A 106821-nucleotide genomic window follows, 5' to 3' on the forward strand; every position below is an offset into this window, starting at 1 on the left:
TCGATATTTCCAAAGGGGTGGGTCTGACTCATATAGTAGCCAAATAAATCAACCGGAAGAGCCGAAATGGAATGAGTCAAGTCCCAAGGACCGTGTCTCACAGTCGCGACTCACAGTGACATGTAAACCAACCTGTCGCTCTTAATTCTAGTCACAGTACCGCGGCCAAATCCTAAATTACTGTTACCTACGCCAGTGTGTGTATATGTGCGTGTCTGTGCCTGAGACATATCTCCGACCACAGCCGAGACTTGATCCGAAGTCAGGCTCAAACCCCCTCGCTCCCCGGCCAGCTAGCCAGGGACGCGACTAGGGCAGTGCAAGAATTCAGTCCAGAGACCTCCGACTGGGTGGAAGATAGGCCCCAGGTACTTACATTGTGAGAGAAGTGTCGAGTCGTCCACCGCGAGCGGCGTCAGCACCACGAATGAGCGAGAGCTCCCAAGAGAAAGGAAGTGTCCCGAACTCCCGAACACACGCTTTTTATATCACTCGGTCACGGCCAACCTCGCCTCCTCCCCAGCCCTCCGTCGGGAGGAGGAGCTACACGGCACCGCCATCTTGTCGTCGACGAGCGGACCAGGGGCCGGGTAGCCTCAGGCCCTTAGCAGCCCAGCCCCGACGCAGTCCCCACCCCGGGCGCGCCTCGTGACGTCACGCGCCCCACCGCTCGGGCCGGGCGGCACACTCCTGCCTCGGGCACCGTCGTCCGGCCGCCGTGTTCTCTTGGCCTTGGTTCGCGCTGTCTTCTGTGGTCGACTGGTCCAGAGGTGCAGCTCCGTCGTGCCGTGTCTATGCCTCCGGCGTTGCCGGCAGGCCGACGCAACCTTGGCCGCGCTCTCCGAGTCCGGGCGGCCCCGCTGCTCGGAGTGGTGATGTGAGGACGGCCGGTCACGAAGTTTTCCACACTTTATACATAGGGAATGGAGAACAGATTAGTTCGCCGATCAACTACCACCACCTGCCATGTTACGCTTTCGTAGATAACATGTCATTCATTCCAGTTATAGATATTCCTAAAACAGCTCGTAGAACTCGCTAAAAAGTCTATCTAATATCTTATCACTATCACACCGTTTTACCTATATATCTTTACCAACGCTGTAAAGATTGACGACCGTTTACCTTTTGCCTCCACATTTCCACCAGGTCTCGCTAGACCCGATCGGCAACACTGCACGGTATCCCGTCACTGTTACGTCTCCATCGCAAGATATGCACGATATGTCACCCCTGTCGCGCCTCCATCGCGACTCGCGAAAGGTTTACCAGTTACCACCTGTCCGTTGATACTGTCCACTGCTCTTTGGACACCTGACTGGATGTCAGTTAACATGGACGAAACTGACAGAAGTTGAGAGATGATTGAATTAGACGATGTTACCGTTGAAAGGTGAAGCTTAATCCTTGCCACGCCCGACGCCTGTGCTGATGCACCCAGCATATGTAGATTCGGACTGGTCGTAATCGACGACGGACCACCATTGCGCCGTCCATCTCCTTCCAGGGGGAAGAGCGAAACCTGAGCGCATCTCCGGCTGGTCGCCCATTGATTCGAGCGTCACGGCTCGACTCCAACGTTCATTGCCTGCATGTCATTGCAGAATGCAGGGCTCCGTGCGCCTGTGCTAGTACTGTGAATAGGAGTAAAGTCACCCTTCCCCGGTTCCCAGGTCTCATAATTCTTCCCAATTTATTGCAAAGTCTGCGGTACTTTTAGAAGTATGTAGGAATTAAGTCTAAATTCGCTCCAAAGATAACGTTAAATCATTATTTGTTCCACAAGGTTACGACAAACGCACTAAAAGCATTCATGGCGTCGCCGCGCTGGCACGCATACATAATAGCCTCATATTTAGGACACAGCGTCCTTCAGAGCAGAGCCTGCCGGGCGTCGGCTGTCCCGAGCCGCGCGCGCCATAATGTATGCATGGGGAGAGAGAGAGAGAGAGAGAGAGAGAGAGAGAGAGAGAGAGAGAGAGAGAGAGAGAGGGAGAGAGAGAGAGAGGGAGAGAGAGAGAGAGAGAGAGAGAGAGAGAAGGAAAGAGAGAAAGAGAGAGAGAGAGAGAGAGAGAGGGAGGTAGGGAAAGACAGACAGAGACAGAACAGGCTCACCACTGGCGTCTGCTTGTCATTAAAAGTCAGCTGTCAGGTAGCCTTGCACCGTCTATCCGAGGAATTCGGAGTGCTCCGAAAGTTTCGCAGTCCAACGCAGCCGGAAACCAAATTTCTCACATAGTTATGTATGGTATAAACGATTTTTTATGCTTTCAATGCACACTTATCACCAGCACAGTGACTTGGGGTCACATATAACCATTAGGTACCATCGGATTTGGCGTGAAAAATAAGCCATAAAACATGTGTCGCACGCCCATGTAGCAGAAAGTGAAAACCGTGACCTTTCGTGACCTGACCTGACCTTGACCCGTACTTAGTATGACCCCTATACGCACATGGTACCTTTACTAGGTCTTTGAGGTCATTTGTGGTGAGTTTCGAGCAGCAGCTATCGATTCCGCTGTCCGTAAGCCTAATCATGCAAAACCCCTGAATTTGACCTTTGACCTGACCTTGACCCGAAAGTTGACCTCAATCTTAAAATCTTAAGAGTGCTTTGGGAAGGTCTCGTAGAGACCTTTCGAACGCCGCCTCGCGGGGCTCGATACGACCATTGGTTCTCGAGATAACAGGGGGGGGTCGGATCCGACCCCCCCCCAGGCTGTCGTGGGTACGGAAATAGCCCAGGCGGTGCCGGGTTAAGATCCACTACTCAAACAGAAATACGGGGAGTTCAATGGTGGTCTTTGTTTTGCCCTACGTGGTCTAGAATCGCAAAAAAATTGAGTTAAAAAATTTGACGTCATCATTTTTGAACAGTTTTTCGCTATAACTTGGCCAAAAAAACGAGATATCGGTCTGAAATTTGGTATGTATATAGGAGAGCGCAGGGACTATGACATATATTCCGTTTTTTGAAATTCGGATTTTTTTTTAATAAAGTTTTTTTTTTCCAAAAAATCAATTTTTTGAATTTTTGGGGTTCAAAACCCAAAATTTTGAAATTCTGAGATTACAGTTTTGTAGCGCCGCTTTTTGTCTACTAGACCATATAAAGAACTTTGAAATTGCTTGGTAACTGTAGATTTGGTGAGCGTTTCAAGATTGCATGTTTTTTTTGCTCATTTTTGCTCGAACATGACCTCAGTTTGGCCTCAATAACTCCTGACCTAAGGTGACCTAAGACTTGAAATTTGGTGTGAAGGTGTCAAATTGATGCCCGGGAAGGTACTGAAAATTTGGCGGCGCTGCGTGCCGCCGTTTTCTTGCTATTCAGGAAAAATCACAGGGGGGCCAAATTGCCCCCCCCCCCAACGGGGCGAGGGTTAAGTCTATGGGAAAATATTCGATTCGGAAAATACTGGAGATATCCGCTACGTTCATCACTTTTGTGCTTTGAAACCACAGTAGGTACTTAACCCTATTCCGGGCGGGGGGCCTTTAAGGCCCCCGCGTTGTTTGTTGAAAAAAGAAAGTTGCCGGGTCAGTTCAGGTCAGGTCAACAAAAGGCGGTTTGCTGACACCACCTCTGAGAAGTTTGCACTCACGTCAGAGCTAGAGTTTTTGACTGATCAATTTCATCTCTTCAGGTTTTAGTTAGGGTACCAGTATGTGCAATTTGTATCTCTCAGAATTTTTATATCTGTGACCTGAGGTCAGGCCAGACTCGTGACATTTACATTGCAAGCCTATGGGAAAATATTGGAATGCCTCCTGCTTCGTGTAAACGAGTCAAAACCACCCTATTCTTTCAGTATTATGGAATATTATCTCATCGGTGATGATCCTGGTGCCGCTTATTGACAGGGCCAGGGGCACAGAGAAAGGTCATCGGAGGTCATGTGACGTCATAAATAGTTTTTTTTTGTCAATAAATCACGACATGATGGTGTTAAAGACCTGTAAGCGGTACCAAACTGCTCGCCTTGTCAAGGCGCGTCGTTGGGTGTGCAACATGACCATACCCCACAACCTCAGTGGTGAATGACCTGACCTTGACCTCGGGTCAAATTTCAAATTGACCTGTGAGGGTCATCGCATACTTATTTCGCATCGCCTCGACGAGAGCAACAAAAAATGTATTAATTTTATGTCTCTATGTTTCTTAGTTCAAAAGTTATATACCTAAGTAACTAATTCCAAAACATTTTATCGGTGATGACCTCTGGTGACCTCAATATTGACCTGAACCGAAAACGTTTTATGCAAAAGTTGAAGATCTTTTTCGACAGTAAATCACGACATTTTTTTAGTCCTGACCAATAATCGGTCCTTTACATTCGGTCTCATATATCGGAATTCGGATATATCGTGAGGAAACTGAGAGTCCCAAATTCATAATTTGACTTCTGACGTCACTATGACGTCATTTCAAATGGGGTCGACACCAAATGTGGACACAACCTCGGCTAAGTATTCAAAAATATACGTGCAAAGTTTCGCTTCTCTATCTTTTCGCGTTGCGAATTGCGATGATATCGTCGCAGAAGTAAAGGGGGCAACTATATGCCCCCCCCCCCCAGTGGCCGGCGGGTGGCGCGGAGGCCCAGCTCCCGCCGAGTTAAACTTTATGTTAGCGATGGTGTGACATAATAAAACGAGCCTCGTTCACATAAATCTCGAAATTTATGTACGTACCGTATTTTGCTCGAAAAGGGCAAAAACGCTTTATCACCGCTCTTTGCCAAAGGAGCCTGAGGAAGATTTTGGAAATCACGTGGGGTGTAGGTATAACGAAATGGCTGCTACCAATTCACGGAGTCAAATGTGAAAAAAATACGCAAAACTTCTTCAAAACTGCGATGGCCCATACCTCCAGGGGGCCCATACCTCCCGGGTCTCTCCTACGTGTCAGCCGCCTCTGACAGCTTCGTAACATGTTACGAAGGCACCAAATTACTCCGTAAATGTTCAAATAGCTGGTAAATTCGAATTCAGCTAAAAAAACCTAGCCTAGAAACATGTAAAGCTCGAAAAAGTGGACCGAGTTCATCAAAGGTCAATGACCTGAACTGACCTTCAGGTGACCTTGACATCGACCCTAATGCAATGGGAGAAGCATCAAATCACATGTTTGAACGCTTGAAACCACGAAAAGACTGCAAACGCGCGGCTAATGCGAGCCGACATACGACGAATCGCGATTCCGGCCAAACATGGTCTCGAAAAGCAGGTCACAGGTCAAAGGTCATTTGGGTCAGGGTCATGAAATTTTTTAGGGTAGAAAGTTGATCACTGCGAGGGTACTGGAAGTTTCGTCGCGATCGGCCGCAACGCGAGTTATTTGCGAAAAAACTTAGGGGGTTGTATCAACCCCCTTCCGGCGAGGGTTAATTAACCCGCGCCCCACTGGGGTCTGAGTATAACGCGCCCTACGGGGGGGGGGGGGGCTCTTCATAGCCCCCCTCGATCCTAAGTCCGAAACCCATGGGCCGAAACTACGAAACTACATGAGTCGTACGTATCCTATTTTACTCTCCCGCCTTTGTTGACCTGGCCTGACCATGACCTTGACACTTGCATGACATTGTATGCAATGCATCTTGTCTTGGTAGCCAAGAAGTAGTTAGGGCAGTATCAATCTCAGTCCATTCTTCGCCAGCTGGGCTCCGAAGTCAGTTATGTAGAAACTTGCAGTTTTTATACTTGAACTAACCTGTGACCTACTAAGGCAAATAAATTGCACACCGTATTGTTGAGAGCTTTCGATAGACGTTCGATAGGTTGTAGGGCTTTCTACGACCATCCGTTCGGAAATCAGACAGAGGAGAGCAGAATCTGCCCCCCCCCCCCCCCAGTGCAGCGGGAGATGTATGGCTGAATGACCCGGCGGCGGGGCGCGGGCTAATGTTGGTATTATGCCGCTTGGGATCAGCAGGATACAAAACACCCACTGAGCTCAAACAGCTCATCTTGTACATTTGCTGGTGCATTGTTTGATTTTCAGAGCCCATTGTCACACTCGTTCGTTCATTAACAAAGCGTGTTATGACAAAGCAATGTGCTGGGTATAATATTCGTAAATCTACCAGCCAAAACCCAGCCAGCGTTCAAAAGTACACCGTGCCGGATCACTCGCCTCGACAGAGCACATTACGTGGTCCTTTTCCGACAGTGTATTCAAATAGCAACGCAGCATGGTCACAGTCGAACGGCCACCCGGGAGGGAGCACCGCCCGGCGGAACAGTGCTGAGATACCTACACGGAGGGCTGACACCGAGCCCCAGGGCTGACGGCCAGCCGGGCCGGCCAGGAGAGAGCCCTGCCCCGGCGGAACAGCGCGAGGATACACAGCTGACACCGGCCGGGAGCGCCGCGCCGCGCTCCTCCCCTCCTACAGATACAGACCCTCCGGGGTACCCTCCTTCTTGCGGTAGAGCACGCTCTCCTTGGACTTTTTGAAGTCGTCGTTGGTGACTTTCATGCGCCGCTCGCGGAGCGCCATTAGTCCGCCCTCCGTGCAGATGGCCTGAAACAGACCGAACACGGTCAGTCAAGACGAACGCACAGACGAGATCGTGTCGGTGTCGAACAGGAGGACCATTTATTCCTTATCCACGAGCAAGTGAAGGTACAATACGATCGAAATTATAAGGCCATTGCTAAACACAACTTTCCTTTGCAATGGTTTTGTACGCATTTTCTTGCATATGTGTTTTGAGGCTAATGTCTGTTAATATTTTTATGTTTTTCTTCTGTCCCATGGATAATAGTTTCCTCGTAAGGCTCTTGATCCCAAATTTACCTCCGTATCCATTCCAAAGACCCGCCACTGACTATAAACCGCCCACCCAGGGTGGACGCACCTTGATGTCGGCGCCGCTGAGGTCGTCCTTGGCCAGGATCAGCTCGTCCAGGTTGACGTCGTCGGCCAGCGTCATCCGGTTGGTGTGGATCTGGAAGATGCGCCGCTTGGTCTTCTCGTCCGGCAGCGGGAACTCGATCTTACGGTCGATCCGTCCGGGCCGGATCAGGGCCGGGTCCAGCGTCTCGATCCGGTTGGTCGCCATCACCACCTGACGGAGGGAGAACAAGGGGTCATACAGAGCGGTGGAGGGGACGGCCAGAGTAGCAGAGGGACAGAAAGACCGGCACAAGTGGCAGATGGAGCGGAAAAAGGGGCAGCGTGGAGGGGAAGAGGGCAGATAGAGCCGTGTATCCCTGGGCACAAGGGATACAGAGCAGTACAAAGGAAAAGGGGGAGCACGACGAGCGACACATCCCGGACCGGCAAAGGGAATTTAGCGCCCACACCAAGTGGGGGTCAGCCGGTCATAGATCAGACGAACTGAGTCAAAACACGATGTAATACCAATAAGGTTCCAAACTCCTGAAACATGACATCATGAAAGGCGAAAGCGAAGCCACCTATTTCCAACAGATCCCACTATGGGCCCTGCGCTCGGCCGCAGCCACTCCTCTACCATGACGGACGCCCTGCCGTCGGAGGACCCACCTTGACGTCGCCGCGCGAGTCGAATCCGTCCAGCTGGTTGAGCAGTTCCAGCATGGTGCGCTGGATCTCCCGCTCGCCGCCAGAGTTCGAGTCGTAACGCTTCGTGCCGATCGCGTCGATCTCGTCGATGAACACGATCGAGGGCGCGTGCTCCTCGGCCACGCGGAACAGCTCTCGGACCAGCTTCGGTCCGTCACCCTTGGGGAGAGGCGCGCGTAGGGTCAGTGTCGGTGTTCGTACGCAACGGAAGGCAAATGAACTGTTTCGCCGGGGATGGATATTACACGGATCAAGATCAGAAAGTGTGCGTGTGCCACCTGCATTGGCAATCTGAGGGGGATTTCCGCTCAAAGAGGACGTTCAGAGAATCATTCCAATAAAACTGAAACAATTTATGCATTAGCGGGGTACAGTTCTGAACCGTCAACGTGCCTTTTCGATACACTTTTCGATACGAGCATGCAGACACACCGAAACGACAGTCTCTCATCACCCCGTGAAGCAGCGTGCAGCTGCCCCAAGCTAGCACTGCGCTTACACGACAATGATTTAATTTCACTACGGCAGCTTACACCTAATAGTTTTATAATGCCCCAACTCCCAAATTTGATAACACCCAGCCTTCCAATCAATCCCTATCCGTGCGCTCCCAGACACGTACTTACCAGGTACTTTTGGATCAGCTCGGAGCCGACCACTCGGAGGAAGGTGGCCGACGTCTGGTTGGCCACCGCCTTGGCCAGCAGCGTCTTGCCGGTGCCGGGCGCGCCGTACAGGATGACGCCCTTGGGCGGCCGGATGCCCATCTCCTCGTAATACTCGGGGTGCGTGAGCGGCAGCTCCACAGACTCCTTGATCTCCTGGATCTGGGCGTCCAGGCCGCCGATGTCGGCGTACGTCTCCTGCGGCGCCTTGTCCAGCTTCATCACGGTGACCATGGGGTCCGTGTCGTCCGAGAGGACGCCGATCACGGCGTGAACCTGACGGACGGGTGGACATTAGACAGTTAACAGGACGCCGATCACGGCGTGAACCTGACGGACGGGGTGGACATCAGACAAAGAGTAGTGAACACTAAATAGAACCAATCACGGCGTGAACCTGACAGAGGGGGATGGACATCAATACTGAGAAGGACCAATCACTGTGTGAACCTGACCGAGGGGCGGGCATTTTACAGTGAGCGGTGGATACCGCAGTATCGATCACGGTATGCACGTGACGAAGGAGTTGGACACAGGCTGAAAGTCACACAAACAGAACAAGCAGCCCTGAAAGAAGAGAGCATCCCGAACATCGGGGATGTGGTTTCTTGCCAGGAAAACCATGTTCGTTATCACAGCCTTTGGTCTAAGGCATACACATTTATACAAAAACTCACAAAGTAAGCAGTGTGCTTTTTCGGAGCACTCCAACATTTCAAATCCCACCATCACCATTCGTCTATGATAATGACCACAGCTGCACAGTGCTATGTTTACAGGTTCCACAGTGCTATAGGTTCCCCGGTTGCCCCGCCGCTGACCTTGTGGTTGAGGAGGACGGAGCAGCCGGGCTCCAGCTGGTCCTTGTCGACGAAGCTGAGGATGCTGACGTAGTGCTCGCTGCCGACCGAGGTGCTGACGATGGCGTGGTTGTCGTCGATGATCTCCTCCAGGTTACCCACGGACATGGGCGTGCCGCGCAGGTCGTCCACCTTGTTCCGCTCCTCCTGCGAGCGGTGAGGGGGGGGAGAAGGGGGTGGTCAGAGGGCAGCAATGGAGGGAGAGTCAGAGAGGAGATGGGCGCGAGGAAAAATGAAAGAGGGAGAACGAGAAAACCTAGGTGACGCTGGAGTATGTCGGAATGTTTATACTGATTGGATTGCAAAATACAGATTTGACATGCGTTCACAGCTTGTTCATGTATGTTCATTCTTTTTCTTTGGGCATCCTCAAGACCGCCATAACCACCATCTTAGTGTCAAAATAGACATTTGCTTGCTATACAATATTGGAGCATTCATAACAAACATATTTTACAACATTCATGTCAATGGTTAGAGCATAACTAGGTACACAGGTACAGTGGATCTAGTAAGGATCTCCAGACGTTACTAGATGGCGTTGAGCCTCAGTCGAGTCCATGTCAAATTCAAGGGGAGGTCAGTACCGAGCTGGGCCCGATGGGGAGGTGGGCGGGGGGGGGGGCGGTTGGCGAGGTCACGGTGCGGGTGACCTGTCAAACAGCCCCGGCGCGGTTGGGCACTGCCGCAGGCAAATGGCGCACTCCAGTGTTGTTCCATATCGCGGTGGTGGGCCGGGCCGGGGCGGCCGGTTAGCTTGGCTGCTTGGAAGAAAGGATAATGAGGCATGGGTTTGCTGTGGCCGGTTCATCTACTGTCAACTATGATGAACCCAAAGAAATGCAAATATGATGTTGGTAATGCAGCTGGCAATGGAATGCTAGCGAATGCTCCGAGCGCCCGAAGGATTAATATTATTTATGTCTCCTGAAATTTTCATTGAATATAATTCAAGCACTAGAAATATCGTATCGTTCGCCAATTTTTTGACCGGCTGGCGTTTCTTCCGTAGAGCGCCCTTGGGCAAATAATTATCACGCAGGTGATTTATTTTTTGCTGGTAAGATTTAAGGTCAAATCAAGTCGCTGAGAGGAGATGAGGAAAAGCGGACGAATACCACATTTTTGTGCATAAAGTCTCGATTAAAAAAAAGCTTTAAAGTTATTAAACGTGTGTAAGCTAAAAAACAATAAGATCAGTTAATAAAAATATTTGACCCGAAATTGGCCTCTGTTTTCTCTGACCATGATTGCGTGTAAGACACAGGTCCAATTCCGGGTTCAACCCGACCCAACATGGTTCGGCTCCCCCTTTTTTAATATATATTTGGCCCGAACCTTTTGAATGAAAGGAATCATAAGGAAAGAGTCCCCGCTCAGCTGAGCTTGTTGCGTTGACCCTACCCTCTACCCTCCGATCAAGCAATTCCTGGTCTATGGCAGAATTCAGAGTCCAAAGTTTAACGTGCGCACATAGCCGCGCACGGCCGATCCCCTCACTGACTTCGCCTGGCAGCGGCCTGCCACCAACCACAACCATACCCGTCAGGAGCTCAAAAACGTCAAGCACACGTCGCGTTTCGAACCCGGACTTTTGCAACCGGGGCGTGCGCTCTCACCACACGGAGTCCAAAGCCCTACCGACCGAGCTACCGGGACGGACATTTCCCTAGGGGCTTCGCCTCGTGACATTGACAGACGTCAGACACTTTGGCCGAACTATAGCCGTAGCACTGAGCAAGCTGCGCAGGGCCATAGGTGCTCGTAGCGTTAAGGTTGGGTAACCTGTGAGCTGAACGCGATGTCGTGAGTTCGAGCCCCACTCCCGGGTCTGGTTTTATCTGGACACGAACCAAAACCTTTTCTTCTACTGCAACACAGACAAGCACAATGACATCTTTCGCCAACATCTTTCCCCAAAATCGTCTCTAAAAAGTCAAAATTTTCGCCTATAAATGTCTAGCTTAGTTTCATTTTTAAGAAAATATTTTTTGGTCATTTTTCTGGAGCTATTTAAACTCTTTCTTTTCGGATTCTTTTCGACCCGATAAACTCATCAAAACTGAACGTGCCAAATGAAAAAATACCCAACTCAAATAACATTTTAGAAAAGCCTAAGACTGTTATCACGCAACTATCGACTGAATAGTTGCATGCTTTTAATACGTCCTAGATTTCAATTATCATTGTTCAAGATTTTGGCTGGAACTGGCGCTGCCTCTCGCTTGTCCGTTTGTTTGAGATAATGATTCCCTTCAGTCGCATTCTTGCTGGTTCCACATGAACAGGATACCACCATACCGGAGTGAACGCACCCGCAACCATCATCCCCTCCCATCAGCCTCGGCGCAGTGGCGGGCGGCCCTGGGCGGCCCACTCCCGGCGCTACGCACGCCCCATGCGCCGTGATACCGCGTCACTCCCCCTCCCTCCTTCCCCCACAATGACCGGTGATCTCACATCCCTCGGGATTTGGACTCGCCCTACCCCGACCGTAGCGCCACGTGGTGGCTCTGGAGATCTTAAATAGACCCACTGTACAGTGGATCTTATTAGGATCTCCAGACGTAACTAGATGGCGTTGAGCCTTAGTCGAGTCCATGTCAAATTCAAGGAGAGGTCACTACCGAGCTGGGCCCGATGGGGAGGTGGGCGGGGAGGGGAGGGGGGCGGGTGGCGAGGTCACGGTGCGGGTGACCTGTCAAACAGCCCCAGCGCGGTGGGGCACTGCCGTAGGCAAATGGCGCACTCCAGTGCTGTTCCATATCGCGGTGGTGGGCCGGGCGGCCGGTTAGCTTGGCAGCTTGAAAGGAAAGGATAATGAGGCATGGTTTTGCTGTGGCCGGTTCACCTACTGTTACTTATGATGCACCCAGAGTAATGCAAATGTGGCGTTGATAATGCAGCTGGCAATGGAATGCTAGCGAATGCTCCGAGCGCCTAGCTATAAGGAATAAGATTATTTATGTCTCCTGAAATTTTCATTGAATATAATTCAAGCACTAGAAAAATCGTATTCGTTCGCCAGTTTTTTGACCGGCTGGCGTTTCTTGCGTAGAGCGCCCTTGGGCGAATATTTAGGTATAACGCAGGTGATTTTTTTTTTTTTTTTGCTGGTAAGACGCCTTTAGGGTCAAATTAAGCAGTGGCGGCGAACACCTTTAATGAAGTGGGGGCACTGCCGACTTTTGGTCCCATTCTTTCCATGCAACGCCCATAGGGCTAATGTTAAAATGCCAAAATCAAACGGGGGCACGGTGCCCCGATGCCCCCCCCCCCGTTCCGCCGCCACATGAAATCAAGTCGCTAAGAGACGATGAGGAAAAGTGGGCGAACGCCACATTTCTGTGCATGAAGTCTCGAGTTATAAAAAGCTAAAAGTTATTATACGTGTAAGCTAAAAAACAATAAGATCAGTTAATAAAAACATTTGACCCGAAATTCACTTCTGTTTTGTCTGACCATGATTGCATGTATGACCCCGGTCCAGCCTGGTTCAACTCGGCCCAACCTGGTTCGGCTCCCCCTTTTTTATATAAATTTGGTCCGAACCTTTTGAATGGAAGGAATCACAAGGACGGAGTCCCCGCTAAGCTGAGCTTGTTAAGCGTTGACCCTGCCATCTACCCTCCGATCAAGCAATTCCTGGTCTATTGCAGACTATGGTTTTGAGGTTTAGTCTATGGCAAAATGGTCTATGGTTTAGAGTCCAAATTTTAACGTGCGCACTGCGCACATAGCCGCGCACGGCCGGTCCCCTCACTGACTTCGCCTGGCAGCGGCCTGCCACCAACCACAACCATACCCGTCAGGAGACTAAAAAACATCAAGCACACGTCGTGTTTCGAACCCGGACTTTTGCAACCGGGACGTGCGCCTTCACCACATGGCACATGGAGTCCAACGCTCTACCGACCGAGCTACCGGGACGGACATTTACCTTGGGGTTTCGCCTCGTGACATTGACAGACGTCAGACACTTTGGCCGAACTTTAGCCGAAACACTGAGCCTGCTGCGCAGGGCGATAGGTGCTCGTAGCGTTGAGGTTGGGTAACCTGTGAGCTGAACGCGATGTCGTGAGTTCGAGCCCCACTCCCGGGTCTGGTTTTATCTAGACACAACCAAAACATTTCCTTCTACTGCAACACAGCTAAGCACGATGACATCTTTCCCCAATATCTTTCCCTAATATCCTCCCCAAAAGTCAAAATTATCGCTTATAAACGTTTAGCTAAGTTTCATTTTTTAGGAAAATATTTTTGGTCATTTGTCTGGAGCCATTTCAACTCTTTTTCCTTTTCTGATTCTTTTCGACGCGATAAAACCCACCAAAACTGAACGTGCCAAATTAAAAATATCTAACTCAAATAACAGTTTAGAAAAGCCTCATCATGCATAATGAAAAGCATCATGCAACTATCGACTGAAAAGTTGCATGCTATGAATACGTCCTAGATTTCAATTATCATTGTTCAACATTTTGGCTGGAACTGACGTTGCCTCTGGCTTGCCCGTTTGTTTGAGATAATGATTCCCTTCAGTCGCGTTCTTGCCGGTTCCACATGAACAGGATACCACCATACCGGAGTGAACGCACCCGCAACCATCATCCCCTCCCCTCAGCCTCGGCGCAGTGGCGGGCGGCCCTGGGCGGCCCACTCCCGGCGCTACGCACGCCCCATGCGCCGTGATACCGCGTCACTCCCCCTCCCTCCTTCCCCCACAATGACCGGTGACCCCACTTCCCTCGGGATTTGGACTCGCCCTACCCCGACCGTAGCGCCACGTGGTGGCTCTGGAGATCTTAAATAGACCCACTGTACATGATTGCCAAGCAGCTGACAAGATAATTACAAATATCTTTGGGCTGAAAGGTCAAGGCTGAGACATGCATTGCCACAGTTTAGTGTTACCTCATTCTTCTCATCTTGAGGTTTCAGGCGCTCTTGATTCTTGATAAACTCTTCTTCCATTAGAAGGTAGTCTTTTATTCTTTCTAGTTTCAGCTGCTTCAGGCGACATCTTGTGTAAGGTGTCACTAAAAAAGAGCATGACATTTGATCATATATTAGCTAGAAGGCCATCCTACAAAGCACCACAAATGGACAACAGCATGTACTTCAATCAATTATAACTTATTAAAAGCATGGTTACTGGTTAGTACGTCCCGCATTACTATATAGTTTGGTAACTACAATTGATGCTAAAAATCTCACCCTGTGGAAGTTTGTTGGCAGCATCTGGTCCCTTAACCTTCTTGCGTTTTTTGCCCACGCGTGTGGGAATGGGCGGCTCATACTTCCTCTTCTTCTCTTTGTCTTTGTTCTTATCACCGCCGCCGGGTCCCGACTGCTGCTGGCCCTGTGAGCGAAAAACAGGTTACATTATATATCAGTGGTGATAGCAGCATGATGACGCTCAAACCGAAAGAGGGATTTGACCAAACTTATTCAGACGCTCAGACATGGGAGAGCGTCCCAGGCTGGGAACGCTCTGTCTGGTTGATATAGCCTTGATTGGTAATTGTACACATGTGCTTGCCAAAAGAGGGATTTGACCAAACTTATTCAGACGCTCAGACATGGGAGAGCGTCCCAGGCTGGGAACGCTCTGTCTGGTTGATATAGCCTTGATTGGTAATTGTACACATGTGCTTTATATAAAAGTGGCTTAAACTTGGCACAAATTGGCCGGCACCCAATTTCTGGCACAAATCATACAGAAATTTCAGCGCAAAATCGCTCGCGTCGAATTTCGGCGCGAGAGGGTTTCACAGGCGTCTGGCATAGTGTAAGGACGTTTTCAAGTCTGGCCTACATCATACCTAATAAGAACATTAAAACCACGGTCTGGCACATAGGCAATCGTAATGCGCGGGCTGAGTACTCCATCGCAGGCACACCCCTGGAGGTGGTAGATGTCGAGAAGGATCTGGGCGTTCTTGTGGATCAACAGCTGAAATTTAGGGAACAAACAGCAGCTGCCGTCGGTAAGGCCAACCGAATGCTTGGATTAATCAAGCACAGCTTCGCCCACATCGACAGAAAAACGCTCCCTGTACTGTACAAACCACTGGTCCGTCCGCACTTGGAGTACTGTAATCAGATATGGGGCCTGTCCAATGCTGCGGACAGGCGACAGGACCACCTTGTCCCCGAACTCCGACACCTCCCGTATGAGGAAAGGCTGAGAGAACTGAACCTTCCGTCCCTGCAATACCGGGCGTCGCAGCGATATGATCACAACGTACAACATCATCCACGGTCGCTGCCACTTCAACAAGGAGGGTTTGTTCACGCCTGCACTCACGACGTGTACTCGCGGCCACAGATTGAAGATCGCCAAAAAGCCTGCAACCAGCCGGTGCCAGCACCTTTCAGCCCGGGTAGTGACCAATTGGAACGGCCTCCCTAAACCAGTCTGCAAAGTATGGCAATTTCGACGAGATCTCGTCGGTGCGGGCTTGATCGGCTGGTGCGGATTTGGTGCGGTGCGGTGCGGTGCGGATTTGGCTTGGGGCGGTGCGGATTTAGTGAAGTGCGGTGCGGAATTGGCTTAGTTACGGCCCGGACATGACAGACCAGATTAGATAGATGAGGAAAGTCATAAAAAAACATTGTTGGAGTTTCAAGTCAACATCACGTAATTCAGTGTGCTCGGGTCGAAATGAGTGTGCAGTGGTCAGAACGGACTGCCAGTGCTGGTGGTCCCATCAATCACGTGGGTCGCCCGCAAGTTCGCACTTTTTGCACTGTTACAACACGAAACGTACCGCTTGGCTCTGCGAGGCACCGGCGGTAGAGTGAGAGAGATGAGCACGGCCGATGAGAGGGATTCAATATTTGTACGGCCGATGGGAGGGCCAGAAAATAACCGCTCTGCCGCTTCAAGCAGTCAAATGCGAAAAATTTATCGGGTACCTACCTACGTTCGACGCAGCTACATAATAGGTTGCGTTGAAAGAAACTGAGTTTGTTGCATTCCGCACGCTGCAGCATTCGGGAACGAGATGCGCTCGGCTCATGTGAGAGTTTGGTGTTGTCGCTCGGTGGTAGGTAGGGCGAGATGCGCATGGCTGATGACAGTCCTTGGCAACCACTACTTTGCCGCGGCTAAGGCTGCGGCTAAGAAGTAAAATCCACTGGGAATGACTTGCCTTTCAGATTTGTTGTTCGATATAGCCAATGACCTAACAAGAAATGCCGAAAATGCATGCATACAAATGCGATAGGCCCACTCTTTGGCTTTCATATTTTTAGTTTTATAACTGGGGCCTTCACAAGTTGTCAAGCCGCTCAGCTAAATGAGAGTGTCAACACCATTCATTAGGGTGACCATGGTACGTACATCGCACAATAATCACCCTGGATGAATAGCCAGGGGCAGGTACCGTACAGGATTCTTGTATTGGCGTGACATGCTTTTTTATTCTAGTCTTGGTCAACTCGTTTCGTTTCCATTCTGCTGAGAGGGCAGAACTGTGGCTCATATCAATAATTGAGGTCGGTGCAGCTTTCAACTGGTCACTTGTGCGGGTTTGGAGCGGATTGTATTTTGTACTCTCAGCCGGCTCTGGTGCGGATTTTCTGGCTCTGTTTGAAGGATTGGTGTGGATTTTGAACTTGGGCCAGTGTGTCTCGTCGAACTGCGAGCTATACTTTGCTGACTGGTCTCTTAAGACATTGTCTGTGCACCGTCAGTCAACAGCTACAAAAACTGGCTTGACAAGCACTGGACAGAATTCCAGTACCAAATGAACCAATTGACCAAGTTTGTTGATGCATCCCGAGCTCGATCAAAAGGATCTACCAGGCAATCCCAGTCGGGGAAACTATGGTAAAATCTGCTATTTTTAGCAGTCTGCTATTTTTAGCAGAAATCTGCTAAAAATGGGTACGCATGTGACGTCATCGTACCCAAATATAGCAGATTTGGGTACGGCCCCCGACAAAAGCAGATCTGCACCCTAATTGAAGCAAATGCGCATCAAATGCCTGGCAGATTCATGATTAGAATAGTGCTGAGAATGTCCTCTGATATTTTTGTTCAGATCCGACTATTTTTAAATAATGAATTTCAAAATAGTCGGATCTGAACAAAAATAGCAGAGAACACTCTCAGCACTATTCTCATCATGAATCTGCCAGGCATTTGATGCGCATTTGCTTCAATTAGGGTGCAGATCTGCTTTTGTATGGGGCCGTACCCAAATCTGCTATATTTGGGTACGATGACGTCACATGCGTACCCATTTTTAGCAGATTTCTGCTAAAAATAGCAGACTGCTAAAAATAGCAGATTTTACCATAGTTTCCCCGACTGATCCTAGTGCCTCACCCGATCCCATTAATCAGATATCAGGTAAAACCTTAACTCAAAATCCTTAGAAAGCCAAAGATCTATAAGGAATTTACTTACCATATTACAGGAAAATTCAAGATCACAGAATATAGATGACTGACGATAACAGGCAACCCAGCTCCAATTCACCTTGTCAAAATCCTTTATGAACTCGCCTCAGATCGAAATACACATAATGTAATGATGAGTTTGCTATAAAAGCACGGAAATATGTTCGACTATCATTATTCAAGAAATTATTAAGGCAAAGCAGTTCGGTGTACACCAATCACAGCGCTGAATACGTAAGGAGCTGCGAGTTGCTAGGCAACGTTAGGCGTTGGAAACGATACGAATGTTTTGTAGATGGCTTTTTGAACAGAGGATCGGGGACCGGCGTCAACTTCATTTGTAGCATATGCGTCAGTTTCCCACGATGACCAGCATTATTGATGTATGTCAAACTGGAATTACTTTCATATTATGGATCATATTGAATTAAATTGAAGGGTGACTGTCAAAGGACAAAGGTAATCACGATTCAAGATGCCAGTTGACGCGTAAACATGACAAACAAGTGCTGATGTCGATAAAAACTCTCTCAAATGTAAGTCAGATATATTTGAGACATAATTGAGAAATAGGGTTCAAGTTCGGAGTCATAGGAAGACTCCGATACCGGTAATGTGGTCGTGAAATCGGCGCTGCCACAGCCAATGCGATGCAATTTTAACACTTCTTTCAGCGACCATTATTTGGCATCATATATCCAAAGTGTTGAAATCTACTACCTAGATGACGATATGTGACGTTCATGTCTGGATGCTAGATTCACCTCCGTTGGCAATGACTAGAATATCCTACCCATCCTACCAGTCCCAAGTCAAAATGCGGTCATACATTCAGCATGTATTTTGGCATAACCGTTGGTAGTTTCTAACTAATGAGATATCCACACTGGAAATAGCCATCTGTTGTCTCACACGAGTTACGAGCCGATGCCCTTGCCGCGCCACCCAGACCGATCACAGGACAGTCGACCGGCGGCTCACCAGAGGGAGCCACGCGCTCAGGCCGTGGGGTGACGACCGAGGCACGGTCTCCATAACGTCTCCACGGTAGGTATTCATTGGGACCGCACACGCCCGCCATAGCCACAGTACATGCACAACACCGTACACAACATTAAAATACATCTGTAACAGCCACTTACTGTTGACAGCTGTGCGCAAGCCAACATGCATTCGACATCGAGTAGCGAACGATTGCAAAGGGGGATCAAGATTATCCCACAGCAGTCACACATTATCCCTGATATATATCCGATCCCAGAAGTTGATGAGCCTCCAAGATAAAATGATCTGCCTACTTCATTCAGGAAAACACACACGGTTGATAAAAACAAACGGTAGGAATGGTAAATCATCGTAATACTGATCGCATGTGACCGGAACAAATCAAATGCGGAATCAATTTACGACGATAAAATGGAATGACCACTCCAGCATTCGAGCGACACTGGGCGAGAATATCTCCACGTCGCCTGTCGATATTGGGATCCGGACGGCGCCAAAGGACACAGTTACAATATAAAGCCGCACCCCGATAGGAGATACAGTAACAGTCTCGGCAGGCAGCAGACACCCACAAATGAGGCCGAGATGCGGCTCATAGAACGGCGCAGTGATAAACGCAGGGTGGGAGATGTACTAATCAACACATCAAATTTACAATCTAGGCATTGCTACGACATATGTAAGAACGCGCACAGAGAAAACGGGGTAACGTGACGTGATTCAGATGCAATATGCACAAAATTACACATAAATATTGTACTCGCATCTGCAAAAACATCGCCCCACAAATTGAAATGGATATTATTCGACAGTCTACAAAAAAATCTTAAAACATCGATAAATTTAAAATTGGTCAGACGTCTATTCCAGAGAGAACATTCACCAGGATATCTGCCCTCTAGTCGTGCGTGTCCTGAAACCAGTCGACAATGCTCTCACACCGCGCGGCACCTTGAGGAACGCTGCGCCCGAGGGGACCACCCGTCGGCTGTCTTTTGTGCCCGCCGCACGCAGCTGAGACACGGGCGCAGCGCCGGCCGCCCTACTCAGACAGCAGGGGGCGCCGCAAGCGGCCACAGCAGCAACGCTCGCAGCAGCCCTGGCCAGCCAGTGAAGGGCGCCGCACCAACCGCTCTGGCGTCACAGCAGGCAACGCTCGCAGTTGCTCCGACCAGCCGGCGAATACGCCAAGGCAGCCACGGCCCCCCGCCGCTGAGGGACGAAGGGCTGTTGCTGACGGACGCCGCGGTAGCGAGCGACTAGGCTCGGTCGTTGTAGGCGACTAGGGCCGTCCTAGGGCCGCTCGTTGGCGGCGGCGTCAGCTAACCTCTCCCTTCTCCGTCGCAGGATCGCCCGCACCTCGTGCCGCAGCACCCAGGAGAGCGACTGAAACAAGACAGATGAGCGAGCTGTCAGATAAAGAACTGCACATCAATCAAGGCAATGAGCGGTGAGCATGAACATACTAATTCGCAGGAGAAAATGTCTCATTGCTCGTAGTTCTAATAAACCTCTAATTTACTTTTCATTTTAAATTTAAACTTCATACAAACTCATTAACCTTCGCAGCTGCTTTAAATTTACTGACATCGGAGGACTTCAGCAGCATGAGTTTAGTGCCAATGAGCCAACAGTTCGACGTTCAACCTTCAATGTTTAACATGCTCTACTTCAGTTATACGCATAACGCAGTTTACCAGCCGACTTTCTGCGCGCATCATGACAGAGAGATAGCCGAGCTCAGTGGGTGTCGCGACCGGCCTGCACCAAGGAGCCGCCCGCTGTGAGTGTGTGTGTGTATGGGCGGGGGGGGGGGGGCGTTCTTACCGCTATGGCGATGGCGTCCGAGCACATGAGGATGACGAATACACCGGTCCAGTTGTCGCCGCTGGAGGCGACTCCGGCCAGCAGTGGTCCGAGCGCGGCGCCTACCGAGCCCGTGCCTGCGGAAGAGGGGGGGGGGGGCGGGTCAGAGGGGTGACCAGCAGCGGTCCGAGCGCGGCACCCACCGAGCCCGTGCCTGTCGGGGGAGCGGCGGGTCAGAGGGGTGGCCAGCAGCGGTCCGAGCGCGGCACCCACCGAGCCCGTGCCTGTGGGGGGAGCGGCGGGTCAGAGGGGTGGCCAGCAGCGGCGAGACCGCGGCGCCCACCGAGCCCGTGCCTGCGGGGGGGGGGGGGGGGGGGGTCAGAGGGGTCCAGAGGGGTGGCCAGGTCAGGTGAAGCTGGTCAGGTGAAGCTGAGACAATCGCGACGGTCATTTCTGGCTAACGAGAGAATAGCACACTAATTTAACCCCCTCCCCGGCCGAGGCGGGGGGGGGGGGGAGGGGAGGGGCGCCGCCCCCTCTCATATGTTTTTTTTTTCTTCGCGATAGCTCCGAACACGCTGGCGATAGAGAGCTGAAACTTGGCATACCTGACCATTGATTCAAGTCGAACCTTTTGATACCAATCGAATTTTCGGGTCAGGTCAGGTCACTGACCTATGTATGACGTCACAAGTGAACCTCTGCACGGTCTTCAGATGTCGCAACTTCGCAACGCCCTCACTGCCAGAGGAGCTTTCACAGGGAAATGAAACTTGCAGGACCTAGTATCCATTAGGAGTCTCACAAATTATATGTCTCAGACTTCTCCTAAAGGTCATATGAGGTCAGGTCATTTTCGTGACCTCACCAAGATAGATCGACCAAAGCCGTACACCCTCATATTTTATTTTTTGCTTAAAATTGGTCTAATGGGTTGTTATGGGCGGGGAAGCCAGCTGTGCCAAGGATTTTTTTTCTTCGAACAACGGTTTCCGAGATATAGCCTCAGGCAATTCCTGGAGGTCACGCTGCAACCCTATGTTTGGCGGCTTATAACTCAGAAACTATTGGTTTTCTATGGTAAAAACTTTATATGGTTCAACTCGCAATCAACCAGCAAACGTTTTGGCCATCTCGGATTTTCGATTTTTGAAAATTTTGATCACGTGACATCTTAATATTTTTTTTCGAAGAGTGACCTTCATATTTTCCCAACTGAAAGTCGCAATTTTGTCTGATGACGATTAAAGCCTTATCAATTGTCATTCATATGCGACAATAAAAAAGTGGCTTTCGGCCTGCATTGACCTGAGATCAGGTCATTTTTTGACCTGTCATTTATAAGTCAATGGCAGAAATATCGGCTACCACCGAAACGCATCTGACCGGTTCAAATACTTTTGAATCATGTTGAGTTAGGCTATTATTGATGGCACTGGTGCAGCTTTGTATCAGTGACCCGCTGAAAGGTCATCCGAGGTCACGCGTTGAACACACAATAATTTTCCGTTTTTTGCTGTACCTTTTGATCTAATAAAGAAAGAGACGTAGAATAGGCACCAATCCGTTTGCTTTCGCCTAGCGCCAGTTCGTTTTGAATTTCGATACCGATGACCTGAGGTCAGGTCAATTTCTTGACCACCCCATTATAAGTCAGTTGGGGAAAAATCAGCTCCCTTATTTTTACACTAAAACGCGTCGGAATTGCCTAATATACCATGAGTGACTCCATATGCGACTAACTTTGACTACCTTGAGACCTTTTTTGCTCTTGGTCAACTGTGACGATGCTCTTGGGTCATGTGACGTCATTAAAGGTCACCAAATGTTTTTTTTTGCTAATAACTCCTTACATGTTTGAGATACAGCCGCGCGGATAGGCTCATTGTGTTCAGCTCGTCAAGGCCCATCGAATGATATATATGATGACCTTAAGGTTACGTGACCTAAGGTAAACTTTTGACCTTGACCTTCCGAGGTCAACATACACATGTTTCGATGCGGATCGACGAGAGGATTACGATGGTGCTATTAGTTTGTTCCTAGCTGGGATACTTAGAAAGTTATTCGAGAAAAACTTCATATATATGTAGTGCCGCCATTTACACTTTCTTTTTACCCCTGTGACGTCATCTTTGACCTGACCTGAAAATGACCTGAGTAAAAATTGTAGACCTTATCCATATGTACCCTGTGCCGTTTACCGCTTGTCGCTATCTTGCTTTGTTCTCGAGATCTCGCTGTCGCTCCCGTTCGTAATAATGGGAAGGTCATAAAAAATGACCTGACCTGAGGTCAACGCAGGCCGAAAGCCACTTTTTATTGTCGCATATGAATGACGATTGATAAGGCTTTAATCGTCATCAGACAAAATTGCGACTTTCAGTTGGGAAAATATCAAGGTCACTCCGCAAAAAAAGGTCAAGATGTCACGTGATCAAAATTTTCAAAAATCGAAAATCCGAGATAGCCAAAACGTTTGTTGGTTGATTGCGAGTTGAACCATATCAAGTTTTTACCATAGAAAACCAATAGTTTCTGAGTTATAAGCCGCCAAACATAGGGTTGCAGCGTGACCTCCAGGAACTGCCCGAGGCTATATCTCGAAAACCGTTGTTCGAAGAAAAAATCCTTGCCACAGCTGGGTTCCCCGCCCATCACAACCCATTAGACCAATTTTAAGCAAAAAATGAAACATGCGGGTGTAAATTTTAAGTTTTTTGGTCGATCTATCGTGGAATCGTGGAAACAATATAGGGGAGAGTGGGGTGGGTTGTATCAGTTTTTACTCCGAGACCCGTAACCTCGTAACTATCCGCGATAAACTCATTATTTCCATACCATCCCCTTCCTTGATTCTTCTGCTTTTTTGTGCAAAGTAACTTTTCCGCTACCTCTACCAGTTTTTCTTCTACGGTCTGCCGAATAGAACAATGTTTTTGATACAACTTACCCCATGGCTTGGGTGAGTTGTATCACATGGTGGGGTAATTTGTATCACTATTTCACGTTTCAGGGAGTGTGCTTGCTACTGGTTTTGAACATTACAACAACATTAAATAGGGTTAATACAATGTATATGCTCAAAGGCTTCACTTTTATTAGACCAAACTTAGGTCAATGCAATCCGAACGAAACATCAACAGACTAGACGCAAAAGTGGCCCGTTAAGAGCAAAGAAGCCAACACATTGTGCCGAAATGGAACGAGTATTGACTAGCTACCTACAAACGCGAGCCAGGGCTTAGCTTTCGCGATCAAAAGCAACATACCCATACATACATACATACATACATACATGTTACAACATACCCCACCCGGCTCTGATACAACATGTACCTCGCCGCCATCTTGGAAAAAACATCCTCGTGCTCAAAAACAGCGGACAGCTGGAGAAATCCATTTTCACTCACGCAGCCTTAGAACCTACCCTCACCACCGCTACGGAGATCTTTCAAATTCGTGCACATCTAAAGGCCCAAAACACACATTTTCTTGCAACTTATTTTTTTTTAGAATGACATTAAAAAAAAAACATAAAATCGGCTCTCACCTCGAGACGCGTCCACCCAGCCACACGACAGAACAGGGAAAGATGGCGCCCGGAAAGCCTCGTCGGCTGGTCGTGTCACGAACGCCATCTATTGGATAAGTTTGGCACAATTCGTCCTGATACAACTTGGACATGATACAACTCTCCCCGCTCTCCCCTAAGTCAATGGGGAAAATGGAAACTGCTATTCTGGCGCCGGGAACGATCTCCAATAAGCTCAAGCACACAGAATCGTGATTTCATGCACTCCTTGCAAGATTTGGTTCGTTACTCTTGCAATGTTGACCTTGCGTGACGTGATTTATGACGTCATTAAGGTCATATTAATTTTTTCGTCAATAACTCACGATCAAATTGAGCTAGCGAGTCGGGAAAGCCACCAATGGACTCAGGAAGACCTGCCGAATCGAATGATATGCGACATGACCTCCATCGAGCAAATTCGTGACCTGGGGTCGCTGACCTGACCGTGACCCGAGGTCTACAACCTAAGTTGACCTCACCCAAACAAAAAGTATGTCATTCGACGCGCCTGAGCGAGGCGAACACGATGCTGCCAAAATCGTGGCTCTGCGGCCGTTTTTTGCGAAATTATTCACCAAAAACTGAACCGTACCATGGGGCACTTGACCTGACTTCAGAGGTCACCAGTTTTTTTTTCTAAGATAGTCCGTTACCCATGATCAGGTAACCAGGAGTGCCCCCTCCCACAGTCCCGGCGACGCACAGAGACCTTACTTTAACACCAGGTAACATAATAAATTGATCAAGTCGCGGCACTCCCTGCTAAGAAGTGGAAAATATAAATAAAATATAACGCATGCAATACTACTAAAAAATGTTAGTAAGTACGCCAAAAAGGATGAAAGTAGTCATTGCCGAGTGAAGCAAAATGACTGCCCACTATACCAACACAAGCAACTATCATTTATACCAGTGTTAGTAACTAACGCAATACGCATTCATACTCAGGTGGGGAAAAGCATGCCTGGTCATGTTCTTGCAAGGTCGTTTTTATTGCCGAAACCCTTGGCTCCGTCCGGCTAAGCTAGGCTTGTCGCCGGACAGAACCTCAGGAAACAGCACGGACTAGAGCATTATGAGAATTGGTACAATAAGTTGCATAAATGTCAAGGTAGGTAATGCATGTAGATACCATAAGGTAAATATGCAAATTGAAATAGACAATGATTGAGAAGGGCGGCACACAAGGATGTATTGTAGTTGGTATTTAAAATAGGTATACACGAATCGTTATGTTGTGTACATGTACGACATGCACATGCGTACATATATGCATATGCATTGTGTATGCGAAACATACACACATAGGGGAAGCCGGGGGAAGCCCGGCATAGTAAGCTCTTTTTCATTTTTATTACATACCATACGTGCTGTATAAAATTTTGATATCCTGTTAGCTAGCTAAGTTCATTGGCCGTGTCTTCCCAAAAATTCGGTTTCGTGGAATAAGTATAAGGTTGAGAAAATCGAGTTTTAAAAAAGTGTTGATTTTTCTGGGGTAAGCCCGGCATAGGGGTAACGCCGGCCACCTCCCCAGCGCTTTACAATGGGTTGATGAAACCATTATGTGTCTTCCAAATATTAACGGAAAGTGAAATATTAAGGTACTGATTAGCTCTGGACATCATAGAGCTTATGTAACTACTGGTATTTTAGCTAGCGTCTACCACATATACAGTACAGGTCGATGAAAATCGTGATGCAAAATTGACAAAAAATGTGTATTTCAAAATTCCTTAAAATTTATTTTTCTTTTTACCTTAATGCATCATATTGCATATCATTCGACTCGGCTGATGAAGAAGAACACAACGACACCATTTTTGAAGCTCCAGCTTCATTGTCTGTCGCGTTATCTGCAAAAACGTAGTTTGACCCTAGTTGACCTTAAGTGACATGACTGGCTTTGTCTATGATAACATGTTTATTTTCGAAATTTATCTTTGATCTAGAAGTAAACCAAACCTGCTCAGTACCTATTATCTCATGGAAAACAGTGGTTTAGTGGCATTGCTCTCGGTTGGGGGTAAGCTTGGCCACTCGCCCGGGGTTACCCCAATGTGCTAATTTTTATTTTAGAACAGCGATGTTCGAAAAAATGTCATACTTAAGCCAGCCTGCCTCGTCACCTCTCACTACAACAAACACTTAAACGGTCCTTACATAACATTCGTATAAATATTAGTACTGTATGGTATAACATTAACAGTGCAACATATCTCACTTTTTAGCTAAAAACCCTTAAAATATCATTTTTGCTCTATAACTTTAACAATATGCAATTTTTGTTAGCCTTAACTTTTTTGCTGGCGTTACCTTAGCTGGCACGCTGAAAGGACAAACAGTTGAGCATTTTATTGTGAATAATTTAGCCGGAAACGGGGTGGCCGGGCTTCCCCCGCGCCCGGGCTTCCCCCGGCTTCCCCTACATACACATACGACACATATGCATCCCACAAACCAAAGTGGGTAATATGTACCATTTCCAACGCACAGTACAACGTGGAAATAGCACATATTTACACCATTTCCACGCTGTATATATAGGGTTTGTATAAATAGCACATATTTATACAAACCCCTAACGATATACGAACAGTATAGCTATACAGAATATATAGGTAGGTATGTTTGTCGCTATGAGGTTGATTATTCTTATTATTGTTTTAATTGTTCATTAATTGTTCATATTTATCTTAAGTGTTGTATGAATCAACAAAGTGTGTGCGTATCACCTTCTTTATTATTTGTTTTGAAGATGGAATATGATTAATAGTTGTGAAAAGAGGTGCAACAATGCTATTCCACAATCTAGGACCTAGAAATCTGATAGTAAATAGTCTGTAGTTGCGATTAGAGAAGGGCTGGTTGAAGTGAGTGGTACGCCTCGTGCCGGCATGGTTTTCGGGACTCAAATCAAACAGGTTGTTAATTGTTTCTGGAAGTTGTTCTTTAATGAATTTGTGCATAACAAGAAGCATATGAGATCTCGCTATATCAGTTATCCTTAATAAGTTATATTTTTTGAAAATAGGCACAGAGCTCTGAGGTGGGTAAACTCGTTCAATTAGTCTGACAGCTCTCTTTTGTAATATGATGAGTTTTTCTAACTAAGCATGGTAATTATTTCCCCATACGATACAGCAATAGTTAAGATATGGAAGAATTAGGGCATTATACAAAAGGAGGGTCGTTCTCTTATCAATATAGAAGCGTACTCTTGCCATTATTCCGATGTTCCTGCTAACGATATTTGATGTATAGTCTATATGTTTTGTGAACTTCAATGACTTATCGATGAAGACTCCTAAATATTTGATAAACTCTTTCTCTTTAATTTCAGTTGAATCAAGTACTACGTTTACTTTTAACCCTGAAGACTGAGTTGCATAATGCTGTGTGAAAGTTTTTGTGCTGTTTAGAGAAAGGAAGTTTGCATGAAACCAGTTACTGACTTTTTCAGTAACTTCATTTACAGTTCTTTGTAGGCTATGTATGCATTTATCTTTAAATATGATTGCAGTGTCATCTGCATAGGAGAGGCAAGTTACGTCAGGACTGATGTTTGGTAAATCATTTATATATAATATAAATAACAGAGGACCCAAGATCGATCCCTGTGGAACTCCCATACTAACATTTTTGACAGATGAGTATGCTTTTCTTATTTTCACACATTGCTTCCTTTCTTGCAAGTATGAAGATAATATTTGTTGTGATTTGTGTCTTATAGGTACCATACCTTTGTAGTTTTTGTAGTAGCAAATCAATGTGCACCGTATCAAAAGCTTTTCTTACATCTAGAAATAAGCCGAGCGCAAAGTTGCCCTCTTCAAAGGCTTTAGTAATTATATCTTGTAAAAGAAGAATCGGCATATAAGTTGACTTTCCTTTTTGAAAACCAAATTGATTACAGTGAATAATGTTGCTTCGGTTAAGATGCTCAATGAGCCTTCGGTATATTAGTTTTTCAAGAATTTTTGAAATAAAGGGTAAAATGCTAATTGGTCTATAATTACCCACTTGCTTTTTATCGCCATCCTTAAATATTGGTTTGATGATTGCCACTTTTAGGGGTGATGGAAATTCAGCTTTGCTTAAACAGGTGTTCAAGAAGTAAAGTAAAGGATTTAGTATGGCCTTGTATGATGCTTTAAACAATTTAGAGTTAATGTTGTCGATACCAGCACCGACATTTTTCAGTTTATTAACTATATCGATAAGTTCTTGTTCATTTGTAAGAGTCAAATCCATTTCTTCATGCACGAATGGTACTTCGCTCAGTGGGTCAAATGGTGAAGGTGGTATCCTTTTCCTTAAAGTTTCACCTATCTCGGAAAAGAATTTGTTGAAGGTTTCTGCAATATTTTGATCATCAGTTACTGTTTTGTCATTGCCATCTGAAACTTCACAAGGAATGTCATCAGTTTTGTTGCCAGTGTTTATCAAAGATTGTATAGTTTTCCATGTTTCTTTGGAGTTGCCAGAGTTTTTATTGAACTCATTAATGTAATACAATCTTTTGGCAGACCTAATGACGCGCGTGAGAATGTTCCGATATTGATTGTACTGAGTTGTATTATTATGTGGATTTTTTTAGCTTATTTTTAAACAACTTGTTTTTTTGGGTAATAGAGGTGAGAATAGCTGGAGAGATCCATGGCATCCTCGGATGGTCTTTCCTGGTGAATCTTTTTGTGTAAGAGAAGGCTGTTATGCCATTGTTGTATGTTTCAATTATTTTGTTTGCCATGGTATCCGTACAAGTTTCTTGATAAATATTTCTAAGTTCATTTGATATATAGGATTTGAATTCATCAATCTTCCTATAATCAAATATCTGTTGCTCATTTGTCGATTTTATTTGCTCCTTAGCAGTGTTTATGTGAACATTTAGAGATGCATAGCTAGGAAAGTGATCGGACAGATCACTTAGGATAATGCCCGAGTGTGCCACCCTTGTCAAATCATTGCAGAAGATGTTGTCGATAAGAGTATGAGATGAGTGGCAGGAGCGAGCAGTTGACCTAGGACCTTAAAAATCGGGTATCAAGCTCTGTGTCTCGTAACGGCACACATGCTCGTTTTTTCCGCGACGCGCTAGCTCCACCAGGGGCGAAAAGGCGGGGGGGGGGGGCGCGCATGTAGAAAACCAATAGGTCCGGCGAGGGTTAATTTATCCCTGAGTTTATAATATTGCGGTGCTATCCTTTGTAATGATAATTAAATACAAAAACGAAAATATATATTTCACATGTATATTCATCGATAATTCTTAGAATCAATGAAATCATGTATCGACAATTATTTACAGCCCAAGCCAAGCAAATATTGCGAGCCTACTCGCACTCTTCCAATTTCTACCAGACAGCATACGAGGCTTTGATCATTGAGGGTTTCTGATTAATTATCTAGGAGTTTGTGTACCGAGCACTTGCAGATTTGCGGCGAACAAGAAGTATCTAAAGCCTTCATTCGAAGCAGCCCTTCAAGCACCGTCAACACAAACTTGAAACTACTGTCTGCCATCCAGCTTCACTGGTATTCTCTACAGCTAATCGTTAAATTAATACCGAAATTCGAAATGATGACTTATTCATCATAAGGCCACGTATATCGTCAGTTGTTGCCTAAATATTCCCTTTGTTTGATAAATCATGACTGAGTTTCTGGCGCAGGCTGTTCAGATAACATCGATGACGAGATGTGGCAATAGCGCTTCGGAGAAGACTTCAGGGTGCTGATTACTGAGGACACAGTACGCCAAATGGGCGGACAAGTGGCCCATTTCGACACCCTCACTCGGTTGTGTTGCGTCGTTCCGACTACGGTCTATTGTTCTCGTCAAGGATGGGTCAGTCAAGTGGCGGCGCGCTGCACCGTAACCGTGACAAATGTCAGCCGTGCCCCAGAGCCCCGACCGTCACGGGACACCTGTGCAGACGTCGATACGAGTCGCCTGTGACTCGTGGTTGGCTGCCACGCCCCGCTGGGTTGGTGGAGCAGCTGCCCACCCGTCCCCGCCCAGTCGCTGGGGGCAGCTGCCCACCCGTCCCCGCCCAGTCGCTGGGGGCAGCTGCCCAGTCGCTCCCCGCCCGGTCTCTGGGAGCAGCTGCCCACCCAGCTACCCACCCAGCTCCTCGCCCGGTCGCTGGGGGCAGCTGCCCACCCGTCCCGCCCTACCGCGATCCGTCCCGTCACCCACCGTCAATGATGGCCGTCACCGTGGCCAGCGCCTTAGCGTTTCCACGTAGCGAGGTGCCCAGGTCGGCCGAAACGGCGGTGGTGATGAGCGCGTACGGCCCGTTCACCAGCAGGCCGACCAGCACCAGCAGCAGCATGTTCAGCTGGTGGCTCACCGTGGCCACCGCCTGGTACACAAACATCTGAGAGCGGGGCAAATACACCGTGTCAGGGTGAGCCACAAACATCTGCGAGCGGGGCAAATACACCGTGTCAGGGTGAGCCACAAACATCTGCGAGCGGGGCAAATACACCGTGTCAGGGTGAGCCACAAACATCTGAGAGCGGGGCAAATACACCGTGTCAGGGTGAGCCTCAAACATCTGAGAGCGGGGCAAATACACCGTGTCAGGGTGAGCCTCAAACATCTGAGAGCGGGGCAAATACACCGTGTCAGGGTGAGCCTCAAACATCTGCGAGCGGGGCAAATACACAGCGCCAGGATAACACACAAACATCTGCGAGCCGATAACGCAACGTGTCAGGGTGACCTACAAACTACCGCGCGCGGCAATCTCAGGGTGGTGATATACAACGTACGGACCGTACGTACAAACACTTATGCGGGGTCGAACGAACACCTGTATCTGTGCCGGCAAATGCACCACGCCAGAGCAAAAGCGCAGGAGTGTTATGAAATGGAATGATGCGTGCATAAGGTACAAAGTCATGTCGAGTCATAACAATATGCTACGTTACAAATTATTGTGTGGTTAAATGACTTTCAAAACTCACGCACGGAGGCGCTTTTGCAGCGAATCGGCAAAAAGAAGCTCAAGCATATCGGGATCGATGACAGCATTGCCTGGCTGACTGTTTGCCCAGTGCCCAGGCTCACCTACCAGCGCAGGGATGGCACTGACCCACCTTCACCCGCGGCTGTGCTCCATAACACACCAGGGGGCTGGCACTGCTGCCCTCCTGACTCATATGGGGATGGCACTGCCGGCCCTCCTGACTCACCAGAGCCGGACATTACTACAGACCCGGCCGACACACCAGCGCGGGACATTACTACTGACCCGGCCGACTCACCAGAGCCGGACATTACTACAGACCCGGCCGACTCACCAGAGCCGGATATTACTACAGACCCGGCCGACTCACCAGCGCGGGACATTACTACTGACCCGGCCGACTCACCAGCGCGGGACATTACTGCCGCCCTGCCGACTCCCCATCGGGACGATACTACTGGCGCTGCCCGGCGACTCACCACAGCGGGACATTACTGCTGCCCGGCCACCCGACACACCAGAGCGGGACATTACTGCTGGCCCTGCCGACTCACCATGGGTATGGCGATGATGAGCAGGATGACGCAGACGATGCCGGGCGTGCCCGTCCAGTCGTTGGCCAGGCCGGCCAGGATGCCTCCGATGATGCCGCCCATGTCAAACAGCGTCGAAAGGTTGGCGGACTGGCTGGGACTGTACCCGGCTGTGGTACAGACAGACTGTCAGACATACGGTACAGACTGGCTGGGACTGTACCCGGCTGTGGTACAGACAGACTGTCAGACATACGGTACAGACTGGCTGGGACTGTACCCGGCTGTGGTACAGACACATAGCGGCTGTCAGACATACAGTACAGACTGGCTGGGACTGTAGCCGGCTGTGGTAAAGACACATAGGTAGCGGCTGTCAGACATACAGTACAGACTGGCTGGGACTGTAGCCGGCTGTGGTACAGACAGCGGCTGTCAGACAAACAGTACAGACTGGCTGGGACTGTAGCCAGCTGTGGTATAGACAGACAGCGGCTGTCAGACATACACGGTACAGACTGGCTGGGACTGTACCCGGCTGTGGTACAGACAGACAGCGGCTGTCAGACATACAGTACAGACTGGCTGGGACTGTACCCGGCTGTGGTACAGACAGACTGTCAGACATACGGTAAAGACTGGCTGGGACTGTACCCGGCTGTGGTACAGACAGACAGTGACAGTCAGACACATAGTACAGACTGGCTGGGACTGTACCCGGCTGTGGTACAGACAGACAGTGACAGTCAGACACATAGTACAGACTGGCTGGGACTGTAGCCGGCTGTGACAAAATAAGGCAACGACCGTCAGACGCACACAGTCCTCGTATGGAACATACTATCGTATATGGAGCACCAATGATATAAATAACGAATTATTTCAGTTCACTACCCTACTGAGCCCAACAAGCCCCATTGTAACATCGCCTTCCGTTCAGATTAAGCTCGGAGCCCCGAGTTCGGGCTCTATGTCGCGACACCCGTTGTGGGACAGTCAGGCCGCTTGTGTCTCACCGGCCGAGTGGAGGTAGCGCGGCAGCCAGTACAGGAACGTGTAGCTGACCAGCTTGGCGAAGAACAGGCACACCGAGAACGGCAGCACACCCTGCCGAGACGACACGGGTCAGGGACCGGCACTGAGGGGACTAAGATAAGATAAAAAAGACAAAAACATATAATGCTGCGTCGCATGGTCCTTGCATGCACTAACCTACTATGCTGGCGCTCTAAAATGCACGTAAACCTGCATCAAAAGCCAAACAAACTCGAATTCTGGGATTTGTAAAGCATATTGTCGTGCTCCCTTCCGGCCTATCATTCCAAGTCCGTCCCAACCGCGTCCCACTCTAGCCCACCCGCGTCCCACCATCCCATACTGTACACCCGCGGCCCCCACCATCCCATACCACACACCCGCGGCCCCTACCGTCCCATACCGGTATCCGGATGGCGGCGAAGAAGCTGACGGCGCCCTCGTCGTCGCCGCCCTCTGAGACCGGCGACTCGAGCGGCACGGGCGGCTTGCTGTCGGTCAGGTCGGCCTGCGAGGAGCTCCCTTCAGCACTGCTCTCGTCTGAGGACGGACCCTGCCGGGGGCGATCAGCCGAACCGGTCAGCCCGGGAGGTCACAGCTGGGGCGATCAGCCGAACCGGTCAGCCCGGGAGGGTACAGCTGGGGCGATCAGCCGAACCGGTCAGCCCGGGAGGGTACAGCTGGGGGGATCAGCCGAACCGGTCAGCCCGGGAGGGTACAGCTGGGGGGGGGGGTACAGCTGGGGGGCGGGGAGGGTAGAGTGGGGGGCGGGGATGGGGGCGGTTAGGGAGGGAGGCTTGTGGCTGTAAAAACATGATATGCTGCAGTTGCTGCGCCCTTTTTTACGAAGTCCAAAGGTACGCAACCATTCACCATCTGATAAGCGACGATTCGAGTTGTTCGTGAGCTTATTACAAAGAGTCATGAAATGTTACAAAGTAGAAAAAAGCGCCGTTAATCCAGTTGATAACAACAGCACCATATGCGATCAAGATAAGCATTGCGTATTTTGATCCAGGTCCACCTAGGAAGGCATTGTTTTTTATTGAATGGCTGCGTGTTAAATCGATAACAGTACAACCAATCATTCGCCTCCATATTTCATCATAACATCTTTTGACAAAAACGTACCGACTTCACAGATAACGGAAACGAAACAGTTCACAATTCATATGAGGTCGTATAGAGCGATATGATGGAGTGCTCGGAAAAAAGTGGCACACAGGTCACCTAGGCAAGTGATCAAGATAGTGCGAGGAGAAAAAGGATTGTATTCATTCATACCGACACCACATTGCTGGCGTAGGCGAACGAGCTAGTGGGAAGCCTTTGTTAAATTGTCTGCCCTAGAAAACTTAACGTTATCAATTTAAGCCATTAGGGTAGGGTGGGGCAAAGCGCCCACCCTAACTTTCCAGCCCCAGTATCTCTTTATCTTACAAATTTGAAAGACAACTAGGTAGCTGATCTGGTAGCTAATTACCTTGGCATTCTTCGAATAACACATCAGAAACAAGTGGCATGCATGGTTTTTGAGATATTCCATCCGAATTGAGAGGACTACAAAGCGGGCGTTTTGCCCCACCCATGGGGCATAACGCCCATATTAGTGGGGCATAACGCCCAGTCCTGAACGTTTCATTACACGCTCGGTACTCTGACAAAAGAATGCAGTATTTATCCATTCTCATTTCGTTTGACTTTAAATCGATAGATTACACCACTAAACACATCTTGAACACTGTTGTTACCACCCCACTCCTCAATCAGTCAACGGGCTGTCACCGCCTTGGAGAGCGGAGATTAGTTCGTGCGAATAAGTTGTTCCAGGCGATACTAACCCGTATATTGCATATTTCATAAGAATCCTGAGCGTGAGAATCCTGACTTTCTGAGCTGAGAATCCTGACTTTCAGCCAAAAATGTTCGCAAATACCCGTACTGTATAACTTCCATTAGGGGTAAAACGCCCATGATGGGCGTTTTGCCCCACACCAAAGTGGGCGTATTACCCCAATAGCACATTCAAAACGAAGTCCACCAAAATTAAGCGTGTGACGATTGTGTTGCAAACCAGTAAATGCTCAAAACATAGCTTAAATCCGCAGGTTCTGCGTAGCTAAATTTCATTGCCTACTTTAATCTCTATCAGACAAAGTTTTAGTAGTATGAAAACATGTAATTTCTAAAAATTGTCTGAAATAAACTAATCTTTATCTTACGTCCAGAACAACCTACTTGTAGAACCGAAAAAGGGGGCAAAAGTAGATTCCTGCTCGTTCTTGAAAATGGCTATCGAGAATTCTTCGAAAAGTCGAGCACTTCATTAAAAAGAGGGGTGGGCGTTTGACCCGCCCTGGGCGCTTTGCCCCACTCTACCTTAATTGACATTGAACAATTTTTATAATATCCAGGAGAACATCTCATTATCATAACAAGGAGAGCATTTCCATCACCAGAACGAGAAAATATCAAATCTGCACAGCAAAAGTAGTATGCTGCAGGACATAGTCGGCCATAGCGTCCACCGGCTCAGCGACTTCAATGCCCAGTGAGCCTACGGCTGCTCCAGACCGCAGGCCACTGCCGACCGGAGCAAACTCGAGTGCAGAGGCGGATAAAACTGGCTCTCAGCGCCTTCCGGCTGTGCACTGCGATACTCTCCCGACAAAAGGAGACTTATTCGAAGACAGTTATCTGCCACCCGGTGGTCCCGTTTGAAGTTCAGCGCCTGACAGCGCGGTAGTAGCGGGGGCGGAGGCGCTCGAACACCATGGCCCCAGCGACCGGTGCGTGTAGGTAGTTAGATACAGAGATAGCGCGTCGCCGTGGGAGGGAGGGCGGGCGGCCCGACCGAGCGCCCAGCGCCTGTGGCCGGCTCAAAGGGGACCGCCGCCACGGCCCGGGAGGGCCGGCCGCGCTGTTCTCACACGGAAGCAGCACGATACTCTTCACGTGGTACGGGGGGGGGGGGGTCGGTCGGCAACAGGTCAGGGAGTATATCATCCGGCCATCGACAGGCGGGGAGGGGACGCAGGTGGGGGTACCGGCGCCCGCGCTCAATAGGGCCCCGATAGAGTGTGACAATGACGGCCGCAGTGCCGGGGGCAGCAATAGGCCCGGCTGAGAGCCCATTAGCACCGCTCGCGCTGTGACGGCACAGATAGCGGACGCCGCGGCGACAGTGACGATGCGGCGCACGTTTCGACGGCGATATTCTATCAATGGAGAGCGGCCCGGTTACCGCCGGCACACGCCGGTAGTGTGAGTTTGGAGCGGACCCTGCCCGGAGTGCCATCATCAGCCATTGAGTGAGCTGGTGACGGGGGCGGATTTCGACAGCGGCGACTGCGCAGAGCTGTCATGGGCATATCAATATCGGCAGCCGGTGCTCGCGACTGACAAGGAGACGAGCCCCACGATACGAACAGCAGCGAGTGATTAGCAAGAACGAGCAGGGAGAAATCGCAGCTGGACCCGAGAGAGTACCTTGAACAGCGCTCACTTGACCTAAAAAGACCGTCCTGTGAACTATCCAGGTCAAGTTCACGGGTGATAGAGAAAACTGAAAACCACCTTAGTTGAACACATCTATGAATGTGAGAGGAAAAAACGTTTTAACTACAAGCCAACCTGCACACAGTTATAGGCCACACTGCTGCCTGGTGCCGAAAGATGCGCAGGCGTTGTAAAAAAAAATCGAAAGCATGTAAAAGTAGGTACTAAATTCAAACGACCGGAAGCATTTCCGCTAAGATGCTGGACATCGTACTAAATATACTAAACACATGGGGTCAAACACGCGGAAACGCGGAATGAGCATGACATCTGGGACAAATCACACGCGTCCGCATAAAAAAAATATCATCCGATCATCCGGCCAGAGTTCAAAGTGGAGAATTTGGGCTTCATCACCTCCACCTAACCTTCGTAAACAAAATAATCAAATTAAAACCGATGAATACGCTGAAAACATCAGGACAACTACCGTATCGGACTTAGTACCCGAGTGTTACGTCAACGCCACGTCCAGTCGGCACGGTCACATAATACTCTGAAAAAGGCTGACAAGTGGGTTGGCGTTGGGGCTCGGCCTGACGGCCACGCTCGCGCGCTGAACACTGACCTGACGGCCGCGCATCCACGCGGGACACTCACCTCGCTGATGAGGCCGGCCAGCTCGTCGGCGGAGGCGGCGGCGCGGGCGGCCGAGCGCCGGCGACCGGTGACGCTGCCGTACACACCGCCCTGCGACAGCCACACCGTAAGCGGGGGACCAGCCCTGCCCCGCGGCAGAGCACGCCGGGACTCCAGGGCGCACACACAGACCGACACCCAAACGGGATACGAGAACAGAACACATGGACACAAAGGACATGAGACCTCCAGCAAACGGCACATGCGATGGACACCCAGACGGGACACATTATAGACTTCCAAACGGACAACCGGACGGGATACATTATAGACTTCCAAACGGACAACCGGACGGGACACATTATAGACTTCCAAACGGACAACCGGACGTGGCCCGTTACCGGATGCGAACACGGAATATACGACATAACACCCAACGATCACAGAGATTAAACATAAAACCGACACAAGGATAGGACCAGCATACCATACTTTTTAATTCGTTAAGTGCCTGCTGAATGTAAGGCATTTAAGTCGATTGTTTTTGAATGTCCTCCTTACCAAAATTATACTGTTTACATTCATATAGTTTTGTTTTAGTTGAATTTTCGGCCACGGACCATGATCACATCAATGCCAAAATATTAGAAGCCTAGCAAATCAATGTTACCTAGTTTATTTCAAACCCGTAGTTAACCCGCGCCCCAGTGGCGGTCTCAGCCAACTTCGCCCTAGTGGGGGGGGGGGGGGGCATATGTTACCACCCACCTCTAACTCAAAAACTAAGAGGGCTAGAAAGACGCGGTAAAAAGCAGTCGATGGGGTAGGGTGGGGTAATTTGAACATATTTTTACGTCTTTTCCGTCCTACCAAATTCCAGCTCAACCCTGGATGAAGAAAAACTGTTTCAGTAGCGCAAATGTCACTTCCTTTCACCATGCAAATCTCATTTTTGGACGAGCCGAGTGTACCTTGGATAGCATAGCCTCACTTCTCCACCAAGTCACTGTATGTTCAAATTGCCCCACCGTGGGGTAATTTGAACATACTGCCTTTTCGTGCCATAAAAACGATAATCTCGCCAGCACCGATGTTGTTTGATGCATAAACAAATTGGCAGAACAATTCTAAACATACCTTCATTTGCAAAATCAACAAAACAACAAGCATAACACTTGCAGAGTATCAATATCTGCATGCTGCACACCGGTCAGTTGACAGAAGTCGCCTCTATTCAGTTAACAGAACGTCTATCATTTCCGTTCAATAAAAACTCTCCCAACCTTACTTCATCTGTTATAGTGGTGCCAATCGGAACCTGGACATAAGGAGTTCTGATTTTGTCCAATGTCCAATTCGGAATTGGTTGGACAAAGGTAGCAGACTGGACAACATTGGACGATGGCTTACTACACTTCAGCATTTTTATGAAGTAATCGTGCAAGCATTGATTGGCGAATGGGAAGCTTAGTTAAGCTCTCAATGTAATGAACACTTTTCAGCTGGTAAAACTACAACATAAACAATTTAAATGACAGCTTTGGATGCTGATCAATACGTAATTTTCGGACATATTTGGACACATGGCTGACTTAATTTTTTTTTTGACTGAAATTCAACGAAAATGCCGGACATTGGACGGAAATTAGACACAAATTTTCTAAAACTGGCATCACATAGCTGCTACTGCCTTGTGTCGAACATATTGGCAGAAAAAAAACTAGGAACGTTGTTTTTTCGGAGTTATACCTGTCTTTATTGAAATCCTCACACTATGTTCAAATTACCCCACGCTTAAAGTTATTTTGCCATATTTTAACACAGGTTTCAAAAGCCAATTTCTTGGGTTGAAGGCACTTAATAGTTCGTTGTACAACAAAAGCCGTTGCGTATTAAGTGCTACAGTTCATTTTTTTTTTCAAAACCGGTTTGGCTCCAAGTACGTTCTTCGACTAAGCACGCGTTTTAGCCAGCGAAACGGCCAAAAACTGAACTTGAGAAAATCGAACGTCGCCTTATTTTAACATGTGAATTGTTCCCGATAAATTCCATACGTGCTTTTAGAACTAGACATTAGAACAGTGGTGATGTCATGCTGTGAAACTTTAATTTTGCTTTAATTGCAATGTAATGTAGGAAGGAGGGTGAATTGCGCCACCTTAAGGAAAAACGCTAATTGTAAGAAAACCGCTGGAGATATAAGCATGCACTGGTAACCACTTCAAAGAGGAACTCATTAGCTACGATTTAAGACCCTCCCGATCAATTAAGAATGTTTCGTTTGCCTTTGATAGCCGCTTTTTCAGAAACATGCAAAAGGGCGCATTTACCAACAACTGCTGTAAATTGCGCCAGGGGGATGGCGCAATTAGAATCCAACTGCGCCCTATACTTTAAAATGGCTAAGCGAATGAGACGGAATGCATACACCCCGGCAGTCTAATGTCATTTCGGCTTATTTAAACATTTATTATGTTAGTCAGGCTGGATAAATAATAAATGTATGCATAAATCGCGATGTTTTTGGCCCAGGTAAATAACTTTACATGTGTCCGTATGCTTGTAAAAGTGCAACGAAAACGTTTGATGTAACTGTCTAGATATATGTTAGCCTATGCGCCTATACGGTTAAATTTTCAATCGTTTCTCTCAAAATTAATAATTTCTATCGTTTCGACAACTTTTTGACATCAGTTTTTACTTTTTTATCATAGCTGTCACCTCTCACGCCCTAGTCCATGTTGAAAATGCCGTATTTTGTCAATTACACCACAAGTTCGTAGCCTAAATGGCAGCTGCATTATAAGTTTGACGAGATAAATAATTTGCGGACTGACGACAGCGGGCTGCTCCCCTGCCTGGCATTAAACTCCTTCTTTATTGCAATCAGTTAATGATACATTTATAGGTGATACAATAGCCACACCATTATTCTATTTGCGCCCACCTGGCGCAATAGCCATGGGCGCAATTAAAATCACGGAATATACATATAGTCTACGACATGGAATGGACAAGATCGAGATTTCCTGTAACTGCCGAGTTTTTGGCGACCTGATGATTTAGTCGTGCGGATTCGCTGTGGTTACTTCCTTTACGAGGATGAAAGTATAGTTGCCAGACCTATAACTAATAGGGGAAGGTGGGGCATAACGGGGTACCGGGGCAATATGAGAAGGTGCATTTTATTCTAATCAGGTGTTGCTGTCTGGAATCACTTCTGACTTCTGACAATTTAAACTTCGCTCGTTTGCCGCCCTTTTCCGGTGGACGCCGGCGGGAGGCGGCGTTGCTGAGGATGGTGGGTAAGGTTTTTTTTTCATGGTGCTGATGTAGGTATTTTTCAACATTCGTTTGGTAACTTCCTAGGTGAAAATCCGTTCGAGTAGGTTTGTCATAGTCAGTGAAAGCAATGACTCTCGTCCTAGCCAACCTTTCGCTGCGATAGAAAGTTGCCGGCTGTTTTGATAAACATGAACGATCCTGCTCTATTGCCAATGTCCTTCGGGGGTTAAAACGGGTTTCCGGTAGAGGCGATATGGGGTGGTGAATTTTACCACATTTTACCACATTTACCCCATTTACGTGCCCAGAAGTGCTTTTTTGTTACAGTTAAAACTAGTTGCCTTTATTGGCCCACTCACGTTTCATAAATGCATTTAGAGGAGGGGTTGTGTTAAACGTTTCAAACGTTGTCATAATGTTTCTTCATTATAAGTAGGTACACAGGCACCGTGTATGTGCCTAATATATATTTTTGCAGAGATAAACTCTTTCATTTTCAGTAGCTTGGATCTTGGTTTAAGCGGCGAGTGCACAGGAACGTGCACCCAGCAGCCTGACACAAGTCCAAGATTTTCACCACGCCTTTTATATCGTTTGTCGCAGTCCTCGAATGGAGTCGATGCTGGCGCCGCCACCGATCGTCCACCGCTGCAGCCAGGCGTCGCTCTCCTGAAGAAACTGCATTTGTTCTCCCGCCGTTGCTGGATGGAGGCTGGATATCGCGCGTCGCTTTGAGCAGGGGTCGAACCGGGCGGAAGAGTTTAGCACATCGAGCAGGTCGTTGAGGCGCAGCAGGAGAGTAGCAGTCGGGAGTGCAGTGCGCGGGAGCTTGCCGTGGGTCGCATGCAATGTGATTGCTGCTGCTACTGTCCGGCTCATCACCTGTAGGGCATAGCTGACTTTCATTTTTCAAAGCTGTTTGGCCTGATGTGTTTCTGGCTTAGTTTTGGAGCAGCCCGTGGGGAAGAAGCGCATTCCAGTGCGTAGAGTGTTTCTAAATGACTCCAAGAGGCTACTTCACCGTCTACTTCAATATCGTATTTCATTAATGCATTTCGTATGCATTTGAAGATGTGAGGCACGTCATACAGAGCAGCAACCTCGTGCCCGTCCCCAGTGAACAAGCCGGTTTCCGCAGCTCCGAGCAGTCTGTAGATCGCCTGGTTGTTCTTTGACATGTCACAAGTTGTAGCTAGCACAGTGAATCCCGCTGTTGTTACACGTTGGACACACTGTGTTAACAGCTGCTGCTGCACAACGGCCTTGGTCGTTCCGGAACTCAGAAAGAAACCGATGGGCTGTTTCCAGCGTTTGGTGACACTGACGCCCCGCACCATCATGACCAAGGCGTGGTCGGCGCAGGCATTGGCGCGGCAGAGAGAGCCATGATCAGTGAAGCCCTCGATGACGTCATCACCCCGCTGAGGCCAACCTTGGTTTCAGCTGCATTTCGTCGAACGAAATGATGCACAGCTTGTCCTTGGCACTTGTTCCGGCGAACTTCTCTTTTATGAGAGCCAAGATAGCGTCATGAAAGCCAGGTCGCATCTGTATTTTTTCCATCTTCCTCCGCAGAGTTCGAGGATGGGGAAGGACGTACCGTTTTTGTAGGAACCGATACGCCCTGGGACCAGGGCCATATATAGTCCTGGGACCCTGAAAGTAGAGCGCGAGTGCTCGCACTTCCCCATCTTCATCAAATTTTAGACAAATTTCATCGAATTTCATTTAATTTTAGACCAATGTTAAAACTGTAATGCAATGAATATGTATAAATGCTCCCGTAACAATGTGTGCTAAAAGTTTCCAATAAAATATACGGTTACCATTTCAAAGTCACAGTCACAACTTGGCCCTTGAACGCGAATCATTCGACGATTGTTAAAGGAAATAGTTCACATTTTAACATGGGTTTTGAACTGGAATAGCAGTTCCGTAGCTTGGGCTGAGACGAGCATAAATCAGGAGCTTTTACAGCCCAACGATCACCCTAGGCAAAGATATTCTATTTCTCGTCCCGAAAAAGGTGTTTTGCGTTGACGATGTGTGCCTTGCATATATTTGCATCCAGTATGAAACGAGCATGGGTCCCGAAAATTCTTCAGAAACTAGAGAAATTATCTACGAGAACTCTAGAGAAATTCTCGTACTGATCAATAAGGACATTCAGGGGAACATTATCGCCCTTGCCAGTAAAACTAGTAAAAGGGCTAACTTTGCATGGTTCTTTAATTTTTAATGCATTATTTCACGCACTGGCGGATCCAGGGTTTCAGCGCGGGGGGGCATACCAGGTCACGGAGCCAAACCTTCTCCTAGGGTACCCCCAAATCCTGTCTTCTCATCGGATTTAGGCCACTTATTTTTCGTCATAGCCCTGATACGAGTTTTTTTCTAAAAAAACAAAAACAAATGGTAGGCCACCTGGGCCCTGTTTCACCGGTGATAGCAACACGCTGCTATTACACGTGGGGCGTTCCACGACAAATCGACAAATAAAAAATTAAATTTGCACCCTCATACAAGGGCTCCGCCACCGGGGGGGACGGGTGGGACATGTCCCCCCCAACCAAAATATTGGGTGGGACATACTATCTTTTGTCCCCCCCCCCCCAATAATCGGCTCTCCCGCTGGTAGATAAATCGACTCTTGTTTCTGACACCGAATACAGAACATAGGTGCAAAGAATCTCCGAAGAAAAAACGTGATGAGAATCTAATTAACCTGTCGTCGATAACTATATTGTCGCTGTGCTTTAAGTCTTTTTCTGTTATGGGGGCCACAGATTTCAGTTTTTTTTTTTAGTAGACCATATCGACAGGCGTTTTCGCGTTAGGTATATCAACGTGAGTCTACTGACGACTGTTCGCAATCACACGTCCCATTCCGATGATGAATCCAGTAGGTATATCCAGTCCTATAGGTAATCGACCAGTAGGTATATCAGATAAGGATCACTCAATCAATTAAACGCTCAATACGGAAATTATTCTTTCGGGTAAACGCGTTCGTTCTTTTAGAGGAAACTTCCATCGGTCAAATAAGAATATCGCAGAACTGTAGGACGAGAGAAGCTGTTTGTTTCCAGTGCTTGAGAATTGAGAGGTTAACCCTCGTTCTTATGGTGGGTCGGATTGACCCACCCCTCAGTTTTTCGCAAGTAACTCGCGTAAAAAGTGGTTTATCGTGACGAAACTATCAGTATTTCCCGGGAATTTTCACATCCTCGGAAAATTTCATGATCCTAAACCCCATGGGCCATGACTTTTGGGCCTGTGGCCTATTTCTCCAGACATGTCAGGCCGAAACACCGATTCGGTGTATGTTAGCGCACATTATCCATACGTTTCTAGACTTGTTATGTCATAAAACCGAGCCAACATGTGAAATGACGGTAGACACATGCATTATGGTAGGTGTCAAGGTCACGTGAATATCAGGTCAAGGTCATTACCGTTAGATGAATTTGGCTCACTTTTTCGAGTTAGGCATGTTACCCCGCGCCGGGCCGGTGCTCTGAGATTCCGCGCCGGGCCGGGGGGGGGGGTGTCTGAACACCCCCCTTCTAACTCGGCTCCTCGGCCACGTAGCGACACGCGGTAAGCGGCAATCGAAAGAACGTCCAAAATAAGGACGAAAACACTTCGGTCATTTTTTGGGTCAGGTCAAAGGTCAAGTCACCAGAGGTCACCAAAGGTCAAATGTCCACTATTTCAACATTTTGGAAACTGCCAACGGCTATCTCGGGAACCGATAGAGCTACAGCGCCGCGGAAAAGCGCATTCGATAGCCCTTTTACAGACCTTTCTGAGTAATGTTCTCAGATTTGACCTCAGGTCAACGGTTTAGCCTCCAGGGGGCAAAAACTCCAAAAATAGCCGTTTTTACGAAAAACGTTTTTTTCGGCAATAACTTTTGACTCAAAAGAGTCATGACATTACTTTTGCCACCATCGTGTTCCTCTCGTCGAGACGCGTCGAATGAACTATAATTTGACCTTGAAAGGTCAACTTGAAAATTTGACCTCAGGTCAAGGTCATGACCTGACCGGAAAAGGTCATGTTGCATATCAGTCGATCCGCAACGTCGAGCCGAACACATCTAACGCGTTTTCAGCGCTCTAGCACGTCTCTATCAAAAGTTATTAGCGAAAAACTGTTAGATTCTGTTCGTGACCTGAGATGACCTCGGGGACATAACGAGGGGTCACAGTTGCCATTTTCCGGTTCAGTGTGTCCATTTTACCTACATCTCGATGTTTGAGAGTGTCTAGAATAACGTTCGTGCAAAACAGACGCTTTTCAATTTTCTCCCGTTGACTTATAATGGAGAGGTCGCAAAATTGACCTGACCTTAGGTCACCGATATCAAAATTCCGAGATATACATTTTATAGATATTGTTGCTCTCATCAATCGCTGAAAGTTTCAAGGCAATCGATCAATCAGTGTAGCTATGACGAGCATTCTTATTTTTTCTGAGGTGAGGTCACTTGGCGTGACCTGGTGACCTGACCTAAGGTGACCTGGGTCTGAAATTTTCACAACATGTGCGGAAAAGATGCACGAACAGGTGTGCCAAAAACGGCGGCGCTCCGCGCCGCCGTTTTTGAGATATTTGCGAAAAACCGCAGGGGGGGGGGGGGTGTTCAAACACCCCCCCGGCCCGGCGCGGGTTAAAAGGAAACTTTTTGGAGATGATGTCGAATTAAGCATCCATTTGAACATGGAGAAGTAGTTTTGTTTTGGTACCAATGCAACATGTTACGAAGCTGTCTGTGGTGGTTGACACCTATGTATACTTTGGCTAACCGGCGCGACACGCACTTGTTGATCTCACCTAACCTGACCCGACCTTCGCCAAATGCTAAAAATGGATTCAGATTCAGCGCAAAACTATGAGCCAGATACCATTAAAAAATTGAAGTTTGTTTTTCAAGTCTTTTTTTCTGTCTGGTGTGTCAATATGATGAAGGTACAATCTAATATTGGGTAATATTGCATAGGTTAGGTGGCCTACCATTTCTCTATTTTTTATTTTTTAGTTAAAAAATCATCGTATCGGGGCTATGACGAAAAACAAGTGGCCTAAATCCGATGAAAAAACTGGATTTGGGGGTACCCTAGGTTTAGATGAGACACAAGGGCGATGGGCGAAGAGCAGACCGCCCCCCCCCCCCCAACCGAAAGTCCGTGGCGGAGCCCTTGCCCTCATATTTTATTTTTCGTTGAAAACTGGTGTAAGGGGTTGTGATGGGCGGGGAAGCCAGCTGTGACAAGAATTTTTTTCTTCGAACAACGGTTTCCGAGATATAGCCTCGGGCAATTCCAGCAGGTCGCGCTGCAGCCCTATGTTTGGCGGCCTATAACTCAGAAACTATTGGTTTTCTGCGATAAAAACTTTATATGGTTCAACTCACAATCAGCCAACAAACATTTTGGCTATCTCGCATTTTCAATTTTTGAAAATTTTGATCACGTGACCTTTTGACCTATTTTTCGAAGAGTGACCGTGATATTTTCCCCACTGAAAGTTGTAATTTTGTCTGATGACGATTAAAGCCTTATCAATTGTCATTCATATGCGAAAATAAAAAAAGTGGATATCGCCCTGCGTTGACCTCAGGTCAGGTAATTTTTATGACCTGTCCATTATTACGAGCGGGAGCGACAGCGAGATCTCGAGAATAAAGCAAGATAGCGACAAGCGGTAAACGGTGCAGGGGAGAAATGGATAAGGTCTATAATTTTTACTGAGGTCATTTTCAGGTCAGGTCAAAGATGACGTCACACTTGCCGGCCTATCTTGCCGGCCCTCACTAGCCGGCCCTCACTTGCCGGCCTATCTTCAGGAGCCCTGTGGAGTCCTTATAGATCGGCATGGGACTCTCAGGCGTCGCTGCAGCGACGCCTGAGGGCTCTCATGGGAGGACTCCCTGGGAGCCCTCAGAGTCACCAGTGTGGGGCCCACAGAGTTGCAGGTAGGTAGCCGTCAGATGCGCTTGTGTAAGACCTTCAGAGGCGCCAGTGTGGGGCCCTCAGAGCCGCCGCCGATGTAGGGCCTTAAGAAACATTGGTGTTAGTCCCTCAGATTGGTGGTATTGGGCTCTCAGAGGCGCCGGTGTGAGGCCCTCACAGGCGCCGTTATGGGCCCTCAGAGACACTGGTGTGAAGCCGTTCCATGCGGGTATGGGTCAGGACCCTAATTAGAGCTGAGCTGACGCTTAATGGGTCAGCAAGAGCACTCAGAGGCCAGCACAGGGCTATCAGAAGTCGGAGTGGGGCCGTTATGGAGATGTGTGATGTGTGGCGACTCAGGAGCCCGTGTCTCCGTGAGGTGCTCTCACGAGTCCTGCGGGTCTTATATCAGTCGAAATGAGGCACGCTTGGACCCTGAGTGGCCACTAATTGGCACTGCAGGGCCTCTCGGGCCCATAGGGCACCATGCATCTAATGAGGCGGCACGCGCCCCTTGTGTCCCCCCCCCCCCCGCTTACGCTGCGCTGGCTGCGGCCATACAGGTAAATCGTATTCTAACCGTCCCTATTCCCAAGCATAGGCGGCGGCCGATTCCTGGCTTGCGCAGTATGACTGCCGTCGTTACGCAATACGGTCAATAGGGTTGAAGCGGCATTGCTCCCTTGGCCTTGTGGTAAGAAGCAACATATTTTTAGACAAAATAAAGGCAATGACAACTAAATTGAGGTTACTAAAACGACTCTGAGCACAAAAGTACCTAGTTACTAGGAAGGCTTTCTAATCAATTTTTATTTAGTTCCTCGTTATAGCGGGCGTAAGAAGTGTAAGTCTGAATGGGGGGGGGGGCATACTTGTACTGAATGCCCCTCAGGCTCCTGTCCGGGGGGCATATGCCCCTAACCTATTAATTTGAGGACTCGTTTTAGGGCCTTGGGCGGGCGGGCGGGCGGATGGGGTCTGGGGAGACAGATAGACGGACGGACGAACATACGGAGAGACGGATGGACCGACGGACGGAGAATGGAGAAACGGACGGATGGATGGACGGACTGAGAGACGGAAGGGCGGACGGACGGACGGAGAGACGGACAAAGAGATGGACAGACGGACGGGTAGAGAGAGAGAGAGAGAGAGAGAGAGAGAGAGAGAGAGAGAGAGAGAGAGAGAGAGAGAGAGAGAGAGAGAGAGAGAGAAAGAGAGAGAGAGAGAGAGAAAGAGAGAGAGAGAGGGGAGAGAGAGAGAGAGAGGGGGGTGGTGAGAGAAAGGAGGATAAGACTAATGAAGGAAAAGGAAAAGACTAACAGAGACTTCAGGGAGGACGGCAAGGAGACTGATACCTAGAGAGAGGAACAGTAGCGGCGGAACACCTTCAATTAAGGGGGGGGGGGGGCACTGCCAACTTTTGGTCCCATTCTTTCCATGCAACGCCCATAGGGCTAATGTTAAAATGCCAAAATCAAAGGGGGGGACGGTGCCCCGGTGCCCTACCCGTTCCGCCGCCTATGGAGAGGAAAGATGAGTGAGCAAGGGATTTGAGAGATAGGTAAAGAGACAGGGGAGAAATGAGATTTTATTGCTCTGCTCCTAATAACACTTCCTAAAATAAAATATAATTGGCCGTAATTATCGAATAAGAATCGGAAATTGTCAATTGAACGTCTGATTCGCTTACATCAATCGACAATCCGCCCTATACCATGTTTGACATGTTTGCAGTTTGCACCAAAGCCAGCTTGCAGGCTATAGCCTATACATCGAGGCAGTGGTATATACTTATACATCCCGGTGAATTCCTGCATATAGCCGAGACCTCCGGCGGTATTTTCCCACGATCAGCCGGATTTCAAAGTCGTGTATTTTTCGTCCATGGCAGGCGGCCGGCGCAATCTCGGGGAAAGAGGCGCTCCAGTAACAAAAGCACGAGCAGATCGCCCAAATGCCGGTGGCCGCGATAATTTCTCTAGTTTCTGAAGAATTTTCGGGACCCATGCTCTTTTCATACTGGATCGCGTGTGCCTTACAGAAACTGAAAAGTTCTTCCTATATCGAAATATAGAAAATTATCTTTTGTTATAAAAAGGTTTTATTTTCTTTGCTGATCATTTTGAACATAAAAAATCATAAATCCATTGCAAAAAAAAATAATTTCGTGAAAGTGAACTATTTCCTTTAAGAAAAAATGTATGAAATGTTAAGAAAATATATGAAAATGTAAACCCACGTGGAAAGAAATTCATCCGCATCCTCCGGATCTCCGGATATTCATCCGGCAAAATCCTTGATTTTTGGTTACACACGTGGCAATGCTAATCGAAGCTCCTGTCCATTCCATGTCGTAGACTATATATTCCGTGATTAAAATTGAGGTACTTTTTTAATAAAAACGTAGAAGTTATCATAAATATGCTGAAGGAAGTTTACTGTTTCAATGAAATATAATGAAAAAAGGGTTTTTCTTTCTAAATATCACTCTGAAAATCACACACGTATCGCATATTTTTATAGTCAACGGTTCAAAATACTGCAGAAAAGCTAAGAAAACGCCGAAATATCTTTGATGGCGTAATGAGCCCTGCTGATTGGCATCGTCGGAGAGCTTGGGCCATAAAATGAAGTATCCAGTGGTGAAAATATTGTTTTAGAACGCAAAATTCTAAACATGCCATTGAATTCGTGGGAATGTTGGTGGGCGCAATTAGTTAGGAGGGCGCAATACACCCACTTTCCCCTATACCTACCATAAACAGAACCGTTTACTCGATTATGACCACGGCAACAGTGAAAAATGAAGCTTTCCTAAAACTTGTCGACATTTGGTGCCACCGTAGGGACATTGGGAGCCAGCTGCCACCAGTGACGTCATCATAGTATGATGATTTTTGAAGATACAATTTCGGTTATGTTGTTTAGTGCTCTGGCGAGGAACATCTTGTTATAATAAAGTATAATATTTGTTATGACCTTTTCCTCTGCTTGTCTGACGATGCCCTGTGGGCGAAAATTCACTTAGAATACATCACTTTCGACTTTTTTACATTTCTTAATTCGAGGAAAAGGTCATAACAAATATTATACTTTATTATAACAAGATACAATTTCCATGTATTTACCGAACATAATTTGAAACTGAATATTTTACCGGTAAGAAATTATTGACCAGACGCTGATGTTGCCAAAACTCACGTGAGACCTTCGATAATGAACTTGGAGCCAAACCGGTTTTGAAATAAAACGAACTATAGCAATGTAATATTTTGCGCTGCAATGAAGTTGCAATGACTTGTTGTTGGGCGTTTTTACTTGCGAAATTGATTTTTTACATTGTGCGTCAACATCTTAATTCCCTGAAACTTTAAACCCCGTTCATATGATAGCTCTTTTAGTTACGATCATTCCCCTAATTGGTCTTATTGTCGTGCCACTTATGGATTTTCCATAATTTTGTGTTATTCATACTATGTTCAAATTGCCCCACATGTTCAAATTACCCCACCCTACCCTAGCTCTCAATGCGTACGTTCGAAAGTAATTCAGTCATTTTTCACCTTAGAGCAATATTGGGGTCACCAGAGGTCATCAAAGGTCAAAATTTGCCAATTGTCATTATATTTTTCAGAAAACATGCCGCTATCTCAGGAACTATGGTAGCTAGAAAAACGCATGGAAAAGCAATCGATAGCTTTTGAACTCTTCTTTTGAAAAGGTCCTTATCAATATTGACCTCAGGTCAACGGTTTAGCCTCCAGAGGGCAAAAACTCCAAAAATAGCTGTTTTTACGAAAAGTGTTTTTCGACAATAACTTTCGACTACAAAAAGCCATGACATTTCTATTGCCAGAATCGTGTTCTCCTTGCCGAGACGCGTCGAATGAACTATAATTTGACCTTGAAAGGTCAACTTGAAAATTTGACCTCAGGTCAAGGTCATGACCTGACCGGAAAAGGTCATGTTGCATATCAGTCGATGCGTCTCAACAAGACAAACACAATGAGACCATCTCCAGGGTTCTATCTCTTTCCAATCGCGAGTTATTGGCAAAAAACTGTTTGTAGCCTCAAATGACCTCGGATGACCTTTCTAGAAGCTATCAGCAAAAAAGACACCTTGGTCGTCACGGGTGGTTCAAATCATTGTGATTCTGAAATATTTGGACTGTTCCTATGCGTACACACGGATCTAGAGGCATTTTCATTTTTCTCCATTGACTTGTAATGGAAAGGTCACGCCACTGGCCTGACCTTAGGTCACGGATATAAAAAATCCGAGATATACAAATTGTAGGCGCCCATAACAGCATGCAATCCACCAAGTTTAAAACCTTTCTGACAAACACTGCAGGCATAACACCGCGGACATTGCAACATCGTGATTGATGTGTCACGCTTGCTTTGTTGTTATCGTCTTGTTGTGTTATCCGTTATGTCATCCGTTTATGATGAAATAAATATAGAAGAGGTGAAAAAAAAACACTGCAGGCTGGACATGATTGCAAACTTTTTTAGGCTTGGTCAGTTAACTTGACCTGGTGACCTGACCTGACATGGCATGGGGTCAAAAATTTCACACATTGTCCAAAATTGATGTACCAAAAGCTACCCCAAGCGGCGCGGCGCTACGCGCCGCAGTTTTTTTATTCACACGCAAAAAACGCGACAGGGTGGTAACATATGCCCCCCCCCCACTGGGGCGAAGGTTAATGATGACGTACTCGTAAATGCCTTCGAATCTTTTAAACGGATTCCCGACCAGAAGATTCTGCGTTGGGAAAAACGCAGGCTACAAGGGCAAACGACAACTTCCCATACCCAGCATCCTTTCTTATTTGTAGCAATAAGGAACGGTTCACAGACTAGTTTGATGTTCTCAGAAAATTTTTATTGCAAACAATATTCACCCATGCCTTATCAAGCAATAAAACGATACAGCAAGAACATTTCGCTAGGTATCTGCCTAAGCAAGCATAGCACTTGACCTACATAGCTTGAAAAGAAAATATGACAGCAGGTCAATCTTGAACCCGCTGAACATATCCGGGCGTGCTGAAAGCATGAATACGAGATTGAGACAGACCAGTGGCGGATCCAGGGGGGGGGGCAAAATGGGCATTTGCCCCTCCCAAACGGCATAATTTTAACATTACGCCTATGGACGAGGCATGGAAAGAATCGATAAATTGTTATGGTTTGCCCCCCCCCAAAAAAAAAACTCTGAGCTGGATCCGCCTCTGAGACAGACAGCAACGAGCTGTTAATGAGATGCTTAAGATAACCTAAGTTATGCAAAACTGAGACTGCTACAGACTTCCGAAAAAAATCACTTTAAAATGAAATACCGAGCTAGAGCGTGACGAAAATAATAATCTTCGCGATGTCCTTGCAATTGAAAAGTTGTATGCTGTTGGCCAAGCGCCAAGCCTTCACTCATTGCTCAATATTATGTACAGTGGATCAAGTAAGGATCTCCAGACGAAACTAGATGGCGTTGAGCCTCAGTCGAGTCCATGTGAGATTCAAGGAGAGGTCACTACCGAGCTGAGCCCGGTGGATAGGTGGGGAGGGGCGAGGGGGCGGGGCGGGTGACCTGTCAAACAGCCCCGGCGCGGTGGGGCACTGCCGCAGGCAAATGGCGCACTCCAGCGTTGTTCCATATCGTGGTGGTGGGCCGGGCGGCCGGTTAGCTTGGCAGTTGGCTGCTTGGAAGGAAAGGATAATGAGGCATGGGTTTGCTACTGTCAACTATGATGAACCCAAAGTAATGCAAATGTGATGTTGGTAATGCAGCTGGCAATGCAATGCTAGCGAATGCTCCGGGCGCCCAGTAGCTATAAGGATTAAATAAGGATTAATATTATTTATGTCTCCTGAAATTTTCATTGAATATGTAGTGCCGAGTCCTCCCGTGTGCTTCCGTCCAGTTCCACGTCCTTCAAACTCACTGTTTAGCCACCACCATGATATTAAGATAAGAACAAACGGTGATAACGTTACATAACAGACTCCAGCCCAGTGAGCTGGCTCGGCGTCTACCAGCCTCGGCAGCCGCTCCTCTGCTCTCGTGGCCGGTGTCAGACTGACCGCCGCCGGCGCCGCACGACCCGTCAACGGTCAGCGCCGCCCAGTCACGCGGGCGGGGCTGCGTCATAACGCACAGTACGTCGTGAGCCGTCAGGCTTAGACCGAACTACGACGCTAGCGCGTCACACAATACTACGCACAACTCTACAGAATATAATTCAAGCAATAGAAAGATCGTATCGTTCGCCAGTTTTTTGACCGGCTGGCGTTTCTTGCGTAGCTTTGGCAAATAATTATCACGCAGGTGATTTTTTTTACTGGTAAGATGGGCCTTTAAGGTCAAATCAAGTCGCTAAGAGAAGATGAGGAAAAGTAGACGAATGCCACATTTTTGTGCATGAAGTCTCGAGTTAAAAAAAGCTAAAAGTTAATATACGTGTAAGCTAAAAACAATCAGATCAGTTAATAAAAATATTTGACCCGAAATTAGCCTCTGTTTTGTCTGACCATGATTGCGTGTAAGACACCGGTCCAACAGGGTTCAATCCGGCCCAACCTGGTTCGGCTCCCCCTTTTTAATATTAAATTTGGCCCGAACCTTTTGAATGAAAGGAATCACAATGACAGAGTCCCCGCTAAGCTGAGCTTGTTGCGTTGACCCTGCTCTCTACCCTCCGATCAAACAATTCCTGGTCTATGGCAGACTTAGAGTCCAACTTTTAACGTGCGCACATAGCCGCGCACGGCCGGTCCCCTCACTGACTTCGCCTTGACTTCGCCTGGCAGCGGCCTGCCACCAACCACAACCATACCCGTCAGGAGGCTCAAAAACGTCAAACACACGTCGCGTTTCGAACCCGGACTTTTGCAACCGGGACGTGCGCTCTCACCACATGGCACATGGAGTCCAACGCTCTACCGACCGAGCTACCGGGACGGACATTTACCTTGCGGTTTCGCCTCGTGACATTGACAGACGTCAGACACTTTGGCCGAACTCTAGCCGAAACACTGAGCAGGCTGCGCGGGGGGATAGGTGCTCGTAGCGCTGAGGTTGGGTAACCTGTGAGCTGAATGCGATGTCGTGAGTTCGAGCCCCACTCCCGGGTCTGGTTTTATCTCGACACGAACCAAACCTTTCCTTCTACTGCAACACAGATAAGCACGATGACATCTTTCCCGAATATCTTTCCCCAATATCCTCTCAAAAAGTCAAAATTATCGCTTATAAATGTTAAGCAAAGTTTCATTATTAAGAAAATACTTTTGGACATTTTTCTGGAGCCATTTCAAATTTTTTTTTTTCTATTCTGATTCTTTTCGGCCCGATAAAACCCGCCAAAACTGATCGTGCCAAATGAAAAATATCTAACTCAAATAACAGTTTAGTACAGCCTCATCATGCATCATGAAAAGCATCATGCAACTATCGACTGGCTAGTTGCAAGCTATGAATGCGTCTTAGATTTCAATTACCTATCATTGTTCAACATTTTGGCTGGAACTGACGCTGCCTCTGGCTTGCCCGTTTGTTTGAGATAATGATTCCCTTCAGTCGCATTCTTGCTGGTTCCACATGAGCAGCATACCACCATACCGGAGTGAACGCACCCGCAATCATCATCCCCTCCCCTCAGCCTCGGCGCAGTGGCGGGCGGCCCTGGGCGGCCCACTCCCGGCGCTACGCACGCCCCATGCGCCGTGATACCGCGTCACTCCCCCTCCCTCCTTCCCCCACAATGACCGGTGACCTCACTTCCCTCGGGATTTGGACTCGCCCTACCCCGACCGTAGCGCCACGTGGTGGCTCTGGAGATCTTAAATAGACCCACTGTACACTCACCTACTAAGTGATGTTCGCCCCCCGACGGCCCAGCGTTTGACTGGAGCGGTAGACTGCGCCGTCTCACACCCAGGTTCAGCGGCACAGCACATCCCTCTGGCCTCAACGGTAGACTGCGCCGCCTCACACCCAGGCTCAGCGGCACAGTATATCTCTCTGGCCTCACACTCGCTACAGACGCGTTTGACCGGGTCAGGGACGAGCCGCGCTGGTTGCCTTATCGCTCACAGTCACATATCTGTGGCTATAGGGGGCCTGCTGCGAATCGCTGGTCTTTCTGTGTCGACTCGAATATATGCTTATAAGTGGTCACGATCGCATTTAGCTCAGTGAGATTAGTTATAGCAATTTATATCGTTTATTTTCTCCCGGGTGGGGTGGGGGGAGGGGGTGTTTGGCCACACTAGCCAATGTTTGTGTGTGTCTGTAACGGAAACTGCGGCGCACAGCGACGCAAAACTTGGCACAGCTTATGAATTTCGTATCGTGTCTGGAATTGTTGACACCTGGTCACATCATAAAGTCAGGTCAAAATGCTCCTCTTTTTAGCGATGGCACCCGGATACAGGTGAATATGGCACACCGAATCACAAAATTCAACTATTGACCCATTTTATGCCCTTGAAGTCATCTCACATCATGATACGTCTCCGTAACCCTCGTCGGCACGGGGGAAGTTGATGCACCCGCCATCCCCCCCCCCTCCCACCTAAGGCTTCTCGCGAATAACTCGCGTAAAAAGCAGCCGATTGCGACAAAACTTGCAGTACCCTCGCATTGATCAATTTTACATCTACCCTGAAAATTTCATGACCCTGACCAAAATGACCGTTGACATGTGACCTACTTTCCGAGACCATGTTTGGCCGGAAGCGCGATTCGGCGTATGTCGGCTCACATTAGCCGCGCGTTTGCAAGCTTTTCGTGGTTTCAAACGTTCATACATGTGCTTTGGTGTTGTTCCCATGCAAAAGGGTGGATGGCAAGGTCACCTGAAGGTCAGGTCAGGTCAGGTCATTGATCTTTGATGACCTCGGTTCACTTTTTCGAGTTTTACATGTTTCTAGGCTAGTTTTTGGAGATGAATTCGAATTTAGAAAGCATTTGAACATTTACGAAGTAGTTTTGGTGCCTTCGTAACATGTTACGAAGTTGTCAGAGGCGGTTGGCAGGTACTACGAATATCCGTCACGACCCCTACTGGTTGACCTGACCTGACCTGACCTGACCTGGTCTAAATGCTTAAAGACATCATCTGTGATCAAAAGTAACACGATATTCGTGATCAGCATCCCCCCAAAAAACCATAGCAGCGTCAGCGACACTCAACCAATGACCTAGAACCTTAAAATTGGGCATCATCGGCTTTCTCTCGTCACGGGCAACACGCTCGTTTTTTCCGCGACGCTCTAGCTCGATCAGTGGCCAAACGGCAAGGGGGGTCCAACCGACCCCCCCCCCTACACGTTAGAAGCTGGCAAACGCCGCACACATGCGAGGGTTAAGAATGGGATATAATCGGTTTCCTCTCGTGACGGGCAACACGTTCGTTTTTCCATAAAGCTCTAGCTTGGTCAGGGGCGAAACGCGAGGGGGTTGTACCCCCCTCCCCTTGTGCCGTCGAAGGACGCAAAATGGCCTGTGCCGGCGAGGGTTAACAGTTTTTGACAATGACTTTAGATAAAACATGATAGAACGCTGAAAAACACCGATGCGTTCAGATCAATGATAGGAATCGACTGATAGGCACAACATGACCTTTTCTATGAGCTTGACCTGAGATCATTTTTGTAAATTAAATTTCAATGTATGGTTCATTTGACGCGTCTTCACGAAAGAAACGCGATTCCGGTTAAATTAACGTAATAAAACATGACGCCATAGGTTATTACAGAAAAACTACCCGCAAAACGTCAAATTTTGAAAGTTTTTGCCCTCTGAAGTATAAACCATTTACTCTAGGTCCAATCTGAGAAAATACACACAAAAAAACTCAAAGAGCTATTCAATGCGCTCTTCTACGGCGCTGTAGCTCTAATAGTTCCAGACTTGACTTATGCGCCGCTTGTGAGAAGTTGTCAAAATAGGGAACCAGAATTCGTGATAATTTTAATGCTGGTGACCTGCAGTGACCTTAGCGATAATCTGATGGAATAATAACCCATGAAAAATCCAACAGTGGGCTATAGATTGCTTTTTACTGCGTCTTTTTCTTTTTTGCTTTCTTACCTTCCGAGATAACCATGCGTGGTCAAATACTTGTGTGGCCCCCTCCCTCACCCCCCACCATGGTAACGTTGGCTGAGAGGCCCACCTGTCAATTGCTCGGGATTCACCGACCACCGGCGCCACGCAACCACTCGACCGTTTTCTCCGAAGCGCCAGTGAACAACCTCGCGACCCACGTTCTCCCCTGCCTCGCAGACAAGCTGTGGCTGAGCCCTCACCTCGAACTGGTCACATGACTGACCTCGCCCGAGGCTCGCCAAGTGACCAAAGCGCAGACTGGGCGCCGCGGTGCCATGGGGTCGCCACCTATCAGAACAACAGTTTCACTGCGATAACACTCGAAAACCACCGCAGGTCCGTGGCGCTGTGGTTAGAAGGTGGGCTTGTAATTGAGAGGCGGTGCGTTCGGATCCTGCGGACGTCGTAACTTTTCTACAGAAAGGAGATCCGTGCCATTGAACTCATAGCTGGCTGTATGAACTCATAGTTTCCTGTATGTCGTTGCATGCCTTACCTATTAACGCATAGCATTACTTGAAATCATCTACTAGTGTGTATAGAAAGAAAGCATATTGCAGCGACTTCATTAGATAAAGCCCAGTTACTTATGTCTGCAGAGAGATGTCATCAAGGATGTTGAGTGGTGTCAAGGCATGCTGCCAACACCTCCGCACGTTCCACCATTTACACAGGCTTTGACCTGCAATTGCAAACTGTAATTGATACCTACGCTGTCATCCCACAGCCGTTAGTTATAGGTCGTGGGCCCCGGACCTGGCTCCGCCTTGTGTTTACAGTGTTAAGTCATTTACCACCGGTCGGTCGGTCACGTGACTGGCCTAGCCCGAGGCTTGGCCCGGGTGACAGAAATGCGGGCCGCGTGCTGACTGATCGTTTCGCTGACTTCGATGCACCTCCACGGGCGTAAAACGCTGGGCTGCGCGGGCCTACGAGGGTGTGCCGCAGCGGCAGAGACCGTACCGATAGTGGGATGGGAACGTCCCGATAGGACAACCCGTCCTGCCGCTCAAACGGTCACCCCGGAAATGGTGTAATCGAATGAGGAGTTTCCGTCACCTGCACCGGTCGTGTGGTGGGGTGACCGCCGTCTGGAAAGGGAAACGTGAGGAGCATGATGACTTCGTCTCGAGGCGGAAAAGAATTAATTTAATGCCGCGCTAGGAAAAACAAGTTCCTAACAAAAGCAATCACCCCAGCGTGGCCCGAACACACAACCCTCTAATCCATAGTCCAGCACCCTGCTGCTACGCCACGGAATACGCACAGACCAAGGCACAGACTCCCAATTTGAAAGTAGATAAGTTTGTCGGAAGCCGCGGAGGTGTATCAATTGTGGGCGAAACGATCAGTCGGCACGCGGCCCGCACTCTGGTCAGACAGCCGGGGCTCGGGCTAGGTCAGTCACGTGACCGACCGACTGGTGGTGAAGGACTCCACACTGTAAACACAGGCGGAGCCAGATCCGGGAGCCAAGGATATAACTAACGGCCGTGGGGTCAGGGGTGCCAGATTATGTGTGACAGGTAGGGCCTTGGCCTACAGTTTACAAATGCAGGCTTAAGTGAAAATGGTCCTTGTTATTGCATTGGTGCAACGAGCAGAGATGTTGGCGGCACCTTTGACACCATTTACGTAACATTTAGGAAATGACATGTCTATGCAGTTGTAAATATCTGGGATCTAAGTAGGTATGCAAGTCGCTGCAATAGGTATGATTTTGTATTCTTGATAATTAAAATAAATGCAACGCATAAACACTAAACAGGTAAGGCATGCAACGATAAACACGAAGCTATTAACCAATCAGCTGTCAAGTTACAATAGCACAGGTCTCCTTTCTGTAGAAAAGCAACGACTCCCGCGCGATCCGAACACACGACAATTCAAAGACCAGCCCGACGCCATACCACAGCGCCACGGATCCGCGGGCTGACCTGGCCCGGCCGGCTGCAGTGTCGATAGGTCGCGACCCCATGGCACCGCAGCGCCCAGTCTGCGCTTGGGTCACTTGACCAAGCCTCGGGCGAGGTAAGTCATGTGACCGGTTCGAAGTGAGGGAACCCACACAGAATCCAGTAGTGAGTGAGATACGGAGCCCCGGGGCATAACCACGTGCCTGTAGTTAGGGACTTGAGCCACCAGCAGGGTCCCGAGGGCCGAAATTTATACGCGGACAATATAAATAAAGTTTTTATAGTCTATATTACCTATAAAGTTTATATAGTTATCCTACAAAGCTGCACTTGTTTGTGGGCGAGTGGCTGCTGGCGGTGGTGGGTCTCGTGATGATGTATGATTGATGCGTTTATAAGCAATTAAATAAATAATCAGGACACAAGAGACGGGCCAACACAGAAGTGAGAGCAGACTTTGGGTTTGTTGCTTTTCTCACTCTTTTTTTTTAGCGGGATAGGGGTTGTTTTCCATTGCCGCGCAGTTCTTTCAAGCGCTGACGGATTTGTTCAGCCACAGCTTGGCTATGGGCAGGGGAGAACGAAGGTCGCGAGGTCGTTCACTGGCGCTTCGGAGAAAACAGCTGAGTGCAGTGGTTGCGTGGCGCCGGTGGTCAGCGAATCCCAGCATCTGACAGAACCAAGGAGCTGTTCGTGACCGTTTCTCTCACTCTCTCTCTCTAGACCAATGTCAACGGCTAGATATTTCGACCATTGTGTCAAGGCCACAGGTAGGGTTCGCTAACGGACCACCACGGAGGGTTTTTGAGAATATAGAGATAATATTCTGATAATATTAATGTGAAATATTGCCATGAATGGGCTGCAAAGTGCCGACATGGACCACAGCCCAATCTAGCCGTCAAGGTATTCCATATTCTTCATAACATAGTTATAATGAGCCTCGTATTAGGCATACCATAAGAAAGGGAGAAGAAAAATTAGGAAGGAAATTTCGAATAAGTATGAGAGTGGTTCAGATGTTCAGAGATTCTGAGGGCAAGGCAGAAGTATGCCGTGTTTTGAAGCTGCACAGGCAGTTTTGGAGCCTATCCGGATGAGATGAACGGCATGGCATCGCTCTGGCACGGTTCGTCGGAAAGTCAAATCATTCACAAAAGAAACGACACATACCATTCGAAAGCTGACGGTGGGCCGATGCCACAAATGTGTTTTTATCGAAATCGTTTGATGGCCTTTTTCAAAAATTGTGTTTTTGTAAAAACGTAATAAATCTTTATTCAACCAGCTGTCCAGGACATTCTTAAAAGCATATGCATGTTTGTTTCGTTTTCCAGTGAAAGCTGAATGCCAAAGAAACAATATGTAGCAATAAAATATCCTCAAATATTAATATGCGCTTCTCACAGCCGGCAACAGGGCGCAATCACACAACTGAGCGTCACGATGGATCAAAGTCATCCACACAGACGGCGTGAAATGACCCTTATCGACTCGCCGACCCACCGCTACACAATGATGCAAATGGGGTTCACGACTCACGAGTGGCCATAAATACCGAAAAGGCCCAAATTTCAAGCTCACCTTATCGAATAAATCGTAAAATGGCCAGTCAGGCAAATGTTTGGAGTGTCTGAAAAACATGATCTTCATGTATTCGTCAAAGCCGGCCTCGTGTCTGATTGTCAGAAGTCGTGACATTTTCTATGTCGTAAAATGACTGTCAGATACTTGCAACTTCAAACGCCGCTAGCTTGCGTTCATTTCATACAAATGGCAAAAAATATATATGTCAATGATCCACAAAGTCTTCTGCTTTTAATGCAGGGTCACAAAAAGCCGTATCTCTTTTGGTTTTGCGTTGATCTAACTATTTGTCATCATATTGCAATCGCAGTTTTTTATTTAGAAATATTTGCTTTCGTTTCACCTACAGGTGTTTACACAGTGTGAGCCCGTTAGTGCACCATACCATAGCATTCCCTAATCATTTCTGAGCCGTACTGTGAAAGAATGAAGGCGCTAGCACAGGGCTGACCGGCGCTACTAAAGTTTTCGTCCGTTGCGGTCGGGTGCCGCGGCGCGGTGGTCGGCCCGGGCGGCCGCGCCGCGGGCGGGCGGCCACAGCGGGGTTTCGTCGGTGCATCCCTCTGCTGTTCCTAAACGAAGTGTCCTAGCGCCTCGCGACAAAAACCGACGGATTGCTCTTGACAAGATCTCGCGAGTGAGCATATTACTTTTGAGTTAAGGTCAATATTTTACCTACTTATAGCAGGTCAAAGTTAAACGTCTGTCGAAATTGCAATCCGCGGCGAAAGCAATCCACCCCGACTGCGACACCCGACCGCAACGGACAAAAACTTCAATAGCGTCGGTCTGCCCTGTGCTAGCGCCTTAACCCTCGCCGGCACAGGCCATTTTGAGTCCTTCGACGGCACAAGGGGGGGGGGGGGTTGGTACGACCCCCCCCCCTCGCGTTTGGCCCCTGATCGAGCTAGAGCTTCGCGGAAAAAACGAGCGTGTTGCCCGTCACGAGAGGAAGCCGATGATACCCAATTTTAAGGTCCTAGGTCATCGGGTGACCTTCCAGGTCAGGTCAATGACCCGAAAACCGGGAAAATCGGGACCTGTTAGAAAGTCGTAAAGTGTGGCTGCTATGTGGTTTTCCGGGGTGCTGATCACGAATATCGTGTTAGTTTTGATCATAGATGATGTCTTTAAGCATTTAGACCAGGTCGGGTCAGGTCAGGTCAGGTCAACCGGTAGGGTTGTGACGGGTATTCGTAATACGTGTCAACCGCCTCGGACAGCTTCGTAACATGTTACGAAGGCACCAAAACTATTTCGTAAATGTTCAAATGGTTGCTAAATTCGAATTCAGCTCCAAAAAACTAGCCTAGAAACATGTAAAACTCGAAAAAGTGAACCGAGGTCACCCGAGGTCACCAAAGGTCAATGACCTGACCTTCAGGTGACCTTGACACCCACCCTAATGCATGGGAGCAACATCAAATCACATGTTTGAACGTTTGAAACCACGAAAAGCTTGCAAACGCGCGGCTAATGCGAGCCGACATGCGCCGAACCGCTATTTCGGCCAAACATGGTCACAGAAAAGAGGTCACAGGTCAAAGGTCATTGGGGTCAGGGTCATGAAATTTTCAGGGTAGGTGTAAAATTGGTCAATGCGAGGGTACTGAAAGTTTCGTCGCGATCGGCCGCTTTTTACGCGAGTTATTCGCGAAAAACCTTAGGGGGGTTGCATCAACCCCCCCCCCCCTGTGCCGGCGAGGGTTAATTCTTTCACGGTGTGACTCAGAAATGGTTAGGGAATGCTATGGTATGGTGCACTAACGGGCACACACTGTGTAGACTGCTGTAGGTGAAACGAAAGCAAATATTTTTTAGTAAAAAACTGCGATTGCAATATGATGACAAATGATTCGATGACCGCCAAACCAAAACAGATGCGGCTTTTTGTGACCCGCATGAGAAGCAGCAGGCTTTAGGAATCATTGTAATGCATAATGTTTGCAGTTTGTATTAAATGAACGCACGCTAGCGGCGTTTGAACTTGCAAGTATCTGACAGTCATTTTACGACATAGAAAATGTCACGAGTTCTGACAATCATACACGAGGCCGGTTTTGACAAAACTATGAAAACTATGTGATTCAGATGCGACATTTATTTGGTTAGCCATATAGTGATTTACTCGGTTTGGTAAACTTGACTTTTTGGTATTTATAGCCACTCGTCAACCCCATTTGCATCACTGTGCGCTAGGTCCGCCTGACCGGCCACGGAATACGTTCGAGTCTCGTCCTACTAAACAAGTGTCATATTTGTTTGTTTAACGATCCATATCACTATCAAAGTTTTTCAGGATACCGGTGAAGAAAGTTCATTCTTCTGCTAGATTGACCTACAAGATGCTTTAACTTACATTTTCTTATACAGGTTTTGCTCCGTCCCGCTGCGCTCAATGCCCGCGCGGGGAAAGTTAGAGGGGTTTCACTGTCAGAGGTTGTACCAGTGACAACTGTTTGGCCCTGCGACCGGTCGAAGGTTACCACGCCCAGCCGGGCGCTACCCCCACTTCTGACCAGTTGAAGCCGATACAGCCTCTGACAGCTCAGCGCGGCCAACTCTTCTTGTATGGGCATAATGCCTAGCTGAGTTGAGCAAAGTAGACAAAAACAAATGCAAATTCATACATGATGTGAAAATGACAGAGCAATGAATCTTCCTCTCAGGTATCCTGAATTGCTTAAGTACCGACTTGAATTGTTAAACTAACAAAAATGACGTCTGTTTAGTAGGGCGACAGCCGAACGTCTCTTCTGTGGCCCGTCAGACAGCTGAGAGCGCCGGGTCTGCGGGTCGATAAGGGTCATTTGACGCCTTTGTGTGGCTTACTTTGATCCGTCGTGACACTGAGTTGTGTGATTGCGCCTTGTTGCCGGCTGTGAGAGACACATCTTAATATTTCAGAATACTTTTTTCGCTACATATTCTTCTTTTAGCATTCAGCTTTCACTGGTAATCGAAAAAAACATGACTATGATTTAAAAATTGTCCTGGACAGCTCGTTGAATGAAATAAAAGATTTTTACGATTTTACAAAAACGCAATTTCTTAAAAAGGCCATCGAACGATTTCTATATAAAATACTGTTTTGGAATCAGCTCACCGTCAGCTTTCGAACGGTATATTTCGTTTCTTTGGTGGATGAAATGACTTTCCTACGAGCCGCGCTGGTTCAACCGCCAACGCATTCCACCTATTAAAAATAAAACCAGCATAACGCCTTTTGGGGCGACTAACGGAGCGAGCGAGAGGGTGGGCCTTGCACGTGCGAAATCGCGAGGGGTATCTCCAACTGACTTGTGCACAGCACCCTACTAACCGGTCTCTAGCGATGTGCCAAATTTGAGCACAATCGGCCCAGCCGTTCTGGAGATCTGGAAGCGGCACCCTGCACGTGCGGACGTGCAAAATGGGCCCCAACTGACTTTTGCACGGCACCCTGCTAACCGGTCCCTAACCGCGTACCAAAATTGAGCGCAATCGGTCCAGCCGTTCTCGAGATCTGGAATCGACCCCTGCACGTGCGCACGTGCAGCAGCACTCCAACTGTGGCACATGCAAATGCATTGCCTAGTGGGTGCCTACCTACATGCCAAGTTTCAGCACAATCGGCCCAGTAGTTACCGAGATATTGCAATTGTTACAAAACTGACACCTCTTCGTTTTGCACGTGTCACGTGCATAAGGGGTCACCCACATGCATCGGAAATAGTCCAATACTTGGTAGAAGGAATGAAACTACCCTACAAAAATTACCGCATGTAAATCGGTCAAGTGGTTGCTGAGATATAAGCATCGCAAAAGCGTGACCACGGCCGGCCGGCCGCTCATACTCAGAAATGTCCGTTATTCTACGTAAGACTTCGCTCGCTTCGCTCGCTCCGTAATGAGTGGTAAGGCGGCCAGCGCAGCGCGGCGCGTCCCTGACCCAGCCCAATGCGTCTGTGCCGAGCGTGAGGCCAGAGGGATATACTGTACCGCTGAACCTGGGTGTGAGGCGGCGCAGTCTACCGCTCCAGTCAAACGCTGGGCCGTCGGGGGGCGAACATCACTTAGTAGGTGAGTGTACATCTTGCTAACCTACCTAAAATAAAAGAGCTGTCCTGAATATTCGCAGCCATCTGTGTCGGTCGTCACCACACCACGCTCACACCCACTTCTGGTCGCTGTTGCCACCGCCGCGAGCTCCGCCCTGTCCTCCACTGGAGCCTCCCGGGGTCGCGCCTCCGACCGCCGCCGGCTGGCTGAGCTCATCGCCACCCGACTGGACGCCACTGTAGACCACGCCGGCGACATTGGCCTGGCGAAGCTGCCAATAGAAGGACAGCACCACCAGCCAGCTGTAACAGGAAGCCGCGCAGACGATCGTCACAGCCACAGACGAGACGCCGAGTACTGCCGAGAGGAGCTCTGCGCGACTGATGTAGCGGAACACGATGGATGCTATGAACATGGCCAGGTTTCCGGCGGTGATGATACCGAACAGGATGCCCCTGAAGATCAGCCAGGAGAGCAGGTGGCACCGGCTCGACCGCGGCCGCGTCGCCGAGACGAGCACGCCGTACAGAGGCAGAATGTCGAACAGCAGCTGGATGGCAGCGAAGACAGCAAGCGGAGCCAGCGCCACCACACCGGGCAAGTAGTCACGATACCGGTCGAAATCGTGAAGATGATCAAGCGCCCTGTGCAAGCTGTAAGAGAGCACGGAGAGCATCTGCAGCAGGCTCAGCATCAGGTAGACACTGGCCACGGCCAGCGCGCCGTGGCGCAGGCTGCAGCAGCAGCAGCCTCGCAGCAGGGACACCATCGCAGCAGGCAGACGTTGGCGGGCGCGGCGCCCCACTCCACCGGCCGGCTGTGCACTCCCCGACCGCCGCGAGCTGGGCGCTCGTCAGGCTGCGCTCAGCGGCGGGAGTTTCTGACCGTCTGGTAGCTGGTCCGAGTGCTGCGGTACCTCCTCAGAACACCAGAGCTGTCTTCAGACTGTCACAAGCGCTGGCGCACCGAGCCTCGTCGGACCGTTTCAAATGCACTGTCCGCCGCCGGGGCGGACGGGGGCCTAGAGCTCAGGGGGGTGTCACTACTTTGTTTCGCCATAGGTCCAGTACTGATGTCATTGGTTTCGATCCCGGTGACGTCAGTGCTGTGTACATCCGGGGATTTCCTGCATTTGTTTCTCATTAGAGGTGGCTAGAGCTTGCCCTGGCCCCTGGTTTGGTGCAGCTCAGCACAGCGGCTGCGCAGCGACCGCGTGCCACGGGCGACTCCAGGGAGACCCATCCGGGGGTGAGTAACGCTGCCACGGGGACGGCTGAGGCTAGAAAGGGGCTGAGCAGACATTTCCAATGGGTATTTCATGCCGTAACGATGGGCGATAAGAAAATACAGCATTACTCGTTGCACTGTTGGTACGGAAAACGAGGACATAGCCAGTGAGCGTTTCGATGCTTTGCGACCCATTGGCGCCATGGACCAAAGCCAAAGCTACCACGGGGCCAAATTCAGTGTCTGACTGTCGACAGGGGCGAGGCTGGACTGCAGGCCGGGCGGGGTCAGGGGGTACACTACCACCGCGCCGGTCCGGGCGGTGTTTTCACGGCCGCTGCCAGCTCGCTGCAAGCACACGTGGTAGATTCGGTTTCCATGAAGACATAAAAAAATTCGGACGCTCCAACCTTGAGTGGCTTGACCATAGCCTATGACGTCAGTCAGCTCGCGAAATGCGCTGACAGCGTGGTAGGGTAGCAGCGTGCAGGCAGCGGCCATGAAACCCACCGGGATGGCGGTGCAGGCCGCAGAGGGAATGTGTGTGTGGGGGGGGGGGGGGCGCCCCTCCCTCCGAGGCAGGTCGTGTTTGGAATGGAGGGAGTTCCCCGAGTGGTGTCTGGGTTAAGAATATGACCTAAACCTTTCTTATTTCTCGAAGAAAAATCATTCGACCGTCACACTATTTTTGCCGTAGCTTTTACAAAATATAAAAGCACATTTTATAATGTAAAAACGTTTTTCTTTTCTTTTTGCAAGAGGGAAGCAGTACTTGTATTGCTTGCAACACCCACCGAAAAGGCAGTGTCCTCTATAAAAAGTCGCAGTGTATGGCGCTTGTGTCACAAACAACGCCGCTTTAGTTTTTGAGTGTTATCGCCTTTGTCATTGCCAAGGCCCTATACCATCATTGCTTGGTTGTCAGTGTTACGAGCATTCGGATTAGTTTTCAAGAAGATGAAAAGATTATCTAGTTGTTTTCAAAGAAGTTTATTTAGGACTCGATTCGTCCGCTCCTTATTTAAACCGCGCATGACTGGGGGGGGGGCTCTACAGAGCCCCCCCTCTCGTTTTTCAGCAATATCTTCTGAACCGTTTGACTGATCAACACGAAACTTGCAGTACCCTTAGCAGCATCAATTTGACACGTTGTGTTGAAATTTCAACTTTCTAGCTACCATAGTTTGGCCGGAAATGACGTCAGAGTGACGTCATGTCGCCCGATTTTGATGCAAAATATTGAATTACGGCAAACGCTCTCAAGAGCTCAGTTTTAAAGCTAGATCCATTTTCTTTGTATGATTGGACTACAAATACACGTACCTAGGTAGCAAACTGCTATGTCGAATTTTGAAAATTTTGAAAATTTTGAAAAAGATGTTTTTTTAATTACAAAAAAATATATTTTTTGATTTCTTCAAAAAGTTTTCGATTTTGCGCAAAAACCGGAATATGTGTGATAGAAAGCACTCTGATGAACTACACTAGCAATTTTCAGTCCAATATCTTCAAAAATAGCCTAGTTATTCGCATTATTGTCAAAATTTTACAATTACATTTTTCAAATCCATTTTTCAGTACGTTTTTGACGTCGTACAGCAATACAAATGGCACCATTGTGTTCCTGAGCTCAAATTGCATCTGATAGGCACCTTATTTGTTGAAAAATTTCATTTTCAAAATTTGACCTTTTCTGACCTGAAAGTGGCCTGACCTCCGGTAAATTTAGCTGAAAATAACCTCAAATGACACAGACGACATTGTTTTCGAAATCTACGAGTAAAATGGACCATAAAACATGCGTCACGTGACCGATACATAATATACAATTTTCGTGACCTAGGATGACCTGACCTTGACCTTAAAAATTCGAAGTAAAAGTTCGTTACCCTCAGGGTATCTAGGGTATCTATCAAGGAGTGCGTAAAATTCGAAGTAAAAGTTCGTTACCCTCAGGGTATCTAGGGTAGGGGAGAGCGGGGCCAGTTGAACCACCTTTTATATATTGACATGCACAGCGAGATCTAGTTGTCATATCGAAAAATGCACAATGCCATGAAAAAATATGCTCTTTTGGCTTTATTTTAAGATATGTAAAATTATGTTTCAAACATATTTTGCTGCCAAACGCATGCTTATAAAACAGCTCTACGCCCGTTTCAAATGACCCCGATGCGAGGGTCAATTGAACCAACCCATGGGGTCAATTGCACCTATCCTTAACAATGGGATGTTTTCCTCTTTAAGGCCACTTTCTTAAGGAGATATTTTGTCCGGTTTACTTTTCCAAATGCTACATTCAATAGGTCGTTGGAAAGCTAAAAGTGCAAAGTTCCTCATAATAGGTGACATAAAGTACATAGACTATGGTAAAATGGGCGGATGAGAAAAATGAGAAATATCTCAGGCTATAGTGTGCTTTCAAGCAAAAGGCTCGAGAAAAAGGGGTCAAAAATTGAGCTCTATTAAACTACTATTTCAGTTTATAAGCTCATTTCAAAGGTGGACTATTTCCTTTAATTTTTACAGCCCCTGAACAATAACCATTGCAAAGGTCACCGGGGTCCATTGAAACGGCCTGTGGCCCTGTTGCAACTGACCCTCAGAGAAGCGTTTCAATTGACCCCATCCGCTCCCGCCATCTCGCACGCGCCGTAAAGCACATGTCAAACGAGCTGGAGGGACGGCATCATGCTGAATGAAGGGCCAAATAAGGTGTTATTCCGGAGCCAGGAGTTCTTCTTTCAGCAAACAAAGGTATATGAGATATCACAAAATATTCATAAAAACGATTTCTCCCAAACACCCCTCAAAAACACAAAAACAAGTGTCAAATCAAAATTACCATCCGTTTGCCGCCCAAACGCCGTTGACAAAGGAAGTGGTCGAGCGCGGATGCGCAGTGGTGTCGGCAACGCCATATGTTGCATACTGTTGAAAATAAAGCCATGTTTCATCTGACCCCGTGTTTCAACTGGCCACGCTCTCCCCTACCTATCTATCAAGGAGTGCGTAAACCAAAAATGAGCCTGATCGGACTTGTTAGCCGGCGGTCAGGGCCCAAATTGTGAACTAGCAAAAATGTCGATAATTTTTACTTTGACCTGACCTGTGACGTCATCGGTGACCTCGAGGTCAATGAAAATAGGTTTCGCTCGACAGTTTTTCCAGGGCTATCAGACGCCGTTTGAATTTTGACGATCGGCCCAGTAGTTTTGGAGATAGGAGGGGGGGGGGGGCTCTGGAGAGCCCCCCCCCCCAGTCACTCGCGTTATGGAAAATACCCCAGTCATGCGCGGGTTAAAAAAAATGTCGCAACTACATTTTGTGTACCTAGCCCGTGCCTATCTGTAAGAATCTTGCCCGTGCCCATATGTTTTAATTCCCAAACGTACAGGTGCAAACTTGCAAACAGTAGGCATGACCTAAGCTTCGACCAAATGTGTGGTGATAAAAACAACGTAATATATTCCCGCAAACAGGTGTAGAGCACGGCTTTGAGCCATGCAATGTCGACTCCGACTGGAAGGATGATGACAGCTCCGCCTCCGAGCAGAACTGTCGACTCCGACAGACTCCGACTACAACTCCTCAGCCCTGCTGTTGTATCAAAACTGCTGTATCAAAACTCGTCGCGGGGAGTCTAATGGTGGTCTGTTTGTTTTGCGCTACGTGGTCTAGAATTGCAAAAAATTGAGTTCACAAATTTGACGTCATCAATATTGAACAGTTTTTTTTCGCTATAATTCGGCCAAAAAGGAGGTACCTATCGAACTAAAATTTGATATGTATATAAAAGAACGCAAGGACTATCATAAATATTTCGTTTATATCGAAATTTGAAACACTTTTGGATTTTTTTTTTGCTATTTTATAAAAATCACTTTTCTTATTTTGGGGGTCAAAATCCCAAATTTTGAAAATTCGAGATAGCAGTTTTGTAGCGCCTTCTCTTCTTAACAAGACCACAAGAAGAGCTTTGAAATTGTTTGTGACTGTAGCTTCTGTGAGCGTTTAAAGATTTCACGTGTTTTGCTCATGTTTGCTCGAACATCACCTCAGTTTGACCTTAATAACTCCTGACCTAAGGTGACCTAAGACTTGAAGTTTTGTGTGAAGCTGTCAAATTGATGCCCGGAAAGGAATCTACTGAAAATTTGGCGGCGCTGCGCGCCGCTGTTTTCTTGCTAATCAGGAAAAGCCACAGGGCTATCCCAACAAGACGTTCACAAGACGTTCAACAAGAGTCCTATGGGGCCATCCCAACGGGGAGAGGGTTAATGGGCCCCTGATGGACTTTATTGGCACCATAATTGTCCCAAATGGCCCCTGATGAACCTACAACGTCCCCTAACGGCCTTACAATCCATATATGGCCCCCGATGGGCCAACACCGGCCCCTGATAGACTGCACTGGACCCCACCACCGGGCCTACGCCAACCCATTCTGGGCCTATATCGGGCCCTCATGGGTGCACATATTATTGATGACGAAACTCATGCATTTGTGGCCCCCACCAGCAGTGGTCCGTCTGTGCCACTCTGGTCCAAGGAGGCGCGTAAGCGCCACCGGTCTCTAGGCTGATTATTATATTTTGACATTGATGTGATCATGGCCCGTGGCCGAAAATTCATCTAAAAAATACATGAATGTAATAAAAGAATGTAACACATTGAATGTAAATACATGAATGAATGTATAATTTTAAGTGTAAATTTATTTATTTATATATTTTAAGTGTATTTATATATTTTTAAGTGAATATTTTAAGTGTAAGGAGGTCACTCATAAACAATCAATCAGCATACAATACGTTCCAACGGGACACAAGAGCCGGACAGAAGACGGGCCAGAGGACTTCATGCCCCAATGGGACACACGCGAAAAGGCACGACGCCGACAAGGCCAAAAGAGTCCAACAATAAACAGGGATATATAATAGGTACGAGACGACTAAAACCACACACACAGACAGACAGACAGACACGGGACATGGCATCCGAGTGAGGCACGGGGTGGAATAGAGGGACAAAGAGACGTCACAAAAAGGACGGAGAATAAAGGAATGCTATATGACATCCACCACAGTACAGCAACCAGCAGACACAGCGGACGATTGCCCGCAAACGACCTTACATGTAAGACGAAACCCAATTGAGGGTATATACTCGTATGGTCAGGCTCTGGACAAACACTACAGCCAGCTTCAATTGCATCATATCACGTCCAACGGTGGTAGCACGACATACGTTACACCAAATGCTGCTATCCTTGACAAAGGACGATGAAAATAGTCCAGCCTGAGTTAGAACTGAGCATTTCCTGTCGATCGGAACCACAGCCACCCGCTAATTACCCATTGAAACACCATGGATATGTTGCCACGATAACGGCCCAGCACGCCCACATAGATGCGAGGTCCATGCACAGCAGGCGCGAAACAGACGTTCAGACAGCAGCATCACACGAAGTTTACAGGAAAATAGAAATAGAAGCAGCAAAGAGCGCATGCAGATAGTGACACGACTTATGTAGTCTGACGGATGAATACGAAAGTTATGGAAAGGATCTTTGAATCTTACGTTCCAAATAACAATAGTTCATATCAATGCCCGAGTAACAACGTAACGGCCCGCGAAAAATGCCTACTCCGCGGCACAGAATAGTTTGTCCCTCTCAGACTGTCACGCCGGTCGTGACGTCCATTATGGACAGACCGGCCCCACAGCAGCTGCTACTGTCAGTTCTGGGTCCGTGGTGCATTGTAAACATCGTAACGCTATGGGAGCGTTCGAGGCATGTGTAAATCTCATCGGCATCTGCCAAAGCTATGGAGACTGATCAGCAGTGTAGCCCGGTAGGGCCTCGTGCAGATTTACAGAATTAAGTGATCAGTCTCTTACTATGGGGGGCATGACAGCACTAGTAGCCTTCAGTCTTGAAAAGCTAGCCTACTGCGAGCAGGCACACCTCTGGCCCCGGTGCCCCGGTCAATGGTCTGCGTATCTAACTGTTCGGTAAGCTCTGCTGACCACATGCCGAGTCAGCGCCTGACAACCAAGGTGCGCGCGCGTGCCCCTCGGAACTGGCCTTGGCTCTGAGCAGATAACACCTGGCCAGATGGTGACAGTCTCATATGACTTACTGATGAAGAGTAAATAGTTACTATAGGTGCTTATCACTTGTAATAACTGACACGAGAAATGATATGAAGTTAAAAATAACTACAAATGTGTTCAGATCCAGATCTCATGTCAGTCAGCGATATCAAAGTGGCACAATGTAACGTTATTGATAGTAACCCTGCCGTAACATCCAGCCCAGCTTCTGCCAGCGTTTCTACACTGAGCGTTTCTACACTCTACACTATCAGCGTTTCTTGCCACTGGGCCACAAGGCTACTGTGTGCATCGTGAAAAATATTGATTTGCTCGGGTTCAATCATTTCCATGACCGAGTCGCCACGGAATCCCAAGGCCACAAAACGCCAAAGGCTGATGACCAGGTTCTATAAGCAAGTGCTTGTTTATGTGATCATTCAAGCCAGTCATGACGGTCTAGCGTATACGTTGCACCACAGCATCCACGTTAGTTCCCAGATAACCACATCTAAATCGGGCACGTACCGTGGACTGTTGGCCCCCTGAGGAGGAGAGGGTGCACATCTCCATGGTCTGGGGCGATGTCTGGCAACAACAATGATGGAGACGAGGGGCGGGGATGGGAGCTCAGGAATGGTACTGACATTGTCAGGGCGTAACAGGACTCCGTACTCTGGACAGTGAGAGGACTCAAAACAGGGCTTATCGGGGTGCGAGTAGAAATCCAAGGCAGGATCTCGATACAAAGGAAATACTCTGGCCGGCGTCTCGGAAGCATTAGTACAGGGTCGAAGATAGGTGCGTTAACATTACAAACCGATTTCCATTAGCAACATTGATGCCACCTATTGTCCTATTGCGATTGCGCGTCGATAGTCTAGTCAATTCCAATTTACTGGACGACAGTCGACATCAAACGATTGGCAAGCATAAAAGGCCGCTGGTACCAGAAATGTATCGCGAGGAGTCTCAGAAGCCGGTGAGTAGAAAGCCGCACGGCTATCCAGCCGATGTCACTCAAAGGACAGAACGTCTTCGTTAAATGCCAGTTTTTCGCATAAAAGCGAGTGCGGTATGCTAAAAGGAGCACGAAGATATTTCATGAAATTTGACATTTACGGATATCTAGCACGGTGATCAGAACATCTTAAAACCCCTAACGGCAATTATCTGTAAATGATGCTAGCAATTTCAAAACCAAACCATTTTGGCAAGTCATGAAGTGAACAATCTTCCTAAAGAAATCCTATTTTGAACTAAACACGATAGTAAGTATTTTGTATCACCCGCCAAGCCAACGCCTCATAAACCCCAGGGCAACAGATCGAGCTCTGCAAGCACACAACTATAGCAAACTGCCTAAGCTGGGCGCGGAAGGAAGCCTTGTCATGCGTTCGGCACATAAATATCGCAACTATAAGCGTTGGCTACACTATGAGTTTTCTGCGTGCGTTTTTTGCGTGTTTGCGGGTTTTGCATAACATCCTTCTAGAAAAAAGGTTATTATTAATTAAACTTCTTTAATATTTATATAAAACATAATTAAACGTTTATGTTAATTAAAAGTTTATATGAAAAACATATAACAAAAACGTAATGTCGTTTCTTTCTAGAACGATATTCCGCAAATCAGACATGTGCTTGGATCCGGAAAAATGGATCTGAGATCCGATCTCATGGATCCCGATCCGAGATCCATTCAGATCATAGATCCAACCCCTCAATTTTGTCGAGAGATCTACTGGGATCATAGATCTGACCCTTCAATTTTGTCGCTAGATCCACTCGGATCATAGATCTGGCTCCCCAATTTTGTCGTGAGATCCATTGGGATCATAGCTCATAGGTGCTGAAAATGTTAACAACTTTCTTTCATAAGAAGTTATGAATACCAAAGTATGGTTAGAAACAAGCAATCTTATACAAAGGCCATATTAGTAAAGGCATCCAGTTACATTATACAGAATACAAAATAAAGGAGGCTCATGACGGTCACAACTTGAGAGAATTGAGTGACATGAAGATTGTTCACATACCAACAGAAAAGTTTGCATTAACAATGAACATAGAGGTAAGTCAAAGTAATGACTAATGAACAATACATTACTAGGTAGTAGGTACCTAGGTACCACATCACAATTCATGTTAGAATCTACATAATGATAAGACAATCTTGCATTAGACAACTATGAGGCTTTCCAGTTCCCAGCTAACACAATTGATTGAAAAACAATAAAAGATGATACTGACACATGTGGCTTGGTTAGGTAAAGGTATTTCAATCCATTGAAAGAAATATTTGATAAAATAAACTGAGCTATAAACAAAAGTATAAAAATATTCAACAGCCTGCGGAAGCGATGGGAAGCGAAATATCAATTGGAATGGCCTTGGATATTTACCGTAAAATGATTATTCAGTATCTAAATAGAACTCGTGACGTCATTTCAAATAACAAATGAGCTAAGCGTTCTTCCTTCGAGTATAATGAAAATAAATAAAAAATCAAACTGGAAATTCAAATGTCTGAAGTTTTTTTTTTCAAAAGAATGTTCATTTTTTTCTGTCTCACATAATTTTACGATACGATTGTTTGTGAATATCATCTTTGTAGCGATGAATTTTATGACGTAAACGTAAGCTGAAAGCGAGTGTGTGCCTTGCATCTTTATTTTATTTACTTTTCAAAAGAATCACAATATCTTACGTCATTAGTTTGAAGGACCTATTACGGGGAATCTTTTGGAATCATTACGGTTTTAGTCAAATTAAGATTTTTCATTGGTCAAACGATAATGACGTAATAAAACAATATTACCAAAACGTGAGCTGTGAATTTCGTTTGTCTTTTTGGGGAGGCTCTCTCATAACGACAGCACGGCATGGCGCCACACGTGGCACGATGGCAAAAGTAGGTAATCTGAAGAAGTTGATGCCATTTTTGAACTTTTAATTTTATTAGGAAAGTATTAGAGGTTGGTTGCTATTCTTACAGAATCGAAATTGTGTTGCACATACTAATAGCTCATACGAACATTCTAGATTGGGTTTTCATACCTGGTAGAAGTGGATTGCTGGATTATTTTGAGCAAAACTGACCTATTTGGCTTCCAGATTTGATTTCCTAACATCTGTCCATAGGCGGCGGAACAGTGGGGGGGGGGGGGTGTGGCACCAGGGTACAGTGCCCCCATAGATTTTGGCATTTTAACATTAGCCCTACTGGCGTTGCATGGAAAGAATGGGACCAAAATGAAAATCTGCAGTGCCCCGCTGCCACTGCATCTGTCTGTACTGTTTGTTCATTGAAGTAAAGTGGCTGTAGCTTGTTGATAAGATTGTCATCAGTGCTGTCATGAAAAAGTTACAATTGGTCACAAAAAGTAGCAATGTGCATGTTCTTGGTTTATATTAAATGTAGTACAAATGTTGTTGATTTAAATTCAAATTTAATGATGATACCTAATGATTACAACTGGTCTTAACCATGTCCACAAGTGACAATTCTCAATTGTATTGCACTGTAAGGTGTACAATTATGTAGGATAAGGGTTTCATTGGCTAAATGTTGTCGTGAGATCCATACAGATCATAGGTCCTCCACAAATTTTTGCCCGCTGGATCCACAGAGATCATAGATCCGACCCCTAAATTTTGTCGAGAGATCCATTCGGATCATAGATCCAACCCCTGAATTTTGTCGAGAGATCCACTCGGATCATAGATCCAACCCCTCTATTTTGTCGAGAGATCCACTGAGATCATAGATCCAGCTCTCGGATCCATGCACATGTCTGCCGCAAATCACGCAAACTCGCAAAAAACGCACGCAGAAAACGCATAGTGTAGCCAGGCCTTTATAGGCCGTCCGAACGGGCGTGCAGGACTCTACCGTTGTTTATTTGGTCGTCGAATATCACGTGCACGTCTTTACTGTTAGTCATTGTTAGCTCACAGCACGTGGGTAACTACTGCTTAGTTAGGTCACAGCGCGTGCATGGCTCTACTGTTACCTCACAACGCATGCACCATTCTTCTGTTATTTACACTCTGGCGCCCGCGTGCATGCCTCTACCGTTATTCACACGCCGGCGGTGTCGTGCATGGCTCTACTGTCAGTCACACGCCGGCGGTGTCGTGCATGGCTCTACTGTCAGTCACAGGCCGGCGGTGTCGTGCATGGCTCTACTGTTCATCACACGCCCGGGGGTGACTCACGGCCGGGTGGGCGGCGGCCGGGCCGGCTCGCAGCGCCTTGCTCTCGTCGGCCGAGGCGGCGTCACTGTCCGAGTACAGGTCGGTCACCTGGTGCGGCACCACCAGCAGCACGTCCTGAGGCAGGCGGCGGTGCGGGTCGGCGCCGGAGCACCGTACCAGACCGGACCGGACCGGACCGGACCGGACCGGCAGCGGGAGGACCGGACCAGAACGGACAGAGGGACCAGAGCCGGGCGCACAGGGGGCAGGGCGGAGACAAGAGGAGCCAGTGACGGCGGAGTTGGGCAGACAGAGCGCACCAGATCAGGCGAAACAGGACAGGCGCGGATCGAAAAGAACACGGCATGAAGGGAAAATAGAATAAAGGCCGTGTTACACTGCCGAATTTTGGCCACGACCCTGTCGCCGAATCACGTCGTGTAGGAAATCGGCGAACAGTTCACCGACAGAGGCGAACAGTTCGCCGACAGAGCCCGATTTGCAGACAACGGGTGGGGGACCCCCCTAATCGTGCGCGGGTCGAAGCAGATCCATGATTCGGCGAACATCGCGAATGAATGGCGAATCTGTTGCGAATAGTCGGCGGTACCTTGACAACAAGTCGGCGCACGTAGCGACATGTCGGCGGCGACTCGGCGAGTGTTTGGCGATCATGTTCGTTTATTATAAGTTCGGCGAACGGCCACGAAATTTTCATTTTCATGAAATATTCGTGGCGGTCGTGACGAACCGTAAAAGTCTCGCGGTGGACACCGACTGGTCTGCGAAATGCCAAGACCGTGGAAGAAAGATCCCGAATCGGTCCGCGACATACGATGACTTGCATATTCGTGCACATTCGTGTACCAAAATTCGGCAGTGTAACAAGGGCTTAAGAAAAGGGACAGGACAAATGAAGGTAGCGATCACATCGAGGCAAAGAGGAAACAAGAGTGACGGATAAGACCACATGAGATGGGATTGAACAGGATTGTTGAACCTGGCCAGATGAGAGACTGAAAGCCGCGCGAAACGGTACACTCTGCCGTGGGAAGAGAGAAAGGCGTCGGAAGGAACTGGGCTGGATGGTAAGTCGGCTCAGGAACTAGCGTCAAATACATTAGTCGCCTGAAAATGTCGGGGCCAGCTACAGCTACAAATACGACGACCGGTTGATTAGTCAGGGTTCCGGCTGTCGGACGTTCGATGCTAGGAGGCTGATGAATGACTATGTAGTTCCGCCACGTCCCATTGTGGTTACTTAACGAACGGACTTGCGATATCATCTGTGACCAATGCACGGGTCGCAAAGCTTATGCATTATGTTAATATTTCAACAGGAATCAATGAATAAGAATATCAATAACATATCAATAAATGTTCATATCAGTAATTACAAAAGGAACCAAACTACATGAAAATACGGCACCACTAACTGGTATTATTGATAATGTATAATGAGATAGGGCAATTGACAGTAGTTGATAATATCTGTACCAGTGAACCGTATACATTTCGGGGTCAAGCTGGCAAAACACGGACGCTGGTTACTTAAGCTCATGGTCACATCAGCACGCCATATCCACCACAGCACATGATACAGAGGCCAGCACTGCACACGAAAACCGGCTCTAAGCAGCGGAAGACAATCCCTGGGGAAACACACACATAAAAAGGCCAAAACGTGCCCACGAGTCAATTACGGTAAGACACTTTCATAAAACACAAAGCAGAGGAAAATATAAGAACATATCAGGGTAATCGGGACATTAGGACAGTTGCAAAAGCAAAAAGCCATCATTCACGAAGGAATACTTTACCAGATAAGCCGAAGGAAAAGTTCACATCAGCTTATCTGAAAGCAGATCGGTACGTGCTGCTCCAACCAAACTAGCTCGTTTTGATGGAGACGTAGATGGACGGGCTCCAGTATATGCATTCAAGGGGCAGGGATTTCTATAGCCTTGGGATAAACTTAAGCAACGAATGAAAATAGTTTGGTGAGGGATCTACATAGCAGCTGGCTAGTTAGCTTCAGGTCGGAGAAGCATGAAGCAGTAGTCAGACTGAAGACGGAGAGGGCATAGACCAGAGAATCAGGGTCCCCTGGCCACAGCGGTTAGAAGATGTGAGCGGCAAGTCATTGTCAGCTGGCAGAAGACGCGGTAGCGGAGACACCCCGAGAGTCGCACCCGTGTTAGTCAGCGCCATAAGAAGCGACAGCCAGCAGCAGTCGAGCGGTGATGGCTCTGACAGCCGCAGCGATCAGAAGTCAGCCGGAGGGGTACCTAGTGGCCAGGGAGCGGACAGGAGGCAGTCCGACGGGGCCCGTTAGTGCTCAGAGGTCCGGACACGGAGCGAGTGCCCGGAGCCGGAGCCGGAGCGGGCACCTACCTGGACGGGCGGGTCGCAGCCGGAGCCGGAGCCGGAGCGGGCACTCACCTGGACGGGCGGGTCGCAGCCGGAGCCGGAGCCGGAGCGGCACTCACCTGGACGGGCGGGTCGCAGCCCACGTCCTGCGGGTAGGGAGACAGCACCAGGAAGTCGACGAGGCCCACCGCTGCCAGGAACGCAGCTGGAGACAGAGAGGGCTACCGTCAGTGGCGGACCGCGGGACTGCGACCGGGGGCACACAGGGAGCAGAGGGACTCGGGGGAACGACTGACACTGCAGACTCTGCCGCAATGCAGTGTTGACGTTAGAAATTGTGCACCACAGAGTGGCACGTTGACTTCTTGCGCTATTTATTTTGAATTCCATCACGCGTCAATACCTTGCTGGAGCACAAGAGTCAATACCGACCCATTGAAGTTGGAGACAACTAGGGCGGTAAAAGCTTTTGAAGTTTGCAGCAAATATGGCGCAACTTCGACGAAAGTGGTGGATTGCGTTGATTGCAGCATGTCACAATCTAAATGCCGCAGCTTGCCAGTGCAACAACCGGCTGTAAATTTCGTTCAAATCCGCCCAAATTAGCCGAGTAATGCCCAATTTAGCGTGATATGTAGACGCACGTGTACTTGTGTACGCATGAGTATTTTCTGCTTTTTTTTGTCAACAAGGCATTCACATAGAAGCGAACATGCCCATTGAACTGCTTCACTATAAATCCCTGAAGACGAGGATTTTTTCTAAACATTTACACTGGGCCGTTGGCATTGGTCACCTTGGGGCCGTTGGTGACAGATTCGTCACGTCGTCACCACGTGACACCAGCCAGCCCCCCCCCCCCCCCCCAGCGCCCCCTCCCCGGGTCACGTGCTGGCGCGGGTCGGCCGACACACGGGCCACCCGACAAACACGTGCAGCCATGGACAGCACCGCCGCCGGCCGGCCGCGCGCCGCACTCAGCAGCATAAACACACACGGAGGGCCGGGCCTTGACGGAGGGCCGTGAGGGCGGAGACAGAGCGGAGACGGGGCGGAGACGGGGCGGAGACAGGAGGGAGACGGGGCAGAGACAGGAGGGAGACAGAGCGGAGACGGGGCGGAGACAGAGCGGAGACGGGGCGGAGACGGGGCGGAGACGGGGCGGAGACGGGGCGGAGACGGGGCGGAGACAGGGCGGAGACAGGGCGGAGACGGGGCAGAGACAGTGCGGGGACAGGAGGGAGACTGCGCAAAGACGGGGCGGAGACAGCGCTACGGGTCCCAGTGGACAGTGCTACCGCTTCTACCAGTCCCAGTGGACAGCTCTACCGGTCCCGTAGAGAATGTACCCGGTCAGGTCACCCGTCCCCCCCTCCCCTGCTTCCCCGGGTAACGGGTAACCAGCCACACGTGACGACTGAGCTGGCTATCATATAAATAAAATTGTTCATTTCATTTAGTCAGTTGTACATTAAAAACGACGAGATAAAATTAACATACAAATTAAATCATTAATGTTTTGAATAACGAAACTACAATAAACAGACGAAAACAATAAAAAACCAATTTTGTTTTCGACAAAAAGAAACCTATAACTACCATCACACTAACATCAATTTTGTTTTATGTAGGAATCACGTTTGTTACGGTATTTGATAACGTACTTATACAAATAAAACGGAAAGTTCCAATACATTTGTTGAATGATCTACACCAATGTGATGCACAGACACATTACCCCTTTCCCACTAGCAGCCATTCTAACAAAAACTATACACCACACAGCTAATGGACGATGCTGAGCGCGAACGGCCGGAGCTGTGAGCCAGGCATTTGCTACTGAATGGACGGCGAGGCAGCCAGTCAGCTCAACACCTCCCAGCCATCCTGTCGGCGTCGGCGGCCATACCTGGCACAATGAACGACAGTCCCCAGTCGGTGTCCACAAAGGCCGAGGCCATCAGCGAGCCGAGAATGTTCCCCACCGACGTGTGGGAGTTCCAGATGCCGAAAATCAGACCTGCAAACACACAGCGCGCGGTGTCACGTCAGCTACGGGAACCGGCAAGATATGAGTCAGTGGCTACAATATGTAAACATTACAGCACGACTTGGTCTTAACACACTCACTGGGGTAAACGTTAAATTATACACACATCGCTCATCTGTCGATAACATATTACAGCTGGTTACTCGGCGCACAATGCAAAAGCACATGGAAAGTAACGTCTAGCAGAACTCGTGCGGCATATCCGTAAATGGCAGCTGCTGTTGCTAAGTGGAAGCAGAGTCATCTTAAAATCAGTGTATCAGTCATGCGTATAAGATAGCTCAATGCACATCCTATTTTGATAAGTTCAACGAGTATCACACGCGATAGCCTGTCAAGTACTTTGCACAATCATTGCTCATCCAAGTGCAAACCAACTAGTCACGCTTTGTCGGCGAAGGACGCGCGGCCCTGGCGACCCCCCCCCCCCCTCCCCTAGTCGAGTACCAGGGGCGTACCTCTGTTGCCCTTTCCGTTCCAGTTGCCCATGACGGTCACCACGCCGGGCCAGCCGCTGGCCTGCACGCAGCCGCATGCGATCTGAGGACAGATGGGACAGAAATGTGAGACATTGGAACACAGTATGCGGACCAAATGGGACAGAAATGTGTGGCATCCGCCCACAATCTGGGGGAGAGTAGCATATTATTGTGAGACCGCCACCCACAATCTGTGGCTAGGTAAGGCATATCTGTGGGGCATCCACGCTTGATCTGTGCGGGAGGCACCGCAGACAATCGTTCACGACCCGTTCGCTGAACAGGACAGGCAACAGGCAACGTGACAGTGAGTCCGACAAGACAGTCGACGCGCCACACAACTATGACATATCCACACACGACAATTATCATGGGGTGGGGGGGGGGGGGGCGACAGTCAGCAGGTCACACAACTGTCAGCCGGTGTAAAACAGAAGCAAACGCAGAGGTAGTGAGAAGTGATATGTCAGCGATGTACCCTCCCGAGGCGCTCGAGGCACGCCAGACGCCCCCCGTGTCCGACAGTTCAAGGTGGACACCGGTTACTGTCAGGGTCATTGGCGGTATACGAGACATGGATTTGAAGGGTTTGATTTCCTGTTTGGTTGTGTATTGTGTACGTGTAACCTTGGAATACGTCTTCCTCGGCTGGACTTCATCACTCTGCGTAGGTTTCTGTGATCAACCTAACGTGGATATCTACCATAAACAGACGTTTCCATATTTGAAAATAAACAAAGAACAGCTATAGATTTCTTCATAGGACTAACTGCTGTTGCCGCAAGTGTTTGTTATTTGATTAGTCAAATTTGTCTCCCTATTCCTATCGAGTTTTACTGGAATATACATTTCAAATGCATTCACTCAAAGCAGAGCACCAGACAGCCAGCATCAGGACTAGTATACAAAATACAAATCAGAACTAGTTCACAATGACTCACTGTCATGTTTAGTGTCAAATTTCACTGAGCAGCACAACACTGAATCACGTCCAGTCCATAGTCCAAAGCCAGCGACAACAGCGCGACCTGAACTAGTGTGGCAGGGATATCCATGATGGCATCCTCTCTCACTACATTGCTCACTGCAATATGCGCAAACATCACGGATTGTCATGATCGTACAGAAAGTAAGGCGGTTATGCCGAGTGACACTTCAAGCCGACGAGCTTTCAGCTGTCATCATGCATAATGTATTGTATACTAGCTTTGAAGTTCTCACAAAGCCGCAGCGCATCCACGGCACGTATCTGGGGAATGGGCTCGGCTGGACTGTTGGTGGCATACATCCGTGTCAAGTAGGTCCCGGTCTCATCTTATCGCGTCCCGAGACGGCGCCGGCGGCCGGCCGGCCGGCTGGCTGTCACTGGTGTTTACGGAAGTGGCAGACCGCTGTTTGGAGGCGGTCCTCTGAAGTTGCCGCCCCCACACTGCACCGGCGCCTGACACCCTGTTCCCGCTATATGCCGCCCACACAGTGGCCAGACGGCTCTCACAATAATTACACTTCACTCGAAAAGTCTGATAAAACGCCTATTTTGTCTTAAATTCAGCAGAATCTTACTTGGGTAAACAGGACGTTATAAATCTGTCTCAGCTTTTTGGTCTGTCCTCGCAGCCACGATTAATCGGAAGTCGAACAATAATCTCGTTTTTTTTTTCTCGAATGCCAATCGATATGATGTCAGGAAGGACGATACCGCACCTCTTGGATACCCTCATAGTGACGGTGCGATTTCCCGAACATCGTTTCGATCATGGTGAAAATACAAATGCATTTGTTGAAACGGTGCCTCACTACGTCGTGTGTTATGCAGGCTTCAACCATCACCTGATATTAAAAGATTGAGCACCAACAATGAATGGTCTTCACAACTGCACACATAGTTCACCACTTCGTATCATTACCTTGCCATCATGATCCTTCAATATTCGGCTCCAGCTGACGTTTTGACATTCGCAGCATGCTCAGACTGGGGGCATGTGTAGCAGAGTAGTATTAAATAAGGTTTGTTCCAATATGTTACGTTTAAATTTGTAACAAAATATTCATGCAGTTTCTTCTTATTGCAACTCATTTGTGTTATTTACTGACAATCCTCTTTGAGCTTTAATTATTAGCACGATTCAAAATAGAATCAACAAAATTAAAATACATAATATATCCAGCAAAAATTTTTAAACAAAAGAAGTGTAACTCAAAGAGAAAGCCCAAAGCACGTAAAATGTTTTCCCTCGACTGCAATTACCCGGCAGCCGCCAACGGCTTCACAACCAGCGTGCGATCGAACAATTAACGACAAACAGGTAACTCAATGACGACCTTCGATCGCGCAGTGATGGGCTCAGTGGACTGTTGCTATCTATGGATGGGACGGTGGGGCTATCGCTGCATGACAGTGCAGTAGCACGGAGCTAGCCGGCTGTGATGTGCCGTGTGCTGAGCCATTAAGTGCGTGTGACTATCGTCACTCGACAAAATCTGAAAACGCAGACCACGCAGCTCATCCCACAACACCACAGATAGCTGTGCTACGAGTAGGTATGCGAACAATGTCATAAAGTCAAGTACCAACGCGATATGTTGAAGGCTGGCTTATTGCAGAGCATTTCATCATAACAATCTCAAGAATGGCCGTCAATAGCACTCACCTATCCACCGCACTGCAGATAGTTACATGAGGAAGTAAATGCGTATTGCTGACAGAGTTTGTATTACGCATTGGCTGAATAAGACTAAATACCCAGCGAGATGGCATGCTCTTTTGGCGGCCCTGGCGGCCGCTGCCAGGTCCCTCCAGAGCTGTTCGGCTACGCTCGATTGAGCGGAGGGACCAAACAACAACAGATGGCATGCTCGACTGACGACTGAATATGTAACTGAACACCCAGTACAATGTCCAGGCGTCGTTCCTTATCACGCACCTGTATGATGAGGAAGTAGGCCAGCGAGTGGATCTCCCAGACGTAGGCCAGGCCGAAGAGGGCCGTGAAGACGGCCGAGAGCGCCATGCCGCCCGACAGGAAGTAGCGCAGGTCCATCCGGTCGGCCAGCATGCCGCTGCCCGGGAACACAGGGGGTGGGGACGGTGACGAGAAGTTATCTGCGGTGACGAGCGTGGAGACCTCAGCATGCTAGGTCCTCGGTCACACAGTGTCAGAACAATAACGGCCGAGAGCCGGAGACACGCTCGTATGAAACTTTGTGTCGTGAACATTAAAGGCGATTAGTCAGACAACTCACCTGAAGAACATGGCGAAGGCATATCCGCACAGGTACGCCGAGTCAAGGAACCCCAGCAGGGTATTGGAGTCCTCTCCCTCTGCAAACGTGAACAGACGGCCCATTACGATTCCGAATACACAGCCCTGACAAGCTAAATAGAGACTAATTCAAATCCCCTGAGGTAACCACTAATCATACTGTCTCATATCCTAGCGTTAGTTTACCTTCCGAACATCTGAGGCCAATGGAATGACACTTGCCATTTGCAAAGTTATGTAAGTCCATATCCATAACACAGCATTTTGCGTCGTTTCACAAATGATTAATAGTAATGTTGAATGTTTATGCACCTCACACAGCCTCGGATTCGGCACAGATGGGCTGGTCAGTGGGCCAGACGGCGCCCGGCGGCCGGCCCCGGTCCGAGCCGCCGTAGAGGGTAGGGGTCGGCGGCACTGGGCACGGACCCCGTGGGACGGCCGGTGTCGGCCGGTACGTACCGAACGGCGCCCAGTCACACCAGTGCGGGTCCGCCGAGGCGTTGACCCCCGGCGGCGGCTCCTTGCCGGTGCAGTTCTGATTCAGCACGTTCTTCACCACTGTGATGGGCTTGCGGGACGCGTGGAAGGCGGCGTACGTGATAAACGTCAGCAAAAATATCAGCCATTTGAACCTGTCAAACAATACAGAACATCAATCAACACCAATTGCAAAATGTCCACGTTCACAAAAGGTAAAACACTTAGCAAACGCCATGTTGTTGGATAATTATTGGGTGATTATTTGGGGGTTGGTAAGGCCCCAGTCTAGGATAGTTAATTAAACATATCGGGGCTAGTTAAGCATTTTAAAGCTTTGTGTTGCACGTTCCCACAACAAACTGCAAACCTACGGTGACGTAATGTCAAACTAAAATGTTGGTATAGTATCCTTGCCTTTTGAGGCACGAAAGAGCTGACGGAGGCGACCCGTTACCAGCAATATGGGCTAAATGCGAGTAAGCCTTATCGGCTTATCTGATTAGTAAGTGGCGTCCTATCTGACCCGATAAGATATTGTATGATGACATACGGTTATCTCCACATTTAGCAAGACGGGATCATTGAGACAACTGATAGGTACCCAGTCCCACCAAAAACAAAACGTGCTCCTGTGTCGCAGAGCAAAGTCGCATGAACGACCATTGTGTGCGCGCGTGTGCCCCTACCACCGCCAACGCACGTGTTCGGTTCATGATGGCAACTCAGTTCTGGGGAACATCTATACCTCCCATCCTATATTGACGTCCATTTGTGACTCAACTCAAGCTGGGGCATATGGCGATGTTTCCACCCCAATCTCGTTTTTATCGGATTTGCACAGTCTCACACATTTTTGCAGCGATTCGACACCATAAAGGGGGTCGCGTTTATTGGCATAGGCGGCGGAACGATTTGAGACAAGGGGGGGCACCAGCTCAAGGAGCCAAACCTAGGGTACCCCCAAATCCTGTTTTCTCATCGGATTTAGGCCACTTATTTTTCGTCACAGCCCTGGCACGATTATTTTTTTATTTTTTTTTTTTTTTTACTAAACGAAAATGGCAGTTCACCCCCCTATGTGTGGTTAACTTTAAGCTGATCCTCAAGTACCCACATGTTTGTCTCTTCCTTATTGTCGTTTGATAATTCCATTTATCCTACATGTATCAAATTCCCAAGAAGCCATCGCAGTACTAATCAGTGGCGAATCCCAGGGGGAGGTTACATGGGTCATGACTTAGGGCCTGGGGTCACCACATGCCTGCCAGGAGCACCACAGGCCCGCCAGGGGTACCACAGGCCTAGCAGGGGCACCACGGGCCTGTCAGTGTCACCACAGGCCTGTCAGGAGCACCATCGGCCTAGCAAAAGCACTACAGGTCTTCCAGGGGCACCACAGACCTGCCAGGGGCACCAGAGGCCTGCCAGGGGCACTATCGGCTTCGCAGGGGAACCACCGGCCTCGCAAGAGCACCATGGGCCTGTCAAGGGCACCACAAGCCTGTCATTGGCACTTTAGGATTGTCAGGGGCACCACAAAGCTGTCAAGGGCACCTGCGTTCTAACAGGGGCACCACAGGCTCGCCAGGGGCACCACAGACCTACCAAGGCCCAGGGACACCACAGGCCTAGCAAGGACACCACAGGCCTGTCAGGGGCACCACGGGCCTGTCAGGGCCCATGGGCACCTAAGTCATGTCAGGGCCCACCGTAGGCTTGTCAGGGGGCAGGGTAGGTAGGTACCACAGTCTTTCCAGGGGCACCAGCGGCCTAGCAGGGGCACCAGTCATCACATGACTAACCAAAAATAAAGAAAATAAAACAACTGAAAATAGGGCACCACCAAAATTAAGTGGCCGAAATCCGTTGAGGTTTTCATTTTGGGTATAGGTAGGGGCCCCACTTCGATTCATGATCCTCCCCTTGGAGTTTTCCCGAATCCGCCCCTGGTACTAATACATCAAATTTAAGGGGGGCACCTTGCTATTGGTGCCCCCCTTGCAGAATTCAAGGGGGGGCACGGTGCCCCGGTGCCCCCCCCCCGTTCCGCCGCCTATGTTTATTGGTACCGCCATTTGACAGTCTCCAATTCCACCGACACTGACAGTGTGTCGTTTACGGTGCCACCGACACTGACGGTGTGTCGTTACTATGCCACCGACACTGACGGTGTGTCGTTTACGGTGCCCCCGACACTGACGGTGTGTCGTTTACGGTGCCCCCGACACTGACGGTGTGTCGTTTACAGTGCCCCCGACACTGACGGTGTGTAGTTTACGGTGCCCCCGACACTGACGGTGTGTAGTTTACGGTGCCCCCGACACTGACGGTATTCATATTCATTTTCACTTCAGCAGACACTCCACAACAGAGTGGCTATTACGTGTCCATTGACAATCAATAAAACGGTTGGGAGAGTCAAAATGGTACAAGGCAGCTGGCAGAACATAACAATCGTCTGGCGCAGCAACACACCCACACCCACACATACACACACTAATAACACCAAATCCACGCACATTCACTCCAAATAAAAGATACGTTTTGCCGCGTGCTTAAAAGCTGATGGCTCGAGCCGTGTCACATCATTAGGTAGAGAGTTTAAAAGCGATGCATCTCGGTAGGCAAAACCTCGCCGCCCGGCCGCTGTTACGGTGGCTGGCGGACGCAGGTCCCGGTCCTGTCTGGTAGAACGATCGCACTGTCGTGCATCAGCGAATGAAACGAACAGTGAGGCAAGCTCCTCGGGCTCACCCAGGGCACGCACCCTGTGCGCCACAATCGCAGTCTGCGCGTCACACATCTGGCGCGGTGTGTGCAGGCCCAGGTCGCCCCGCGCGCGAGACACATGGTTGTATCTGCGGAGACCGGCTACTACTCTGGTGGCAAAATTCACAGCCTTTAACAGTCGTAAGTCGTTGGCCGCGGAGCCGTTCCCGTATACAGACAGACAATATCTCACGCATGAGGCGACCAGGCCCTGCGCGATTGCAAGAAGCGCCCGCCGCGGGAGGAGGCGCCTCAGGTGGCGGAGACCGATCAGAAGGCCGACACATCTGCGCACCACGTCACTGACATGGGCAATGGGCATTCCACGTAAGGTGGCGGTCAAAAATGACACCCAGGTTTTAAACATGTGGGCTCTCCCGAACCGTCCCGCTCCGACCCGTACGCTGACAGGTGGGAGATCTCTGGTATTCTGTCGGGTGCCAAGGAGGAGGATTTCCGTTTTGGATGTTTTGAGTTTAAATCCGTGGGCATGGAGCCACGATGCCAAGGAGGTGAGGGTAGACTCCATGCGTTGGATAAGGTTAGGAGGTTTTGTTTGGTATCGGAGATAAGGATTTGGGTATCGTCAGCGTACTGGGTCACATGAGCGCCCGGCGCGTGTAGACTGAGGTCGTTGGCAAAAATGGTGAATAATAGAGCACCGAGGGCTGATCCTTGGAAGACTCCCATGGTGTTAGGAAGGGGCTTCGAAACCACTCTGCTACCGGAAGGAGAAGAGATGCAGACAGACTGAGTATGACCGGTAAGGTAGGAGGAAAACCGGGTCGGGTGTATACCATAGAGCTGGAGCTTGGAAATTAGCAGTGAGTGTGGAATGGCGTTAAAGCATTTACTGAGGTCCAGAAGGCAGAGGAGGGAGATGAGACCACGGTCCATGTTGGAAAAAGTGCGGTTGGTTACAGAGAGCAGAGCGGTTTTGGAGGAGTGGAGAGAACGGAAACCGTGTTGGGATGAAGAAAGGAGGTGATTGTCACATATGTAGGCGGAAGGTTGTCGGTGCACTAAGCGCTCGACAACTTTGGCTATGGTTGGGACGATCGAAATAGGACGGTAGCTGGAGATCAGATCAGGATCACCGGACTTGAAAATGGGATGGACAAGGGAGTGCTTCCAGAAATCGGGATAATCACACATGGGAAGACAGGCATTGACAACATGGAGCAGGATGGGGCCGATGGCTTCGAAAGCAAGGAGCAGGATGCGAATACAGACGCAGTCAGGCCCACACGCACCGGTCTGCACAGGTCCACACAATTTCCTAGTGTTCTCTTTCCCATATACCACAATTTTTTCATGTTTTGTTATTTTGACATCACTTTCAAAGCATATGTCGCGCAACTGTTTTACCGGAAATGGCAGCAAATATTTTTAATATGGCGGCGTTTATCGTCTCATTTGCATTGGTGTGTAAGCGTGGCTGGTTTGTGTGATGTAAATGGGGTTGTGACGGCTGGAATTTTTTGTTTTTTCATATTTCCATTACATGTAAGTATCATATCTGGATTCAGGATGTCAAATAGTGTAAGAATGTGCAAAATTTGTCTGAAAAGTGAATCAGACTCTTTCTGTAATTTAACCACCTCACCTACATCCTGCAGCTTTAGGTAACCTACAACTAACAAAACTGTTTTTGAAATCAGCATCATGTATTTAACCTATACAGCAAAATTTGTGTAAATAGCTTAAAAATTGATGAGTCTAATGACATTTCACAAATGACTGGCAGCACCTAAGACACATGCTATGAGATTACCTAAATATCGAGCTGTAAAACCATAATTCCCATGAAGCTCCTAGAAACTTGCAAACTGCACAAAGCACCTACCAGACATAATTTTTTACATGATTTAAACATGGACTACAAAAGCCAATGATAACGATATTTTGAGACACAATTAATCTTAATAATATTGTTACAATATGGTGTTCTATTCTCAACCAGGGTCATTACTTGAAGTTGCACACTTACGTGATATTTCTAGCCCTGGTGTTGTAGCCCGAGCAGCAGCCAACCTTATCGAAGAAGGATATTCCAAATGGCGTTTTTGACATTTTCGATTTGCGCTTAGGTATAAGGAAAATATTATTTCCACTGCATCAACACCCCGGACCGCCCGCGCGCCCCACTCCACAGACGCGACTGGGAGCCAGCGCAACTTTCGGAACATCCGCGTCAAGAACTCAAGCCTGTTCGATAGCACCTCCTAGCGGTCAAAAAGCAAAGTGCTTTTGGTTACGTCATAAGTATAGCAATGAAATTATTGATTTTTTTTTTTACTTTTCAATTATATTTCATCTCTTAAAATACAAACATGCATTAAAGGGAATAGTTCACTTTTACGAACTAAGTGTTTTTTTGCTATGGATTTATGACTTTTATGCTCAAAATGATCAGCAAAGAAAATGAAACCTTTTCATAAAAGATAATATGCTCTATATTTTAAGAGCCCCCTCCCGTATTTCGGCAATATCTTTTAAACCATTTCACAGATCTACACGAAACTTACAGTACCCTCAGCAGCATTAATTTGACACCATGTGTTAAAATTTCAACTTTCTAGCTTTCATAGTTTGGCCGTAAATGACGTCAGAGTGACGTCATGTCGGGCGATTTTGATGCTAGATTTTAGATTACGGCAAACGCGCTCAAGTTCCATTTTACACGTAGATTTCAAAAATAATGTCGTCCGTGTTATTTGAGGTTATTTTCAGCTGAATTTACCTTAGGTCAGGTCAATTTCAGGTAAGAGAAGGTCAAATTTGGAAAATGAAATTTTTCAACAAAAAAGATGTCTATAGACTATAAAAACATGCGCCACGTGGCCGATACATAATATACAATTTTCGTCACCTAGGATGACCTGGCTTTGACCTAAAAAATTCGAAGTAAAAGTTCGGAACCCTCAGGTTATCTAAGGCATGTATCAAGGAGTGTGTAGTTCTCTATATACCTACCGTGGAGTGTGTAAACCAAAAATGAGCCTGATCGGACTTGTCAGCCGGCGGCCAGAGCCTAAATTGTAAAGAAGCAAAAATGCCGATAATTTTTACTTTGACCTAACCTGTGACGTCATCGGTGACCTCGAGTTCAATGAAAATAGGTTTCGCTCGACAGTTTTCCAGGGCTATCAGACCAGATGCACCGTTTGAATTTTGACGATCGGCTCAGTAGTTTCGGAGATAGGAGGGGGGGGGGGCTCTGGAGAACCCCCCCCCCCTCAGTCACTCGCGTTATGGAAAATACCCCAGTCATGAGCGGGTTAATATAGGAAGAACTATTAAGTTTTTAACCCTCGCCGGCACAGGGGGGGGTTGATGCAACCCCCCTAAGGTTTTTCGCGAATAACTCGCGTAAAAAGCGGCCGATCGCGACGAAACTTTCAGTACCCTCGCATTGATCAATTTTACACCTACCCTTAAAATTTCATGACCCTGACCCAAATGACCTTTGACCTGTGACCTCTTTTCCGAGACCATGTTTGGCCGGAATCGCGATTCGGCGTATGTCGGCTCGCATTAGCCGCGCGTTTGCAAGCTTTTCGTGGTTTCAAACGTTCAAACATGTGATTTGATGTTGCTCCCATACATTAGGGTGGGTGTCAAGGTCACCTGAAGGTCAGGTCAGGTCATTGACCTTTGGTGACCTCGGGTGACCTCGGTTCACTTTTTCGAGTTTTACATGTTTCTAGGCTAGTTTTTGGAGCTGAATTCAAATTTAGCAACCATTTGAACATTTACGAAGTAGTTTTGGTGCCTTCGTAACATGTTACGAAGCTGTCAGAGGCGGTTGACACGTATTACGAATACCCGCAGTGGCGCAGCCAGGATTTCATTTCGGGGGGGGGGGGGGTCATCGCCTTCAAAGCGGGCCCCCTGGTGTGCGGGCCCCCCCCCCACCCATTTTCAAAATATCTCCATATTTCATACGCATCCTGCTGAGCGGGCCCCCTTTACCTGCACGATAACCCTGAGAGAGTTTGAATCGGAAAATTTTGATTGAAGCTCGATAATCACCCGGCGTTCAATTTCTACGCAAACCGATCGGCGATCACCAGCCCTGTGATATTGAGCCCTGTGAGCATGCCTCCTAAATAGGTTCGTAATGCAAGATTACAGGTGTAACGTTTCCTAATCCTTATAGTCTGGCACATTCGGTATGAGTTCATGACGTCAAGAGACAAAGGCGCACATGATTCATGAAAAAGGCGTCCACATCAAGGCCGTAAAATGCTACCAATTATAGCTAGGATGTAAAGACATTTTCAGAATGTGGCCTCGGCTGAACCGGGCCCTGTCCCTGTGACTGCACATGAGAATAGAAATATGAAGTGGGCCTATCTAAACGGTTCCAGCCAGGACTCTTCATAGTGCATCGGAGTATGGGAGCTGACTGAGAACCAAGACGTGTGCGACCGTCCGACCAGGCACCTAGGTCTTGGCACTTCTAAGTACCGGGCCCATTAAAGGCATTGCTTACAACCGCCGGAGAGCCAAAAGGGTCCCGTCCGACTGGGTCCCGTTTTTTTTTTTGCGCCCTGTCGTCTGTGTCTAAGGTGGCGTTTCTCAGAGCGGGAGCAGCCCGTCCGAGGCCCCTGTGCTCATCCTTTCATTTCCTCCCTCGGGCTCTCATGTGATCACTGAAGACATGCTTATCAGTGTACTGTCCCACCCAGCAACGGCACCCGTGCCACTTGTCAGAACCGGGCCCCGTCCGAACGGGCCCCTAGCCCTGTCATCCGAGTCTATGCATTTATTTTTAAATTTTGGGGCCGGTCTCACCGGCCCAGCTGTAATATGACATGCATCTGAACTGGACCCCGTGCCCGTCATACTCTTTTTTATAAATTTAGCTCGAATGTTTGAATGGACGGATTGACAGAGCCGGGGCCCACGCTAAGCAGAGCTTGTTGCGTAGACCCCGACCCCTACCGTCCGATCGCGCAATTCCGGGTAACGGGAGAATTTAGATGCCAAACTTTACCGTGCCATTCAAAGCCGGACACGGCCTGTCCCACTCAACTGACTTCAACCGGCTGCGGCTGCTCCCCCCAACCGCAGACCATCCCCGCCAGGAGTCTCAAATATCGAGCGCCGGAGGGACTCGAACCCGGGCTCTCACTACCGGGAGTCCGGTGCTCTACCAACTGAGCTATGGGACAGACTATACTGGGCTCTGTGACCGATTTCTAGTAGAACTTAACTGGACCCTTTCCCAACGGGACCATCTGTCAAAAATTTCACATAGCCGGGCGGCGGGCTCCACATGAGAAGGCCCAAAATCTACGAACTTCTTAAAATTGGCTCTTGTTTGCAGGGTCTCTGTGTTCAAGCATTTCTAGGAACCGAGCCCCGTCAAGCCCTTAAGTTCGCACATTTTTTTCAGAGCTAGGTCTTGTTTTAGCCGGGCCCCTGTCCTGTTCATAACCATTCCTTACAACTGCTCCCTTTTCAACTGGGGCCCTGTGTCTAGACATTTCGGAGAACTGCACCCCGTCCGACCGGGCCCCTTGCGTAGATTTTTGGCCCTAGAACTGGGCCGCGTCCACCAGGGGCCTTGTGTCTCGGTAGGGGCTCGCCCCTCAGACCGGGCCCTTTTGACTGAGGTTTTAGCAGAATTGAACTGAACCCTATCCCAATATGCCCCTCTGGTAAGAGTTTGATACCTACATCCGCGCCCCTTTCGAGGAGGTCCAAAGACCACGAATTTGTTAGAACTGGCCCCTGTTTACTAGGTCTGTGCCAAGGCATATCTAAAAACCAGCCGCCCCGTTTAACCAGGCCTTTGTATTCTTACATTTTTCAGATCCGTGCCCTGTTTCAACCGGACCCCTGTTCCTCGCTATTTCTTAGAGCCGGGCCCTTTCAAACATTGCCAGCTCAGTACCTAGTCACTTCAGAGAACTGGGCTCCTGTGCCTAGGACCCTAGACCTGAGGGTCTCAGGCCCGTTCACCTGGGGGCCCGGGCCCCATCCTCCCGGGGGCCCGGGCACCGTCTACCCGGGAGTCCGGTGCCCGTCCAACCGGGGGCCCGGACCCATCCACCCGGGGGCCCGAGCCCATCCACCCGGGGCCCGGGCCCCGGCCCCCGTCCACCAGGGGGTCCGGGCCTCATTCACCCGGGGCCCGGGCCCCGTTCACCCGGGGGCCCGGGCCCCGTCCACCCGGAGGCCCGGGCCCCGCCCAGCCGGGAGCCCAGGCCCATCCACCCGGGGCCCGGGCCCCGTCCACCCGGGGGCCCGGGTCCCGTCCACCCGGGGGCCCGGGCCCCATCCACCTGGGGGCCCGGGCCCATCCACCCGGGCCCCGGGCCCCGTCCACCTGGGGTACCGGGCCCCTAACCCGTGTCCCAGTAGGCATTTATCAAAGCGGACTCGGATCCGATGAGATTAGGCCCCTCTCTCTCTCTCTCTCTCTCTCTCTCTCTCTCTCTCTCTCTCTCTCGCGCGCGCGCGCGCGCGCGCGATGCATACTTTTTTATCGAAGGTTTCAGACCAGAGCGGGCCCCTGACAGAAATTTCGGGGGGGTCAGCTGACCCTCTGACCCCACCCTGGCTGCGCCACTGAATACCCGTCACAACCCCTACCGGTTGACCTGACCTGACCTGGCCCGACCTGGTCTAAATGCTTAAAGACATCATCTCTAATCAAAACTGACACGATATTCGTGATCAGCACCCCGGAAAACCAGATAGCAGCCACACTTTACGACTCTCTAACAGGTCCCGATTTTCCCGGTTTTCGGGTCATTGACCTGACCTGGAAGGTCACCAGGGCATATTTTAAGGATTTTTCACTGCGTCCCAAAGGTGGCATAGGGCACATGCTTCGATCGGAAAGGGCACTTTGCAAGCGAAATAGTATATAATGCAAGTGAGATAATGTACAGATACATGTGTCATCGTGCAGGGTAGAGTGGGGCAAAGCGCCCAGGGCGAGTAAAACGCCCACCCCTCTTATTTGTGAAATGCTCGACTTTTTAAAGAATCCTTGATAGCCACTTTCAAGAACACGCAGGAATCTGCTTGTGCTCCCTTTTTTGGTTCCACAAGTGGGGCTTTCTGGATATTAACCCGCGCCCCGTTTGGCTCTGCCGAGCAACGCGCCCTGTTGGGGGGGGGGGGGGCATTTTGGCCCCCCTAAGCTCTTGAGAACCACGCAACCTAGCGACAAGCGGCAAACGGTGTTGGATAGCCCTATCAGGGAACTACCTTGTGACCCAATTTTATTGACCTAGGTCAAACCGATGACGTCACAGGTAAGGTCAAAAGTCCAATTGTCACCGTTTACAAGCATTTCAAGAAATGCGTTGTAAAATCGAGTAAAATGCATTTCATTGAAAATCATCGATGGGGAAATGTTCTTCAAACACATATTTTGCTATTTGAGGTCACTGATACCAGGTCAGGTCACAGAGGTCAGGTCACTGGGGGGTCACAATATGAAAGTGTCGTGTGATACATGTTTTATGGTCCATTTTACATGACAAATGCGATTATGTGGGTCAGGCAGCCTTTGGGGCCAGCTTAGGTCACGTTTTGGTCAAGGTCAGGTCAAGGTCAGGTCAAGGTCAGGTCAAATTAGGTCAAACTTCAAAGTTAATATTTTTGCATAAAACGGGTGTCGAATCGATGCAGCTCGTCACGGGGAGTTCAATGGTGGTCTTTGTTTTGCCGTACGTGGTCTAGAATCGCTAAAAATTGAGTTAAAAATTTGACGTCATCATTTTTGAACAGTTTTTTTCGGTATAACTTGGCCAAAAACCGAGATATCGATCTGAAATTGGGTATGTATAAGAGCGCAGGGACTATCACATATATTCCGGTTTTTCCGAAGTTCGGAAAAATTTTTGTTTGTTTTTTTAGTTTTTCTAAAAAAAAATCAGTTTTTTGAATTTTTAGGGGTCAAAAAACCAAAATTTTGAAAATCCGAGATAGCAGTTTTGTAGCGCCGCTTTTTGTCTACTAGGATATATAAAGAACTTTGAAATTGCTTGATAACTGTAGATTTGGTGAGCGTTTCAAGATTGCATGTTTTTTGCTCATTTTTGCTCGAACATGACCTCAGTTTGACCTCAATAACTCCTGACCTAAGGTGACCTAAGACTTGAAATTTGTTGTGAAGGTGTCAAATTGATGCCCGGGAAGTTACTGAAAATTTGGTTGCGCTGCGCGCCGCCGTTTTCTTGCTATTCAGGAAAAATCACAGGGGGGGGCAAAATGGCCCCCCCCCCCCAACGGGGCGAGGGTTAAATACAGATTGGTATATTGCTGATGTTTTCTAGAAATTAAAATCTTTCTTAGTGCCAAAACTTTGTCTGATAGAGATTGAAGGAGGCAATAAAAAATTTGTTATGTTGAATCTGCAGATTTAAGCTATGCTTTGAGCATTTATTTGCTTGCAACACAATTGTGACAGGCTTAATTTTGGCAAATTTTGTTTTGAATGTGTTGTTGGGGTAATACGAACACTTTGGTGTGGGGCAAAGTGCCCATCATGGGCCAATGGGAGTTACAGCACGGGTTATTGCGAGCATTTTGGGCTCAAAGTGAGTGGCGGGATATGTTTCCATTGCTCAGGATTCTTATAAAATATGCAATTTTCTGGTTAGGATCGTCTAGAACGATTTATTCGCGAGATATCTTTGCTCACCATGGCAGTGACAGGCGTTGACTGAATAAGGACTGGGGTGGCGACAGCAGTGTTTAACCCGCGCCCCACTGGGGTCTGCGTATAACACGCCCTACTGGGGGGGGGGGCTATTCATAGCCCCCCCTCCTAACTCCGAAACTACTGGGCCGAGCGTCAAAATTCAAACGGTGTCTGATAGCCCCGGAAAAACTGTCGAGCGAAACCTAATTTCATTGACCTCGAGGTCACCGATGACGTCACAGGTCAGGTCAAAGTAAAAATTATTAACATTTTGGCTTCTTCACGTTTTGGGCTCTGGCCGCCGTCTTACAAGTCAGATCAGGCTCATTTTTGGTTCACACACTCGTGAACAGATGCTCTAGATACTCTAAGGGTACCAAACTTGTACTTTGATTTTCAGGTCAAGGCCAGGTCATCACAGGTCACGAAAATATTATATCATCCGTCGGTCACGTGACACATGTTTTCTGGTCCATTTAAGCCAAACATTTCGAATTTGATGTCGTCTGTGTCATTCGAGGTCATTTTGAGTCAAATTTAGCTTAGGTCAGGTCACTTTCAGGTCAAAAAAGGTCAAATTTTAAAGTTAAAATTTTTCAATAAAAAAGGTGTCTATTGGATGCAGTTTGAGCTCAGGAACACGATGATGCTATTTATATTGGCGTACGATGTCAAATTCGTGCTAAAAAATTGATTTGAAAAATTAAAAATTGTTAATTTTTTGCAATAATGCGTATAACTTGGCCATTTTTGAAGATATTTAGCTAAAACTTGCTAGAGTTAGTCATTATAATGCGTTCTATCACATATATTCCGGTTTTTTCGAAAAGTCAAAAACTTTTTGAAAAAATGTAAAAATATAAATTTTGAATTTTATTATATAAAATTTTCGAAATTTTCAAAATTTCGAAAATCCGAGATAGCAGTTTGATAGCGCAGTCTATTCTGAGTCCTCTCATGCAAAGAAATTGGATCTAGCTTAAAAACTGAGCTCTTGGGAGCGATTGCCGTTGTTCAATGTTTTGCGTCGAAATCGGCCGAACATGACGTCATTCTGACGTCATTTCCGGCCGACCTATTGTAGGTACGAAGTTCAGATTTTGACACAAGGTGTCAAATTGATGCAGCCGAAGGTACTGAAAGTTTGGCGTCGATACGTCAAGCAGTTTGGAAGTTATTGCAGAAAAACGGGAGGGGGGCTATAAATAGCCCTCCCCCAGTGGGGCGCGGGTTTTAACCTTCGCCGGCCGAGGGGGGGGGGCGGGTGCCGCCCCCCCCATAGGGTTTTTTCGCGATAGCTCCGAGCACGCTGGCGATAGAGAGCTGAAACTTGGCATACCTGACCTTTGATTTAAGCCGGATCTTTTGACACCAACCGCATTTCTGGGTCAGGTCAGGTCAATGACCTATGACGTCATAAGTGAACCTCTGCACGGTCTTCAGATGTCGCAACTTCGCAACGCCCTCACTGCCAGAGGAGATGTCACAGGGAAATGAAACTTGCAGGATCTAGTATCCATTATGAGTCTCACAACTTGTATCTCTCGGATGTTTCCTAAAGGTCATATGCGGTCAGGTCATTTTCGTGACCTCACCATTATAAGTCAATGGGGAAAAATGAAAACTGCTATTCTGGCGCCGGGAACGATCTCCAACTATCTCAAGCACACAGAATCGTGATTTGATGCACTCCTTGCAAGGTTAGATGCGTCACTTTTGCAATGTTGACCTTGCGTGACGTCATTTATGACGTCATCAAGGTCATATTAGTTTTTCGTCAATAACTCTTGATCAAATTAAGCTAGCGAGTCGGGAAAGCCACCAATGGACTCAGGAAGACCTGCCGAATCGAATTATATGCGACATGACCTCTTTCGACAAACTTCGTGACCTGGGGGTGCTGACCTGACCTTGACCTGAGGTCAACACCCCAAGTTGACCTGACCCGGACAAAAAGTATATCATTCGACGCGCCTGAGCGAGGCAAACACGATGCTGCCAAAATCGGCGCTCTGCAGCCGTTTTTGCGAAGTTATTCACCAAAAACTGAACCGTACTTTGGGGCACTTGACCTGACCTCAGAGGTCACCGGTTGACCTAGGACCTTAAAATCGGGTACCAATCTCTGCGTCTCGTAACGGCGCACACGCTCGTTTTTTTCCGCGACGCGCTAGCTCCACCAGGGGCGAAACGGCGAGGGGGGGGGGGTCGTACCCGCCCCCCCCCCCCTCGGCCGGCGCGTATGTAGAAAACCAATAGGTCCGGCGAGGGTTAAGGTGTTTTTAGTAATGCAATATGTCGAGTTGAGGTCTAATGAAATGAGGAATGGATGAATACTACATTATTTTACAATGTACATTTGTACATTATTTTGTCAGAGTATCAAAATTGTGATGAAACATTCAGGACTGGGCGTTATGCCCCACTCATATGGGCGTTATGCCCCACGGGTGGGGCAAAACGCCCGATCTGTAGTCCTCTCAAATCGGACGGCATATCTCAAATAGGTACTGGGCATGTCACACGTTTCTGATGTGTTATTTGAATAAAGCTAAGGTAATGAGCTTATCAGCTACCTGCTTGTTCTTCAAATTTGTAAAGTAAGGAGATGCTGAGGCTGAAAAGTTAGGGTGGGCGCTTTGCCCACCCTATCCTACTGTGCTGGTGGAGGGGCAGCAAGCGGGATAATGGGAGCGGGCTGTGATTGCTTTTGGCCAGTCTCGAAATTAGCCAAGTCGTGGCGCGTTCTTTATCCGCATTCAAAGGACGGACCGGCGATTTAATGACATTTATATTGCTGTTAGTCACTCGTTTTCCTGAACGGCGTTGGGCGTGTTCGACCTCCCTTGACGCACCAAGTTGTAGGGGAGAGCGGGGCCAGTTGAACCACTTTTTATATATTGACATGCACAGCGAGATCTAGTTGTCATATCGAAAAATGCACAATGCCATGAAAAAATATGCTCTTTTGGCTTTATTTTAAGATATGTAAAATTATGTTTCAAACATATTTTGCTGCCAAACGCATGCTTATAAAACAGCTCTACGCCCGTTTCAAATGACCCCGATGCGAGGGTCAATTGAACCAGCCCATGGGGTCAATTGCACCTATCCTTAACAATGGGATGTTTTCCTCTTTAAGGCCACTTTCTTAAGGAGATATTTTGTCCGGTTACTTTTCCAAATGCTACATTCAATAGGTCGTTGGAAAGCTAAAAGTGCAAAGTTCCTCATAATAGGTGACATAAAGTACATAGACTATGGTAAAATGGGCGGATGAGAAAAATGAGAAATATCTCAGGCTATAGTGTGCTTTCAAGCAAAAGGCTGGAGAAAAAGGGGTCAAAAATTGAGCTCTATTAAACTACTATTTCAGTTTAAAAGCTCATTTCAAAGGTGGACTATTTCCTTTAATGTTTACAGCCCCTGAACAATAACCATTGCAAAGGTCACCGGGGTCCATTGAAACGGCCTGTGGCCCTGTTTCAACTGACCCTCAGAGAAGCGTTTCAATTGACCCCATCCGCTCCCGCCATCTCGCACGCGCCGTAAAGCACATGTCAAATGAGCTGGAGGGACGGCATCATGCTGAATGAAGGGCCAAATAAGGTGTTATTCCGGAGCCAGGAGTTCTTCTTTCAGCAAACAAAGGTATATGATATATCACAAAATATTCATAAAAACGATTTCTCCCAAACGCCCCTCAAAAACACAAAAACAAGTGTCAAATCAAAATTACCGTCCGTTTGCCGCCCAAACGCCGTTGACAAAAGAAGTGGTCGAGCGCGGATGCGCAGTGGTGTCGGCAACGCCATATGTTGCATACTGTTGAAAATAAAGCCATGTTTCATCTGACCCCGTGTTTCAACTGGCCCCGCTCTCCCCTACCTATTTTTTAATGAATAAAAATAAATATGCACATGATTAAAATGTGATACATACGTATCTTAACGCATTTTTCAACCCTATCATTCGATTCATAGAGCTTGACGTGTGAAATATTGCCAATTCGCATTGAAGATACTATCTGTTTGAAATTATAAGCACCAGGCAGAGAATGGCACCGGGCTCAAACTAGGGTAGGGCAGGGCACGGGGCCTGAAGACGGGAAGGCAGCGCATAAAATTTCGAGGCAGAGTATATAAGGTATCGGGTTTGAGGGCAGGGCAGGGCGGGGCACAGAGCCTGAATGCAGAGCAAGGCGCAGGGCCTGGAGGAAGGGTAGGGCAAGGAACAAGACCTTGGGACAGGGCACTGGGCAGGGCACATATTCCAGGGGTATAGTAGGGAACAACATAATAAGGTGTACGACCTAGGGTAGGGCAGGGCACAAGGACTGGAGATGACATGTATGTTCTTAGGTACAAAGTAAATCAGGGCACAACGCAATCGGAAAGGCAACATCCGTTACACAGTAAAAGACCGAGGCATGTTACTTAGTTTTGCTCGCACTTTCCTCTGAAACCGTGGCATTTCAGTGTGGGACGCAGTGGTCCAAATTTTGCGAGGGCTACGTCCCAAAGGCAGGGGGCTGCGTCCCAAAATGGGACGCAGTCAGTATGTTAAAGTATGCCCTGAAGGTCACCCGATGACCTAGGACCTTAAAATTGGGTATCATCGGCTTCGTCTCGTGACGGGCAACACGCTCGTTTTTTTTTCCGCGAAGCTCTAGCTCGATCAGGGGCCAAACGCGAGGGGGGGGGGGGTCGTACCCTTGTGCCGTCGAAGGACGCAAAATGGCCTGTGCCGGCGAGGGTTAAGGGAATAGTTCACTTTCGTCAAGTAAGTTTTTTGCAATGGATTTATGATTTTTGTGGACCTCTATTCTCTAATAGCAACATATGCAGGGGTGTAGTTTTATCTCTCTTTGTGGGGGCAGATGCACCCACAATCCTGAATTATGCCCCCACAATCATGAAAATGCACCCACAGGCCACAAGTCTTTTACAAGCGTCCTTTCGAGAGCACGGTGCCCTTCGCATGCTTTAACCCTCGCCGGCACAAGCCATTTTGTGTCCTTCGACGGCACAAGGGGGGGGGGGGTTGGTCGGTACGACCCCCCTCGTGTTTGGCCCCTGATCGAGCTAGAGCTTCGCGGAAAAAACGAGCGTGCTGCCCGTCACGAGAGGAAGCCGATGGTACCCAATTTTAAGGTCCCAGGTCATCTGGTGACCTTCCAGGTCAGGTCAGTGACCCGATAACCGGGAAAATCGGGACCTGTTAGAAAGTCGTAAAGTGTGGCCGCCATGTGGTTTTCCGGGGTGCTGATCACGAATATCGTGTTAGTTTTGGTCAGAGATGATGTATTTAAGCATTTAGACCAGGTCGGGTCAGGTCAGGTCAGGTCAACCGGTAGGGGTTGTGACGGGTATTCGTAATACGTGTCAACCGCCCCTGACAGCTTCGTAACATGTTACGAAGGCACCAAAACTACTTCGTAAATGTTCAAATGGTTGCTTAATTCGAATTCAGCTCCAAAAACTAGCCTAGAAACATGTAGGTAAACTCGAAAAAGTGAACCGAGGTCACCCGAGGTCACCTAAGGTCAATGACCTGACCTGACCTTCAGGTGACCTTGACACTCACTCTAACCCGGCACCGCCTGGGCTATTTCCGTACCCACGACAGCCTGGGGGGTCGGATCCGACCCCCCCCCCCTCCCTGTTATCTCGAGAACCAATGGTCGTATCGAGCCCCGCGAGGCGGCGTTCAAAAGGTTTCTACGAGACCTTCCCAAAGCACTCTTAAGATTTTAAGATTGAGGTCAACTGTCGGGTCAAGGTCAGGTCAAAGGTCAAATTCTGGGGTTTTGCATGATTAGGCTTACGAACAGCGGAATCGATAGCTGCTGCTCGAAACTCACCAAAAATGACCTCAAAGACCTAGTGAAGGTACCATGTGCGTATAGGGGTCATACTAAGTGCGGGTCAAGGTCAGGTCAGGTCACGAAAGGTCACGGTTTTCACTTTCTGCTACATGGGCGTGCGACACATGTTTTATGGCTTATTTTTCACGCCGAATCCGATGATAATGGTTATATGTGACCCCAAGTCACTGTGCTGGTGATAAGTGTGCATTGAAAGCACAAAAAATCGTTTATACCAAACATAACGTAAACGAGGGCTAAGAAGTCAATTTTTCAACTTTTTATTTTTGACATAAAAATGCATTTCTCTAGACGAGCTTTGTCCCAGGAATCTAGTGGAGCCATTTTTTTTACATGCGAAGTTGAGAAGTGCCTCTAATTCACGAAAATGCTTATGACGTCACCATGCCCTATGCATGTTGGAGCTATTTTTTTACAATTTGGGGGTCAAAAATCAAGATAGAAAGTTGAAATTTGGGACATCTAATGTTCTAATAGAGCTCTATAATATATATTCCGGTGTTTCGGAAATTCTCAAAATTTTGGATTTTATTAGCTGTTTTCCAAAAAAATATAGTTTTTCGAATTTTTAAGGGTGAAAAACGCATTTTATGGAAAATCCGAGATATCCATTTTAAAGAACTCCTTGAGCTGCGTCTATTCATATCCTTAATTTGCAATTTGCTTTAACCCTCGCCCGCACATGCCATTTTCCCATCCTAGAACGCACATGGGGGGGGGGGGGGTGGTGGTTGCCACCCCCCCGCGCCATTTCGTTCCTGTTGGAGATACAGCTTAGCAGTAAAGACCAAAAAGATTTTTTGGGAAGAGACGAATCCAATGATACCCAGTTTAACCTTCTCAGGTCAGTCATTGACCTTCCAGGTCAGGTCAAACTAAAAAATGTTGCTGTTTTGGGTCACCGTTGGATATCAAGTGCGCTGCTTATCATATACCGATGACGATGCCATTTTCTGGTGCCAGGCCAGCTAAAACCTCTTTGTCACACTACTCGACCAGATTTTTGCTGCTGAGGTCATTTCAGGTCAAGCTAGGTCAAGGTCAATTATATGTGTTTGTATGTCTGTGTGTGTCTGTGTGTATACTGATGTGTGCACCGATTGTTTTTGTGTCCATATTACATGAAATCATGATCTGAGAAGCTTTTACCAAAAATGCAGTAAAAAAAAAATCACAAAAAGTAAATTCAGCTTGCCTGAAACGCAATTATCTTAGATGACCTAGGTTGACCTTGATCCTGACCTTGACACCTGTACATCGTCGAACAACATGTTCCATGATAGGTGGGAGGTAAGACTGGCAAAAAAGGCCGAAATCAAGGTGTTAAAAGCTCACAAGGCCCATAGCAAACGCAAGATGTTGAGAATTGGCCATTTGGGTCATGACACGACCTGAAAAACAAGGTCATATCTCCGAAACCAAAAATCACAGAAACTTGAAATTTTTCAGTGGACATCAAGAAAGGATAGAGGAGCAGCTATACAAAAAAATCAGCCTTCTAGCTCTAAAAATGTCGAGTGCAGAGCAGAAAGACTACCTGGGGGGGGGGGGGGTGGCAACCACCCCCATGTGCGGGCGAGGGTTAAACCTTGATTTTTGACGATTTTTTAAACATTTACCACTTTTTGACTGAAAACGCCATGTAGTTACATCACTAAAATCGATATATCTCAAAAAATAAATTTTCTTAAAATTTAACAGGAGACGTCAAATTGATGAGGAGAAGGTATACCAAGTTTCAAGTTGATAGCGTAAGGGGTTCATGAGTTATTAAAGAAAAACGGAGGGGGGTCGGATCCGACCCCCCCCCCAGGCGGTCGCGGGCTAATGTATGGGAGCAACATCGAGCCACTGAGAAAAATCCTGACTCCGCATGACACCCCCAGGGGAGTTCACCAAAACGACACCCCAAAACTCCCATGTGGTACTCCTCATTACACCCCCTCTAAAACTCTCCATTACACCCCAAAACTTCCCTCGAGAAACTCTCTGTAACTCTCCCTACCGTTTTAGAAAACTCTTCATTACTCTCCTTTACCCTATCAAAACAACAACATACTCCCTGAAACTCCCTTCCATTACTCTCAATGACTCTCCTACTGCCTCATAATTACTCCCGATTACTCTATTCCATGATTCCCCAAAATTCCGTTTACAGCTTCATGGTATACCTCTTGTTACTCCCCATCAATCTCACCCAACTTCCCATCACTCCACTCCAGCCCCTCCCCCCGAAAATAAATATTGGACGAATAGCGTAACCACCCAAAGCTCGTGTACCGAAGCACAGATAAAAAATATATTTCAGGAAATGTGTATTCATTAAAGTCCGGGGCGGTGGGAGGCTTAAAAAAATTGACAAACGCTTTCGATATCCCGCCGCGGCACGCTCTCCGGGGAGAGCTCACTCCATACGCTTTACGGTCGCGAGTTTTGATGTTAAAAATCCAAAAGGCGGCCTACCACAGCAGTAATGCTTGGTCTGGTGGTGCCGATACCATCTCCTGGGCCTCGACGAATACTGTGTCTTCTTCGTCCGGCTCTCCTTTCACGATGGTGGGATGGATATTTTGCTGGCCTCCGTTGGCTTCCGACCGTGTCTTGCGGGATGCGCTGCAGGCTATCCAGCTCATCCCCTGCAAAATGTTAACCCTCGCCCGCACATGGGGGGGGTGGTTGCCACCCCCCCCCCCCCAGGTAGTCTTTCTGCTCTGCACTCAACATTTTTTGAGCTAGATGGCTGATTTTTCGTATAGCTGCTCCTCTATCCTTTCTTGATGTCCACTGAAAATTTCAAGTTTCTGTGGTTTTTGGTTTCGGAGATATGACCTTGTTTTTCAGGTCATGTCATGACCCAAATTGCCAATTCTCAACATCTTGCGTTGGCTATGGGCCTTGTGAGCTTTTAACACCTTGATTTCGGCCTTTTATGCCAATCCTACCTCCCACCTATCATGAAACATGTTGTTCGACGATGTACAGAGGTCAAGGTCAGGGTCAAGGTCAACCTAGGTCATCTAAGATAATTGCGTTTTAGGCAAGCTGAATTTACTTTTTTTGAAATTTTTTGACTACATTTTTGGTAAAAGCTTCTCAGATCATGATTTCATGTAATATGGACACATAAACAATCGGTGCACACATCAGTATACACACAGACACACACAGACATACAAACACATATTATTGACCTTGACCTAACTTGACCTGAGATGACCTCAGCAGCAAAAACCTGGTCGGGTAGTGTGACAAAGAGGTTCTAGCTGGCTTGGCACCAGAAAACGGCATCGTCATCGGTATATGACAAGCAGCGCGCTTGATATCCAACGGTGACCTAAAACAGCAACATTTTTTAGTTTGACCTGACCTGGAAGGTCAATGACTGACCTGAGAAGGTAAAACTGGGTATCATTGGATTCGTCTCTTCCCAAAGAATCTTTTTGGTCTTTACCGCTAAGCTCTATCTCCAACAGGAACGAAATGGCGCGGGGGGGGTGGCAACCACCCCCCCCCCCATGTGCGTTCTAGGATGGGAAAATGGCATGTGCGGGCGAGGGTTAATAACCATGAAATTATAGGTACACTTAACATTGGGTGGGAGGAAATGGAGGAAAAAGAAAAAAAGAGGAGGGAAATAATGAAGGAGGGAGGGAGGGAAGGAGGGGAGGGATGAAGGAAGGAAGGAAGGAAGGAAGGGAGGGAGGGAGGGAGAGAGGGAGAAAGAAAGGGAGAGAGAGGGGAGGGGAAAGAGGGAGTGAGGAAGGAAGCGAGGAAAGATGGAAGGAAGAAATGAGGGAGGAGACTGAGTGGTAGGCAGATGAGACAAGATGGACGAGACGAGACACACGCGACCTGACGTGTTGGCACTGATACTGCATTTCGGCACATGATGTCAAAATAATGAAAGCAAGAGATTGCAAAGTTAACATACTTTTTATGCACTACAATTTTGATAAAGTTAAGTTTCAGTGAAAGTCTAAAGGGCAAGTTAACAGCCTCCATCTTAGTTGCAGACACAGTAGGAAAATGCTATAAAACGTACTTGAGCGCTCAAAAAGTTGAGTAGGTCGCTAAAAATAAGCTAAGGACGTTATACCCTGCATTTGTACCCATGTTAACATTAAAAAACGAAATTCAATTATGGACACTTTCTAAAAACATACAACAATTTAGACAAAATTTATTTAAACATGCTGGTTTGTCGTCGTTTTCATCATTCATGTGCAGTGGCAGTGGAAGGTAACTGATTTTTTTTTATATGGGGGCTAGGAAAATCAAGGCTTTTATGCCAAGATAGTTTAATTTTCTGGCTCTGCTTTGAAAGCCCTTCAAATTTGATATTTTTCATTGATATGGATATTAGAATAATTGGGCAATAACAATAGGATCCATGACGTGTAAAGCTTGTGTAATCCTAACTTTCCAATTTATTCGAGGGAAATAATGTATGATATTTGCCAATAGGTAACTAGAAACTCAGAGCATGCTGTTTCCGATCTTTATCTCACTCAGGAACGAAACAAATCAATTACCCTTACAGAGACCATTCCAGTCCATCAAGAACATGGGGTTACCATATGTTTTCATGACAGCATGATAACACTTTGCACTATAAAAGCATGATGAGAAATACAGATAAGCTTACCTTTAAATCCAAAGTAAGGTCCAATTATCCGTCACTGTATAGGTCAGGTCCGTCTAAGTCAACACGCTCTTCACTAACACCTCGCCCGCCGCCCCTCACAACGTGCTGTATACTACGCGCAAAAGATGGCGGCCACCGGCAGCCCCGCGACGTATGCTAAAACCCCTTCGTAACTCCCCTTTTACTCCTGTCGGAACGTTCGGGAAAAGTTTTTCGGGAGTAATGGAGAGTTGCGTCACAGAGTTATGGGGTGTCACACATGGAATCATTTCGCCATCCATTAAGAACTCTTGAAAACTCTTCTGCAAAATGAGGAAGGCTCGAAGTTACCCTATGAACACACCCAATAACTCTGCTGGAAAGGGTGTTATCAATGGTTTTCAGGAGTTTTCAGGGGAGCATTTTCAAGAGTTTTGACCCATATGGAGTCAATTTTTTTCTCGCAGTGGCACATGTTTGAACGTTTGAAACCACGAAAAGCTTGCAAACGCGCGGGCTAATGCGAGCCGACATACGCCGAATCGCTATTCCGGCTAAACATGGTCTCGAAAAAGAGGTCACAGGTCAAAGGTCATTTGGGTCAGGGTCATGAAATTTTCAGGTTAGGTGTAAAATTGATCAATGCGAGAGTGCTAAAAGTTTCGTCGCGATCGGCCGCTTTTTACGCGAGTTATTCGCGAAAAACCTTAAGGGGTGGGGGATGCATCACCCCCCCCCCCAGGTTTTTCGCGGATGTGCATTATTTTCAAAATTTAACCTTTTCTGACCTGAAAGTGACCTGACCTCCGATAAATTCAGCTGACAATGACCTAAAATGACACAGACCACACTATTTTCGAAATCTACGAGTAAAATGGACCATAAAACATGCGTCACGTAACCGATACTTGATATACAATTTTCGTGACCTAAGATGACCTGACCTTGACCTTAAAAATTCGAAGTAAAAGTTCGTTACCCTCAGGGTATCTAGGGCATCTATCAAGGAGTGCGTAAACCAAAAATGAGCCTGATCGGACTAGTAAGCCGGCGGTCAGAGCCCAAATTGTGAACTAGCAAAAATGTCGATAATTTTTACTTTGACCTGACCTGTGACGTCATCAGTGACCTCGAGGTCAATGAAAATAGGTTTCGCTCTCGACAGTTTTTCCAGGGCTATCAGACGCCGTTTGAATTTTGACGATCAGCCTAGTAGTTTCG

General features: G+C 48.0%; 2 protein-coding genes across 5 annotated transcripts; both read right to left on the minus strand.

The window, feature by feature from the left end:
- Nucleotides 1-6161: 6161 nt before the first annotated feature.
- On the minus strand, nt 6162-17784 carry LOC122372633 (26S proteasome regulatory subunit 4). Its single transcript, XM_043350089.1, has 8 exons — nt 17501-17784; nt 14299-14443; nt 13996-14120; nt 9043-9228; nt 8183-8497; nt 7518-7715; nt 6868-7077; nt 6162-6530 (listed from the first exon to the last, which is right to left on the minus strand). Exons 1-8 carry the CDS (start codon nt 17501-17503, stop codon nt 6396-6398), a joined length of 1317 nt encoding a protein of 438 aa, XP_043206024.1. The 5' UTR covers nt 17504-17784; the 3' UTR covers nt 6162-6395.
- A 532-nt stretch (nt 17785-18316) lies between these two features.
- Nucleotides 18317-88593, minus strand: LOC122372636 (glucose-6-phosphate exchanger SLC37A2-like). 4 transcript variants are annotated; one of them, XM_043350103.1, is made up of 15 exons: nt 88409-88588; nt 83629-83801; nt 83147-83225; nt 82828-82963; nt 79883-79964; nt 79284-79394; nt 77494-77579; nt 75026-75139; nt 36588-36677; nt 32833-32982; nt 32411-32501; nt 31416-31564; nt 30087-30267; nt 20326-20441; nt 18317-19884 (listed from the first exon to the last, which is right to left on the minus strand). In XM_043350103.1, the coding sequence occupies exons 1-15, from the start codon at nt 88489-88491 to the stop codon at nt 19792-19794; spliced, it is 1734 nt and encodes a 577-aa protein (XP_043206038.1). In that variant the 5' UTR covers nt 88492-88588; the 3' UTR covers nt 18317-19791. The 4 variants fall into 4 exon arrangements, with proteins under 4 accessions (XP_043206038.1, XP_043206044.1, XP_043206051.1 ...); XM_043350109.1 differs by having other exon boundaries at nt 75026-75112; nt 88409-88581; XM_043350116.1 differs by lacking the exon at nt 75026-75139 and having other exon boundaries at nt 88409-88593.
- Between the last annotated feature and the right edge of the window lie 18228 nt (nt 88594-106821).

Source organism: Amphibalanus amphitrite, unplaced genomic scaffold, assembly GCF_019059575.1.
Source record: "Amphibalanus amphitrite isolate SeventyFive unplaced genomic scaffold, NRLGWU_Aamphi_draft 000037F_arrow, whole genome shotgun sequence".
NCBI lineage: Eukaryota > Metazoa > Arthropoda > Thecostraca > Balanomorpha > Balanidae > Amphibalanus > Amphibalanus amphitrite.

What these genes read in the sequence shown, in the direction of transcription:
- LOC122372636 (XM_043350103.1), bottom strand. Translation starts at nt 88,491, where the DNA reads ATGTCAAAAACGCCATTTGGAATATCCTTCTTCGATAAGGTTGGCTGC. An exon ending in GTGTGACTGGGCGCCGTTCG is followed by an intron (nt 83,226 to 83,628) that starts GTACGTACCGGC and finishes TCACGTTTGCAG; the next exon opens with AGGGAGAGGACTCCAATACC. An exon ending in TGGCCGGCCTCATCAGCGAG is followed by an intron (nt 32,983 to 36,587) that starts GTGAGTGTCCCG and finishes CGCCCCCGGCAG; the next exon opens with GGTCCGTCCTCAGACGAGAG.
- LOC122372633 (XM_043350089.1), bottom strand. An exon ending in CCGTCCTCCTCAACCACAAG is followed by an intron (nt 8,498 to 9,042) that starts GTCAGCGGCGGG and finishes CCCGTCCGTCAG; the next exon opens with GTTCACGCCGTGATCGGCGT. An exon ending in TCAGCGGCGCCGACATCAAG is followed by an intron (nt 6,531 to 6,867) that starts GTGCGTCCACCC and finishes GGTCTGTTTCAG; the next exon opens with GCCATCTGCACGGAGGGCGG.